Here is a 126747-nt window from a genome sequence, read left to right on the forward strand (position 1 = left end):
AATGTTTTTTTTTCAAATGGTGCCTACCTCGACTGATAAAGTATTAGCAGGTGTGGTGCTAGCGTCGGGCTCAGGGTCAGGCTCAGCTATCACACGAACCTCAGCATACAACGGGTTCTCAATGTTCTCCTATAGAACCAAGGACATCATAAAGAACAGTTCAGAACTACACGCAAGATACAGTCGACAGGGTGGTCTTCCTCATGTTCTATGTTCTGAATGAGATTGGCATACTGCCCAGTGCATGTCCCTAAAAACAATAATAATACACGTTTTAACTAGCTCTCAAATTGAAACTCCAAATCAAGGGTCTTCAATATGGCCCACAAGCTGATTGGATGTGACCCGCAAGTGTTGTCTTAGTAAAAATAAAATCATAGAACTGCTGAAATCCACATTGGGATGATTTAACAGAATACAGTACATTGTAGGGCTCCCAAGTTAAGGCACTGCATCCCTAGTTCGATTCCAGGCTGTATCACATCCGCCCCTGATTGGGAGTCCCATAGGGCGGCACACAATTGGCCCAGCATTGTCCAGGTTTGGCCGGTGTAGGCCGTCATTGTAAATAAGAATTTGCTCTTAACTGACATGCCTAGTTAAATAAAAGGTTACATAGTACATATATTAGCTAATAAAGTATATTTGGTGTATTGACCATTGCTGTCCCATTGGGCACAAGGATGGCAGTAGTGATGCCGTTAGGGGCAGGTCTCTCATCCCCCTCAGCTGCATAGGCGGGGTTCTCAAAACTCTTCCCCCCTGCCTCCTCCATAGGAACAGCAGTACAGGGCTCCTGATGAGACATTGATGAGACAAAGATGAGGCATAGACCGTAAAGACTATGTAAAGAGACCCCTTGCATGAACATAAGCTAACCACAGTATCGTAGGCGTCTGTGTGATGGAAAATACTGATTGAAATACTTTAATGTTTTTGTTTTATGGGTTATTAAGAAATCATGATCAGACAAACCGCTTTGATGCTTGGGCCCGGGTCACTCCCCTCCTCCTTTGATGGGTCAGAGCTTTGATATGGGGAACCCCTGAAAATATCCAATAAAAGTACACTTGGTATGAATGAAAGGATTAGGACACAGATATTAGCTCTGTATTATGAGGAAACTTATCTTTAGCATTAACATCCCTTTAGATTTAGAGTCTAATGGGGGGGCTAGCTTTAGCATTTACATCCCTTTAGATTTAGAATCTAATGAGATGGGGGCTAGCTTTAGCATTAGCATCCCTTTAGATTTAGAATCTAATGAGATGGGGGGGCTAATGAGATTAGTATTAGCATCCCTTTAGATTTAGAATCTAATGAGATGGGGGGGGGTAGCTTTAGCATTAGCATCCATTGAGATTCTAGTGGGCTAGTGGACAAGATATAGTGTGGCAGTACCTGTGGAACTGTGACTCACCTGAAGCTAGGCATACTTGGCATGATGCGGCTTATTGTCTCCGTGACACTGGCCTTCCTCTGGGCAGCATAGACCAGACCCCCAAGGAGAAGTACTATCAGTACAGTCACCCCGATGGCTATACCCACTGGGAGGGAGAGAATGAGAGAGAGAGAGAGTGAAAGAGAAGGGAGAGAAGGATATGAGGTGAAAGGGAGAAAGACAGAGACAAAGGGGAGACGGAAAGACATTGGCATCTTGTGGTATGGAAAAAAATGTATGAACAAAATAACGATGGATCATGGATGAACTGTAGCATGTACCTGAAGATGCGACCACCCCAAATATGTTTATCTCGCAAAAGTCTCCCTGCCATTCTGGAGTACATTTGAGGAAAAAAATGTAACCAATGTTATACAGAGAGGGGTAACACAGGCAGGGCTCGTACGCTATCCATAATAAGGACAGAGTCACACGTTATGTTCAGGTTATTTGTTGAATTTAAGACTTTAATGCCACTTGGAATGCAAATCAATACCAATTTTGAGGTTTGCAAGCACCACACACCTGCTAATATTCCACTCCATGTTGGCAAAAAGTAGTATTTTTATGTTTGAATTTCAAAGGCTATAACCTACAGTACATGGCTCATAATATTATCAGGCAGGTGTGCTATTTTAGTAATGCGCATTCTCCTGTAGCCTAACGGATGTAGTAGCATAGTGGCTAGGATATAGATGGCTGAAGCATGGGGTTGCCCATCTGCATTTGTTTAGGCTACCCCAAATGGCCAAATCATTAACTAAATCACAAACTCTAGGCCTAAGTGTTCAGAATTTTGGCTTCGATACCAATATCAAGTTTTGTATAATGATGCTCAATATCATAACGAAACCACTGTGAAAATGCCTTAAAGTCAAATATACAGCTATGTTACTGTATAAAACACGTGGTCAACTCTCCATCTGGAAATCCAAGCCACTGGGTGTGCAGGCTTTTGATCCTGCACTGCTCAAACACACCTGAGTCAGCTTAACAAGGTCCTGTTGAGCAGATAGTGTGTTAGAGTTGAGGGTGGAACAAAAGTCTACACAACCAGTAGCTCTCTTGGAGGTATTATGCTATACCGTTAGAACATTAGCCTACAACCAAAAAGCCTAATCAAATAATTCCCTTGTTCAGTGAATCAGGTATCAAATGGCTATACTTTGAAGCAAGGTAGCTCTAGACTGAGTTTTTCCAGTGCCAAGTAAGACATGAAAGAAGTTGAATCTAAAATGTTAATGGAATGCATGATGGGTATTTTGATTTGTAATGTTTTGTGCATATTGACCGGGGGCAATTGTATGATTTAAACAGTACAAATACAACCTACGCAGATTGCTCAAGATGATGAATATAGGGACAGAGTGGAGAAAGAGGTGGATACGAGGTGCATGTGAAGGGCTTCTAATGATCACGGATTACAACCAACGCCGCCCTACAGTACAAGCTATACAGCTTTTTCTCACGCTTTAAGCAAAACGACTCTGAGTTGCTGAGTAGAGCCCTTGATGACAACAAGGGCTATGTGGTTACGGTCTTCACGGAGGACGTATACAAGTCATTCAAGCGTGTTAACCCTCTCAAGGCTGCCGGCCCATACGGCATCCCTAGCCGTGCCCTCAGAACATGTGCAGACCAGTTAGCTGTTGATGGAGCCGACAGACACGACAGCTCTGCTTCTAGCTCCTAAGCAAATCTGCAGTGTTTTTTTTCTTTCTGTGTTATTTCTTACGTTAATAGCCCAGAATATTTTTTCTGGTATTACATACAGCCGGAAATCAGAGGGCGGTTTTGGATATCAGAGGGCGGTAACTCACCAGTATTACGACCAGGAATACAAATTTTCCGAATTGGATCCTTCGTTCGTACCCCCCCAGGGCAATTGAACTTATTCCAGAGGCTGCTTCAAGATGCCGCCAGCGGAGAAGAGGTATTCGGAGTAGACTTCTAGTCCAACTCAGGAGGCGTGCACACCATCCACCGCTTCCGAGTATATTACTCGCTAATGTTCAGTCTTGGACAACAATATAGACAAGCTCAGGGCAAGGATCTCCTTCCAGAGAGGCATCAGGGACTGTAACAGTCAGTTTCATGGAATCATGACTCTCTCGGGATATACTGTCCCCGTCCATACAGCCAGCTCGGTTCTCAGTTTACCCAAAACAAAAACCGTGGATAGATGGCAGCATTCGTGCAAAATTGAAAGCGCGAACCACCGCATTTAACCATGGCAAGGTGACTGGGAATATGATTGGATACAAACAGTGTAGTTATTCCCTCCGTTAGGCAATCAAACAAAGCAAAACGTCAGTACAGAGACAAAGTGGAGTTGCAATTCAACGGCTCAGACACGAGACGTATGTGGTAGGGTTTACAGACAATCACGGATTACAAAGGAAAAACCAGCCACGTCACGGACACCGATGTCTTGCTCCCAGACGAGCTAAACACCTTCTTCGCCCGTTTTGAGGATAACACAGAGCCACCGACGCTGCCCGCTGACTGTGGGCTCTCGTTCTCCGTGGCCGACGTGAGTACGACAATTAAGCGTGTTACCCTTTGCAAGGCTGCAGGCCCAGACGACATCCCTAGCCGCTTCCTCACGAGCAGGCGCAGACCAGCTGGCTGTAGTGTTTACAAACGTACTCAATCTCTCCCTATCCCCGTCTGCTGTCCCCACTTGCTTCAAGATGTCCAGCATTGTTCCTGCACCCAAGAAAGCAAAGGTAACTGATCTAAATGACTATCGCCCCGTAGCACTCACTTCTGTCATCATGAAGTGCTTTGAGAGGCTAGTTACCTGACACCCTAGACCCACTTCAATTTGCTTACCGCCCCAATAGATCCAGCAAAGCTGTCATCAAGGCGAAGAGTGGCTACTTTGAAAAATCTAAAATATGATTAACACTTTTTTGGTTGCTACATGATTCCATATGTGTTATTTAATAGTTTTGATGTCTTCACTGCAATGTAGAAAATAGTAAAAATAAAGAAAAACCCTTGAAATAGTAGATGTGTCCAAACTTTTGACTGGTACTGTATGTGAGAATACTTTTTATCGACTACAGCTCGGCCTTCAAAACCATTGTGCCCACTAAGCTCACCACAAAGCGCACAGCCCTGGGACTGAACTCTTCCCTATGCAACTGGGTCCTGGAATACCTGACGGGCTGCCCCCAGATGATGAAGGTAGGCAACATTACCTCCTCCACATGGGGGCCCCACAAGGGTATGTCCTCAGTCCCCTCCAGTACTCCCTGTATACCCACGACTGCATGGCCTCACACAGTTCCAACTCCCTCATCAAGAGTGCTGACGACACGACAGTAGTAGGCCTGATTACCAACAACGATGAGATGGCCTACAGGGAGGAGGTAGGCACTGACTGTGTGGTGCCAGGTAAAAATCCTAAAGTCAGCAAAACAAAGGAGCCGATTGTGGACTTCCGGAGGAACCCGGCTGGGCACGCCCCCCAACCTCATCAGTGGGGCCGCTGTGAAGACTGTCAAAAATTTCAAGTTCCTCAGTGTACACATCTCCAAAGAGCTGAAATGGTCAAACCACACTAACACTGTGGTGAAGAAGGAACGACAGCTAACCTCAGGAGGCTGAAGAAATTTGGCCTGTCCCATCAGGCCCTCACATCAAAAACATACAGTCGGACTACATCACAGTCTGGTACGACGACTCCACCCTCACTGACCGCAAGGCTCTTCTGCGTTCAGCTGCGTTCAGCTGGTATGCTCAGCTGAACGCACCATGGGTTGTTACACTCCCATAAAGCTGAGACTCTCCTCTTTTTTTAACAACAGTATCAGTAGTTATTTTTAAAAAAACTGTCTTTCACACAATTACATTTTGAAATGTTGCTCAACTGTCAGTATGCTTGCACGTACAGAATACATCTCTCCCTTCACTCCATGTTTAAATAGGTGAGCGGAAGTGAGAGCCAGGACAAAACAGGGACAGGGCAGATACATACATACTTTCATTGCAGGAAGCAGATTAATTAAAGCACATTATTGTTGACCAAATAATGGCTTTTAGAGCCAAAACATTTGCAGGAACTTGTGTAGCCTAATCACCGAAATGACAGATGTACGCACATTTGCTTCGATAAGAGGGCAATGTTCGTGTTGTCTATCAAATTGTATAGGCTTATTAAGCTACTATTGGCTACTATTGCTACTTATTAGGCTACTTATTATTGCTCTCATCTCTCTTCTCTGGCAACGGACCGACTCTCACTGGCACACGCACCTGATGTGCGCACACAGACATGTGGTTGGATAGCTCTTCAACATCTTCGAAAGTGTGCCTCAGGTATTATTTGATCAATTTTGTGTATTTTTTTTTTGCAGTGGTGGCAACAATTAAAACCTCTACAGGATCGGACGGTTGAGCTAACGTAGGCTAATGCGATTAGCATAAGGTTGTAAGTAACAAGAACATTTCCCAGGACATAGACATATTTGATATTGGCAGAAAGCTTAAATTCTTGTTAATCTAACTGCACTGTCCAATTTACAGTAGCTATTACAGTGATATAATATCATGCTATTGTTTGAGGACAGTGCACAGTTATGAACTTGAAAAGTTATTAATAAACCAATTAGGCACATTTGGGCAGTCTTGATACAACATTTTGATCAGAAATACAATGGTTCATTGTATCAGTCTAAAACTTTGCACATACACTGCTACCATCTAGTGGCCAAAACCTAAATTCTGCCTGGGCTGGAATAATACATTATGGCCTTTCCCTGGCATTTCAAAGATGGTACAAAACCAATACAAAAAACCACATGTTTTTTTCTTTGTATTATCTTTTACCAAATCGAATGCGTTATATTTTCCTACATTAATTTCACATTTCCACAAATTTCAAAGTGTTTCCTTTGAAATGGTATCAAGAATATGCATATCCTTGCTTCAGCTCCTGAGCTACAGCTAGTTAGATTTGGATATGTCATTTTAGGCAAAAATGGAAAAAGTGGCGGATCCTTAGCAGCGGCACAATATAAAGGACACACTCTAGTCCTCTCCGTCACATTTGTTAAGACGTTTGAATACTGAATTTAAGAAATTTTAGGATTTAATAAGGCTTTTAAATCAGAAATGTATTTAAGACTAATACTTTTTAAGGACCCTTGGACACTTAAAAATGGCACTAATAGGACAAGTTAATGTAACAGCCAACTTACATGCACATGGCCTTGTTGTCATCAAAGTAGCATGTTCCGCCATTTATACACTGGCATGGAGGGGGCATGGTGGGTGGAGGGTCAAATCCTGACAGAGGTCAGAGTTCAAAGGTTAATACATGGTCAACAATAGTCAGCACAGTTTCCTTCATAGTGTTACTTTCTGTTTAAGGTATTATTACTTCATATCCTGTCTCTGCCCAATACTAAAGTTTGGAACAGTGTCTCAAAAACATGTATTTTTGACCCACCTACAGCTATTCCAATTTTGTTGTGGCACACAAAATAGATTAAAAACCTAATGCAGCTAACCACAACAGTCAAACCAAGAGGAACAAGATACAGATAACTTGACATTTACAATACAAGACAGAGTCATCAGTCCAAGATGGAGGAGGCTATGGTACCTGCATCACAGTCTGTGTTGCTGCCAGAGACAAAGCTGGATCCCTCAGGGCAGGCGCAGGTGTAGCCTCCAGGTCTGAGCAGACACAAGTGACTACAGGTCCCTTTACAAGGGGTTTTCACTGACAGACACAAGTAAACAATGTCACTTAAACCTAGATGGCATTTTAATTTATTCTCAAACAGGAAACACAAGAGATGTTTGAAGTGTCACTCACTGCCTATTGAGTTGTATCTCTGCTGCTGGTACACACTGATCTGGGTGAGCCAGGACCCAGCGGTGAGCAGCTTGGTCTTGGTGCCACGGCCAAACTTGTCCTGTCGGAACACTTCCCCTTTCTCCTGCGTGCTCCAGTAAATGTGGTCCTCAAACACACTCACACTGAAAGGGTACCGCACATCTGGGCCCACAGAGACAAATTACAGGGGTTAGAAATGACAGGTTACCGATGAAAGAAAATAGGGTTAGAAACCATGTAATGTACCACCTTAAATTTCTATTCATTTTCAGACCTATAAGTAGTCAAATGTCAAAACGAACCATTTCTCCACAAACTTAGATTGCGTGTAATGCCCCTTTTAAAGAATTAAAAAAGCATAAAGTTTGAATAGTAAGTCAGCCGACTGTCACAGAGAGGCATGGCAATCGTATGATAGAGTTTTGTACAAGTAAAGCAAACAATAAAAAATAGACTATTTTCAGGCCTCGTGTTTCCCTCCACCCCATTGTGTATTACTCCGCCCTCCAGCCTCACCAATATACAGTGCAGTGCGGCGGTCTTCTCCGGAAGGTAGCACCGACTCAATGCGACTCCTTGGCATCGGACCAGTAGACCCGGTCACCGTTGGCGTAGTCGATTGACAGGCCTGTGGGAAAACCCAGGCCTTCGGGCACCAGGACATTCCGGTGCTGCCCGTCCAACCAAGAGTACTCGATCCTGGCCGCGGTTCCGCGGTCCGCCCAGTACAGCATCCTGGATGAAGATGGTAAAGTGGAAAAGGAAAATGAGGGATAAGTGTTTCACCTTCAGTAGATTTATTTTGCAAGGGGCTTTTCAGACGTCAGATTTTTTTGTCCAAAGAATTCCGAGGTCAACGACAAATATGACCATGTCTCATCCATGACTGCTTGCACGTCAATTGTGAAAACTGTCGTACTGCGATGATCCATCAATTTTGCAGTTGAAACCAGTTCACAGTTTCTATGTGTGAATTTTTTGGGACAAAACAATTGTGAGCTTCTCAAAGCATCATCCCCAGCACCCAATACAAGCCCCAGACTCATTGCAGCCTACAATGATTCTCACCCCAGTCGAGGATTGACAGCCACAGCAGAGGGATGGTCAATGTCCGTCTTGACCAGGTGCTTCCTGTAGCGCCCGTCCAGCATGGCCACCTCTACCCTCTTGACTCTCGAGTCCGCCCAGTAAAGGTTCCTATTCACAGGAAAATAAAGAACGTGTTATGTTATGTCCCAAACATGTTATAGCACTGCATATCAAAGTCATTCACAGCCATTAACATAAATATAACAAGTAATGTGTAGATACCACTGCCATGACAATTTCAGTGATCGATATATATTAGCTAACAGATTACATTACATTTCCATAATGTGAACATTTCAGAATATGAATGAAACACAAAACCACACAGTAGGGGAGTATGCCCAGTTCTTCATTACAAGGGAAACTGAACAACAAACAAACACAAACAAACAAATAAATAAGAGGCGCAGCCATGCCATCCTACCTTCCGACCCAGTCAACAGCGATGCCATCTGGTGTGGTAATGTATTTGATGCCCAGGTCGACAGCGGCGGCAATATTGTTGCTATTGTCATCCACTGTGGGTATATATGCCCTCTTGATGGCGCCTGCTGCACTGTCCTTCCCCTCCACTGTGAAATACACCATACCTGAGAAAGACATGGAGAGCTTACTCAGCTCTCTTTTAACGTGGATACCTTATTTTTGTCAGGATTATTATTTTGCATTACTTAGTCACGTTTGAATATAATTAGTAACTTTTTTATGATATTGATGATAATTAAGGTTTTCCATGTAAGTTTAACATGTTAAACATGTATTTGAATATGTAAGGTTTCTTTAGAAACAATGTTTCTTTGTAAATTAAAAATAATAATTAAATTTAAAAAATACAAATAAAATAGTATTTTTTTAGTATTATTGTAGCTATTTTGTCTGGGTCATAGGAGGCAGCTAATTTTGTTGGTGTGACATACTGAGTCCAGTGTTGTTGTGGTCCCAGTCATAGTCCAGAGCCATGATGTGCTCCTGCTCCTCGAGGAAGTCATGGTAGGCCTCCATCTGCAAGTTGAACTTCCGGATACGGATATTCTCTGGGAGCAACAGGAGAGGCCCGGCACCTGGTAAGTTTGTGTTGAAGTAGGAAAGAGTTCAATTTTTAAGTTTCCCCATAAAACATTTCTCCAGAAACATCGATAAATTAATAGCAACTGTAATAACAACAATATTGTTACTCTTTGTTCATAATAGTGTATAATATTATGGAGATTATTTTGAAATCCCAAACAGTCAATTTATAGGCCTAAACAGTACTAAAATGAGAGAAACAACAAACTGTTAATTTGCAAATTAGACAACTGGTCTATAATTAGCAAAATACTTAGCAATTAGCATATTTCTAAAGCAAAGCTTTCTCAGGTCTAAACAACAGTATGGTAGAAGTGTGAACTCACCCTCAGCTTCACACTGGTTGCCATTGCCCACTTTGCGGTACCCGGGGGCACACTCACAGTCGTACCCGCCCTTGGTGTTCTTGCAGACCTGCGGGCAAGTCCCATGTGCCTCACACTCGTTGATATCTGGGGAAAATTTTGGTAGAAAGTTAAGTAACTATGTGCTTGTTATTGTTTATAGGGTAGCAAGGTCTGGGTAGGGGTGGGTGCATGTCAGGAAGTGAGTTTGCCCCTCATATTGTAAACATGGACATAAATGTTATTTTCTAAGCAAAACATGTTTTGGACAAAGAATTGACCAATACTGTATATAACCACAAAAAGGAGTTGTACTAATGCTGCTTTTTTACAATAAACACTTTGATTCATGTTCTTTCAGAGGGTTATCTACGCTGCGTTGATTGTGTTTCATTGTTTTCAGTGAACAACAACTCTACAAGGAAGAGATGGAATGAAGTGAACGATCCAGTTAATAAACCATATTCATGTTGTTAATGTCTGTGTGGGTGTAGTCTAAGTTGAATTTTTAAGTGAATTCTGGAGTGTGTATGTATCGTGATAGGTCAAACATTTTTTAAACATGTATTTGTCCATATATAGACACATCCTATGAGTTTTAATCAAATCAACTATATGCACTGAGCTTGTCTGGTGCTTTAAGCGCTCTGTCTGATTAAATAATTAAGGTCGATGTCCGCGCCCTCGTGGAAATCAAACTCGCATGGTACAAAACCCCCCATTAAAGTCTGTCAGTTTAAGCTAGAGATATCAGTTTGACATTGGACGCATTTCAGTCGACCGCATCCGCCTAAGTAACACTTCCGTAGCTGCAGTGAAAGGTGATAGAACTAGAACGGTGTTTGTCCGAACACGATGACCCGAAGATCGGTATACTCACAAAATAGTCTGTAGAGTCGGAATGGTTTGGCCTAGGAACTATTATGACCCCTCTATGGAAAGATGAGAATCTTGCTCTATGATACCCCCACAAGCGTCTTGGGACTCATCTGCAGTCGGTACAACCGATTTGCCAACATCTGTCTGTAGCGCCCAAACGGTTTGGGCTACACACTAATATGACCCCTCTGTGTAAAGGTGAGAGTCTTGTTATGCTCTAGGCCTCAAAAGACTAGTCTGAAGGTCCCATTGTACTAGTTGAAACAAAACAGTATATGGACACTGTTTAGTGACAAAAATAAGAGGTTAAATACATGTACAACAAAATGTTTCCTGATCTTTCTTACATCTCTGAGATATAGTCCCAAACAAAATCAAAAGTGTCTGTCCTATCTGCTGTTCTGTGTAATGAATCTGTTATTCAATGCGTTTGAATGGGCTAATAGCAGTAAGGCCCAAAAATTAATTTTGTAATATTTTTTGTAATATATTTTTTTGATACTTCAATGCGTCTTAAAATTCAAAAAATCTAATAGCAAAATTATCCTTGGTATGACCTTAAAACAATTCCATATAGCTTATAAACTACTAACCCTGCTAATGATAATGACATTACTTATAACGATGATCATGAAAATAACAATAACAAGGAGATCAAGAAAAGGAGGCTTATTGTTATTAGAAATATTATTTTCCTGACAACAGTATAAAAACTAAAACAAGTAATACCAGAGAGTCTGTTCTAATGAGAAATTATAGCACAGCAAATATTAAAAACAGCCGAATTTGTCAAATTGTTTATCCGACATGTTGTCTTGCATGACGCTTGGTACTCACGGAATCAGTAGGCTATTAAACAAACACTCAAACAGGCAACACAAGCAGGATGTCTTATTTCTGTAGATAAACTATATATGGATGATTAAAAAAAACAGGCACATTTAACAGTTAGGCTATTGATTATAGACCTAATTAAGTTTGGGTTTCCTCTCTCCTCACTTTTCTTAGACAATTAAGGCAAGGGCTGTTTTCTCGTCTCCTAACTCTGCTGCTGCCTCCACCACATTGTTCTCAACACCAATATACTGGTTAACTTTGCTATTATGCACATAGCAACATGGTCTAGGAAAAGGCACCAATTCAAAGGCACACTCATGTTTCAGAACAGCAGACCACTATCAAACGAGGGAGAAAGCGCATTTGTTACAAAATATATATAAAAAAATATTAGTCTTGTACCATTGTCCTTAACCATATACAATTTCAGTAGCACATGCCTTAGTGATGGACTGCACCATCCCCACAGCCTCTACAATGGAGTAGTCCACTCAGACAGGTGTCTTGTACACCATGATTTATTTATTTTTTGCTCAACTAAAGAAATCTCGGTCAAACAGCCTATCGACCAGACGACTAAATTGGCTCAACCCTAGTGAGAATGTCTTTGTGTGTACCTATGCAGTTGAAGGTGCTGTCCGGGTCCACTCTGTATCCAGGTCTACAGGAGCAGATGAAGCCGGTCCTGTTCAGGTTGGTACACTCGTGCTGACAGTTTCTCCTCACAGGTCCGGTCATGGCCAAAATCTGAAACGGGGCACACAATGGGTCACTTTCTCCATTTTGTCTAAATCAAATGGAGAAAGTGACAAGATCACAGTAATAAACAATCGTTTAAAGTGAAGGATTCTGGTTCAGGCTATGAAAGTAGGATTAAAGTAAGGTAGATCAGCCTTTCTCAACCCAGAGGCCCACCAGCCATTCCATAATTTAGTTGTACTCCAACACCTGCACAACCTTTGCTGATTAGTTCACTAGTTTCAGTGGTGTTTGAATACATCAAACACATGGAATTGTGGTGGAGAAAGGTTGAGGTAAAGTACCTACTTTACATAATAGATCATGTGAAGATAGCATCTGCATAAGGACAATGCATCTTCACTTATACATTTTAAATGTGTTAGTTTGTCAAATATGTTTAATTCTGCCCAAAGTGTGTTTGATTTCATTCAAACATTGCTATACAAGTACCTTCAACTTCAACAGTTTCAAGTGTTTGTCTTGTCAATTTGAGTGTGTTGATTTTAATTACTGTGTTAATTATTGATCTTAGTAGTTGTGTGTTGCTTTAGAATGGTGTCTGTTTGAACAGTGTAGGAGACATACTTAATGAAAGGAGGTAGACATGCTTTTATGCTCTGCAGGAAAGTTTGTTGATTTTATAACCTTTAGCATTGTTTTTAATTTTTGTTTTTTATTTCACCTTTATTTAACCAGGTTGGCCAGTTGAGAACAAGTTCTCATTTACAACTGCGACCTGGCCAAGATAAAGCAAAGCAGTGCGACAAAAAACAACAGTTACAAATGGCATAAACAAAACATACAGTCAGTAACACAACAGTAAAAATGTACAGTGTGAGCAAATGTAGAAGATTAGGGAGGTAAAGCAATAAATAGGCCATAGAGGTGAAATAATTACAATTTAGCATTAACCCTGGAGTGATAGATGTGCAGATGATGATGTGCAAGTAGAGATACTGGGGTGCAGAAGAGCAAAAAGATTGACAACAATATGGGGATGAAGTAGTTGTGTGTGTGCTATTTACAGATTGGCTCTGTACAGGTACAGTGATTGGTAAGCTGCTCTGACAGTTGAATCTTAAAGTTAGAGAGAGAGAGGGAGCTATAAGTCTCCAGCTTTTTGCAATTCGTTCCAGTCGTTGGCAGCAGAGAATTGGAAGGAAGAGTGGCCAAAGTAGGTGTTGGCTTTGGGGATGACCAGTGAAATACACCTGCTGGAGCACGTGCTACGGGTGGGTGTTGCTATGGTGACCAGTGAGCTGAGATACGGTGGGGCTTTACCTAGCAAAGGCTTATAGATGACCTGGGGCCAGTGGGTTTGGCGACGAATATGTAGCGAGGGCCAGCCAACGAGAGCATACAGGACACAGGTGGGTAGTATATGGGGCTTTGGTGACAAAACAGATGGCACTGTTTGCTGAGTAGAGTGTTGGAGGCTATTTTGTAAATGACATCGCCGAAGTCAAGGATCGGTAGTATAGTCAGTTTTACGAGGGTATTAACAGTGATGAGGGGTGGTCGTTTGACCGCGGACCCATTACTGAGGCAGTGATCGCTGAGATCCTGGTTGAAGACAGCAGAGGTGTATTTAGAGGGCAAGTTGGTCAGGATGATATCTAAGAGGGTGCCCATGGTTACGGATTTAGGGTTGTACCGGGTAGGTTCCTTGATAATTTGTGTGAGATTGAGGGAATCTAGCTTAGATTGTAGGATGGCCAGGGTGTTATACATTTAGTTCACCTATCAGTACGAACTCTGAAGAAAGATGGGGGGCAATCAATTCACATATGGTGTCCAGGGCACAGCTAAGGGCTGATGGGGGTCTATAACAAGCAGCAACGGTGAGAGACTTGTTTCTGGAAAGGTGGATTTTTAAAAGTAGAAGCTCGAATTGTTTGGGCACAGACCTGGATAGTATGACAGAACTCTACAGGCTATCGCTGCAGTAGATTGCAACTCCGCCCCCTTTGGCAGTTCTATCTTGTTGGAAAATGCTGTATTTGGGGATGGAAATGTAAGAATTTTTGGTGGCCTTCCTAAGCCAGGATTTGGACATGGCTAAGACATCAGGGTTGGCGGAGTGTGCTAAAGCAGTGAATAAAACAAACTTAGGGAGTAGGCTTTTGATGTTAACATGCATGAAACCAAGGCTTTTATGGTTACAGAAGTCAAAAAATGAGAGCGCCTGGAGAACAGGTGTGGTGCTGGGGGCTGCAGGGCCTGGGTTAACCTCGACATCACCAGAGGAACAGAGGAGGAGTAGGATAAGGGTACGGCTAAAAGCTATAAGAACTGGTTGCCTAGTGCGTTTGGAACAGAGAGTAAAAGTGTCAGATTTCTGGGCATGGTAGAATAGATTCAGGGCATAATGTACAGACAAGGGTATGGTAGGATGTGGGAACAGTGGAGTAAACCTAGGCATTGAGTGACGATGAGAGGTTTTGTCTCTAGAGGCACCAGTTAAGCCATGTGAGGTCACCGCATGTGTGGGGGGAGGTGGGACAAAAGGGCTCTCTAAGGCATGTTGGGCAGGGCTGGGGGCTCTACAGTAAAATAAGACAATAACTAACCAAAACAACAATAGACAAGGCATATTGACATTAGGGAGAGGCATGTATACCCGAGTGATCATAGGGTCCAATGAGTCAGGGAGCCTTCGGTAGCCACTACTACGCTAGGCGAGCTGGAGACATGGCGATTCAGAGCTAGTGGGCCGAGGATAGCAGATGGGCTTCGGCAACGTCGCAACGGAAAAGCCTGCTGAAAACACGTCGGACGATTACGTCGGCAGACCAGTCGTGATAGATCGGTGGGGTTCCGTGTTGGCAATAAAGGGTCCATGCCAATTGGCAAAAGAGGTATAGTAGACCAAGAATTAGCTGGTAGACTTCTTCGGCTAGCCGGGAGAAGGCCTAGCTCGAAGCTAGCTCAAGGCTAACTGGTGCTTGCTTCGGGACAGGTGTGTTAACCAGCAATAGCCACTCGATTGCAGCTAGCTAGCTGTGACGATCCGGTGTAATGGTCCAGGGCTTGCTGCAAGAATCCGGTGATGAGGTAGAGAAAAAGCAGTCTGATATGCTCTGGGTTGATATCGCGCTGTGCAGACTGGCAGGTATTGACCGAGCTGAAGCTGGCTGGTGTCAGAGTTAACGGTGAAGACCGCTAGCAGGGGCTAACTGACTACTAGCTAGTTAGCTGGCTAGCTTCTGATGGGGGTTCCGATTCTAAAGTATAAAAATAGCAGAACCGTATGACATTGGGTGAGGCGGGTTGCAAGAAAGTATATTCAGTTCGTAGATGGAAAATTAGAAAAAAATGAGGAAAACGACGTCCGACTGCTACGCCATCTTGGATCAATCGCCTGTATTTTAACCTATCTGTTTTACAATAATTATTTACAGATTTAGAAAATGTTTCCAGTCCATTTACCATTTTAATAAGCCTCTTAGTGTGCATGGCCAGTGTGTACGGCCAGTTCCTTCACAGATACAGTTGAAGTCAGTTGAAGCATACATACACCTTAGCCAAATACATTTAAACTCAGTTTTTCACAATTCCTGACATTTAATCATAATAAAAATTCCCCGTTTTAGGCCAGTTTATTTTAAGAATGTGAAATGTCAGAATAATAGTAGAGAATTATTTATTTGATTTATTTTATCACATTCCCAGTTGGTCAGAAGTTTACATACAATCAATTAGTATTTGGCAGAATTGCCTTTTTAAATTGTTTAACTTGGGTCAAACGTTTTGGGTAGACTTCCACAAGCTTCCCACAATAATGACAGAGCTGGTGTAACTTAGTCAGGTTTGTAGGCCTCCTTGCTCGCACACGCTTTTTCAGTTCTGCCCACAAATTTTCTATAGCATTGAGATCATGGCTTTGTGATGGTCACTCCAATACCTTGACTTTGTTGTCCTTAAGCCATTTTGCCACAACTTTGGAAGTATGCTTGGGGTCATTGTCCATTTGGACCCATTGAGATGTTGCTTCAATATATCCACATAATTTTCCTCCCTTATGTTGCCATCTATTTTGTGAAGTGCACCAGTCCCTCCTGCAGCAAAGCACCCGCACAACATGATGCTGCCACCCCCATGCTTCACCGTGTTCTTTGGCTTGGCCTTTTTCCTCCAAACGATGGCCATTATGGCCAAACAGTTATATTTTTGTTTCATCAGACCAGAGGACATTTCTCCAAAAAGTATGATCTTTGTCCCCATGTGCAGTTGCAAACCGTAGTCTGGCTTTTTTATAGAGAGGTTTGGAGCAGTGGCTTCTTCCTTGCTGAGTGGCCTTTCAGGTTATGTTGACATAGGACTCGTTTTACTGTTGATATAGATACTTTCGGACCTGTTTCCTCCAGCATCTTCACAAGGTCCTTTGCTGTTGTACTGGGATTGATTTGCACGTTTCACACAAGTACGTTCAGCTCTAGGAGACAGAACGCGTCTTCTTCCTGAGCGATATGACGGCTGCGTGGTCCCATGGTGTTTATACTTGCGTACTATTGTTTGTACAGATGAACGTGGTACCTTCATGCGTTCTACAATTTTTTTACATCTGAGGTCTTGGCTGATTTCTAGCAAAGAGGCACGGAGTTTGAAGGTAGGCCTTGAAATACATCTGCAATTACACCTCCAATTAACTAAAATTATGTCAATTAGCCTATCAGAAGCTTCTAAAGCCATGGCATCATTTTCTGTAATTTTCCAAGCTGTTTAAAGACACAGTCAACTTAGTGTATGTAAACTTCTGACCCACTGGAATTGTGATACAGTGAATTATGTGAGATAATCTGTCTGTAAACAGTTGTTGTATAAATTACTGGTGTCATGCACAAAGTACAGGTCCTAACCGACTTACAGAACTATAGTTTGTTAACAAGAAATTTGTGGAGTGGTTGAAAAACTAGTTTTAATGACTCCAACCTAAGTGTATGGAAACTTCGACTTCAAATGTACATTGCAGATCATGTTTACTCATTTGTAATGTATCAACAATGTAATGCAAATAATTATGCGCAATGGGTTTTGCTCTCTCAGAAGATTCATGTTGTGAGAGAGTGATGTTGAACTCACTGCAGCCTATCTCGTCAGTGAGGTCCCCACAGTTGTCATTGTGGTCACACACAGGGCAGGGAAACACACTGTCCATTGGTACATTTGAACTCTTGGAGCGTGCAAGGAGCCAGGGTGGGCTCACAGCCTGTAAGGAAACACACACACACACACACATGCTAGGATGAGCACACACACACACACACGCACACGCTAGGATGAGCACACACACAGGCACACAAATATTTAAAACACAATCAAAAGGTGCATTCATGTATTTTTTGTCTCATCCTGTTGTACCCACAAAATATTACAAAACTACCTAAATTCATAACAGCAATCTCGTCTAAAAATAATTTGCAAACATAATCATAATACTATTTGCATAAGGGCAAATAAGTCATAAGGGCTGTTTTAACTAAACCTAGATAAACCCCAATATGTTGCACTAGGGCTACGTTCACTTCACTAAACATCACTACAGGTTGCATTATTTCTGCGTTTATTGAACCTAACCTCCACAACATATTGCATTAGGGAAGCATTCACAAATGTTGCGTTGGGGGTGCGTTGCTTACAGAGGTCCTCCTTCTCATCACTTCCGTCCCCACAGTCGTCCTTCTGGTTACACAGATTCCCAGAGTAGATACAGTAGCCGTTAGCGCAGCGGAACCTCGATGGCATCTCACAGGTGATGTTCACTGGCAAACAACACCAAAGGAGGAAATGGGTATTAATTAATTTGACAAACACACACACACACACGACTGTATTTCTACAGTATTATTGGTTGCCCTGAGCCCTATACTTCGAATTTAGCGAGGTAAATTTGGTCAACTCGGGATAACCGGTGACATGAAAGTGGCTCACCTTTAAGCCAGTTAAATTTGTATGGCAACGAATCCTTCAGAACTAACCTGCTCCGGAGCAGGCTATCTCCGGGATAGTTCCAATTATAATGAATGAAGGGTTTGAGCCGTGAGTTGGGGACCAATCAAATTAGATTCCTCCCGTTTGCAAAGAGTGCATCATCATCCCATCAGATGACTGATTAAATATTTCATTAATCAAATGTTTTTGTGTATTAAAAATATAAATATTCAAATACATACAGTGGGGTCTGAAATCATTGACAGCCTTGATAAAGATGAGCAAAAATGACTGAAAAAAACAACAATTAATATACTGAGGGCTTTATTTTCGGCTGGTGGTAGGAAGTGCAAGTGTCAAACACATTAGTTTCAAATCAAATGTTATTAGTCACATGCGCAAAGTACAGTGAAACGCTTACTTACAAGCCCCTAACCAACAATGCAGTTACAAAAAAATACGAATAAGAAATAAAAGGAACAAGTAATTAAAGAGCAGCAGTAAAATAACAAGAGTATATACAAGGGATACCGGTACAGAGTCAATGTGCGGTTAGTCAATCAAAAAAGTGGTCAGATGAAGCAAATGCTAAGCTACAGGACAGTTTTGCTAGCACAGACTGGAATACGTTCCAGGATTCTTGCGATGGCAATGAGGAGTACACCACATCAGTCACTGGCTTCATCAATAAGTGCATCGATGACGTCCCCACAGTGAACGTACATACATACCCCAACCAGAAGCCATGGATTACAGGCAACATCCGCACTGAGCTAAAGGATAGAGCTGCTGCTTTCAAGGAGCGGGACTCTAAACCGGAAGCTTATAAAAAATCCCGCTATGCCCTCCGACAAACCATCAAACAGGCAAAGCGTTAATACAGGACTAAGATCATATCGTACTACACTGGCTCGGATGCTCGTCGTACGTGGCAGGGCTTGCAAAACCATTACAGACTACAAAAGGGAAGCACAGCCGAGAGCTGCCCAGTGACACGAGCCTACCAGACAAGCTAAACTACTTCTATGCTCGTTTCAAGGCAAATAACACTGAAAGGCATGAGAGCACCAGCTGTTCAGAACGACTGTGTGATCACGCTCTCAGCAGCCGATGTGAGTAAGACCTTTTAAACAGGTCAACATTCACAAGGCCGCTGGGCCAGACAGATTACCAGGACGTATACTGCGAGCATGCGCTGACCAACTGGCAAGTGTCCTCACTGACATTTTCAACCTCTCCCTGTACGAGTTTGTAATATCAACATGTCTTAAGAAGACCACCATAGTTCCTGTGCCCAAGAACACTAAGGTAACCTGTCTAAATGACTACCGACCCATAACACTCACATCTCTAGCCATGAAGTGCTTCGAAAGGCTAGTCATGGCTCACATCAACACCATTATCCCAGAATCCCTAGACCCACTCCAATTTGCATATCGCCCCAACAGATCCACAGATGATGCAATCTCTATTGCACTCCACACTGCCCTTTCCCACCTGGACAAAAGGAAAACCTACGTGAGAATGCTATTCATTGACTACAGCTCAGCGTTCAACACCATAGTGCACTCACAGCTCATCAATAAGCTAAGGCCCCTGGGACTAAACACCTCCCTCTGCAACTGGATCCTGGATTTGGGCCACCCCCAACCCATCTGCCACGCTGATACTCAACACAGGGGCCCCTCAGGGGAACGTGCTCAGTCCCCTCCTGTACTTCCTGTTCACTCACTTCACACGGCCAGGCACGACTCCAATACCACACCATCATTAAATTTGCTGATGACACAACAGTGGTAAGCCTGATCACAGACAACGACAAGACAGCCTATAGGGAGGAGGTCAGAGACCTGGCTGTGTGGTGCAAGGACAACAACCCCTCAACGTGATCAAGACAAAGGAGATTGTGGACTACAGGAAAGGGAGGAACCGAGCACGCCCCCATTCTCATCGACGTGGCTGTAGTCGAGCAGGTTGAGAGCTTCAAGTTCCTTGGTGTCTACATCACCAACAAACTAACATGGTCCAAGCACACCAAGACAGTCAAAGAGGGCACGACAAATCCTATTCCCCCTCAGCAGACTGAAAAGATTTGGCCTCAGATCCTCAAAAGGTTCTACAGCTGCAACATCGACAGCATCCTGACTGGTTGCATCACTACCTGGTAATGGCAACTGTTCGACCTCCGACCGCAAGGTACTACAGAGGGTAGTGCGTACGGCCCAGTACATCACTGGGGCCAAGCTTCCTGCCATCCAGGACCTCTATACCAGGTGATGTCAGAGGAAGGCCCTAAAAATTGTCAAAGACTCCAGCCACCCTAGTCATAGACTGTTCTCTCTGCTACCGCACGGCAAGCAGTACCGGAGCGCCATGGCTAGGTCCAAGAGGCTTCTAAACAGCTTCTAAGCCAAGCCATAAGACTCCTGAACATCTAGCAAAATGGCTACCCAGACTATTTGCATTGCCCCCCCCTCTCCCCTTTTTACTCCACTGCTACTCTCTGTTGTCATCTATGCAATGTCACTTTAATAACTCTACCTACATGTACATACTACCTCAACTAACCGGTGCCCCCGCACATTGACTCTGTATCAGTGCCCCCCTGTATATAGTCTCACTATTATTATTTTACAGCTGTTCATTAAAAGTGCCATTTGATGACGTTATCAAAAGTAAAAACATTTTAAAACACTTTGAGATTCACAATGACAAGGGGAACAAAACTCATTGTAGGTTTTGAAAATCTTAGAAGAAAAAGAAAAAAACTTCTAATCCTACTCGATGATGTCAGAGTACGACCTAATGTCCTTTCTATATTTTTATCCAAAGAAAGTAGAAATGTGCCGTTTTCACATTACATGTACATATTATGTAGACACGGGTATGGTGCTGGAGATAATGAATAGGCGGTTGAAAAGTGGTGGAATTGCCCTTTAAGTAGTCTGCCATGAAAAGGAGACCAGAAGACATAACCAAATAAATCTTAGAGTTTTTTGAGTGTGTATGTTAGGGAGTACTTGCGTGTGTGTGTGTCTTACAACATAAGATGAGCTCCTCGTCGGAGTGGTCTCCACAGTCATCATTGCCGTCACACACCCAGTTCTCATACACACACAGCTTGTTCGCACACTGGAACTGGTGGTTGGGACACCAGCGGCCCCCTGGGTAACGGGTCGCTATGGTTTGGGGAAAAGGTAGGGAATGAGATGTATTTGCATACAATTTTTTTTTAAATAGCGAAATGCTAGCATTGGTGTGGCAAAATGGCTGGTAAAGGTGTAGAGAAATGGCTAGCATTGGTTAAGCAATATAGCGAAACGGCTAGCCTTGGGGTAGTGAAATGGCTCGCTAACTGAAACAGTTCCTTTTGTAGAGACTTACGACAGGAGCTCTCGTCAGAGATGTCCAAGCAGTCTGGTCGTCCGTCACATTGAAGAGCGGCGGGGATACAGTGACCCGACAGACACTGGAAATACCCTGGACGACATGTCTTCAACTCTGTGTGTGAGAGGAAGGTAGAGTGACCAGGTGAGTGTGTATGTGAGAGAGACATGTAGAATGAGAGAAAAGAGAGCAAGAAAGTGGGAGAGGAGAGAAGAGATATAGTGGTCCATCTCACCACAGTCGCGCTCGTCTGAGTTGTCCCCACAGTCGTTGTCATGGTCACACACCCAGTTTCCAGGTATGCACTGCTGGTTGTCACAGCGATACTCGCTCTCCGAGCACGGCCTTGGCACTGTGAATGAACACACACACAAACTCTTCACTGTTTTTCTCTTTACACTCTATTTTGAAGGATTATATGGTTACGGAGGGGAACTCTATTTGATGGTTACGGAGTTGAAACCTATTAGATGGTTATGGCGTTTATTTAATTAGGATCCCCATTAGCTTCTGCACATGCAGCAGCTACTATTCTTGGGGTCCACATAAAATGTAAAAATACATACAAAATACAGAACAGTAATAGACAAAAACAACAAGATATTAGAATAAAAAAAACATTAAAAAATAAGAGTTATATTGTCCTGCTCCGGTGCTCCGGTGCTCGATGTTGCCGGTTTGCTAACCACCTGTCCTGGCAACCCATCATTTGGCACACCTGGCAACCTTCATTACGCACACCTGCGCCTCATCATTAGGCAAACCTAGACTTCATGCTTTCTGACTCCCGGCGTATAGCTCACACACACACACACACACACGTGTGGGGTCACTTAGAAATATCATTTATTTTATTTAAGAAAAGCACATTATTTGTCCATTAAAATAACATCAAATTGGCTTCCCGGGTGGCGCAGTGGTCTAAAAGATTCTGGGTTCGAGCCCAGGCTCTGTCGCAGCCGGCCGCGACCGGGAGGTCCATGGGGCGACGCACAATTGGCCCAGCGTCGTCCGGGCTAGGGAGGGTTTGGCTGGCAGGGATATCCTTGTCTCGTCGCGCACTAGCGACAGCGACCGTGCGCAGTGCACGCTGACCAGGTCGCCAGGTGTTTCCTCTGACACATTGGTGTGGCTGGCTTCTGGGTTGGATGTGCGTTGTGTCAAGAAGCAGTGCGGCTAGGTTGGGTTGTGTTTCGGAGGACGCATGGCTGTCAACCTTCACCTCTCCTGAGTCCGTACGGGAGTTGCAGCGATGGGACAAGACTGTAACTACTACCAATTGGGGAGAAAAAGGGGGTAAAAAATAAATAACATCAAATTGATCAGAAACACATTGTTAATGTTGTAAATGACTTTTGTAGCTGGAAACGGCTGATTTTTAAAATATAAAATAAAAACAAGTTATGGAATATCTACAGAGGCCCATTTTCAGCAACAATCACTCCTGTATTCCAATGGCACGTTGTTAGCTAATCCAAATGTATCATTTTAAAAGGCTAATTGATCATTAGAAAACCCATTTGCAATTATGCTAGCACAGCTGAAAACTGTTGTCCTGATTAAAGAAGCAATAAAACAGGCCTTTAGACTAGTTGAGTATCTGGTGCATCAGCATTTGTGGGTTAGATTATAGGCTCAAATGGCAAGAAACAGAACTTTCTTCTGAAACTTGTCAGTTTATTCTTGTTCTGAGAAATTAAGGCTATTCAATGCGAGAAATTGACAAGAAACTGAAGATCTCGTACAATGCTGTGTACTAATCCCTTCACAGAACAGCGCAAACGGTCTCTAACTGAAAATAGAAAGAGTGGGAGGCCCCGGTTGAGCAAGAGGACAAGTTTGAGAAAGACTCATCACAACAGCTTCATTGAATAGTTCCCGCAAAACACCAGTCTTACACCAACAGTGAAGAGGCGACTCCATTGTGGCGTATTGTGTACAAGCCACCAGGGGGAGACTCGTTGAAGCCTGGTGACAGACAGAGTCTACATCCAACGGCAGTGGCTCCTTCTGCTGGACGTGCCAGGTCTCGACGGGTCCTCTGGCCAGGACTAATTGGGACTGATTGAGGCTTGTGAGTAATCAAGGGGCTGATTGCTCACCACCCGTATGGGGCCCATAAAGCTGCCAGGAGGCCAGCACATGGGAGGTTTGGATGTAGTGAGGTTGCTACCGGATAGACGTCCTCACGGTCTGCAAGAACCGAGGGGCTCGGTGTTCCACCGCAGAGGAGACAGCATTCCCCAGAGCCCAGAAGATGGTAACCCGGAAGAGGTGTCCTGGAGGAGACCCATCTCTTTTATTTTTCTTTATAGTTTTAAATAAACACACTTGAAACAGAGGTATCACACTTGTGTCCATGTCTGATCTGTGTAAACACCTAGATCCAAAACCCTGGTCTGCCACAAGTGATGGAGAATGCAGGCATTTGACAATGTGGTCAGACCAAGGTTGACGTTTACGTAGTATCAGCATGGACGAGTTGATAGCTCAGTTCGTTCGGGCCCAAGAGGACATTCAGAAACGAATGCTGGAAGAACAGCGTCTACAGAATATCTGCCTGCTCGAGGAAGTCAGGAAGCTGCAAGGAGAAACGCAGACCGAATCGCATCCCAATCAGTTTTTAATCAACCTAACGGAGGATGATGACATCGAGACCTACCTCTGTACGTTCGAACGGACAGCACTCCTTGATAGATGGCCCAACGTGAAGTGGGCGAGTCTGCTGTCCCCGTTCCTGTCCGGAGATGCCCAAAAGGCGTATCATGACCTCAACACGAAATAGACGGCTAACTACGATGGTCTCAAGAGGGAGGTACTCAGCTGCTACGGGTACAGCCTGGCATTGTCGGGCCCAACTGTTCCAAGTCTGGAGGTTCATGGGCGAAGCTTCCCCTGTGCCCAGATGAGCGACCTACTGCGCATCACCAGGGCATTGCTCCCAACTGACATAGCCACCCTCCCCGTTATCGACAGTGGTCATGGATCTCTTCTTACGGGCACTACCTCACGACATGAAGAGGACCGTGAGCCTACGCGTGCCCCAGACCTTGGAGAACCTCTTGGGAGCCGTGGAGACACACCAGAATACAGAGGCCCTGCTGAAGGGGACGCAGACCGAGTCCGTGAGCGGTCAGGGGGGGACGGAAGGACAACCCCACTACGTACTCCCAATCCGGAAGTCAGCCATGCTAAAGGACTGCAGACACGCGGAAGGAGCCAGGGGAGAGTCGACCCACCGCCGACAATCCCGGGTTGAGCAAGACCAAAGGAGGTATTTTGACTGGGGCCCGGGGACACCTCGCATGGAATTGGATCTTCGAGAGGCGCTGTTGCTGCCCCGCCGGTACGACGGAACCGTTCTTCAGCTGGTCTACACTCATTTGTTGGGGGCGCACCTGGAAATGGAGAAGACGCGGGAACGGATCGCTGCCCGGTTCCACTGGCCCGTGATGAGGTGGGCCATGGAAGACTATTGTCGCAGCTGCCTGGAGTGTCAAATCACCGCCCCAAATGCACCTTTCTGGGAACTGCTGGTTCCCCTACCGATCATCGGAGTGCCATTTGAATGCATCGCCATGGCCCGAGGGCACCGGTACATCTTGGTAACAGTAGATTATGCCACCCGATATTCCGAGGCCCATTCCCCTATGGGTAGCAGTCTCCAAGGGAATCGCCCGGAAACTATTCCCCCTCTTCAGCCGGCTGGGCATCCCGAACAAGATCCTGACCGACCAAGGTACCGAGTTCATGTCCTGACTAATGTAATATTTGTGTGCTCTCCTACAGCTAAGGCAGATTTGGACCTCAGTCTTTCATCCACAGATTGATGGACTCATAAATGCTGTGGAAGGTCATCGAGCAGGACGGGAACAACTGGGACGACCCTACCTAATGTTCTCGGTCTGAGAAGTGCCCCAGGCCTCCACTGGGTTTTCCCCTTTTGAACTCCTCTATGGGAGGAATCCACGCGGCATACTGGATCTTGCCAAGGAGGTGTGGGCCAATGGTAAGGGAACATATGGAGAAGGCCCAGTGCGCCCAAGCCTACAATCGGGGTACCCAGCACCGAGAGTTCCATGACGGTGACAAAGTTCTAGTTTTAATCCCCACCGCAGAAAGTAAGTTCCTGGCAATATGGCACAGGCCATACGAGGTGACAGAAGAGCTGGGACCTGTAAATTACCGTAGCCAGGGAGACAGAAACCCCAACAGATTTACGTGAACCTATTGAAGAGATGGCACGTGAGGACAGCCTTTGCCATGTTGTGGTCAAAACCCAGGATGTCACTGGTCCCGAGCAATGAGGACCCCTTTCCCAGGTGCACCCCGCCCCCAACAATATACATGACACAACTAAAATACTATTTACACACTTCATATATTCATATTCTTATATACAGTACAGTTAAATCAGATCTTTAGAAAGAGGAGAGACGATGTGATACAAGATGTTTTTTAAAGCTAATCTCGCTTTTTGCCTGAGTACTCTCTGGTGGCAGAGCATTCCATGCACAATGACATGGCTCTAAACTGAGCGACACTTTAAATCTGTTTTTGGATTAGGTACCGTGAAGAAACCCATAGTGGTGTCTGTTTTAAGTGTATGCAAATATATTACCCAAGTGGTTAGGCATTTTCAATACACACAAAAATCTTAAAAATACAAGAAGTAATGTAGTCAACTTCGCCTCAACCCGCAACCATGAAAGACTATCTTGCTTGTTGTTGATGTTAGTTATGTTTGTGCAGTTAAGAGCAAGGCGTGCTGGTTTGTTTTGAGCCAGCTGCAGCTTTGCTAGGTCTATCTTCGCTGCAAATGACCATATTGCCAGACTGTAATCAAGATGGGACAAGGTCAAAACCTGAACAACATGTACAGTTGATCTGTGTCAAAAACACATTTTTATAACAGACAATTTTGTCAATATGACTTGACCATGACAATTGACCATCCAATGTTACTCCTAGGAGCTCAAGCTTCTTCAACTTGTTCAATTATAACACCATGAGGATAGTACCATTTTCAATTTTCACCTAAAATGACATACCCAACTCGAACTGCCTGTAGCTCAGGACCTGAAGCAAGGATATGCATATTCTTATTCTTGATATATTTGGGCAGGTAAAAATCTGAGTGGCTGGTAGATTTTTTTTTTATCTACCTGCCACAGTTGCTGGTGTACCTGCGGGATACTGCACTGAACATATCTGATGTTAGAGAAGCTTCCATTGAAGAATACTCTCTGGGTTCTGTAAGTAACTCTCCAACCATGTGACGGCAAGTGATGTAAAGCCATAACAAGTGAGTTTTTAAAAAACAAATTATGATCAATAACATCAAAGGCTGCACTGAAATCTAACAATACATCTTCAACTATCATCTTATTATACATTAATTTGAGTCAGTGCAGAACAAGTTGAGTGCCCTTCCCTATATGCATGCTGGAAGTCAGTAGTTTGCTATTTTGTAAAAAAAAAGAAGTTTTGTATTGTTCAAACACGATTCTCTCCATTAGATGACTAAGAACAGGCATCAAACTGATTGGGCGGCTGTTAGAGCCAGCAAAGGGTGCTTTACTGTTTTTAGGTAGTGGAATTATTTTAGCTTCCTTCCATAACTGTGGACACACACTCCTTTAGGCTTTGGTCAAAGGCATGGCAAATGGTGGTAACAGTACAGTCTGCTAATGATTGGCTTTATCAAAAAGTTTTGTTATAAATTATCCATCAACTTCAATGAATGATGGAGTAATTATATTATGGGCAGAAAACCAAATGTAAGGTGCTGTCACACCCTGACCTTAGAGAGCATGTTTATTTCTCTATTTGGTGAGGTCAGGGTGTGATTTGGGTGGGCATTCTAGTTTTCTATTTCTTTGTTGGCTGGGTATGGTTCCCAATCAGAGGCAGCTGTCTATCGTTGTCTCTGATTGGGAATCATACTTAGGCAGCCTGTTTTCCACCGGCGCTTGTGGGATCTTGTTTTTGCATTGTTGCTGTATAGCCCTGCAGAACTTTACGGTCGTTGATCTTGTGTTGTTTTCGGTGTTCATCTAAAATAAAGAAAGATGTACACTTTCCACGCTGCGCTTTGGTCTCATTCCGACGACTGACGTAACAGGTGCTCAATTCTTTTCCCATTGTTGATGTTTATCTTGTTTTGGTAATATCATTTATTTTTAAAGTTTAGTCACAGCATTTCTCAAATGACAGTATGTAAACTAAATCAGTTGAGCAGTCTGACTTGTTTCCCACCTTTTTTTGCATAATTTCTTTGAACCCTGTTAGATGGCTATGAGTTGAATTCCATTAGGAGGGCTACAGAGTTGAACAGCATGAGAGGGCTACGAAGTTGATCCCTATTAGATGGTTATGTAGTTGACCTCTACTCACCGCAGTCCCTCTCATCAGAGCCGTCACCACAGTCGTTGCTGCCGTCACACTTCCAGCGGATGGGCACACAGCGGTGGTTGTCACAACGGAAGTCTCCCAGGGGGTCACAGGTCAACGCCTCTGTGAATAGGTCAGGGGTCAGGTTAATGAGGGGTCAAATAGTTTGAAATGATCTATTTGAAGTTATTTTGTGAAATGTAAGGAAAAAGCAGGACCCGGAGCTTACAGAAATGTGATTGGTAGCCTGCTATACATTTTCTGTATCCATATTCAGACAATGTAACTTTGCCCTTATATCACAAGCATACACACACACACACCGCAGTTCTGCTCGTCGGTGTTGTCGATGCAGTCATTGAAGCCATCGCACACGGCCCAGGTGGGGATACAGCGGTAGTTGGTCTTACAGGAGAACTCTGTGAGCTCGTCGCAGTTATATTCTGGCCCCACTACAGAGGGAGGAGACAAAGGGATGAAGGGATAGATAGAGAAAAAAGATGGACGCAGTGAGTGTTTCTGCAAGACAGTGTTTATTTATATTTATTTATTAAGCACTATGCAGATGACGGAGCCCAATTCTCTCCTGATCCTATAAGTGCCACTGTTTTGGTACATAAAACATAAATTCATAATTAGCACCGAATGAAAAAATCCAGACTTATACAAACATAGCAAACTCACTGCAGATCTCGTAAGGCTCATCGGATCCATCTCCGCAGTCGTTCTGAGTGTCACACACATAGTTGGGCGGGATACACACTCCGTTTGCGCACGTGAACTGGCCCGGTCGGCATGTCTTCTGGGCACAGCCATCAGGGTCCTCGTCACTCCCATCAGAACAGTCGATGATGCCGTCACAGTGCAGTGACACAGGGATGCACTGCTTGTTCTTACACTGGAACTGATTTTCTGCACACCTGTGGTCACCTAGGGGATTGAAGGATTGGGTTCTAAGGCCACATCTCTGAAAGTTTTAGTTTATCTTGAGGGATCAGACTGGGTTGCCCCCCCCCAAGGTTTGTTTGTAATCGCAATTAAAGATACTACAACAGAAAAAGAGAGCAACGAGAGCAGTTGAACAATCACACTGTGGGTTTCTGATGCTAGTAGAAAACAAGCGCTGCATTGTCTGATTGGATGGAAGTGGTGTGGTACAAATAGGTGGAATAGGGTTTTCGTACTGCAGAGGGCAGCGTCCTCATCTGAATTGTCACGGCAGTCAGCGTGTCCGTCACACAGGAAGCCAGGATGAGTGCAGTTCCCTTCCTGGCACTGGAACTGACCAATTGGACAGTAGCGGGGCGGGCAGGTGAGGGGTTCGTCGGACCCGTCACCACAGTCGGACTGACCATCACACTTCCACCAGATGGAGACACACCTAGGGGATGAGAAGGAGAGGTGGTGTGAGAGTAAAGAGTTAACTCACTCACTTAATGAATTTAGACAACTGTGCAACCACACAAGTTATCAAGCAAATAGTCACATGGCTCCAAATACCCTTTTCCACACTCACCGAACCAAACTGTGCTCGCTCAAATATTTCACATTGTCCTTTTCAAGCAAGCTTAGTACAGCTTAATTTGGCTCAGCTTGGTAGTGTGAAAAGCCCTAAATTGTACGGTTGTGTCCGTATCTGATCCAAAAAAACCCTGATTCAAATGATACTACATGGAAAACAAATATTCCTGATAAGTGACATAAGTGACAAATTCAGACTGACTTCTCGTTGTCTCCGCAGCGGAACTGGGTGCTGGAACAGTCGGCCACACACTGGATCTTGAAGCCCACGGAGAGGCCAATGAAGTGGTCTGGACACTCACACGTAGCACTGGTCCCGCCAGGACCAATCAGACACAGGTGGCTACAGGTTAGGTGGTGTGTTGCACAAGGGTTATCGCCTAGGAAACACCAATCAGCAGCCATAAGAATGGACACATCTATGATGGAAAGCTAATAATATTGTCCCGATGGACATTCAAGCCATTTAGCAAATGCTGTTATCCAGTAAGTGCATTCAACTAGGGTAGAGGAAAACAACCACATATCAAAGTCATTGCAAGTAAAAAATGTATTTTAAATAAGCTGCTATCTGCAAAATCAGGGCCAGTAAGAAAATACAAATATGAGTGCAGGAAAGACAAGTACAACAGTGGTGTATACAAATGAAAATTAAGCAAGCAATGTATGGGAATTCCAAAGGGTCAAAGGGCACAGTACTATACATACTGCGAGGCTGCCTGTAGGGATGGTATACATGGATGTCATTTGGCCGGTGTGTGTTGTTGCCCATGACGACGCGGCCGGTCCCAGTGTACTTGTGGGCCTTCTCAACGGTGTGGGTGTTCCAGTCAGTCCAGTAGACCCAGTCTTCAAACAGGGTGACGGCAAAGGGGTGAGGCAGGGAGCCTGCTATGGCCCGGTGGCGGTTCTCCCCGTCCATATCAGCAAAACTTTAGAGAGTTAGAGAGAGGGCATACACTTTAACTGTACTGTTCTGTTGTCTTTATTTTGTTATTGTCTTTTGTTTTTTAAATGTTTTTTTTTTTGTGCACACCAAGAAGAATAGCTGTTACGACTGTAACAGCTCAATGGGGATCCAAATAAACAAAGAAAATGTATATCAATGTAATGTTCTGTAGGGCGGCTCCTGTCTGACCTCTTTGATCATGATCTCTGGTCTTCAAACAGGCAAGCTTGAGAAGGATGGGCCCGGGCTCCTTGCTTTCTTCCTAACTAAAGAGTTTTTTCCTCCATTGCCTTTTCTCTACTAGGGGTTTTCTTACCTACTTATCCTCAGTGTTTTATTTCTTCAACTGAACATGATCTCATTCAACCCTGATATTCAAGGCATAGATGTGATGGGGTCATAATGCCTTATTTTTCTGCCCTATGACACTTTCATGATAAAACCCGATAGTACTACAGAGAAAAGTATTAAGAGTGAATTATTAAGTTCATTTCTGAAGACAGCGTTGTGTTGATGTCTCACTCTAGGAAATTGAGGTGGGAGTCGGCGAAGAAGATCTTGTTGGTGGTGTAGTCAATGGTCAGGGCACTGGGCCACTCCAGCTTGGTGGTGATGAGGGCAGTGGCGTTGGTACCATCCATACCAACCCTGCCAATGTAGGCGGTGTCCCCCCAGTCTGTCCAATACAGCCAGCTGCAGGCAGAGAGAATCAAATGGAGAGTACATTTTTAAAAAGAGAACAAAAAAATTGATGTAATTTGTTAACTGGTATTACTCAATAATATATAAAAAATGTCATGATTATTGAAAAATGCCTCAATATCTGCCATTAATTAAGAATGGCCACTCTTCCTCTATCTTGCAGGTGGGGATGTGTGGGACCTCGTATGTTTGTGTGTATGCGCGTGCATGTGCATGTCAGTACCACAGGAGGTTGGTGGCACCTTAATTGGGGAGAACAGGCTTGTGGTAATAGCTGGAGCAGAATAGGTGGAATGGTATCAACTGGGGCCAAGCTTCCTGCCATCCAGGACTTCTATACAGTACCAGGCGGTGTCAGAGGAAGGCCCTAAACACTGTTAAAGACTCCAGCCACCCTAGTCATAGACTGTTCTCTCTGCTACCGCATGGCAAGCGGTACCGGAGCGCCAAGACTAGGTCCAAGAGGCTTCTAAACAGCTTCTACCCCGAAGCCATAAGACTCCTGAACACCTAATCAAATGGCTACCCAGACTATTTGCATTGCCCCCCCCCTCTTTTACACCGCTGCTACTCTCTGTTGTTATCATCTATGCATAGTCACTTCAATGACTCTACCTACATGTACATATTACCTCAACTCACCCCACCTGTATATAGTCTCGCTATTGTTATTTTACTGCCACTCTTTAATTACTTGCTACTTTTATTTCTTATTCATATTTTTTTTTAAACTGCGTTGTTGGTTAGGGGCTCGTAAGTGAGCATTTCACTGTAAGGTTGTATTCGGCGCATGTGACTAATAAAACTAGATTCGATTTGAAATACATCAAACACGTGGTTCCCATGTGTTTGATGCCATGCCATTCGCTCTGTTCCAGCCATTATTATGAGCCGTCCTCCCCTCAGCAGCCTCCACTGGTTAGTACCCATATTTGGGGTTGACGGCTACGGCACGGGGCCGGACAAAGCAGTAGGTGGCGTTAGGTCCCACGCAGCCGCTCAGCAACTTCTTCTGGAAACGACCATCCAGCTCTGACACGTGGAGAGAGCCGTAGTATCCGTCTACCCAGTAGAGCTTCCTTGGGATACACACACATAAACATACAAGAATGACTATGGACATGTGCATAGATACAATATCATACAGTGGCAAGAAAAAGTATGTGAACCCCTTGGAATTACCTAGATTTCTGCATAAATTGGTTCTAAAATTTGATCTGATCTTCATCTAAGTCACAACCATAGATAAACACAGTGTGCTTAAACTAATAACGCACAAATTATTGCATTTTTCTTGTCTATATTGAATACATCATTTAAACTTTCACAGTGTAGGTATGTGAACCCCTAGGCTAATAACTTCTCCAAAAGCTAATTGGAGTCAGGAGTCTGCTAATCTGGAGTCCAATCAATGAGACAAGGTTGGAGATGTTGGTTAGAGCTGCCCTGCCCTATAAAAACACTCACAAAATGTGAGTTTGCTATTCACAAGAAGCATTGCCTGAAGTGAACCATGCATTGAACAAAAGAGATCTCAAAGACCTAAGATTAAGAATTGTTAACTTTCATAATGCTGAAAATGGTTACATAAGTATCTCTAAAAACTTTATTGTTCATCAGTCCATGCTAAAACAAATGATCTATAAATGGAGAAAGTTCAGCACTGTTCCTACTCTTCCTAGGAGTGGCCGTCCCGCAAAGATGACTGCAAGAGCACAGCGCAAAATGCTCAATGAGGTTAAGAAGAATCCTAGAGTGTCAGCTAAAGACTTACAGAAATCTCTGGAACATGCTAACTTCTCTGTTGACGAGTCTACTATATGTAAAAAAAACTAAACAATTATGGTTTTCCTGGGAGGACACCATGGAAGAAGCCACTGCTGTCCAAAAAAAACATTACTGCATGTCTGAAGTTTGCGAAAGAGCACCTGGATGTTCCACAGCGCTACTGGCAAAATATTCTGTGGACAGATGAAACTACAGTTGAGTTGTTTGGAAGGAACACACAACACTTTGTGTGGAGAAAAAAAGGCACAGCACAGCAACATCAAAACCTTGTCCCAACTGTAAAGTATGGTGGAGGGAGCATCATGGTTTGGAGCTGCTTTGCTGCCTCAGGGCCTGGACAGCTTGCTATCATCAACAGAAAAATGAATTCCCAAGTTCAACAAGATATTTTGCAGGAGAATGTAAGGCTATCTGTCCGCCAATTGAAGCTCAACGGAAGTTGGGTGATGCAACAGGACAACGACAAAAAACACAGATGTAAATTAACAACAGAATGGCTTCAACAGAAGAAAATACACCTTCTGGAGTGGCCCAGTAAGAGTCCTGACCTCAATCTGATTGAGATGCTGTGGCATGAGCTCAAGAGTGGTTCACACCAGACATCCCAAGAAAATCCAAAATTCCTACTGACCGTTGTGCAGTTCTGATTCGCAGCTACAGAAAATGTTTGGTTGAGGTTATTGCTGCAAAAAGGAGTTCACATACTTTTTCCACCCTGCACTGGGAATGTTTACACAGTGTGTTCAGTAAAGACATGAAAATGTATAATTGTTTGTGTGTCATTAGTTTAAGCAGACTATGTCTATTGTTGTGGCTTAGATGAAGAACAAATCAACTTTTATGACATTTATGCAGAAATCGAGGTAATTCCAAAGGGTTCACATACTTTTTCTTTCCACTGTATATGTAGACCTTTTGCTAAGAAACATATAATTGTAAGGAGATACAAATGTGTCATTATAAGCCAACTGTAGGCTATAATCAAAATGTGAATTGTGAGACAGATTTATTAAGCTTTTGAACACAACACAGTGCATCATGAAATTATTCACACTCAGTTTTCCCTCACCTGTCCTTTCCAATTGAGGTGCTGGAGATTAAGGAAACTGCGTCGCCATGAGGCCAATGATTTTAAAATTACAATCAAGCTCTGATGCCCCTCCCCCTTCACTCACCTGCCAACCCAATCGACCGCCATTCCCTCAGCCCCTACCACATTGTTATCCACTATCGTCTCCCTCTCACTGCCGTCGAATCGCATCCTCTCAATCCGCACCATTCCTGCATCCAACCAGTACAGCCTCTTTTCGTAATGGTCAAAATCCAGCGCCACCACATTTGACAGTCCTTGCAGAACCACGCTCAGCTGCGAACCGTCAGTCGTCAAATTACGAATGTAATAACGATTACTGTACAGATGATAAGGGGCGATGGCGCTGTTCTGGCGGCACGTGCGCCCGTCTGGCTCACGCACGTAGCCCGGGGCGCATTTGCAGTGGAAGGAGCCGGCGGAGTTCTCGCAGATCTGGCTACAGACGGCGGGCGTGTCACGGCACTCGTCCAGGTCTGCACACGCCTTACCATCAGGCATGAGGTGGTAGCCGGCATTACACGTGCAGTAGTAACCTGTCAAGGTGTCGGTGCAGACCTGGGCACACTTGTGGACCGACGGATCTTGGCATTCGTTAATTCCTGCACAGAGTAAAGAGGGAAGGAGATAGAGAGAGGTAGGATGAGTTCTGTAAGATTAAGATGTGCTGTAAGATTAATAGGAATCCAAGTCAAAGTTCCCTTTTCCTACTCTAAATTCTTATGTTCTTACTGCAAATACTAATTTCCTACTCCACATACTTACAGTATTTCCTACTCCAAAAACAGTGTACATCTTGAAATATCATAAATTTAGTGTGGTTACATTCATGTACCTATTGTACAACTGTCACAACCTCCATTCACTCAAAGAAAATAAATCTATCCCTTCCCCATTGTGTTACACCCTTCGCTGTACGAGAGATCTTACCGCATCCCTTCTCATCACTGTTATCCGAGCAGTCCTTCTGCGAGTTGCAGACCTTGTGGGTGTCAATACACTCGCCCGACTTGCACAAGTACTCTCCCGGGGCACAGGTAGGCTGGGGGGTGCTGCACAGGCCTTCTGCCTCGTCAGAACCGTCCAGACAGTCGGCCTCGCCATCGCAGGCAAAGGTGGCTGGGATGCAGGCGCCGTTTTGGCAGGTGAACTGGTAGCTGGTGCAGGTGTCGTAGGAACAGTCCAACTCGTCGCTGCCGTCCCCGCAGTCATTGACTCGGTCACAGCTAACGAGCGGAAGTAAACAATGGGGTATGAAGTCTTTGTGTAAGTACCCCTACTCTTCAATGTACGAGAGAGAGAGAGAGACACTCAACAAAAATACAGTGCATCCGGAAAGTATTCAGACCCCTTGACTTTTTCCATATTTTGTTACGTTACAGCCTTATTCTAAAACAGATGAAAAATATATATAATTCTACACAATACCTCATAACTATTCAGACACTTTGCAATGAATCTCGAAATTGAGCTCAGATGCATCCTGTTTCCATTGGTCATCCTTGAAATCTTTCTGCAACTTGATTGGAGTCCACCTGTGGTAAATTCAATTGATTGTCCATGATTTGGAAAGGCACGCACCTGTCTATAAGGTCCTACAGTTAACAGTGCATGTCAGAGCGAAAACCAAGCCATGAGGTCGAATGAATTGTCAGTAGAGCTCCGAGGCAGGATTGTGTTGAGGCACAGATCTGGGGAAGGGTACCAAAACATTTCTGCAGCAATGAAGGTCCCCAAGAACACAGTAGCCTCCATCATTCTTAAATGGAAGAAGATTGGAACCACCAAGACTCTTCCTAGATCTGGCTGCCCGGCCAAACTGAGCAATAGGGGGAGAAGGGCCTTGGTCAGGGAGGTGACCAAGAACCAAATGGTCACTCTGACAGAGCTCCAGAGTTCCTCTGTGGAGATGGGAGAACCTTCCAGAAGGACAACCATCTCTGTAACACTCCACTAAATCAGGCCTTTATGGTTGAGTGGCCCTCACCCGCTAGTCCACTTGAACTGATTCACTAAGATCTGCCCATTATTGTGCTGTCTAGACTTGGGCGGTCTACCGTATAACAAGCTATTTGGAAATAGCAACGGGATGGTTTTTTAATACCGTCAATAGCATTGAAACTATTTCTTTTAAGTTTTTCAATAAATTGTAATATTGTAGCTACTGTTTAAGTAAATATCTGCAGTCAAGTTGTGCAATTTGTTAGGAGATAAAGAATATTGGGTTCTTCGTTTCACCCATCACATGATTTTACATTATGAAGCTTACCATAGTTACCCTTAACAGTTGAGCCAGATTGTAACTAGCACAACAGGAGAAAGCGGGAGCTGGTGAGTCCAGCTTTTATATTGACACGGGTCGCGTTTTATATTAAAAGTCAAGTGTTTTTTTGCAACTATAGTTTTCATTTACAGAAAATACATTAGCGCATGACATTTGGCCGAAAATGTAAACTGATGAAAATTAAGCTAACAGAAGTGCAACGCTATTTAGCTGGCAGTCACAAGTAAATGAGCTTACAATGAAAAAGCATGGTATTTTTTGCTAAAACGATGCACGGCCATCATATATTGGGGCATCAGGTAGCCTAGTGGTTAGAGCGTTGGTCCAGTAACTGAAAGGTGGCTAGATCGAATCCCTGAGCTGACAAGGTCAAACATCGGTTCTGCCCCTGAACAAGGCAGTTAACCCACTGTTCCTGGGCCATCATTGTAAATAAGAATTTGTTCTTAACTGACTTGCCTAGTTAAATAAATAAAAATGTTTATCACAGAAAGAATGTAGCCAGCTACATTTCCTAATGTTTTGTAAGGTAATCTTTCATTTTACCAGAGAAAAGTAGGCTGGCTAAACCAAGAGAAAAGTATCTATCAGTCAGAGCGCTGTTTGCTGATAGAATGACACCGTTCATGAATTCTCATCCAAGTGGAGAATTGCAACTGAAGCACAAAATTGTGTCTGATGCCGAGCAAAAATTACAATAAGAATTTAACATTTGCGTTTCCAAAACGCAGCATGAACTCATTATATATATTTTTCCTGCGTGAAAAAACTAAGAATTCTGACATTCAGTAGCTTCTAACTATATATTGTATGTATAACTTCATGATTTGGATTGGCGGTCATTGCAATTTGTTTATATTTGTTTGTGCTCGTTAGCATCTTTAGCTAGCAGTCTCCATGGGAATTCGCTAATACTTTTTGCTAATTTTGTTAGAATTCTGGTAATAGATGCCCAATGGGATTTTTTGCTGTTTTTGGCACCCCCTTTGTGTACCAAGCCGGTAATACCGTAAATCCTGGGAAGAGGGGGCGACGGTACGATGATATGAAAATCTACATACTGCACAACCCTAGTGTTGTCCGGTCAGAACATGATGTTGAGGCCCATGCCACACACGCACAGACACAGTGGATTCCATTAGAAGTTATTTACAGTGGGGAGAACAAGTAAAGTATGGCCAAGTTAATAATTATGCTGTGGATTATACACTAGTATAGGTATTTCTAACATGTACTAACTCAGGGAGCTGAATATTTATGCAACGACTAATTTAGTTATTTAATTTCTATTAACATCAAATCAAATGTTATTTGTCATATGCGCCGAGTACAACAGGTATTGTAGACCTTACCGTGAAATGCTTACTTACAAGCCCACAGGTTCCAACACAACAAAATCAAGGCTATATACATGGGGTCCCGGTACCAAGCCAATGTGCAGGGGTACAGGTTAGTCGAGGTAATTTGTAAAGGGACTATGCATAGATAGACAGCAAGTAGCAGCAGTGTAAAAACAAAGGGGGGGTGGGGGTCAATGTAAATAGTCTGGGTGGCCATTTGATTAATTGTTCAGCATCTTATGGCTTTGGGGTAGAAGCTGTTAACCTTTTCGGGCTAGGGGGCAGTATTTTCACATCCGGATGAAAAGCGTGCCCAAAGTAAACTGCCTGCTACTCAGGCCCAGAAGCTATGATATGCATAGTATTAGTAGATTTGGATAGAAAACACTGAAGTTTTTAAAACTGTCTGAATGATGTCTGTGAGTATAACAGAACTTATTTGGCCGGCGAAACCCCGAGGACAAACCATCCAGGATTTTATTTTTTAGGTCTCTCTCTTTTCAATGGATTGGGAATCTGGAAGTTGCTTGCAGTTCCTTTCGCTTCCACTGGATATCAAACAGTCTTTAAAAATTGGTTGATGTTTTTCCTTTGAGAAATGAAGAAGTAGCCCTGTTCAGAATGAGGGTCGAGTGAAGTGTACTGTTTGATAGAGGCGTGTGATCTGAAAAGCATGCTCCACTTTGTTTTCCTCCGGTATTGAAGAGAGTTTGTCCCATCTTAAATTTGAGTGGTTATTTACGTAAAAAAATACCTAAAGTTGTATTAGGAAAGTTGTTTGAAATGTTTGGACAAAGATTACAGGTAACTTGAGATATTTTGTAGTCATGTTGCGCGAGTTGGAACCGGTGTTTTTCTGGATCAGACGCACCAAATAAATGGACATTTTGGATATATAACTACGGGATTAATCGAACAAAAGGACCATTTGTGATGTGTATGGGACATATTGGAGTGCCAACAGAAGAAGCTCGTCAAAGGTACGGCATGAATTATATCTTTATTTCTGAGTTTCGTGTCATGCCTGGTGGGTTGAATTATGATTGTCTGTCTTTGTTTGATGGGGTGCTGTCCTCAGGTAATAGCATGGTTTGCTTTAACCGTAAAGCCTTTTTGAAATCTGACACAGCGGCTGGATTAACAAGAAGTTTCTTAATCCTATGTATAACACTTGTATCATCAATGTTTATGATGAGTATCTCTGTAATTTGATTTGGCTCTCTGCAATTTTACCGGATGTTATTTGAGACAATGCATTACTGAACATAACGCGCCAATTTAAACTGAGGTTTTTGGGTATAACGAGGGATTTCATTGAACAAAACATACATTTATTGTGTAACACAGAGTCCTGGGAGTGCCACCAGATGAAGATCATCAAAGGCTAGTGATTAATTTAATTGCAATTTTTGCGAGCTCTCTCCTTGGCTGGAAAATGGCTGTATGGTTTTTGTGGCTAGGCGCTGTCCTAACATAATCGCATGGTGTGCTTTCGCGGTAAAGCCTTTTTTGAAATCTGACATGATGGCTAGATTAACAAGAAGTTAAGCTTTAATTTGGTGTATTGCACTTGTGAATGAATGAAAGTTAAATATTTCAAATTTATTTTGAATTTCACGCTCTGCCACTTCACCAGATGTTGTCGAAATGTTCTGCTAGCCCGAAAAGGTTTATTAAGGAGCCGTTTGGTCTTAGACTTGGTGCTCCGGTACAGCTTGCCGTAACGGTAGTAGAGAAAACAGTCTTAAATTTGAGTGACAGAAGTCTTTGACAATTTTTTGGGCCTTCCTCTGACACCACCTAGTATATACAGTTGAAGTCGAAAGTTTACATATATCTTAGCCAAATACATTAAAACTCTGTTTTCACAATTCCTGACATTGAATCCTAGTAAAAATTCCCTGTATTAGGTCAGTTAGGATCACTTTATTTTAAGATGAGATAATTATTTATTTTAGCTTTTATTTCTTTCATCACATTCCCAGTGAGTCAGAAGTTTACATACACTCAATTAGCATTTGGTAGCATTGTTTTAAAATGGTTTGACTTGGGTCAAACATTTCAGGTAGCCTTCCACAAGCTTCCCACAATAAGTTGGGTGAATTTTGGTCCTTTCCTCCTGACAGAGGTGGTGTAACTGAGTCGAGTTTGTAGGCCTCCTTGATCGCACACGCTTTTTCAGTTCTGCGCACACATTTTCTATGGGATTGAGGTCAGGGCTTTGTGATGGCCACTCCAATACCTTGACTTTGTTGTCCTTAAGCCATTTTGCCACAACTTTGGAAGTATGCTTGGGGTCATTGTCCATTTGGAAGACCCATTTGTGACCAAGCTTTAACTTCCTGACTGATGACTTGAGATGTTGCTTCAATATATCCACGTAATTTTCCTACCCCATGATGCCATCTATTTTGTGAAGTGCACCAGTCCCTCCTGCGATAAAGCACCCCCACAACATGATGCTGCCACCTTCGTGCTTCATGGTTCGTGCTTCATGTTTTTTTATGGTGGTTTTGAGCAGTGGCTTCTTCCTTGCTGAGAAGCTTTCAGGTTATGTCGATATAGAACTTGTTTTACTGTGGATATAGATACTTTTGTACCTGTTTCCTCCAGCATCTTCACTTTGCTGTCGTTCTGGGATTGATTTACACTTTTCGCACCAAAGTATGTTTGTCTCCTAGGAGACAGAACACATCTCCTTCCTGAGCGGTATGATGGCTGTGGCGGACTTGTGGCGGTCTACAATTTTTTAAATCTGAGGTCTTGGCTGATTTCTTTTGATTTTCCCATGATATCAAGCAAAGAGGCACTGAAATTGAAGGTAGGCCTTGAAATACATCCACAGGTACACCTCCAATTGACTCAAATGAAGTCAATTAGCCTATCAGAAGCTCCTAAAGCCATGACATCATTTTCTGGAATTTTCCAAGCTGTTTAAAGGCCAGTCAATTTAGTGTATGTAAACGTCTGACCCACTGGAATTGTGATACAGTGAATTATAAGTGAAATAATCTGTCTGTAAACAATTGTTGGATTACAGTTACAATTGTTGGATTACAATTAACAATTACTTGTGTCATGCAAAGTAGATGGCCTAACCAACTTTTCAAAACTATAGTTTGTTAACAAGAAATTTGTGGAGTGGTTGAAAAACGAGTTTTAATGACTTCAACCTAAGTGTATGTAAACTTCCGACTTCAACTGTAGTTCCTGGATGTCAGGAAGCTTGGCCCCAGTGATGTACTGGGCCGTACGCACTACCCTGTAGTGCCTTACGGTCAGATCCCGAGCAGTTGCCATACCAAGAGGTGATGCAACCGGTCAGGATGCTCTCGATGGTGCAGCTGTAGAACTATAAGGATCTAGGGACCCATGCCAAATCGTTTCAGTCTCCTGACGGGGAAAAGGTGTTGTTGTGCCCTCTTCACAATTGTCTTGGTGTGTTTGGACCATGTTAGTTTCTGGTGATGTGGACACCAAGGAACTTGAAACTCGACCCGCTCCACTTCAGCCCCGCCGATGTTAATGGGGGCCTGTTCGGCCCTCCTTTTCCTGTAGTCCACGATCAGTTCCTTTGTCTTGCTCACATTGAGGGAGAGGTTGTTGTCCTGGGACCTCCTTCCTAGAGGCTGTTTCATTGTTGTCAGTGATCAGGCCTTACCACCATTGTGTCGTCAGCAAATTTAATGATGGTGTTGGAGTTGTGCTTGGCCATGCAGTCATGGGTGAACAGGGAGTACAGGAGGGGACTAAGCACGCACCCCTGAGGGGCCCCAGTGTTGAGGATCAGCATGGCAGATATGTTGTTGCCTACCCTTACCACCTGGGGGCGGCCTGTCAGCAAGTCCAGGATCCAGTTGCAGAGGGAGGTGTTTAGCTTAATGATGTGCTTTGTGGGCACTATGGTGTTGAATGCTGAGCTATAGTCAATGAACAGCATTCTCACATAGGTGTTCCTTTTGTCCAGGTGGGAAAGGGCAGTGTGAAGTGCGATTGAGATTGCGTCATCTGTGGATCTGTTGGGGCGGTATGCGAATTAGAGTGGGTCTAGGGTTTCCGTCATGATGGTGTTGATGTGAGCCATGACCAGTCTTTCATAGCACTTCATGGCTACCGACTGGTAATCATTCCAGTATTTTGTGTAGAATGTTGACAGAAAATGACAAATAATGACAAAAAAGGCACTGTACATGTCCAGAGAAAGAGAGAAATAGAAGGCTAAGGCCATGGAGCTTTATGGCTCTCTCTCTGGCCTGGCTGAGATCTCAACTTAGGGCTAGTGCACATGTGCTTGCGCACAGAAAGAGCTAGAACATTCTGGGAACTTCTAGAATCTGTAGAATGACACCAGCTACTATACAAGTAACACAAGAGGCATACATATTGCAGATATAAATATACTGCAGCGGTAGCATGCATATAATATAAACATATTGCAGCGGGGCATGCAAGTAATACAAAACATTGCTCATACTTACTAATGAGTAGGCTAGTCGGACTCAATAAACACACTTGTAACAATAAATAAAGATACTAGACGAAGTAGCATGCACAGGGCAGGGTACATACAACGTAACTGGAGCTAGCATTAACACGAGACCTAGCAAAACAACACAACAAACTTCTTACTTGCAAACTTATCTACACTGTTACAGTAGACTGCACAATAAGGTACCGTAACTTACTACTATTGCACCCCCTATTAGCACAATAACATTCCCAACACACACTTGTCAATGGACGCTTCAGTTGTCCAAAGGTCCGTCTGCAACACAAAACTGGCTTGTTCTCGGGATGGTATATTCCGGGCACTAACGTGAAGTGATAGGAGGCGGAGCCCTAAAGTGCGTCCACGCGCCCTGATTGGTTGGGATGAATGTGATTTATAGATCTGTAGGCCAATCAGATTGAGAGGGCCGGCCTTTTTTTTTACACAGATACAGAGGCAAATTTGCACAAAACACACACGTTTGTTTTACTACGCTTGTGGGGACCAAACAATTGATTCCCATTCAAAATCCTATTTTCCCTATCCCTAATTCTTACCCTAACCCTAATTGTAACACTAACCCCTAAGCCTAACATAGCCCTTTTCCTTGTGGGGACTGGCGAAATGTCCCCACTTTTCTGAATTTCCCTTGTTTTATTATCCTTGGGAGGACTTCTGGTCCCCACAAGGATAGGAAAACAAAAAAAACCCCACACAAACACACCTTATTTTTACAGTATGTGACTGACACACACACAAACTCACTGGAAGGGGACGAGGATACACAGGCCATTGGCGCAGGCGAACTCATTCATGTGGCAGGTGCGGTTGGGGCAGTTTTGAAGCTCATCAGCTGCGTCGGCACAGTCCTTCTCCCCATCACACACATAGCTCAGAGGGACACAGCGCGGGTGGCCAGGACGCCATGGAGGGGGGCAGGTGAACTGATGAGAAGCGCATGTCCGCTCTCCTGAAATGGCAGAGGTAAGTAAAGATGCACCCACAATATTTTGAAGAACATTTGTCTTGCGCCAAAGTAGTCAGAGTTGAAACAAACCCCAAATTAGACATCTGAAGCATTGTGAAGCAAAACACATGGCTCTCTTTGCTGAACCGTCTTTTTATGCTCTGAAGCATACACAATTGTTACAAAAATGATTGCTTTCATTTCCTGCTTCTGGTGTAGCACCCCCATTATAAGTTGATAGACCAATAGTGTCACGCTTATGTGTTGTTTGTTTGTGTGTAAATTCTGAGTTACAGTGCCTTCGGGAAGTGTCCAGACCCCTAGACCTTTTCCACATTTTGTTACGTTACAGCCTTATTCTAAAATTGATTAAATAAATAATCCTCCGCAATCTACACACAATACCCCATAATGACAAAGTGAAAACAGGTTTATAGAAATGTTTTCAATTTTATTTTTATTTTTTTGCTATGAGACTCAAAATTGAGCGCAGGTGCATCCTGTTTCTATTGATCATCCTTGAGATGTTTCTACTACTTGATTGGACTCCACCTGTGGTAAATTCAATTGATTGGACATGATTTGAAAAGGGCACACACCTGTTTATATAAGGTCCCACAGTTCACAGTGCCATAGCAAAAACCAAGCCATGAAGTCGAAGGAATTGTTCGTAGAGCCCCGAGACAGGATTGTATCGAGGCACAGATCTGAGGAAGGGTGCCAAAAAATGTCTGCAGTATTGAAGGTCCAAGAACACAGTGGTCTCTATCATTATTAAATGGAAGAAGTATGGAACCACCAAGACTCTTTCTAGAACTGGCCACCTGGCCAAAGTAAGCAATCGAGGGAGAAGGGCCTTGGTCAGGGAGGTGACCAAGAACCCGATGGTCACTGAAAGAGCTCTAGAGTTCCTCTGTAGAGATGGGAGAACCTTCCAGAAGGACAACCATCTCTGATGCACTCCACCAATCAGGCCTTTATGGTAGAGTGGCCAGACTGAAACCTCTCCTCAGTAAAAGGCACGACAGCCCGCTTGGAGTTTGCCAAAGGCACCTACTCTCAGACTATGAGAAACAAGATTCTCTGGTCTGATTAAACCAAGATCGAACTATTTTGACTGAATGCCAAGCGTCACATCTGGAGGAAACCTGGCACCATCCCTACGGTGAAGCATGGTGGTTGCAGCATCATGTTGTGGGGATGTTTTTCAGCAGCAGGGACTGGGAGTCTAGTCAGGAAAGATGAATGGAGCAAAGTACAGAGAGATCCTTGATGAAAACCTGCTCCAGAGCGCTCAGGACCTAATACTGGGGCAAAGGTTTACCTTCCAAAAGGACAACAACCCTAAGCACACAGCCAAGACAAAGCAGGAGTGGCTTAGGGACAAATCAAATCAAATTTTATTTGTCACATACACATGGTTAGCAGATGTTAATGCGAGTGTAGCGAAATGCTTGTGCTTCTAGTTCCGACAATGCAGTAATAACCAACAAGTAATCTAGCTAACAATTCCAAAACTACTACCTTATAGACACAAGTGTAAGGGGATAAAGAATATGTACATAAAGATATATGAGTGAGTGATGGTACAGAGCGGCATAGGCAAGATACAGTAGATGGTATTGAGTGCAGTATATACATATGAGATGAGTATAACACGTAAAAAACCAAAAAACTGCATAGTTTCCTAGGAACGCGAAGCGAGGCGGCCATCTCTGTCGGCGCCGGAAGTCTCTGAATGTCCTTGAGTGGTCCAGCCAGAGCCTGGACTTAAACCTGATCAAACATTTCTGGAAAGACCTGAAAATAGCTGTGCAGCGACGCTCCCCATCCAACCTGATCTGCAGTGGGAGAAATTCCCCAAATACAGGTGTGCCAAGCTTGTAGCGTCAAACCCAAGAAGACTCAAGAAGACTCCCGGCGGTAATCGCTGCCAAAAGGTGCTTCAACAAAGTACAGAGTAAAGGGTCTGAACACTTTTTAAAATGTTTAATAAATTAGCAAAAATTCTAAAAAACAGTTTTTGCTTTGTCATTATGGGGTATTTTGTGTAGATTGATGAGGGGGAAAAAAATCAATACGTTTTAGAATAAGGCTGTAACCTAACAAAATGTGGGAAAGGTCTAGGGTTCTGAATACTTTCCGAGTGCACTGTATACTGTAATGTCTCACCACATTGGAGTTCCAGTGCCTCGTCACTATTGTCCCAGCAGTCGTTGTTGCCGTCACACGTCAGTGACATGGGGATACAGTTCCCGTTGGTGCATGTGAACTGGTCAGGTGTTTATTTGGTCCTCTGGAGGAAAGAGAGAGAGGGGGACAATTTAACAGCTATTGTTTTCACTACATTGTTGAATATTCAGATAGAAATATGTTACATCAAACAAGTGTGCCTCTCTGTCTTGTAGAATAAGGAATCAATACAGTTTTACAACATTACATTATTTGCAAGCAAAGTTTGCCTTCTGAATGTGGCCATGATCTAGGGTGCACTGTTGCAAAACATTTTGAAGTGGGAAACAAACATTTTAATTTCTTATTGGAAATGTCCATGTAAATCTCTACCTGTTTCAGTCTGTTTTCTTGCCTTTGGTGCCTGAACATGGCCCAGGTTAGGTAGTACTCACGGCAGGAGGGGGGCTCGTCGGTCCCGTCGACACAGTCTCTGATCCAGTCACACACCCAGTGGCTGGGGATACACTTCCCCTCGTCACAACGGAACTGGTCGGGTGAGCACGTCCGGCCTGCTGTAACACACACACACACACACACACACAAACGCGCATGCACACACACACACGCATGTATGCCCAAACACACACAAGGGCACAGTATATAGTGAACAGACTGTGGAGAGTGACGTAAAACTGAAAAAACATACATGTGCAAACAAGTCAGGGATAAAAAGATAACTACCTTCTCCAAAACCACAGCAGGTACAGGCATGATATACAGTGTACAAAACATTAGGAACACCTTAAAATTAAGTTGCACCCTCTTTTGCTCTCGGAACAGCCTCAATTCAGGACATGGACCCTACAAGGTGTCGAAAGCGTTCCACAGGGATGCTGACCCATGTTGACTCTCAATGCATTCCACAGTTATGTCAAGTTGGCTGGATATCCTTTGGGGGGTGGACTATTCTTGACACACACAGGAAACTGTTGAGCGTGGAAAACCCAGCAGCGTTGCAGTTCGTGACACACTCAAACCGGTGCGCCTGGCACCTACTACCATATCCTGCTTAAAGGCACTTAAATATTTTGTCTTGCCCATTCACCCTCTGAAAGGCACACATACACAATCCATGTCTCAATTGTCTCAAGGCTTAAAAATCCTTATTTAACCTGTCTCCTCCTCCTCCTCTTCATTTACACTGATTGAAGTGACATCAATAAGGGATCATAGCTTTCACCTGGATTCAACTGGTCGGTCTAAGTCATGGAAAGAGGATGCACACTCAGTGTATAAAACAAAACACACATCATAGCTAGACTTACCACAGAACAAAGGGTTTTCGTCACTGTTGTCCCCACAATTGTTGTAACCGTCGCACAGTTGGCTCGCGTAGATACAGATGTTGGTGCTGTCACACTTGGTTTGTCCGGAGGGACACGTTCTGGGCGCTACGGGAACGGAGTAAAGTAGAAAAGGTTAAAGGTAGATTCAACGATATGAGGTTACAATAAGGTGCGGGGTAACTTTTGACATAAGCAAAGAGAGTTTGAATAAAGAGGTCAAACTATACTTGTGTCACACAGCTAATATGTTGCTGGACAGAGTGAACTCCTAAGCACATGTGCAGATGCTTAACAGTATCTGTGGACTAGTGCAGTTTCTTTTTTGGCACTCTTGCTAATATCTTTGTTTCGACTCTCCTTAAATCAACTCTATTCACAGCAGTTATCACTCACGACAGTTGATCTCGTCTGAGGTGTCGTTGTCACGGCAGTCACTGTAGCCGTCACAAACGAAGGCGGCGGAGATGCAGCGTCCATTGGTGCAAGTGAACTCGGTGGCGGAGGCACAGGTGGGGAACGCGCAGCCCAGCTCGTCACTGTTGTCGCCGCAGTCATTCGCGTAGTCACAAACGTAGGACAGGGCCACACAGCGGCCGTTGTCACAAGTGAAGTCCTGGGCCGAGCACTCGTGGAAGGCTGAGAGGGGAAGTAAGAGAGGGTGAGCACAACTGGTTTCTCTTGAAGATTCTTCCTTGCCATTGTGCTTTTCAAATCAAATCAAATTGTATGTCACATGCGCTGAATACAACAACCTTACAGCGAAATGCTTACTTACAAGCCCTTAACCAGCAATGCAGTTAAAAAATAAATAAATAATAAAATACCTAAAAAAAAAACAAGAATAAGAAATAAAAGTCACAAATAATTCAAGAGCAGTAAAATAACAATAGCAAGGCTATATACAGCGGGTACCGGTACAGAATCAATGTGCGGTTAGTCTTTGGGGTCTACGCCAGGTTACTGTAAAGCACTTTGTGACAATTGATCTAAACATGGCTTTATAAATACATTTGATTGATTGATTGATTATTTGATTGATCAAGTGTGGAAATCTATGGGAAATACCATTAATGGAGTCTTTTTAACAAGGTTGCTAGGTGCAGGGAAATGACAGTACAGGGAGCACACTTGAGCTATAAAACATTTGACATGATCGCTGAGTTTGAAAGATTCAAAACTTAAGAGCTCTTGGCTTTGCTGTTGCTGGGTCTTGACTAAAATGGTGGCAAAAAACAGACTGAGGTAAATACACTCACCGCATACTCTCTCCAGCTCGTCTGAGTTGTCCTGGCAGTCACTGTAGCCGTCACACTTCAAACGCACTGAGATACAGCCACCATTCAGACAGGTGAACTGCTCGGGCTGGCAACTGTTACCATTGTCATGGATACAGTCCCTGCCATTGTTGGCCAAATACCAGTTACACGATACCGGACACTGACACTCTGGACCAGAGGGACCTATAGGCAGAGGGAACCATCATCAGGGTCAGGGGTGATAGACATTGGCAGGATGGACAAAAGTAGATGTTGCTTTAGTTGCTCAATCTTATTGTGAGTTAAGTGTGTGACTACCCACTGGGAACAAACTGGTTGAATCAACTTTGTTTAAATTTAGTTTGTCAACATATTGTGACGTGGAAAATATATTGGATTTGAAAAAAAGTTATCAATGTACACTTGTTTTGAGGGTAACATATAAAACACAGGATTATGTCATCATGGTAACAAAATTTCAACATCGACAAACCTTGAATTTGTTGAGCTCTAAAACAACGTCAGATCTTCAATGCTGTATCCACTTACAAGTGGTGTAAATACTTAAGTAAAAAAAATGTTAAAGTACTACTTAAGTTGTTTTTTGGGGGTATCTGTACTTTACTATTTATTTCTATGACAACTTTTACTTTTACTCCACTACATTCCTAAAGACAATGTACTTTTTACTCCATACATTTTCCCTGACATCCAAAGTACTCATGACATTTTGAATGCTTAACAGCGTGTTCGTAACCAACTTGTCTAAGTTAAATAAAAGGTTACATTAAAAATACATTTTAAAAAACAGAACAGGAAAATGGTTTCTGTTTGTCTGTTGCCAGTTTGTCATGTCCCACCAGCGGGATCCCTGTGCGCTAATTTTCCCCTAGTCTTTCCAGTGCTGACCTTTCTGCCTGTCCTGTACCTGCCTGACTCTGACTTGGATTATGACTCTTTGCCTGCCTTGTCTTACCTTTTTCCTGCCCCTTGAACTGTAAGAAACACAGAGACTCGTACTATCTGCCTCCTGTGTCTGGATCTAGGGTCTTAGCCTGAGCCGTAATAACTAAACACAAATGCTTCATTCGTAAATGTGCCCCTGACAATCTGCATATTATAAAAACAAGAACATTGTGCCATCTAGTTTGCCTAATATAATGAATTTTAAATGATTCTTAAATATATTTTAAAATCAAATACTTTAAGACTTTTACTCAAGTAGTATTTTACTGGGTGACTTTCACTTTTGAGTAATTTTCTATTTAGGTATCTTTACTTTTACTCAAGTATGGCAATTTGTTACTTTTCCACCTCTGCCACTATCAAAAAATATATAAATAGGCTGGGCTGTACTGGAGAATTGATCTATCTACAGCTACCCTTTGGTCTCCCATTCAGGGTTTTAACCCAGACCTCCTTAGCTATGATATTTGCCACTGACTATTACTAATGTGCTATAGTGAGAGAGATTGAGAAATCTCCACTTAAAAACTAAACAGATGTACTGCTATCGAAGGGTAGGTTTAACAGAGCATATGAAATGTAACCATACTTTATACCTCAAATATCATCAATGACGCTATTTAGGACTATATACCAAGTCATGAACAGCTATTGTTTCAATTCAACCCAGGATTCAACAATAAATAGGCAATGCATAGGAATAGGGTTTCAAGCTTCAAGCACTGGCTAACTTCAACTGTAATGATATTTAGTGATATTGAATTGCGTTTGGTTGTCAACGCAATAATTTTTTTTTTAAATCAACATTTGAAGGAGATATACAGGTAACAGACAAAATAAAGGAAAGACCAACATAAAGTTTCTTAATAAGGAGTTGGGCCACCACGATCCGCCAGAACAGCTTCAATGCACCGTGGCATACAGTGCATTCCGAAAATATTCAGACCCCCTTGACTATTTCCTCATTTTGTTATGTTACAGCGATATTCTAAAATCAATTTAAAATAACGAATCCTCATCAATCTACACACAATACCCCATAATGACAAATCAAAACACAGGTTTTTAGAAATGTTAGCAAATGTTTGTTATATATATATTATATACAAAGAAAACAGAAATACTTTATTTACATAAGAATTCAGACCCTTTGCTATGAGACTCGAAATTGAGCTCAGGTGCATCCCGTTTCTATTGATCATCCTTGAGAATTTTCTACAACTTGATTGGAGTCCACCTGTGGTAAATTCAATTGATTGGACATGATTTGGAAAGGCACACACCTGTCAAAATAAGGTCCCACAGTTGACAGTGCATGTCAGAGCAAAAACCAAGCCATGAGGTCGAAGGAATTGTCCGTAGAGCACCAAGACAGGATTGTGTCGAGGCACAGATCTGGGGAAGGGTGCAAAAATAATTCTGCAGCATTAAAGGTCCCCAAGAACACAGTGGCCTCGATCATTAAATGGAAGAAGTTTGGAACCACCAAGACTCTTCTTAGAGCTGGCTGCCCAGCCAAATTGTGCAATCGGGGGAGAAGGGCCTTGGTCAGGGAGGTGACCAAGAACCCGATGGTCACTCTGACAGAGCTTCAGAGTTCCTCTGTGGAGATGGGAGAACCTTCCAGAAGGACAACCATCTCTGCAGCATTCCACCAATCAGGCCTTTATGGTAGAGCGACCAGACGGAAGCCACTCTTCAGGAAAAGGCACATGACAGCCTGCTTGGAGTTTGCCAAAAGGCACCTAAAGGTCTCTCAGAACATGACAAAAGAGATTCTCTGGTCTGATGAAACCAAGATTGAGGGGACTGGGAGACTAGTCAGGATCAAGGGAAAGATGAACGGAGCAAAGTACAGAGAAATCTTTGATAAAAACCTGCTGCAGAGCGCTCAGGACCTCAGACTGGGGGCGAAGGTTCACCTTCCAACAGGACAACAACTCTAAGCACACGGCCAAGACAACACAGGAGTGGCTTTGAGACAAGTCTCTGAATGTCCTTGAGTTGCCCAGCCAGAGCCCAGACTTGAACCCGATCGAACATCTCTGGAGAGACACTCCCCGTCCAACCTGACAGAGCTTGAGAGGATCTGCAGAGAAAAATGGGAGAAACTCTCCAAATATAGGTGTGCCAAGCTTTAGCATCATACCCAAGAAGACTAGAGGCTGTAATCACTGCCAAAAGGTGCTTCAACAAAGTACTGAGTAAAGGGTCTGAATATTTATGTAAATGTAATATCAGTTTATTTTATTTTATACATTTTCCAAAATGTCTAAAAGTGTGTTTTTGCTTTGTCATTATGGGGTATTGTGTGTATATTGATGGGGAAAAAACGTTTTAATTCATTTTAGAATAAGGCTGTAACGTAACAAAATGTGGAAAAAGTCAAGCAGTCTGAATACTTTCAGAATGGACTGTAGATTCTACAAGTGTCTGTAACCCTATTGGGGGGATTCCTCCACCATTCCTCCACCAGAAATTCCATAATTTAGTGTTTTGTTGATGGTGGTGGAAAAACGCTGTCTCAGGCGCCGCTCCCTCTAAGGGGATGAGTGGATCTAAACCATGCCAGGAAAATGCACCCCACACCATGACAGCTCAAACAACTAAAATGTTTCCTTTATTTTGGCAGTTACCTCAATCTTTTGCTTGGATAGTTCCGTACGTGCCGTTGTCTGGCCTTAATTCCAGTTCAATTGATATGTTGGATTCACGTCTCCATCGCAACCAAAAACCTAGTTAAAGAACAGGTCTAAATCAAATCAAACTTTATTTAAAGTGCATTTAAAGTTTGATTTGATTCAGTCCAATTCTTAAACTTAGATTTTTGGTTGAGATGGAGACGTGAATCCAACACATCAATTATTAATTTGTATACAAACTGGAATTAAAGCAAGACAGTGGCACAGATGGAACTATCTAAGTAGAAGATGCACCTTCAAATATTGATATGTGGTTGCGTTGACAACCAAACAATTCAATATCCATTTTGAGATATAATAAATAGCCTATTAACTTGTCAACAATTCAACCAATTAGATGTTGGATTCTCATCTCCAATTTAACCAAAAATCAAAGTTAAAGAATGGGATTAAGCCAGTGACTCAGATACATCTCCTTTAAATGTTGATATTCGGTGGCGTTGTCAACCAAACACAATTCAATATTACTTTTGTAATACTGTAAATAGCCTAAAGTTGTGTGTGTGTTTGTGTGTAAGCATGTGGTAGTGTGTGAGTGTGTGAGTCCAGTGTGTGTTCATAGTCAGTGCAAGAGAAGGGTAAATGCTGGTAGTCTGGGTAGCCATTTGATTTGCTATTTATACATCTTGTTTAGAAGTCTTATGGCTTGGGGGAAGAGCTGTTCAGGGTCCTGTTGGTTACAGACTTGGTGCATTGGTACCGCTTGCCATGCGGTAGCAGAGAGAACAGTCTTTGGTTTGGGTGGCTGGAGTCTTTTACAATTGTTTGTGCCTTCCACTGACACTGCCTGGTATATAGGTCATAGATGATGTACTGGGCTGTACGCATTATCCTCTGTAGCTCCTTGTGGTCGGATGCCAAGTAGTTGCCATACCAAGTGGTTACGCAGCCAGTCAAGATGCTCTCGATGGTGCAGCTGTAGAACTTTTAGGATATGAGGGCCCATGCCAAATCTTTTTCAGCCTGCTGAGGGGGAAGAGGCATTCTCGTGACCTCTATCACAACTTTGTTGGTGTGTTTGTGCCTTCCACTGACACCGATAGATCCTTGATGTGGACACAGAGGAACTTGAAGCTCTCGACCAGCTCCACTACAGCCCTGTCAATGTGAATGCGGGCGTGCTTGGCCCTCAGTTTCCTGATTTCCATGATCAGTTTAGGGAGAGTTTGTAGTCCTGCTCCCTAGGGGTTGTCTCATCGTCGTCGGTGATCAGGCCTACCACCATCGTGTCGTCGGTAAACTTAATGATGGTGTTGGAGTTGTGCAGGGCCACACAGTTGTGGGTGAACAGGGAGTACAGAAAGGGACTAAGCACGCACCCCTATGTTGAGGGTCAGCATAACAGATGTGTTGTTGCCTACCCTCACCACCTGGGGGTGACCTGTCGGGAAGTCCAGGATCCAGTTGCAGAGGGAGGTGTTCAGTCCCAGGGACCTTAGCTTAGTGATGAACTTCGAAGGCACTATGGTGCGGAATGCTGAGTTGTAGTCAATGCAGGTTGGATGCGCGCATTCTCACGTAGGTGTTCTTTTTGTCCAAGTGGGAAAGGTGTAGACTGCAATAGAGATTGCGTCATCTGTGGATCAGTTGGGATGGTACGTGAATTGGAGTGGGTCCAGGTTGTTGCAGGTCTATGAAGATCTTCACAATTGTTGGAATAATCTGTGCAGAATCTCGAACAGCATTGATCCATGTACTTAAAAAAAAATATATATATATATATATTTTTTTTACCCCTTTTTCGTGGTATCCAATTGTTTAGTAGTATCTTGTCTCATCGCTACAATTCCCGTACGGGCTCGGGAGAGACGAAGGTTGAAATGCATGCGTCCTCCAATACACAACCCAACCAAGCTTCTAAACACAGCGCGCATCCAACCCGGAAGCCAGCCGCACCAATGTGTCGGAGGAAACACCGTGCACCTGGCAACCTTGGTTAGTGCGCACTGTGCCCGGCCCTCCACAGGAGTCTCTGGTGCGCGATGTGACAAGGATATCCCTCCCGGCCAAGCCCTCCCTAACCCGGACGACGCTAGGCCAATTGTGCGTCGCCCCACGGACCTCCCGGACGTTGCCGGTTACGACAGAGCCTGGGCGCGAACCCAGAGTCTCTGGTGGCACAGCTGGCGCTGCAGTACAGCGCCCTTAACCACTGTGCCACCAGGGAGGCGCATCATGTACCTTTAATGCAATCTCAACTGCAATCCAGGTAATTTGATTCTGCTATTAGATGAGGCGCATTAAACAAAATATCTGACATTGTATTCCCATTTAAACTTTGCTGTACTTTTAAATGGTTGAAAGCGCAGTGATAGACATTTGGGTGACAATTAAACCAAAAATCAGACATTGTTTATCCGTAAAAATGTGGTTGTGCTTTTAGATGGTTGAAATCATAGTGAATTTAAATTGAAATTTTTTGCCTGTCTTTGACTTTTGCCTGTCTTTTTGAGTGGGTGAATATAGGTTGTAATCTGAATGATCAACGTCTCAACTAAATACTGTATTACGAAATTATACATGTTGAGATAATGTGGTGTGCCCAGTGGGTATTGATGTTCTCAGAATTTCACCTGAATCATTAATTAATGTCAATGAGAGATGAGACATTTGCGTTTAGCATGTGGATCTCTCCTGGAGGAACTCCAAGACACTAAAAGCAAATCTTTTGTTATTCAAACTCCTGACCTGGCACGCAGACGTGACTACACCCTCCGTTAAACTGCTGACAGGGGCTTGAGCAAGCCTGCTGCTTGGAGCCGGCGTACACGTGGATGTCGTTGGGCCTGTACTGTAGTTCCTGGACCAGGACCGTGAAACCTGACCCGTCGTCCTTCCCGGCACGGTAGACCGCTCGCGTGGTCCAGTCAGTCCAGTATATGTCCTGCTGGAACACGGTCATAGCGTAGGGGTACTGGACGCCCCTCATGATCACCTGGCGGTTCTCCCCGGTCAGGGTGGAACGCTCAATCTTATCTCTAATGGTGAGAGGGAAGGGAGTGGAGAACAATAATGGATGGGTGGGTGGGTGAGTCGGTGGATATATGGATGAATGGATGGAGAGTTAGAATGATAAGAGATCATGAGAAATGGGTGCATAGAAAAACAGTGTAGCCTACAGAATGTTACTAATGGTTATGTTCTTACAGGGAAGCGTCGGCCCAGTAGAGCATCCTTTCCTCGTAGTCTATGGAAAGTCCGTTGGGCTGGGACAGACTGGTGCTGATGATGGGCACCTGGAAGTTTCCACCCAGAGTAGCTCTCTCTATCTTAGCAGGGCTCCCCCAGTCAGTCCAGTATAGGTAGCTACAGAGAGAGAGTATTAAAGAGAAATGTTATCCTGGCATCATAACTTAGCCAAGGCCCCTATGAAGGGGTGTCTGTACATGACTATTTTTACTTTTACTCCACTACATTTCTAAAGAAAATAAATGTGCTTTTTACTCCATACATTTCCCATGACACCCAAAAGTACTCGTTACATTTTGAATGCTTAGCAGGACAGGAAAATGGTCTAATTCACACACTTATCAAGAGAACATCCCTGGTCATATCTATTGCCTCTGATCTGGTAGACTCACTAAAAACAAATGCTTAGTTTTTAAATTATGTGTTGACCCTGGCTATCCGTAAATTAAAAAAACAAGAACGTCGTGACGTCTGGTTTGCTTAATATAAGACATTATTATTTATACTTTTACTTTTGATACTTAAGTACATTTAAAACCTAATACTTTAGACTTTTACAGTAATATTATACTGGCTGACTTTTACTTGAGTCATTTTATTTTAAGGTGTCTTTACTTTTACTCAGGTAGGAAAATTGGGTACTTTTCCCACCACTGCCGACCGCAAGGCGCTACAGAGGGTGGTGAGTAATGCCCAGTACATCATAGCGGAAGGCCCCCCAAAAACTCCAGCCACCCAAGCCATCGACTGTTCTCACTGCTACCACACGGCAAGCGGTACCGGTATACCAAGTCTGCAACCAACAGGACCCTGAACAGCTTCTACCCCCAAGCCATAAGACTGCTAGACAAGACTGCTAAATAGCTAATCAAATCAAATTTTATTGGTCACATACACATAGTTAGTAGATGTTAATGCGAGTGTGCAAAATGCTTGTGCTTCTAGTTCTGACCGTGCAGTAATATCTAACAATTCCTAACAATTACCTTATACACACAAGTGTAAAGGAATGAATAAGAATATGTACATATAAATATATGGATGAGCGATGGCCGAACGGCATACGCAAGATGCAGTAGATGGTATAGAGTACAGTATATACATATGAGATGAGTAATGTAGGGTATGTAAACATTATATAAAGTGACATTGTTTAAAGTTACTGGTAATACATTTATTACAGCCAATTTTGTATTATTACATTGGCTAGAGATTTGAGTCAGTATGTTGGCAGCAGCCACTCAATGTTAGTGATGGCTGTTTAACAGTCTGATGGCCTTGAGAAGCTGTTTTTCAGTCTCTCGGTCCCAGCTTTGATGCACCTGTACTGACCCTGACTTCTGGATGATAGCAGTGTGAACAGGCAGTGGCTCGGGTGGCTGTTGTCCTTGATGATCTTTTTGGCCTTCCTGTGACATCGGGTGGTGTAGGTGTCCTGGAGGGCAGGTAGTTTGCCCCCGGGGATGCGTTGTGCAGACCTCACTACCCTCTGGAGAGCCTTACGGTTGTGGGCGGAGCAGTTGCCGTACCAGGCAGTGATACAGCCTGACAGGATGCTCTCCTTTGTGCATCTGTAATAGTTTTGAGTGTTTTCGGTGACAAGCCAAATGTCTTCAGCCTCCTGAGGTTGAAGAGGAGCTGCTGCGCCTTTTTCACCACGCTATCTGTGTGGATGGACCATTTCAGTTTGTCCGTGATGTGTACGCCGAGGAACTTAAAACATTCCACCTTTTCCACTACTGTCCCGTCGATGTGGATAGGTGGCTGCTCCCTCTGCTGTTTCCTAAAGTCCACGATCATCTCCTTTGTTTTGTTGACGTTACTTTCCAGACACCACACTCCGAGGGCCCTCACCTCCTCCCTGTAGGCCATTTTGTTGTTGTTGGTAATCAAGCCTACCACTGCAGTGTCATCTACAAACTTGATTGAGTTGGATGCGTGCATGGCCATGCAGTCATGGGTGAAGAGGGAGTACAGGAGAGGGCTGGGAATGCACCCTTGTGGGGCCCCAGTGTTGAGGATCAGCAGGGTGGAGATGTTGTTTCCTACCCTCACCACTTGGGGGCGGTCCGTCAGAAAGTCTTGGACCCAGTTGCACACGGCGGGGTCGAGACCCAGGGTCCCAATGTTGTTTTTCTCAGACAATTTTGAAATTATATATATTTTTAAATGGTATATGATCACACTGGTAATAAACAATTTGTAGTATTACTTGTGAGGCACACCTGAGTGGGCATAATAATTCACTTTTTTTTTCAATAGACTGATGGCCTGGATAGATAGTCTGAGGGGAGGGAGCAATGGTGAGGCTGCCTCTCACCTCACTCACCGTCCCTTTGCCCTCCCTCCCTCCCTCCCTCCACAGCTGATGGCAAAAGTCAAGGCACACTGCATTACTTCTGCCTAATGCACCAATTCATGTTGTCACTCCTATGAGAAAGTGAAATATTCCTCGATATTAAAAAATACATATGTCGCTAAAAATAACAATGCAAGCTTATCGAAACACTTCGAAAATACTAATTCATTGCAGCTGCGGTGCTGGTTGTAGCGTAAATGGAAGAAAGATTTTACGGCTAATAAAATATTGAGCAAAGTGTTGACAGTGCTGAACAACAACATAAACAAGAAGTTACTCATAAAAACAGCAGCTCTTTGCTGTATTCGTTGTCTCTCTCTAGTCATGGTTTTAAATGTTTAGAAATCTCACAGTATCAACTTTGCTGTGCGTTCAAGGTTTCTTTTTACAGTCTATGGCTCGAGGAAACTGTGCAGACACGGTGATCTGAGCTTTCTGATTGGCCAACAGTAAACCTATAGGTGCACTTGATCTGTTCTGTTGGCCTGCAGGGTAGGCGGAGTTCTACCTTCAGACACATGAAATGGTTCAAAGTGGGAATATTTTGCCTTCCCGGTGCTATAGCTGCTGAATCAAGTGCGCCTATCGTCAAGAGCGCAAAAAAATAAAAAATAATAACGTAAATAGGAAGACAAGGCTTTATCGTTTGGTTTTAACATAAATATTTGGGTGATTGACACGGAATGCTTGTAGATCGACCACTGGTCTAGACTCTACAGCCTAGCGCTTAACCTTAAAAGTAGGAGGATACATATGCAAATAAAGGATGACTGGTCATTGATCAGAATAATCAGATCCGATTGTGATGTCACAATCTGAGCAGGCTGAAATTCTAGGCATTTTTTTCACTCTTCCACAAAAAGGGCATTCTCATAATTTTCACAATTTCATAAGTTTCACAATCATTTCAAAAACTGGAAAACCACACTATACATTGTCTTCCCCAACCCTCGGATTCACAACACTTACTGTCGGCTATGATGACAGGTGCACCGGTAACCGTGGTGATGACATAGCCTATCCTGCTTCGTCCTATCCCCATGTACTGAGTAAAAAATATCCTCTTGTCTGCAAAGTCAAAATCCAGCGCCACCACATTATAGCCCAGGTTGATAGTAGGGTAGGGGCTAGTGTGATCAGAGGGGTCTAAACGTAAACTATTCATGGTGTAGTCTGGTGAATACCAGGAATTCGTCCAGACCGTAGCCACACGACACTCCATTGTTGAGGAGCGAACCGTGGGCGCAGGCGCAAGTGGGTTTCTCCTGCTCGGGCAGGGCGAAGCAGAGCTGCTGGCAGCGCCCATTGTCCTCCTGGCACGGGTTGAAGCCCACCAGGTTGGCAGCGGCGGGCTGCACGTGGGAGTTGAAGACCACCACGTCCGTGAGCCCGTCAATGCCGTCGCGGATCACCTGGTGATGACAGTGGCGTTGTTATTTCCGTCTTTGAATGTGAAAAGACACTATTTTTGTGCTTTGTGATTTTGTGGTACTTTTGTGCAGCTTGTCTAGGAATTGTATGCTGTGGGTTTACCCGTTGCATACATTGTTGTGTACATTAATTATAAGTATTCTGTTATGTTACTTTGATAATACATTTTTAAGACACTAGGCTAAATAAAGCTACTTCATAATCACCTCTGGCTGGGTGGTATTCGCTGGATCCTTGCTGGCCTGGAAAAGCTTCCCGAGCTTTCTATCCACCCACAACATAGAATTCCCAAATATCGACAATCCGTAGGGAGCCGGGTATCGACTCCCATAACGGACAATCTCCCTCTGTGTCCCATCGGCTGCCATGCGCGAAATCATATCCAGCACGTCGTCTGTCCAGTACAGGAAATCGTTGGTGTAGTCGACAGTGAGACCGCGTGGCGATGCCAGGCTCTCGGAGGCTAACACGGTGCGGTTGGCACCATCTAGCTGGGCACGTTCTAGAATAGAAAATAATACATTTGTTACACACACATTGAAAGGCACAGGGTTTAGGTACAGGTTTAGGATGCAGCACCACTGGATGGAAAGCTATTTTGGGGGTTAAGGGCCTTGCTCAAGGGCACAACGGTAGTGGTAGTAATGACACCAGCAGCCCTCCAGTAGCCAGTTCAATTCCCACTTTTCCTTTTGTATATTGTAAGGTGTTTTCTGACTTTATTGAACAGAGAGAGAGGGTGAGTGGGGAAAGATAGAGAAGATAGGGCAATAGGCCGGATTCAAACCTATGCCAACCCTTTAAACGTGTGCAGGAGACAGCGGCTTAGACCGCTAGACCACCCTAGGTCACTGTTCTCATCGCCCAGCCAGGGACCTGAAACGGCAACCTTTCCGTTATTGGTCAACCTCTATAACCTCTGGACCACCTACCAATTTTGGGGTTCTGGCCTCCGTCGGCCCAGAAGAGAAAACGGAGCTTGGGGCTGACGGCAAGGTCACTGGGCCGGTCCTCAGTGGACTTGAGGAGGACCGTGCGGTAGGGGGTTTCGAGGCGGGTCACCTCCAAGTAGGTCTGGGCCTCAATAGTGTTGGTGAAGTAGAGATTGCCTAAGGGGGAGAGTATGGGAGAAAGAACCTTTTAGGGAGTGAACAACATTTATATTGAGGGATACCTGGACCTTTTTTAAATGAAAATGGATGGCCTTTCCCCTGAGGAAAAATATTTTTACCTGGCCCTCCCCGAGCATAAAAAAAAACTAAACATGTAACCCCCCCCCTCCAAATATAATTATTTAAACAAAATATCAGGGAATATTACATCCCTTTTTAGTAGGCTATCAATGTTGCAGACGTGATTTCTATCAAAATAAACCCGTGGTTGAGAACCACTGCTGTATTCATACCACATTCATGTTATCCGCTAGAAGGGGGCATTTACCAATTTAAGCATCCACACTAGAAGAAAGTTTACATTCTACAGTAGCCTACACCTGTCAATCAACTGTCAACGCATCCTACTGCACGCCGTAGGCCTATTAATAAGGTGATAGCACAGACCATTCAGTGCTTCAAAGTGTTCATTGTTATTGTGACAACTGCAAATAATATTTCAAATACATGTAGCTTAATGAAAATGTTAATCAAATGCTGAAATTCAACAACAAACGCTGTTTAGCCTGCACATCTTTTACATCGTGTCATTGATTGCCTCGTTGCTCATGTGGTTTGAAAGTGATTTCCATTTTTCTAATGGATGTAAATTCATTTGGATCCTCTTTCCTCGCCGTCTTTCTGTCCTGTGCAACCATTTAATAGGCTACTTCTGTGCAACAATGTTATCATCACTGCACTCTCTCTCCACAACTTTCCCCGACAGCTAATTTGGCCAATGCCTATTTTACATTCAGCAGTAGCAAGAAAGCCTTCAACTCTCCACGAAAAGCCTATAATGCCGAGTATAAAGAAAATGCAACAGCAAAAAAAAAAATCCTATCGTTTTTGTAGCCTATAGCTTTTCTATGGGATTTCACAAGAAGAGGAATAGCAGAGGCTTGCGTCTGTAGCCTATAGCCTATTGCGCACGGGAATTGCTGGAAGAGAGAGGATAGAATTCTAAAAACAAAAAGTGATGCAATCAGTCTCTCCTTTACTTTTAGCCAAGAGAAACTGGCATGCAATAGTGTCACGCCCTGGTCTTAGTATTTTGTGTTTTCTTTATTTATTTGGTCAGGCCAGGGTGTGACATGGGTTTATTTTGTGGTGTGTTTGTGTATTGGGGTTTTTCGTAGGTTTTGGGATTGTGGCTTAGTGGGGTGTTCTAGCAAAGTCTATGGTTGCCTGAGGCGGTTCTCAATCAGAGGCAGGTGATTCTCGTTGTCTCTGATTGGGAACCATATTTAGGCAGCCATATTCTTTGAGTGTTTCGTGGGTGATTGTTCCTGTCTCTGTGTTTGTTGTTCACCAGATAGGCTGTATAGGTTCTCATTCCGTTCGTTGTTTTTGTATTGTTCGTGTTTCATCTTTATTAAAGATGTATATTATTAACCACGCTGCATTTTGGTCCACCTCTCCTTCAACGGAAGAAAACCGTAACAAATAGTATTGATACTAGCCCTCTGATTAGAGTGAACCAAATAAAATAAAAATCACAATGCGCCGAATAGAACTGGTGTAGACCTTAGCGTGAAATTCTTGCTTTGCGAGCCCTTCCCAACGATGCAGAGTAAAATAGTAACACGAGGAATAAAATACACAAGAATGGAGGCATACACAGGGAGTGCCATACAGCCTAGGCCTGATTATGCAATCATTTGGATCATTTATGGGTCTACAGTTTACAATGTCCTGAAAGGTACATTAGCAGGCTACTCATTTGGTGTATTTTGATCACATCACTAAGCAGTCTCTCTCTCCTTTCAAATTCCCAGCCAGGGGCGTATTCAGTACGGAAACCGTTTACTGTTGATAACCAAACAAAAACAAACAGAGCAAAATGAGAGTTTATATTTATAGGTCCCTACCCGTTTCATCCTGTTTGCTTCCGTTTAAGAAAGGTTTTGCAACAGAACCATCGTGATGAATATGCCCCAGTTCTTTTGGGTTGTACGTCAAAATTACACAGAGTCTAATTCAATGCGTAAATTCCGAAATGCTGACAAATACTAACATTCAATCGATTAGAAATTACATGACCCTCCCCTGGACTAAATAAAAAATACTAAACCACCCCCCCATTTTCCTCCAGGTAACAATTGCATAAAGTCATTTCAACCAGTTTTGCCTGCTGGATGTGGTATATAGATGAGGATCTGTACCAGAACTATTTACAACTTGGAGTATGTCTCTCAACTCTTTACATCATGGATCCTAACCTGAGATCCAGTCCACAGCTATCCCTTGTATGCCACCTCGGCCGATGCCTTGGTTGACGACGGGAGTGAAGCTTCCACCGTCTGTCCGAGCCCTGAAGATCCCTCTGTACGAGCTGGAAGTGCTGTTGTCGATCCAGTAGATGTACCTAGAGGCGATGTGGAGATCCAGCTTGTCCATCACAGAGTAAGAGTCTGCAATGGGTAAAGACATGTTACCTTATCGAGAGACTCAGTTACAGTGTAAGTTAGTAACAAAGTTGGGTATAGATTTGTGAAAGAGAATTCATGACAAGATGTGTTTCAGACATAGACTTAGGGTATATTTAGGTCCAGTTACTTTATAGTTAAGAGTTAGGGTTACTTACATCCAGCAACAGGCACCATGGCCTCCGAGTGGTCGGAGTTGTTGATGTGGAAGCCTCGGATAAGTCTGGGGGTGGAGACCACTGCGTAGGAGTCGTACTGCACGCAGGTGGTGCCATCCTGGGAAGGCACTAAGCCCGTGGTGCAGACACATGTCTTCTGGCCCCCAGGCTTGGGCAAACACAGGTGGGGACAGGCCCCATTGTTGGTGCTGCAGCCGTTGGTGGTGCCTGCCGAGTCTGGGGAAGAAGAGAAAGGATGAGAAATTAACTTGAGATATAATGCCTGTGTGGAACACATTATGTTCACAAAAATCTCCCACTGACACCAACTTGCATGATTACATGAAATTTCAAGGACCTGTTAATCTACTTGGTGGCAAATGTACCCAATATCGGATCAGTAAAATGTTCCGTATCACACTCTACATACTGTCGCTCTCTGTTGAAAAAAGACTAGCGGATGAAGACTAGAAGATTAGCTGTAGGTAGCCACACTCACTGTCTCGGGCGTGGACTTTGAGGGCTCGGACTCCTGTCATCCCACTCCTCAGCACGACCATGTTGGCCCCGGTGCCCTTGTCCACCCTCTCGATGACCTCGTAGTCCAGGTCGGTGTAGTAGAGGTAATCCTGGTGCACTGTGAGGCCCCAGGGGTGGGACAGCTGGCTCACTATGGTCACCCTGCTGACCCCGTCCATCGTACCACACTCAATCTGTTCACAGGGAAAGGGAGAGTAGAGGGAGTCAGGGACATTTAGAGTTACTGTATGTTTCAGTTGCAGCAGTATTCAATACAATTCAGTACAACCTTATTTGTCCCCTTAGGGTAATTATTACTAGGGCTAGTGGTGTTTCAGACACATACAACAACACGTATATGATATGCAATAAAGTTGTGTGCACTAAATGAGAAATGAATACGACAGTGGTTTTGCGCGTTCGCGCATGCATGTCCGTCTGTCCGTCCGTGTGGTCCTTTGTACCTCAGTTGGTAGAACATGGTGTTTGTAACGACAGGGTAGTGAGTTCGATTCCCAGGACCACCCATACATAACATGTATGCACACATAAGTCGCTTTAGTGTCTTCTAAATGGCATATATTCTCCTGTCTGCAGACGACACAACAGTAGTAGGCCTGATTACAGACAATGACGAGACAGCCTACAGGGAGGATGTGAGGGGAGTGATGCCAGGAAAATAACCTCTCCCTCAAAGTCATCAAAACGAAGGAGCTGATCGTGGACTTCAGGAAACAGCAGAGGGAGCACGCCCCTATCCACATAGACAGGACCGCAGTGGAGAAGGTGGAAAGCTTCAAGTTCCACGGCGTATACATCACTGACAATCTGAAATGGTCCACCCACACAGACAGTGTGGTGAAGAAGGCGCAACAGTGCCTCTTCAAGCTCAGGAGGCTGTAGAAATTCGGGATGGCCCCTACGACCTTAACAAACTTTTATAGATGCCCAATAAAGCACATCCTGTCGGGCTGTATCACCGCCTGGTAAGGTAACTGCATCGCCCGCAACCGCAGGGCTCTCAAGAGGGTGGTGCGGTCTAGCCAACGCATCACTGGGGGCACACTGCCTGCCCTCAAGTACACCTTCAGCACCCGATGTCACAGGAAGGCCAAAAAGATCATCAAGAACATCAACCACCCAACCCACGGCCTGTTCTCCCTGCTATCATCCAGACGGCGAGGTCAGTACAGGTGCATCAAAGCTGGGGCCGATTAGATTACTTGTTGGTTATTACTGCATTGTCGGAACTAGAAGCACAAGCATTTCGCTACACTCGCATTAACATCTGTTAACCATGTGTATGTGACAAATAAAATTTGATTTGATTTGAAAAACAGCTTCTTTCCCAAGGCCATCAGACTGTTAAATAGCCATCATTTGCCGGCGACCACCCGGTTACTCAACCCTGCACCTTAGAGGCTGCTGCCCTATATAAATTGACATGGAATCGCTGGCCACTTTAATAATGGAACACTAGTCACTTTAATAATGTTCACATACTGCTTTACTCATCTCATATGTATATACTGCATTCTATTATACTGTATTTTAGTCAATGCCACTCCGACATTGCTCGTCCTAATATTGATATATTTCTTAAAAACCTTTGTGACTAGGGGGCAGTATTTTCATTTTTGGAAAAATAACGTTCCCGTAGTAAACAGGATATTTTGTCAGGACAAGATGCTAGAATATGCATATAATTGACAGCTTAGGATAGAAAACACTCTAAAGTTTCCAAAACTGTAAAAATATTGTCTGTGAGTATAACAGAACTGATATTGCAGGCGAAAGCCTGAGAAAAATCCAATCCGGAAGTGCCTCATGTTTTGAAAGCGCTGCGTTCCAATGCGTCCCTATTGAGCAGTGAATGGGCTATCAACCAGATTACTTTTTCTCCATCTTCCCCAAGGTGTCTACAGCATTGTGATGTAGTTTTACGCATTTATGTTGAAGAATACCCGTAAGCGGCTACATTGCACAACTGGTCACCTGATGGCTCCCAGAATGATTCTCGCGTAAAATACAGAGGTAGCCATTATTCCAATCGGTCCTACTGATAAACCAATTGTCCCGGTGGATATATTATCAAATAGATATTTGAAAAACACCTTGAGGATTGATTATAAACAACGTTTGCCATGTTTCTGTCGATATTATGGAGCTAATTTGGAATATTTCTCAGGGCGATTTCTCAGCCAAACGTGAAGAACAAACGGAGCTATTTCGCCTACAAAAATAATATTTTGGGAAAAAAGGAACATTGGCTATCTAACTGGGAGTCTCGTGAGTGAAAACATCCGAAGCTCATCAAAGGTAAACAATTTAATTTGATTGCTTTTCTGATTTCCGTGACCAAGTTACCTGCTGCTAGCTGGACAAAATGCTATGCTAGGCTATCAATAAACTTACACAAATGCTTGTCTAGCTTTGGCTGTAAAGCATATTTTGAAAATCTGAGATGACAGGGTGATTAACAAAAGGCTAAGCTGTGTCTCAATATATTTCACTTGTGATTTTCATGAAAGGAATATTTACAAGGAATATTTATGTCCGTTGCGCTATGCTAATTAGTGTCAGTCGATGATTACGCTCCCGCATGAGGGATGGGGAGTCACTAGAGGTTTTAATTAAATTATTTTACTTTTAGACTTGTGTGTATTGTTGTGAATTGTTAGATAGTACTGCACTGTTGGAGCTAGGAACACAAGCATTTAGCTACACCGGTAATAACATCTGCAAATATGTGTATGTGACCAATAAAATTTGATTTGATATATTTGTTTCTGTGTAACTCGGTACCCACCACTCCGGTGCCGGCTACGCCCCAGTACAGCTTGCTCATAGCGATGTCTGCGGTGATGAACCCAATGATCCCCTGGTTGACGGTGTAGAGGTTCCTCAGGTTGCCTCCATCCATGTCAGCACTGGCAACCTTAGGAGGTACGCCACTGTCTGTCCCCCGGTCTGTCCAGAACAATTGACTATCAAGCAGGAAGTCAGAAAGTTCAGTATTAATTAGTACTAGCGTTAGTATTAATCCACTGATGATGACATGGAATGAAGACTAACTAGCAATTCACAATATGTCTGGTGTTGTCGTTGACTTTCCCTATAACGTTATGAAATGCTTGGTACAATGTTGGTATAAAGTCACATTGATTATTTTACTTACTAAATAGATCAGTAGCCAACAAACTGTACACTATCATTACTTGACAATTAAACATGCAGGACGACACACACACATACAGTACTACTACTTTGTCAGTATTACATTTATTTAGTTGTATCCTTTGTAACTAGTAATAATGATACACAGATGAGTGTTTACCCTCTGGCTGGGTCCAGGGCTATTCCAATAGGCTCCCCTGCTCCCTCTGGCTTCCCTGTGTTTGTGATGAGGGTCTTCCTGTAGAGTTGAACTCCATCCACACGAATGACCTACGGTAGATGAGAAACTTGCTATATCATGTTAAATTAATACATTATAACCACGTTACTACCAACGCAGTTAAAAGACTACATTATGCAAAGTAAAGAGAGAGAGTCACAATTAGCATGAAACTACTCAGTTATCATCTCTATATTGGATCCAGTAACACCTTGAGCCAAGTAATGATATTGTATCTCTACAAAAGCAAGTCAGATAATAGTCTATACATCATTTACAATGAGGACATGACACGCTACCTCTATTGCTTTATTAGTTGGATTAGTGTAGTACATCGTGCGAGTTATCCAATCAAAAGCCAGACCAGAGGGCGAGCCAATGATTGCAGATGGAGCAAACAGAGTCCTATTGGTTCCATCAGTTTTCACCCTGTAAATGGAGCTCTGCGAGTGGGAGACAGCAAACAATTAACTTATATTAGACTCGAATCCAGACTTGAAATAAGTGAGTGTTTGGGGTGTTGGGTTCTAACTTGAAATATCCTTATTCATGTTACCATATTAGAACTGGGTGTATGGAAGTCTAAGTGAGAGAGGGGAGCCCAGAAAATGTACATTCTGTCAGAACATGTTATTGTCAAATCTCATGTATCCTATGGGGAGAGAGAAAGAGTAACAGTCTGGTTTCAGTCACTGATAAGGTTGTATAGCCGTGGATTAGGGAGAAGTGAGGAACGTGGGCCGAGGTCAGGTCAGATGTAGTGAGCAGGAACAGTCCTATGACATACACACACAGGAGGCAAGGCCGTGACTACATCCATGAGAGGAATCACTTAAGTTCCTGCCCAGCAACAGAGATGTGTTGGCTGTCTAGATGTGCAAGAAGTGGAATCTGCCCAGTAGAGGGTATAAATACAGTATATGCACTTGTGTAAACATCTTTTCAGCTGTTTGGACTTGGTGGGTGAATAAACTTGGTTTGAGCTTTTTCCAAGTTGTCCGTTTGAGTTTGTCAGAACCTAACAGGGGCAAATCCTCCTCTGACATCAATGTGTAAGTTAAGCAAGAGTCTAGTTAAGTGTGTGCATATTAAACTGGGATTCCGCCCTTACAGCTTAAGTTGCAAGATTCCAGTAACCGTCCCATTTTTTCCCTCAAGAAATCCTGGTTGGAGGATTCCAGATTCTCTGCTTATTCCTGCCCTATTACGGGAATCTCACAACCGGGATTTCTGGAAAACCTGGAAATTTTGCAAAACCAGATTTTTGCAACCCTTAAAATGGTAGTGGCTTATTTACTGTGAGCAACTTGTCACTCACCGAGTCCTGCACCCAATAGACAAACTGCTCCTGGTCGTCAAAGTCAATGTCCCGCCCCTGAGTAATGCCAGACACGGGTGCCATGGCGTTGTTGGAGGGGTCGGCCGGGTCCACAGGGATGCCGAAGATCACAGTCTCCCTCACCACCATCAGGAACGGAGTGTCATCTGAGGTAGAGACAGAGTAGGATAGAAAGGGTTGAGGTGGAGTGGAGTGGAGTGGAGTGGAATAGAATATGAAAGAGACAAGCAAGACAGGAAAGCACAATCTACCACTGTTTTTTTCTGATTGGCCTTTGCGAAATCGTCATGACAACTACATAACACATTTGCCTTCATACAGAATAGTATAAATCAGAGTGGTACAGAAAACAATACAATTGATTAGGAATAGAAAAAAATCCCTTGTGCCAGCAATCCCTATGACAGCAATAATTAAATCAGGTCAAATAGATGAGTTAAGAGAGATGCTACAAGCTTATCATTAGAGCTGCTGTTAGGGTACCTTTGATGCAGGTGCGCCCATCACTGTTGAGGTTCCAGCCAGACTGGCAGTGGCAGGTGTAGTACCTGGGCCTAAAGCCAGACAGTAGGCACAGCTGACTGCACAGGTGCTCCGCGCATGGGTTGATTGCTGCATAGTGGAAAACAATGGAACAATAATGTCAATGGAACTATAAAGTCATGCTTTATCCACTACTAGTGCTGAGCGATTAGTGCTTTTTAAGTAAGGTCAGTTCGGTTTCGGTTCAATTATTTAAAAATAATCACAGTTTTCGATTATTTATATATATATATATATATATATATATATATAAAAGAAAAAAAACTTTAAATGCCTTATGCAATACATTTATGTCGGTTGAATGCTGTAACAACACAGAATAAAACAATGAATAAAAGTCCAATGATGGTAGTGGCTGCCCATTACTGCTTATTAACCATCATTTATTCACATTACTTTAATAGAATATTTCAGTTGTGTATATTACATTTTGTTTTAGGCTTATTTGATGACTTTATTATTTCATTTCCAAGTCATCATCTCATCTCTATAGAGCTGCTGCCTATGCGGTCTGACAAAATCACTGTTTTAGTAGTTCTTCAAAGTAAATAAGGCTAAATACCAACTATCAACCACATATTGTGTATTTTCAGGTAGAGATGCCTCACGAAGCTCTCTATCCCTCTCGCTTGCGCCTTCTTCTGTCACTTCTCTCCATCTCAGACCGGACAATGAGGTGAGCAATGGGTTATGGTTATAGTTAATTATCACATTTTCTGCACTAAACTACGTTGTCACGTTCGTCGTAGAGAGGAGACCAAGGCGCAGCCTGATATGAATACAATCTTCTTTTAATAAAGAAAGAACACTAAACAAACTAACAAAACGACCGTGAAGCTATATAGAAGTGCAGAACAGGGAACTACACATAGACAATAACCCACAAAACCAAAATGGAAAATGGCAACCTAAATAGGATCCCCAATCAGAGACAACGATAAACAGCTGTCTCTGATTGGGAACCAATTCAGGCCACCATAGACTTACATTACCTAGACATACAAAACCCCCATAGATATACAAAAACCTTAGACAGGACAGAAGCACACATACCCACCCTCGTCACACCCTGACCTGACCAAAATAATACATAAAACATAGATAACTAATGTCAGGGCGTGACTGTACCCCCCCTCCCCCCAAAGGCGCGGACTCCCGACCGCAAACCTGAACTTATAGGGGAGGGTCCTGGTGGGCATTTACCCTCGGTGGCGGCTCTGGTTCTGGATGCCGCCCCCCATCTTTACACTGGTCCCTCCGCCTTTGTTGAGCTGAACCGTGGCCCATCACCAGAGGCTCTGGATCGTGGATCCTCGCCGTGTGGATCCATGTTCGTCATAACGAGGAGACCAAGGCGCAGCGTGATAAGAATACATTCTTCTTTAATTAAGAAAGAACACTTAACAAAATAACAAAACGACCGTGAAGCTACAATAACAAGTGCTGACAGGCAACAACACATAGACAAAACCCACAAAACCAAAATGGAAATTGGTGGCCTGAATTGGTTCCCAATCAGAGACAGCTGTTTATCGTTGTCTCTGATTGGGGATCCTATTTAGGTTGCCATTTTGGTTTTGTGGGTTATTGTCTATGTGTAGTTGCCTGTCAGCACAGTTTTGTTATAGTTTGTTAAGTGTTCTTTCTTAATTAAAGAAGAATGTATTCTTATCACGCTGTGCCTTGGTCTCCTCGTTATGACGACCGTGACATACGTAGAACTCCCTACTACAACGCACAGTTCAGGCTTGATCTGATTTCTCTAGAGAAACTGTGCATTGCCCTCACCAAAAAAAAAAAAACTAAATGGAATTCAAATAATTTAACAATAACCAGAATTGATTTAAAATGTTCAGCACTATCCACTATAAACAAATGGTAAGTTTGAATGTTTTATGGACGTATTTTGAAAGTTACCCGCTGGTTGTTCAAATGTCATCCAGAATTTGTTGGAACAGTACCTACTGTTTGTTTGAATGTTACCTGCTGGTTGTTTGATGGGGTGGTCCATGACAATGCCCATGGGCTGGTAGACGTTGGTGATCACGGTGGTCGTGTTTCCCCGTGGAACTTGTTGGTCCTCAGGACCTGGTAAGTATAGCGCTCCGACCAGTAGATGTGGTCCTCGAAGATGGTCATACCGTGGGGGTGTTGAAGAACCTACAGAGTGGTAGGGGAAGGACAGAGTGGGTGAGAAACCGGGATTTATAAAGGATAAAAGGGTGACACTTTACTGAAAGCCAACGTGTTCAATCCTTTATTACATGTTATAGTTTGAGCCTTTATAATGTCTTATTATACAACTTATTACATGTTATTGTTTGAGCCTTTATAGTGTCTTATTATACAACTTATTACAACTTATTACATGTTACAGTTTGAGCCTTTATAATGTCTTATTATACAACTTATCACAACTTATTACATGTTATAGTTTGAGCCTTTATAATGTCTTACTATACAACTTATCATGTATTTATATAGCAGTTATTTAGCCACAAACATGAGATGATACTAAGACATTATAAAGGGACATAAATGCCTATGCTCAAGTCTTACGATGCATTATAACAGCATTACAATGCATTACCATCTGCATTAAGTGTTAACAATGAATGCGATACTGTAGGAAGTAGTGCCATGAGAACAAATGATTCATGGGCCCTTACAATAAGAATAAGATACTAGTGTACAGTGTCCATTTTAGGACAACCTCAGCCTACTGGTTTTACCCATGCTCACCATATCACTGGTCATGACCTGGAAGCGGTTGTTGCCGTTGTAATCGCAGTAGTCGATGTACTTGAGGTAGGCGTCAGCAAAGTAGACCCGGCGCGTGGTGTAGTCCAGGGCCAGACCGTTGGGCCAGTAGAGCTTGGTGGTGACAATGGCCTGTCTCCCGGTGCCGTCCATGTAGGCCATCTCTATCCTCGGGTTCTGACCCCAGTCTGACCAGAACATTACATTGGTGCTGGGAAAGGTCAAATGCCAAATCAATTATGATAATTTTTTTAACCTTTGCTGTGCTGTGATTGTGCAGTGAATAAGGTAGATGTCGAGAACTCAACAGAGAGAAAAAGAATGCACAATAATGATTCAAAGAACAACATGTAAAGTAAAATGCAGTGGTGCTGGATAATTTAGCAATTCTTTATTTGAAGGGTTCCTAAAAGGGACAGCATAACACATTCATAAGCAGTAATTAAGTAACTTAAGTAATTCATAATTTGAGCATTTGTTGACAGGAATTCAATGAATTATTGTCTACTGCTCATGAATGTGCTATATGGTTAATGAATGTGCTATGTATGGTTAATGAATGTGCTATGTATGGTTAATGGGGTATCATTCTCCTGGCATCTGCCAAACCCAGATTCTTACGTCAGACTGCCAGATGGTGAAGACTGATTCATCACTCCAGAGAACGCGTTTCCACCACTCCAGCCGACGCTGGCTTTGCGCATGGTGATCTTAGGCTTGTGTGCAGCTGCTCAGCAATGGAAACCCATTTCATGAAGCTCCCGATGAACAGTTATTGTGCTTACGTTGCTTCCAGATGCAGTTTGGAACTCGGTAGGGAGTGTTGCAACCGAGGACAGACCATTTTTACGCGCTTCAGCAATCGGCGGTCCCATTCTGTGAGCTTGTGTGGCCTACCACTTTGCTGCTGAGCCGTTGATGCTCCTAGAAGTTTCTGCTTCACAATAACAGCCCTTACAGCTGACCATGGCAGCTCTAGCAGGGCAGAAATTTGACAAACTGACTTGTTGGAAAGGTGGCATTGTATGACGGTGAAACGTCACTGAAAAAGTCACCGAGCTCTTCAGTAAGGCCATTCTACTGCCAATGTTTTCCTATGGAGATTGCACGGTGGTGTGCTCGGTTTTATACACCTGTCAGCAATGGGTGTGGCTGAAATAGCCAAATCCACTAATTTGAAGGGGTGTCCACATACTTCTGCATATAGAGTGTATGTTGTCACATGTTAAAGTCACGCTAGTACCACTACTACTTATTGCATGGCGCTCTCACCTAACATGGACAGACTAAAACAAGTCTTCACTCAACATCCATGACCATTTAAAAATGTATATCACATGTATATCCATTTCAAGGACATCTTTTTTCCATCTACGTAACATTGCAAAAATCAGAAACTTTCTGTCCAAAAATGATGCAGAAAAATTAATCCATGCTTTTGTCACTTTTAGGTTAGACTACTGCAATGCTCTATTTTCCGGCTACCCGGATAAAGCACTAAATAAACTTCAGTTAGTGCTAAATACGGCTGCTAGAATCCTGACTAGAACCAAAAAATTTGATCATATTACTCCAGTGCTAGCCTCTCTACACTGGCTTCCTGTCAAAGCAAGGGCTGATTTCAAGGTTTTACTGCTAACCTACAAAGCATTACATGGGCTTGCTCCTACCTATCTCTCTGATTTGGTCCTGCCGTACATACCTACACGTACGCTACGGTCACAAGACGCAGGCCTCCTAATTGTCCCTAGAATTTCTAAGCAAACAGCTGGAGGCAGGGCTTTCTCCTATAGAGCTCCATTTTTATGGAACGGTCTGCCTACCCATGTCAGAGACGCAAACTCGGTCTCAACCTTTAAGTCTTTACTGAAGACTCATCTCTTCAGTGGGTCATATGATTGAGTGTAGTCTGGCCCAGGAGTGGGAAGGTGAACGGAAAGGCTCTGGAGCAACGAACCGCCCTTGCTGTCTCTGCCTGGCCGGTTCCCCTCTTTCCACTGGGATTCTCTGCCTCTAACCCTATTACAGGGGCTGGGTCACTGGCTTACTGGGGCTCTCTCATGCCGTCCCTGGAGGGGGTGCGTCACCTGAGTGGGTTGATTCACTGTTGTGGTCATCCTGTCTGGGTTGGCGCCCCCCTTGGGTTGTGCCGTGGCGGAGATCTTTGTGGGCTATACTCAGCCTTGTCTCAGGATGGTAAGTTGGTGGTTGAAGATATCCCTCTAGTGGTGTGGGGGCTGTGCTTTGGCAAAGTGGGTGGGGTTATATGCTTCCTGTTTGGCCCTGTCCGGGGTGACCTCGGATGGGGCCACAGTGTCTCCTGACCCCTCCTGTCTCAGCCTCCAGTATTTATGCTGCAGTAGTTTATGTGTCGGGGGCTGGGGTCAGTTTGTTATATCTGGAGTACTTCTCCTGTCCTATTCGGTGTCCTGTGTGAATCTAAGTGTGCGTTCTCTAATTCTCTCCTTCTCTCTTTCTTTCTCTCTCTCGGAGGACCTGAGCCCTAGGACCTGAGCTCCAGGACTACCTGACATGATGACTCCTTGCTGTCCCCAGTCCACCTGGCCATGCTGCTGTTCCAGTTTCAACTGACCTGAGCCCTAGGACCATGCCCCAGGACTACCTGACATGATGACTCCTTGCTGTCCCCAGTCCACCTGGCCATGCTGCTGCTCCAGTTTCAACTTCCACCTGACTGTGCTGCTGCTCCAGTTTCAACTGTTCTGCCTTATTATTATTCGACCATGCTGGTCATTTATGAACATTTGAACATCTTGGCCATGTTCTGTTATAATCTCCACCCGGCACAGCCAGAAGAGGACTGGCCACCCCACATAGCCTGGTTCCTCTCTAGGTTTCTTCCTAGGTTTTGGCCTTTCTAGGGAGTTTTTCCTAGCCACCGTGCTTCTACACCTGCATTGCTTGCTGTTTGGGGTTTTAGGCTGGGTTTCTGTACAGCACTTTGAGATATCAGCTGATGTACGAAGGGCTATATAAATAAATTTGATTTGATTTGACATGTCAATCTTAACATCAACATTTGAGGCGCTAGTCAATATACCCTAGGAAAGGGGAGCAAACACATAAGGTGACCTTTCAAGAGACAGGTCAGTAATGTCTATTCACACCCCATCACTTGTCTTGTTGAGCAATTTCTTTCATTTTGTATTTTTCCTGTTCAAATGAATACAACTTCAATCACCGAAACAGACAGGCAAAGTCAGAGACAACTGCATGTAACGTCATTGTCAGCCTGACTAAGACCTTCAGGTAGTGCTGAGCATTTTTAAACAATTACTTGCCCTATGTCAGTTCAATTTGTCTTTTTTTGTGTGAAATCACATCAAGCCCGAACTGTGCGATGGACACTGAACAAAAATATAAACGCAACATGCAACAATTTCAAATTTTACTGAGTTTAAGTTCATATAAGTAAATCAGTCAATTGAAATACATTCATTAAGCCCTAATCTATGGATTTCACATGACTGGGAATACAGATATGCATCTGTTGGTCGCAGATATCTTTTTTTTAAAAGTAGGGGCGTGGATCAGAAAACCAGTCAGTATCTGGTGTGACCACCATTTGACTCATGCAGCTTGACACATCTCATTGGCATAGAGTTGATCAGGCAGTTAATTGTGGCCTGTGGAATGTTGTCCCACTCATCTTCAATGCCTTTGCGAAGTTGCTGAATATTGGCTGGAACTGGAACACGCCGTCATACACGTTGATCCAGAGAACCCCAAACATGTTCAATGGGTGGCATGTCTGGTGAGTATGCAGGCCTTAGAAGAACTGGGATATTTTCAGCTTCCAGAATTGTGTACAGACATGGGGCCATGCATTATCATACTGAAACAAGTTGACGGATGAATGGCATGACAATTGGCCTCATGATCTCATCACGGTTTGTATGTGCATTCAAATTGCCATCGATAAAATGCAATGTTAGCTTTTGCCTGCCCTACCATAACCCCACTGCCACCATTGGGCACTCTGTTCACAACGTTGACATCAGAAAACCGCTCGCTCGCTCACACAACACCATACTCGCTTTCTGCCATCTGCCCGGTACAGTTGAAACCGGGATTCATCCCTGAAGAGCACACTTCTCCAGCGTGCCATTGGCCATCGAAGGTGAGCATTTACCCACTGAAGTTGGTTACTACGCCGAACTGCAGTCAGGTCGAGTTCCTGGGAGGACAACGAGCACGCAGATGAGCTTCTCTGAGACAACTTTGTGCAGAAATTATTTGGCTGTCCAAACCCACAGTTTCATCAACTGTCGGGGTGGCTGGTCTCAGACAATCCTGCAGGTGAAGAAGCCGGATGTGTAGAGGTCCTGGGCTGGCGTGGTTACAAATGGTCTGCAGTTGTGATTCTCTAAAATGACGTTGGAGACGCTTTATGGTAGAGAAATTAACATTAAAATCTCTGGCAACAGCTCTGGTGGATATTCTTGCAGCATGCCAATTGCATGCTCCCTCAAAACTTTGTGGCATTGTGTTGTGTGACCGAAATGCACATTTTAGAGTGGCCTTTTGTTGTGCACAAGGTGCACCTGTGTAATGATCATGCTGATTAATCAGATTCTTATGATATGACACAGCTTTTAGGTGGATGGATCGTTTTGGCAAAGGAGAAATGCTCAATAAAAGGGATGTAATGAATTTGTGCGCAACATTTTAGAGAAAAAAGTTTATGGAACATTTCTGGGATCTTTTATTTCAGGTCACGAAACATGGGACCAACACGTTAATATTATTGTTCAGTGTAGTAGTGAGTTGTAGTTTCTAACAGGCATTTGTTCTACATAGTTCAGCACAGAAAACGTAGTAATTTTGATTTGATTTCAATTGAATTAACTACAATGACCACGCTCCATTGCGAGTCTACTTGTGCAGTCTGTGTGGGGCAGACACTTAGAGGGAGAGAAAAGACAGAAGAATGCACAAATAAAACAAATTTAATGCACACAACTGAAATATTTTATAAAAGTAATGTGAATAAATGATGGTTAATATTACTTATAAAAGTCATATCACTTAGTGATAAGCAGTAATGGGCTGTCACTACCCTCATGGGACTTGAATTTATACGTATATTCTGTGTTGTTACAGCATTCAACCCACATAATGCATAGTGCATTTAATGTAAAAAAATATATTATATTTTAATAATCTAACCGAAACCGAACTCAAAAAGCATTAATCTCTCATTACTACCTTCAGGTCAAAACCTTGCACAATAACACTGCGGGAGCACTCGACGGTGTGCAAGCATCTTTCTTGATGACTTCACTTGTGTACCTGAAAGTTATTACATGTCATACATTACTTCTAAACTAGAAACATCCTTGTTACTCACTGCAGAGGGGTGACTCATCAGCTCCATTAGGACAGTCCCGCTGTCCGTCGCACACCTTCCCTAGGACGATGCACACCTGGTCGGTGGGGCACAGCCACTGGCCCGAGGGGCACATGAAAGGAGGCGTGGGGCAGTTCTGCTCATCGCTCATGTCCCTGCAGTCGTTGTCGCCGTCGCACACCTGATAATAACAATGACCACGATGGAAACAAGTCAATACACTCCCGTGCGTTTCAAATTTGTCCAATCAAACGAATTCATTCATTCACACACCCATCCACTCACTCACTCACCCAGATCGGAGAGATGCAGTTGCCGTTGGCGCACTGGAAATAGTTGATGTGGCATGTTACAGGCGGGCATGATTTGTGTTCGTCCGAGCCGTCCTCGCAGTCGTGATGCCCATCACACTCCCACTCGTCGGGCACGCACAGGCCGTCCGTCTGGCACTGGAACTCATCATTGTGGCAGAGGCCAGGTCCTCGCGTGGCTGCAGACGTAAGAAATTAACACATTGACTGAGGAGTCCATAAAGGACATTGGAGGGCTGAATGTGATACAATTCATATACGATTCAATCTCAGAATCAGAATTTGTCATATGACTCGAAATCTGAGTCAACTCAGGATGATGGTACGGGAAGCGGGTAGAGTTGACTTACGGCAGCCGCTCTCATCCGATTGGTCCCTACAGTCAAAGACCCCGTCGCAGCGGTAGATGCTACTGACACAATGGTCACCACTGGCACAGGCAAACTCATAGGATGAACAGGAGAACTCTGAGAGGAGAGGAAGAGAAGAGGAGGTGTGGTAAAGGAGAAGAGGGAAAGGGGGATTTTTGAGGGGAGGAGAAGGGAGAGTATGAAAATGAGAGGGAAGAAAGAGCATAGTTGAGAAATAGGAAGGGTGGGGGAAAAACATTGCACAATATTGCAAAATACAAAACTTAGATTAACAAGAGTACTTAAAGAAATAGACGCTTATTAAAAAGAAATAGAAGCTTATTGAATAGAACTAATTCTCTCTTCTGCATCCCAGTGGCAGAGCACACGAAGGAGGATAGTCTTAGATTACTCATCGTACCGCAGTCCTTCTCATCGGAGCCATCCATACAGTCCTGGTCTCCGTCACACACGTATGAGCTGTAGATGCAGCGGTGGTCGGGACAGAAGAAGTACCCAGGCTCACACGTAGCGATGGTCCCATCTGTCAGAAGAGACAGAGCAGGGTTTTTTCTGAATCAAAACTGGGCTTAGGTGGTTGACGTGACACGGGTGTGGCAGGGGGCACAGTTGGCCCATCGACACGGCTGAATTTTAGAGACATTTCAGAGGCCTCCCATCTTGGCGGTAAAGATTGTTAGTTAAAATATATAGGTCGATTATATTTTCTACATACTTCATAGCTGGTATAGTCGTTTAAAGGTGCATTATGCGGAAATCGCTCTACCATTTCCTGGTTGCGAAAATTCAAATAGTTCGCCTAATTTCAGTTTCTAGGACAAAACAAGCAAGTATAGTGTAGAGAATCATTGTACCATCTAAACCCCTGTGAAATATATTTTCCAGAACCAAAAATATAGCATTTTCAGCTGTTTGAAGCTGGTGTACAAAATCGAAAGTAAAAGCACACATAGAACAGATCTACCGCTTCTTAGACTTGCTTTCAATGAGAATGACAGACCTATAATTCACATGTCTATGTTAATTTGGTGGGTCGCCTCCAAAAGTTATATATTGCAGCTTTAAGTTTACATTAAAAGTGTTTTTCCATCCCGGGAAAAATCTCAGCCCCCCAAAAATTTAAACAGTTTGGACTTAAAGGCAACCTGAAAAAAGGCCCGTCCACGGATTTCAATGGCAGAACAAACTCTGATAGATTTATTAAGAGAGAGGTCAATCCTTATAGTTCATGTTTTAGTTTATTTAAAAAAATGTAACTATCCCTTTAACATCATGTCTGTTTGCTAAAGGTATGAGAGGATAAAGGCTTGAGAAATGAGAAGTTAGGACTTGATGAGTCTGCACCTTCAAATAAAATAACACACAAATCAACAATGTAGTTCAGTACAATTCCGCAAGGCAATCATATACTGTGAAATATTTTCCTGACTACCAAAATTCCTTGCTCCGTCTAAATGCTACGCCAACGGATGTTAATTTCTTGTCCGCAATGAGTCTGGATCTGAGTACCTCCCTGACCATTTCTACAACGCAAACACATTCTAACCCTTCTGATTGGTCCCAGAAACAGATGGGTTCGGCCAGAGTCAGAAGTTGAACACACCTAGGTAAAGCTTAATTTAGAAAATTCATCATTGGCTTTGGTACACTGATTGGTTAGCGATGATCCAATCGCTGATTCATTGGTTTTGTACAACACCCCTCATTTTGACATCAACACAAACAACTTCAATGATGGCAGTCTCAGATTTAAGTATGTAGTGAACATATAGCAGCGGAAGAATTCCGTTTGAGTCGTCAGGCAAGTAAATATATCCCTAGTCAAATAATCCTATAGGATTTGAATGAAAAAAATCCTATTAGAATCCAATACAAAATCCTATCATATTTTGGAACCTATCCTATATGATTTTTATCTCATTCATATTTTTCTATTGGATTCTTGTATTGTGTTACTGTAGGTAAATGTATTTTATTTCTACATATAAGAAATGTAAAGTTGCTGTGCATTCTATAGGGAAACCCCCTACATTCTTGTGTTATTGTAACATTGTACATAGTATTGTATGTCACATTGTAATGGCTCATTCATAGACAAGTTGCATTAATAAGAATCAAATCAAATAACTGAGAGTTTTGTCGAAAAAGGTGCGCTGTTCTGGTGGTCATAACTCAAATGAACTGTTGTTTCCGATCAACTAAAAATGTTGTCAATTACATTATTGTACTGTACTGGAACACATGAAAACAAACTATAACTTAATGTGTTAAATTAAGAAAACACTTCTGATTGGGGTGACAAAATCCTACGAAACCTATAGGATCCACTATGATTACTTTGGATTGCCAATAGGAAAAAGGTAGCCCAATAAGGATTCCAATAGGATTATGACAGTTGACACAAAATCCAATAGGATTGTGTTAATCCCATAGGATCCAATAGGATTACGTTTGATTTTCAATAGGAAAAAAGTAGTGCAATAGGATTCCAACAGGAATCTGATAGAGGTGACAAAATCCTATAGGATTCGAATAGAAAAATCACTAATCCTATAGGATTTTTTGACTAGGGATACACTTAAGTAACAGTAGGTGTATAAAACTCTATCCGCCACTAACAATCCTGGCCCCTCCCACTTTTACTCACTGCAGTTTCTCTCATCCGAGCCATCGCTGCAGTCCTTGTCAGCATCACACGTCCAGGCTTTGGGGATGCATCTGCTGCCGTCAGTGCAGGCGAACTGTTCTGAACTGCAGGTGAAGGGCAGACTTGTGGGGCAGTCGACCTCGTCTGAGCCATCGCCACAGTCTTCGTGGCCGTCACAGCGCCAGCCGGACAGTATGCAGTGCTTGTTGTCGCAGGTGAACGCCCACGGGGAGCAGGTCATGCCTGGTAAACAGGTAAAGGAGGGAGACGAGGAAAGAAGCATGAAGAGGAGGACATTAGGTCAAACTTGTTGGGTTGTCTGTGTTTGTTTGCTTTGGGAGCACGATAGGATTCAGTTACATGATGCTGATTATCTCACACACAAACATGTTTTCTATGTTAACACAACACTTTTGGCACCCGCTCGTACAGTTTTCATTATTTCACATAAACACACACACTAATGAAAACCACAAACAATCTTGCACATGTGTACGTTCGCACACTCCCACTCAAACACAAAATGCCTCCACTGTCCCCCACTCATAGAGATATAAAACAAAATAATCCCTGACCGAGATGGCCTCCGTTTTAGTCACATTGCCAGGATGCTAAACGTGTATTCTAGTGCCACCACCTGTGTCAGTGCAGTTGGCCTCATCCGTCTGGTCCATGCAGTCTTTAACCCCGTCGCAGCGGTACGAGTCGGGCATGCAGTGGCCCCCGTCGCAGGGGAAGGAGTAGCCTCCGCAGCTGGTGTCTATGGGGGGTTCTGAGTCGTCCTTCACACAGTCCCTCTGGTTCTCCTGGAGCTTCATGCCGTAGGGGCAGCCACACACGCGGCTAGAGGAGGGCGCGGGGAAGCAGAAGTGGCTGCAGCGGCCATTTGGCACCATGTTGCACCGGCTGTTGAACACTTTGAGGCAGAGAGGATGAAATGAATACAACGCAGAAAGACGAGAAACAGATGGGGAGAAAATATGTGCAAAAAAAAGACATGCAGAAACATATTTGGGTCTTTTAATAAAACCCATGTATTATTTTATTATTAGAAAGAGAGAGAAATAGTGTCTGGTTCATAACACCCAGATGAAATGCTGCAGAACAATGTCAAAAGCTTTTATGAGCACAAATCAATACAGCAATGTCTGTGTTTAACTTGTGTGACTTGAGGCTCGGTTGATTTTTAAAAGAACAATGGTAAAAGACACAGCACAGCTGTAGTTTAGCAGTGCATCAAGATAAGCGCTTCTTTCACCAGCCCCCTAACCAGGGATATAGTGGTAGAAAAAAAACAAGGTAGTTTAACCGAACGGCAGTATTAAATTAGCATCAGCATTTAGGTTACTCGCGAAATGTCATCTCTACTAGCCTGGGTACCAGTCTTTTTCAGCTAACATTACACTCCTCACCACTCGTGTCATTTGTTGCTAATTTTGTGTACTAGGTGCATAAACTCATAAACTCACAAAACACTGTAAAATTGCTTATTTTTCACTCACTGCCATGAAGGTCAGCTGTGTAAGCCTTGACACTCAGGATTCCGGAGATTCCCTTTCGGATAGGGGTAATTTCACCCCCGTCCCTCTTCCGCATCCGGAACACCGACCTGGTCCTCGAGTCTGACACAAACAGGTAATCTGGAGAGAGAGATTACGGGATAAAGGAAAGACAACAAACTTAGTGGCATGTGGGAAAATACATTCATTTCACAGGTAGATGTGTCAGAGCTGTTGCGAAATCGTGCTATGTAGTTTAAAAAAAATTTAAAATCTGAATGTCAATTATCCAGAAATATAGCTGCAAGTAGCAATTCCAGGGGCCAAGCACACAATAGCCACATTTAAGATACCATTGTGGTCAATCGGAGGGACCTTGGAGTGACCTTCTATCATTGTGCAAAGTTTCGTGACAAAAGACCAGGTGGTTATGTAGTGCCATCAAATCGTATAGGGAGGAAGAGTAGCAGCATTGTATTTAGAAAAATCTATTCCCCCACACGATCGCGTTGGACAAAAAGCCTAATTTGCAGAAATCTAATAGGCAGAGTTTATAGGTCCTTATGGGAAACGTTTTTGTTTATCATGAGGAGATGTATTACATGACTGTTGGTCAAACAGGGCAGGAGACATGTTTGTTCAAAGTTTGGTAGGGGACAAAAACATTCTGAAAATCTAATGGGCAGAGCTTATTTTTAGTTAACTAGGGAAATCAGTTAAGAACAAAATCTTATTTTACAATGACGGCCTACCCCGGCCAAACCCGAACGATGCTGGCCAAATGTGCGCCACCCTATGGGACTCCCGATCACGGCCGGTGTGATACAGCCCGGGATCAGCCCGGGATCGAACCAGGGTCTGGTTCGTAGTGACACCTCTAGCACTGAGATGCGGTGCCTTAGATCGCTGCGCTACTCGGGAGCCTTAAAACCTATACTGTAGGACCTTAAGGGAACATGTTACTCATGAGGGTTCTGCATATATGTATAACATTTCATGGCTGTAGCTCAAACGGGACAGGAGATATGCTCGTTCAAAGATTTCAAATGATTACTATGGCACCCCACTTGGGCCAATCAGTGTAATCTTGTAAATGTCAGATCTTCATGGCAAGACTCACTTGTAACCCACATGTAAACATTTTAACATGTAAATGTACGTGTAGTTCATTTCACAGTTACACAAATAAAGATAAGAGTCATTGGCTCATCTGACTGTGCCCACCTGCATGGATAGTGATGGAGAAGGGTTGGGTGATCTGCCCGATGTTGGAGAACTTCAGTCGGTCGTACCCGTCAATGCCCACGTGGCCTATCTGGTCTAGAAGGGCATCCGCCCAATACAGCCTGTCATTCCTGCCAACCGGAACCAAGTCAGAAGAGATCAGGTTGTTATTTAGGCGCCGAATCATCACAGGAATCAGCTATGAGTCTTTACATGGATGAGACAAGTATTCCCGTGACATGCTAGCAGAGATCTTATCAATTCTATATACAATTCCAGTTGTTTAAAAAAAATGTCAACGGACTAAAATTGTGAAGGAAGCACCCATTACTATAAGAGCTGGAGTGAAATCTTAGGGGACGACCGGCAATTCTCTGAAAAGTGTGCATTTGTGTACTCTTCCCCTTACATTTAAAAGCATTGGATTGGTAAAGGCATGCGCTAGGGGCAGTTTACACTTTACTTCGTATACCAGTCCTTTCCTTTTAAATCCACGAAGGGATGTCTTCATCGGCAATCACTTCGAGTCGAGTATGATTGGGCAGAAGGGTGGAAAATTTGGACGCATAGAAACAACTAAACAAACAGATGTGTATATTATTCCTCCTTACATGTAGTCAATAGTGAGTCCGTTGGGCCAGCCCAATGTGGTGTTGATGAGGGGAACAGCATTGCTGCCGTCAGTCCAGGACCTTATGATCACTGCTGGCCGGTACCAGTCAGTCCAGAACAGATATCTGTGGGCCAATATCTTTGTTATAGGACTGTCTAGAGAGAAAGCCCCCCGTCCATGTATTCTTATTCACTGTGGCCTACGAGGCAAAACTGATCCTAAATTGTTTATGATGTGTTGTTATGTCTGAGATTTATTTGAAACATTATTCCCCGCTGCTGTTGTCTTGGTTGGACCAGGTCTCTCTTCAAAAATAGATTTTTATCTCAATGAAACTAACCTGAATAAATAAAGAATACATTTAAGTAAAAATTCTGGTTCTCACCCGGCACTGGGGTGCACAGCGAGACCCCTGGGGCTCTTCAGGCCTGTCACGATGTCCCGCCTGGACTTGTCGGTCACTCTGAAGGCCACCACCACCCTGTAGGAGCTGGATGTCCAGAAGAGGACCTTGGAGGTCCAGTCGTACGCCATGGACTTCGCATGGCCCACCCTGTAGCCTGTCAGGATCTCTGTGTCTGGAGAACAAAACATTCCCAGCATGAAAAATGTCATGTCCACAACTCTTATGTTTTCTTTGTCCGGCGCCTGACAATGGGATGTGGTATTTTTCCTTTTTAATGCCAGAGAACAAAACAGATATGTTGAAATGTTACGTATCAGTAACTTCAATGAAGCTTGTTGTAGTAAATGAATGAGTAGAATTAGTGAGTTGGAGAAATAAATCACTTTAAGGTAGCAACGCAGACTTAAACTAGCAATGTAGAAGGTGTAAAGGTGAAGTCTAATGTGTAAAGTCCTCTTCAGCCTTCTACCTCTTCAGTGCAATCTTTTTCCCAACTACAAGATCACTTATGTGCATAAAGACAGGAAGCTATTTTTCTATGTCTATACTAACATCTCACTTAGAATGCATGTTCAATAAATCACTTCATTCTAAGCAGTATGCTAATGTGAATATTGGAACGGAGCTGATATTGCGGTACAACACATTGCAATCTTTAACGGCAGGACATGACAGAACACATTCAGCCAGACCTGGGTAGCTCCGAATAGGAGCACTGATCTAGGATACATTTTCCCCTTTAGATCATAATGAATAAGATTATACGGACAGGGAAGACCTGACCCTAGATCAGGAAACCGATTCTGAAACGATTTGTGAACACGGGCCCTGAAAGACTACAAACTCACTGGAGCCGTTGGTGTTGGACTTGTAGATGATCTGCCTGCTGCGGTCATTGTAGAACACGGCCTCCTCGTTGCCGTCGAACTCCACGGCTGATGAAGAGAAGGTGACCCCCAGACCGGTCAGCGGCAGGGTCACATCCTCCTGGAGGGACACGTTCAGGGGGATCCCACGCACTTTGTATTGGGTGGCCAGTAGCAGGTAGTCACTCACCTCTGGAGGGGGGACAGAACAATCAGAAACTCTTTATTATTAAACTCTTAACCAAGTGGCAAAACTGTCATCTTGTTGTTTTACGAATGAATTCAGGATTGGGCTTTGAGACCCTGTCCGTCCCAGTCACTCACTGAAGCAGCTGTGGCGGTCTTCATGGAGGTCGTAACCCAGACGACACTTGCAGCGGAAGCCCAGGCCATCATTGTCGGAGAGGTGACTCAGGACGCAGATGTGCTGACAGCCCCCGTTGTTTCGACCGCAGGGACTCATCACTGTGGGAGCGAGAGAGAGAGAGAGCAGAGTAGAACCACACACGGTCAATTACAACAATGCTAAAAGCCCACAATTTTTTTTATTAAACATGGACTCAGTAGTGAGTTTTGACTACCATCAAATATCTCTTAAAAAGTTAGATTCATAAATGCAAATAAGGATGTTCATGTTCAAAGTCAAACCATCTTAAATATCCCCAAGGTTTTATATGTTGTGACATCATTGTGTGATGATCAAATCTAACAATACCTCACCATGCCAGGCAGAATCAGGCACATTTCAAACTAGCAAAAGTACATTAATTGGTAAGATATACTGTATGAAGTACTAGCCTCATTTTAGGTCTGTTTGTGCTGTTTTTTCCAACTCCTGAACATGAAAATTACCATAGCGGTTGGCTGTACAACACAAACAAATCTGGAATCCGGCTTATAAAGTACTGCAACACTGGAGAAAACCATGTGCTTTATTGATAGGCAGTCTGCTGTTCTTCTACTCACCAATGGGTTGCAGGACAGGGTGCACGACCACAATGTGACCGGGTCTGTCTGCGGTGCGATAGATGAGGTTCGGGTCGCTACCGTTGAAGCGGTTGGTCCGTATTACCCCCATCTTGGTCCAGTCGGTGAAGAACAAATGGTTTTCAAAAACAGAGATGCCAAATGGGTATGGAACCTGGGTGCCACCATTGAGCACCGTTTTCCTGTGGAGAATTAGCAAACATGGCTAACACTGTAGACGGCAATGATTTTTTATATAGAAAAGAATGCTAGTGTAAAGGTGGTGGTTTTGTAAAAAAGAAGAATACTTTATTATTCATTGTCAATTTGGGCTCATTCAAATGTGTGAGCTGTTTTTGGGGTTAAGGACATACAGGCAGGATATGCCATCTAGGATACCTATCATTTTTCCTGTCTGACTTGGGATTTGGACCAGCAACTCTCCAGTTGCAGATCCACCTCTCTAACTAGTAGGACCTTGCCTGAGACCTGAGGACTTGCATGCATACCTCTCCAGACCACTGTAGGTGACCGTTTCCACCATGTTAAAGTGGCTATCGGACCAATAGACCCTTTGGGTGACAATATCCAGGGTGACGCCAGTCGGCATCCCCAGCCTGGTCTTCACCAGCTCCACACGGTTACTACCATCCATGTAAGCCCTCTCCAGCTTCATGTCCTCACTGACGTAGCCGCTGTCCGTGAAGAACATGTACCTTCAAAAAGCAGGAGCCAAATTAGGTTTTGAGGGTTAGCATTGAGTTGATTAGCTTGCGTTAGCCAGTGCTAGTTAGCGGTTATTAATAATACTATGGGCAGTACAGTGTGGGAGAGTAACTGAATTCATGATGTAAGCTGGGTTAGTACCAAGATAGCATAACTGTGCTCAAAAGCAGTGTTGGTTTTTACATACATGTAAGGGGAGTTGAAAAGGTTGACAATCAAATTTCTCTTTCAATCTCCTTGTCCTTGTTTTTCCAATGGGTATGTTTGTCAATGGGTTATATTAATGTAAAGGGGATGGGTTCCATGTTTCATTTCTTTGGTGGTGAGACGTTCAAAGTTCTAAGTTCTTACCCCACGGTGGGGTCCAGAGCCAGCCCGTGGGGAGACAAAAGGTTCTCGGCCACAAGGGTGACCCGGTTGCCTCCGTCAAAGTCACACATGTCGATGCGCTCCACCCTGGCCTCTAGGACGTAGAGCTTGAAGTTGATCCAGTCCACAGCGATGTTCTGGGCACTGTGAACGGCCTCGTTCAGCACTTCTTGGATGTCACCTCCATCAAAGTTGGCAGAGTACACCTATAGGGAGAGAGTGACACTAATTGAAGATACAATCTGGGATCCTTGAAGAATAAATCGGTATATCATTCATTGCAATTGTTCAAAAACAGCTGCATTACATCCCAGATTGCACCATTAACCTGAGTGCAGTTTCAAGGGACACGCCATACTGGAAATGATTGCATGACAGATGTGTTAAAAAATGTATTTGTTGTATTAATATTGTGTTGCAACGGTAATTAAAAGACAAGTCTGATTCAGCAAACACAAACAAAGCTGGTTTGACGTGCGTTTTTAGTTCGTGAGTTTATTACATATAGCAAATATGTCAATCTTATTCTTAACATTTAGACTTAGGGAGGAAAATGGGGGATGCTTTTTAAATTTCATTCAAGGAGAGGGTTTAGTTGAGCTTTTTCAATCTGCAGTGTTTTAGAATTAGTGGCTTATTAGACTATATATCGCCCCTCATTTCTGATTCTCTGCTGAGTGCACAATATCAAGTGTGCCTATAGGCTATTTAGTGTGATCTCAAATTATCCATAGCCTTTAGGCTATAGGCTAGGAAGTGCATGCTCAGAGAAGTACAGAGCAAAGTTATATTTCTAAGAGTCTTTTGCGCTGCTGGGATGGTGTAAATAAAACTAGGCTGCATTACACACTGCAATGGATATTCCAAACCTGAGCCCATGGCCTGCTCTGCTATTGCTGATCAAAACTTTTGTTTGTGCTGCCTAACCAATGCTGTGCTGTGTAAGCCTACAGTGGCAGTTCAGGAGGAGAGTCGAAGAATTCTTCTGAAAAAATGTTGGGATCTATAGCTTGCGGGCGGTCTAGCCTATAGCCTACCTGCTTTTCAATTTGAGAATGAGGACCCGAAGATGAGAAGGAGGACCGGAGGTAAACTTTGATAGCTTGCTACTACTATAATTCATTTGAATAAAAACAAGATGTTTCTTGCCCATGATGTATTTATGAGAGTTATTTGCCAGATTCGAGTAACTTACGTTGTGGGTGCTGAAACTAGAAGCAGCAACTGCTGCACAATCAATCGGAAATGGACAGCTCATGGTGCTGAAAGTAGCCAAAATCAAGTAGGCATAATTCATTTCAACCATTTTAATTAGACTTGACCAACAAGAGGGCTTAGTGTTGAAGCCTATTGTGTTGGAGCCTACCTGTTTGATAGACGAAATTAGGCTATATGCTGCAATATCCATAGATGTGTCTGGCAATTCCTCCACCCACCATGCACTCTTTAAATAGCTTACCTCCTTGTCACAGTGAAGGACTGTTATGTTAAAACCAGGACTCTAATTGAGGTGGTATGAGAGGGTATGACAGCAGCAGTTAAAGTTAAAGCTTAAATGTTTATGTGTCACTCGGCCTGCGGTCTGGGGTGGAAAGGTAGGCCTAACTTTTGAAAGTACCGTGCTCAGATTCCAAATGATGTCTCAGATTTAATTATTTGCAAACAGGGACAATTTCATTGCAAACAAGACACACTGATTTGGCATTGGAGAAATATGACAAGATGAACAAATAGGCCTATATCTCTGTCTATTCTTAGCCTTTAATTGTAATTTGTTTGGTATTTAAAAAAGTATTCTGCTAATATGTAAAATGATGTAGAATTGCATGAAATGTTTATAAAATACCTACAAATATGATGATAGATTCATGCCATGCTTTTTACTATAAAGGAGATCTTTCACCCATACTCTTGTCCAGAGTTTAACCAGAAATGTAGTAAACAGTGCACTACATGCGCCAAACCAATGAAATCGCTCTGAGGCATCGGAGCTCCCCTTACTTAGATCATTGCATTAGTTCACAGCGCAGTGCTGTTTTAGAGTGAGGAAAATGTCACCCACAAGCAGTAAATACGACCCACCTTCTGAGTGTTAGTGTCTGTCCAGAAGACCCTCTGACTGTGCCAGTGGTACCCCACACCCACCGAACTACCTCTGCCCTGTGAAGGGACCAGGGTTCTGATAAAGCGCCCATGAATGTCTGCCATCATCACGTCACCACCATTGGTGAAGATGAGCTGCGGCAAGCCAACTACAGGGTAGATGTAAAGCATAGGTTGTTATCCTGTAAAGCATGGGTGGGCAACTCCAGTCCTCGAGGGCCTGATTGGTGTCACACTTTCTCTCCATCCCTTGCAAACACAGCTGATTTAATCAAATTGCATTCTAACCGGAAGATCATGATTAGGTGATTATTGGAGTCAGGTGTGTTAGCTGGGGCTGGGGAAAAACTGTGACACCAATCAGGCCCTCGAGGACTGGAATTTCCCACCCACTGCTGTAAAGGGTTCATTCTGATCCTACTTCTGACACCATGTTAGGTTATTATCTATGGATTAGGCAGAGACCTGAGTTCAAGTTAACAACATGTTTTCTGAGAAGATAATTGAAAAGAGTACAGGGCTTACATCCAGGTCCTTGAACTTGATCACAACGGAGATAACCCGATATAGGACAGTAGTTTTATATTTTGGAATGATAACTGGTACACTTACAGTAAGTTTACTTAAGCACAGTTATGCACACAAGGAAGGTCTTTTCACAATGACCTTTTTGTAATAATGGCCTTCAATGGAACTCCCACAATTAAGCACATCACTTTCACACAATGCTCACTCGTGCTAGCACATTAGCCACACCACACCACAACTTATCACAAAAGACGACAGTTCCCTAAATGTAAGTTTCGTGAATGTTTGTTTGTTTTACGTTTATTTGATTCATCACACAATTAAGATATACATTAAATTAACTTGAACCTGAACAAAAATACAGTAGTGCTCCCACGTGTTCACGAGTGACGCTAGTGGTGTCACATCCTGTACCTGAGATGTTGGCCCTGCAGCGGTTGCCCTGTTCCAGGAAGTATCCATCTGCACAGCTGCAGCGGTGGGTCCCGGGGCGGTCTTCACACAGCTGGTCACAGATCCTCCAGATGTCACAGTCGTCATAGTCTGGGTAACACAACCACAGTGTTGTCATGTAAGCCTAAACCTGCAGGTAACTGCCAAAATAAAATAAACACTTGAGCAAATGAGGGATACGAAGTTTATAGAAAGCAGGTGCTTCCACACGACGTAGGGCCATGCATAAAAAATGCTTAGTTGCCCATTATTTTGGCTACCGTGGCTAGAAGAAGAGATCTCAGGGACTTTGAAAGGAGGTTTTCAAAGGAGCATAGGGAGTCTGAAGGGTGTGTGAATGTGTGTGTGCCACCAGATCTCCACCCAATTGAACACTTATGGGAGATTCTGGAGCGGCGCCTGGGACAGCGTTTTCCACCACCATCAATGAATTAAAACGGCAAATTATGGAATTTCTTGTGGAAGAACGGTGCCGCATCCCTCCTAGCTAAGATGGGGAGAAGTCTGTCCATCATAAAGTGTTGCTCTACCTTCTTAACTGCACCATCAACAAAGCAGGTCCTACAGAACATAGTTTTGTCGCACCTGGACTACTGTTCAGTCGCGTGTTCAGGTGCCACAAATAGGGACTCGGGAAAATTGCAATTGGCTTAGAACAGGGGCGCACGGCTGGCCCTTGGATGTACACAGAGAGCTAATATTAATATTATGCATGCCAATCTCTCCTGGCTCAAAGTGGAGGAGAGAATGACTTCATCACACCTTGTATTTGTGAGAGGAGCAGCAGCTAATGGGGATCGTTAATGAATACAAAATTACAAAATAGGGTTCAGGACATTTGTGGAATCTATGACAAGGTGCATTGACGCTGTTCTGGCGGCTTGTGGTTGCCCAACGCCCTATTAAGACACTTTATGTCGGTGTTTGTTTTATTTTGGAAGTTACCTGTACCTACACTAACATAATAGAATTGAGTAGAATAGAATAGAACAGACCTCTGTGTGTCTATGTTAAAGAATGGTCATTTTTGATCATTTCTCTGGTCTACATCTGTTTCTATTTAGTAATCTGTATGGGGATTCATTCATAGCGTTTGTCACCTCACTGCTAGTGGCCCTGTTTCCTTCCTCACTTCCTTCAGCTGTTTCTGTCCTTACTACTTCCACCAATCAAACCGTTCACACTCAGACTCACCCGCACAGGAGCGGCTGTCATTGGCCACGGTGAAGCCATCTGGGCAGTAGCAGGCTCCGCCCTGTGGGGTGAGGTGACACCGGTACTCACAGCTCAGCGCTGAGCACCGGTCCAGGCCTGGGAGAGGGGAAAGAGACGGGAAATTACAACTAGTGGTGGAAATGGGCCGGACCGCAACAGGAAATATGATCTACTACACCCCCAATGCTGTACTAGCACTTTTAGTTTTCAAACACTTTAACACATTTTTAGATTGTGCGTCCCTAATGGCAGCCGATTCCCTATAGTCACTACTTTGTGACCAGTAGCACAGTAAATAGGGAGTAGGGTACCATTTGGGTAGCAGCCGTTGAGGGGCCGTTTCCTGGACACAGATCAAGCCTAGTCCTGGATGATGAAACAATGTTGAATGGAGATTCTAAAAAACGATTAAGCTTAATCTCTGTTGTGGGAAACTGTCTCTGATTGTCCACAATCCAACTTCTACTGGCTGCCTATGACTTACACTATAACACCAGTACAATTACTAAAGAGGACATTTTTATGTAGTTGTGCACAGTAGTAAGTAAAAGTGCAAATGTAAATATTTAATAAAGAGTGTGCACGCACATGCTGATGAAGGGATAAGGGAAGGTGAGAGTTAAAGCCATAAATGTGACGACAGCGGTTGTAACAGGTGAGCTTGGAGGAACATTAAAACATTCAAGAGTACAGTCTTGTTGCATGACCACAGGACCTTGGCTTTTACTGCCCAATTTAAAATCACACAGCATTGAGCTGACTGTGTACGCTACTGTCCTTTTAAGTGTGTGTTTGTGTGCGTGTGTGTCCATGTGCGTTGCGTGTGCTTGTGTCAGACCTGGGTTTAAATACATGTGTATTTTATGTATCTGGGGGTGAAAATACTTTTTCTGTGTATTTGAGTATTTTCAAATACCTGAAGGTGTGTTGGGTCATTGGGTCTGTTGAAAAACAAATTATATCCCCACTAAGCGCAAACCAGATGAGATGGCGTAATCGCTGCTGTGTTAGCCATGCTGATTAAGCGTGCCTTGAATTCTAAATAAATCACAGACAGTGTCACCAGCAAAGCACCGCCACATAGCAGACCTCCTCCTCTATGCTTCATGGTGAGAACCACACATGCGGAGATCATCCATTCACCTACTCTGCATCTCACAAAGACACAGCGGTTGAAACCAAAAATCTCAAATTTGGACTCATCAGACCAAAGGACAGATTTCCACTGGTCTCATGTCCATTGCTCATGTTTCTTGGCCCAAGCAGAAGTCTCTTCATCTTATTGGTGTCTTTTAGTAGTGGTTTCCAATGCAGCAATTTGACCATGAAGGCCTGATTCACACAGTCTCCTCTGAACAGTTGATGTTGAGATTACTTGAACTCTGTGAAGCATTTATTTGGGCGGCAATTTCTGAGGCTGGTAACTCTAACGAACTCATCCTCTGCAGCAGAGGTAACTCTTGGTTTTCCTTTCCTGTGGTGGTACTCATAAGAGCCAGTTTCATCATAGCACTTGATGGTTTTTGCTACTGCACTTGAAGAAACTTTCAAAGTTCTTGAAATGTTCCATATTGACTGACCTTCATGTCTTAAAAATAACAAGGCAGCAGAGTTTCTGCATCTCAACAGCTCAAATATTCTCAAATGTAGTAATGTCTTATTCCTGGGGATTAAGACAAAGCTGTTGCCTATCTCTCTCAATATTTATAATCCAGAGGTAAAATGTGTTTGTACTGGATATTCGGTTTTCGGTTTTCTCTTATCAATAGCTATTGAACCAACCATGCCATGACTTTGAAAATGATAAATTCTGAATCAGGGGTGGATGGAGAAAAATACACTGTAAAATATTTTTTAAAATGTTGCTTTCAACCTTCAATAGCTCTTGAACAAAGCATGCCATGACTATGCAAATATATATATGTACAGTACCAGTCAAAAGTTTGGACACAGCTACTCATTCCAAGGTGTTTCTTTATTTTTTACTATTTTCTACATTGTAGAAGAGCCCTATTTGGTAAAAGACCAAGTCCATATTATGGCAAGAACAGCTCAAATAAGCAAAGAGAAATGAAAGTCCATCATGACTTTAAGTAAAGTCAAATTGTAAGATACATTTACTCCTGACACTTGATATGAAATTGTGATGCAAGTGTAACACCCCATACATTTTGCAAATTCGTAACATATTGTACGGTTTTCAAATTCATAACATATAACATGTTTTGCTAATTCGTAACTTATCATACAAAATGGCTGATGGACATCCACAAATTAATGCATACCATACGAAACGTAACATATCATACTTAATGGAGTGTCTCAGATTTATGTACAGAATAATACAAAATTCTCTGAGACCAGGTTGAGATAAGACCAAACTGTGTGAGGTCAGGGCCTGTATGTTTAAAGCGTCTCAGAGTAAAATGTTGCTCTTAAGTGAGTGATATCCAGAGGAAACTGGCACCCTATGTAGTAACCCAAAGTGAAGCCTTGTGAACTTGTACGTACTGCAGGTTCTCTGTTCGTCTGAGCCGTCAGTGCAGTCCTCCTCCCCATCGCAGACAAACTGGAGGGAGATACACTCGCCTCCCGTCACACACTTGAACTGCTGGGAGCTACAGGATGGAGGTGCTGCCACACAGAAATACACAAGGGCCCATATTCACAAAGTGTCTCAGAATATGATGTAGGATCAGTTTTTCCTTTTAGATTACAATGGCAAAGTGTCACACCCTGATCTGTTTCACCTGTCCTTGTGATTGTCTCCACCCCCTCCAGGTGTCGCTTATTTTCCCTGGTGTATTTATCCCTGTGTTTCCTGTCTCTCTGTGCCAGTTCGTCTTGTATGTTCAATTCAACCAGCGTCGTTTTTCCTGTGCTCCTGCTTCTCTATTCTCTTCTACTAGTCCTCCCGGTTTTGACCTTTGCCTGTTTTCTGGATCCATTCCTGCCTGACTGGTTCCATCGCACCTCCAGTCTAAGTCTGACCGTTGGCACACTGAAACTTACCATTGTCACATTGGCCTTCAAAAAAGAGAGTGCAGCGGTCAGTAAGCACAGTTTATTGTGGTAACTAATTGTGGTTTAATTGTGGTTGACTTGTTAAAAAATAAATAGCTTAGGGCCCCCAAAAGGCTAGGGCCATCTCTGACTGCACATGTGGTTATGGAAGTGGGTACGCAGACCCGGGAGCCACTGCGGCCCCTCATGATGAGTTCAGATATTTTGTGACCCCCCCCACCCCATCACTTATCTAAACCATTAGAATATCAAATTGTACACTCCCGGATCGTCTACAGAACTAGAGAACCTTTATCATTTCATGTCTAAATACGAATGAAATGTTGTACTTTTCGATAGACAAAATAACATGATGTGAAGGGAAGGGAAAAAAATTACAGTCTTCGGTGCATTTGAAAAAACTGACATTGAGATGGACTAACTATTAATAACACATATTTGAATCTCTTCATCTGGTAGAATTTGCTATAAAACAAAGAAAAAATGTTTTACTGTTTCCCTGAACAATAAGTAACAGTGTTTATGACAACTACAGCTACTGTTTCGTCTACTTTGTACGGCATTTGAACCCTATCGCATGTGGCGGACCTTTAAAAATAGAGTTAATTATTGCCCATAAATGTAGTCAGGACACATCCTATGAACCTTGAAACTCATGAAAGATGAGTCCTTGATCATATAGCTGGTTTTAGATGGCCAAATCGTGTCACCATGAAATACATATTCATACATATTGATAATCGATCAGCTACTCCGTTTCAAAAAACAATAATTTGATGACTTTAACCTGTCGAGCTCTGAAGCAGACATATTTTACATTCATATAAATCAAAATGTGTGCCGTTTTTAGTCAATCTAACGATTCATAGTGTTTGTCTATGAAAATAACAACCAAGACATGTTTCAAAACATATTTGGATCCCACCTAAAATTCTAACCTTCTCATGTCTACACGATTGCACATTATATCTTATGACATTCTTTACTGAAGGAACCTGTGGTATAATAGAATAAGGTCAGCACACCTACTGATCTTGGTTAGGCCTGTGGTAAAAACACATCTTTTTTTTATGTTTGGGGGTTTGGGCATTTGGCTGCACGTAGCATTCTGGAAAGCATATTGAACACCTAACTCTTCAACTAAGAGGACACTTTTCAAATCATGTAGAAAGACAATGATTCAATCTATTCAAAAAAACAAAAATAATGCATTATCTCTGTGCCATAAAGGCAATACGTGTACTATAACAATTTATTAAAGTAAATTAAAACAAACAGTAATAGACACATCCTTTTTTCAAATCATACATACCTTGAGTAAGCTGAATTCCTTGAGAGAGCAGTAAGAGAGACAGAACATTTAGACCTAAGAGGTCCATCTTCAAGCACCCTCTCCCTTTGGTCAATACTCTCTCTTTTTTTGATTGGGTATAAATTAGTACGATGAACAAAATTGATTCATACACAATCTTAACTATCACCCCTCTTCCCTCTAAGCCCAGTGTAAACCAGAGTGTCTTTTGGATGAAGTTTTCTAAACCCAAATGACATAGGGTCCAATTTGAAGTACACAGCTTTTTATGACTCTCTTTTACATTAAATTCATCTAAGATTAACTTGTACTGGTGGAGATGTTGTCCACATCAGCAATAAAACATCCCCAGTCATTGTTGTGCAACAGGAAGACAGGAATTGTTATTTTCATCCTGGTTTTGTAAGATCAGATCCCACCAATCAAGACCCATTTTTAACTGTACAGTCGTGGCCAAAGTTTCTGAGAATGACACAAATATACATTTTCACAAAGTCTGCTGCCTCAGTGTCTTTAGATATTTTTTGTCAGATGTTACTATGGAATACTGAAGTATAATTACAAGCATTTCATAAGTGTCAAAGACTTTTATTGACAATTACATGAAGTTGATGCAAAGAGTCAATATTTGCAGTGTTGACCCTCCTTTTTCAAGACCTCTGCAATCCGCCCAGGCATGCTGTCAATTAACTTCTGGGCCACATCCTGACTGATGGCAGCCCATTCTTGCATAATCAATGCTTGCGGTTTGTCCGAATTTGTGGGTTTTTGTTTGTCCACCTTCCTCTTGAGGATTGACCACACATTCTCAATGGGATTAAGGTCTGGGGAGTTTCGTTCCCCGAGCCACTTAGTTAACACTTTTGCCTTATGGTAAGGTGCTTCATCATGCTGCAAAAGGCATTGTTCGTTAACAAACTGTTCCTGGATGGTTGGGAGAAGCTGCTCTCGGGAGGATGTGTTGGTACCATTCTTCATTCATGGCCGTGTTCTTAGGCAAAATTGTGAGTGAGCCCACTCCCTTGGCTGAGAAGCAACCCCGCACATGAATGGTCTCAGGATGCTTTACTGTTGGCATGACACAGGACTGATGGTGGCGCTCACCTTGTCTTCTCCAGACAAGCTTTTTTCTGGATGCCCCAAACAATCGGAAAGGGGATTCATCAGAGAAAATTACTTTATCCCAATCCTCAGCAGTCCAATCCCTGTACCTTTTGCAGAATATCAGTCTGTCCCTGATGTTTTTCCTGGACAGAAGTGTCGTCTTTGCTGCCCTTCTTGACACCAGGCCATCATCCAAAAGTCTTCGCCTCACTGTGCATGCAAATGCACTCACACCTGCCTTCTGCCATTCCTGGGCAAGCTCTGTACTGGTGGTGCTAGGAGACGGTCCTGGCGCTTGCTGGACTTTCTTGGGCACCCTGAAGCCTTCTTCACAACAATTGAACCGCTCTCCTTGAAGTTTTTGATGATCCGATAAATGGTTGATTAACGTGCAATCTTACTGGCAGCAATATCCTTGCCTGTGAAACCCTTTTTGTGCAAAGCAAAGATGACGGTACTTGTTTCCTTGCAGGTAACCATGGCTGAGAGGAAAAACAATGACTCCAAGCACCACCCTCCTTTTGAAGCTTCCAGTCTTTTATTCAAACTCAATCAGCATGACAGAGTGATCTCCAGCCTTGCCCTCATCAACACTCACACCTGTGTTAACGAGAGAATCACTGACATGATGTCAGCTGGTCCTTTTGTGGGAGGGCTGAAATGCAGTGGAAATGTTTTTTGGGGATTCAGTTCATTTGCATGGCAAAGAGGGACTTTGCAATTAATTGCAATTCATCTGATCTTCACAACATTCTGGAGTATATGCAAACTGCCATCATACAAACTGAGGCAGCAGACTTTGTGAAAATTCATATTTGGGTCATTCTCAAAACTTTTGGCCACGACTGTACATACCATCAAAGAGTGGGTCACCAACAAAATGTTTAACAATGGAGCAATACTCACAAATAACATTGGGTTGATATCTGTAGTGCTCAAGGAACTACATTCTATGAGAGCAATGTTACTTTTATCTAAACACAATCTGAAATCATGCTGAAATCTGTTGAAGCATTACTTTTTCCCGAAGACCTACCATAAATATAGTTACAAAGACACATTGGAAAAACAAGAATTTAGGGATACGAACAGATATACAATCTGAGACATCAAAAGGTAGAGGGAGAAATCTGGAAACCTTCACAAACTCCCCTGCTCAAACCTAGCCTGTGTTATGTATCCACAGGCTATTTTTGACAGAAATACTAATAATTCCACCTAAGCAAAATTTTAAACACATTTCTAAGATGGAAGCATGTGCCTTTACACTTTACAGACATTATTCAGAACTGCATCCTGACAGCACACGTTACATATTTGCAATATGATACAGTCTCACTATTAAAATTCCATTATGTACAGAAACACACAAACTCTGAATTAATAACCAAACGCAGTTGTAAATTCAAAATTGATTTATTTTCCTTTTCTTTATTCCAACGAGAAGCCAGTCTCATTTACAAAATGTATTGTGTAAAAGTCATCATACTGAACTGTGTGTATCATTGAACAATTTTACACACATTCTGTTTATTTATATTTGACTATATTTATATTACATATACAATATGTATTAAGATGGCACATTAAGGATAAAAGGCATTATTTGCTATTTCTAAACCCCGATGTAGATGTACAAGAGATCAAATAGACAATGGCGAACCACACCAATAAATTCCCCTAACATCAATTTAACTGGGTTCGTCCATATTCAAATAAATTAACAAGAAACATTTAAAATGACAGACCCATGCAATCATAATATAATGATGATTTAGCACACGAAACTTGGGCCTTTCATGTTATAACATCTTGCATTGGCGTTAACGTAAGATTTGCATGAGTCACAGACTAAGCCCTCATGTATCACACATGAATACAGTATTGGATTGATATTAGAAAAAACACATTCATTACAGTTATACAATACAATCAGGACATGAGAATGGATTAACTAATACTTAAAAACATAAGGAAAACTGAGTGACAATACATTAGTAGCCTTTTGGCTACATAAATTTCAGGAGCTTGGATACACCGCCCACTCATGGACAGAATGGACACTGCAACTCAACTATCATTTATTGTACAACAAAAAAAGATTGATACACAGTGCATAAAAGTTGAGTAGAACATAGGGCAGAATCACAAGTAGGACTATTTAAAAACCAGTGTTATTGGTTTCTGATTTCTAAGCATTTGCGTTCTGAAGAAAATGGTATCCTTAATTGACTGTTCCAGTGGGTCTTCAGTTTCTTCTTCCATTGTCGTGTGTAAAGTAAGGGTTGTCCTAGCCTCTGCTCTGGTAGGGGTTGTTGCCCTGACCTCCGCTCTGGTAGGGGTTGTTGCCCTGACCTCCGCTCTGGTAGGGGTTGTTGCCCTGACCTCCGCTCTGGTAGGCGTTGTTGCTCTGACCTCCGCTCTGGTAGGGGTTGTTGCCCTGACCTCCGCTCTGGTAGGGGTTGTTGCCCTGACCTCCGCTCTGGTAGGGGTTGTTGCCCTGACCTCCGCTCTGGTAGGGGTTGTTGCCCTGACCTCCGCTCTGGTAGGGGTTGTTGCCCTGACCTCCGCTCTGGTAGGGGTTCTTGTTGTTGAAGCTCCTTGTGTCATCAGGGTTCTGGTAGCTGCCAATCTAAAACACAAAACAACATTTGTATCTGACAATCTCAGTCCTGGGGGTCTTGGTCTTCACCCAGCGGGAAAAATTTGGCACCAGACATTTTAATGACGTCATTTTCTGGTTGTAACTAGTGTTCTGGTTGAGAAGACATCATATTACAACCAATAAAACATTTCCTAAAAATACACCTTTTTGTGTATACTTTAATGTATAATTAATGTTGAATGCAAGTGCTTGAAATGTTCTTCAATAAATTGTTTTTCGTGGGGTTAAATTGGCCCAGTTCTTTGTACTATTTGGTACTTTATATGTATAGTAACTGACATTTAAATATTTGACAATTTAGCAATAACCCTGCATGAGCATTTCCCTCCCAGAATTCCACACTGACTTTGTGCCACTGATCATATGGATAAATTAGGGGACATGGACCATAGACTTGCCTAAAACCGGCTGAGTATTTTGGTTTAGAGGTGGAGACTTCGCTAGTCTCATTAGTAGATTTTCTAACACCCCCAGAACTTAATCGAGCATCTAGTGAAATTACGCAATATATTAGTTCTGGATGTCTGAGATTAGACATAAAGTAATATTTTGGTAGTTATCTGGCCAGATGAACTCTTGTATCTTCCCCACCCTCCTTTCTCACTCATTCTTCCTCTCTCCCTTCCCGAGGTTCTTACCCCTCCTTTGTCTCCCCTGGTCACCAGTGCCTGTCTGCTACCGCTCTCCGTCATCTCCAGGTTGCTGCCACGGTCCCAGCTGTTGTTGTTGGGCATGGCCCGGGGGATCTTGGGTACACCCGCAAAACCTGAACTGACATTGGTCACCCCCCCATTGGTTAAGGCCGATGCCCTGAAGTCCTTGGCAGTATAGGGGCTGGTGTAGGTAGGAACCTCAGCGTTCTTCGAGGACTTCTTGGAGGAGCTCTTCTTGGACGTCCTATAGAAGACGACAATACACATAAGATTTAACAACTTCCTTTTATACTCCATTAGGGTCAATCGTGGAATCGTAACAAGATTAAAGATGAAGGTATATATTGAATTGTATTTGATGTGATTCAAATATTATGGTGTAAATGTTGTCCTCTGTGTGTGTGTGACTCACTTGCGTGCGACTACTGGCAGCATGATTAGTGTGATGAGTAGCAGCGCACCAAGAACAGTCCCGACAATCACCAGAATCAACTTCCATGCTGCAGAGAGACAGAGAGCGAGAGAGCAAGAGAGAGGGGGGAGAGATATGTACAACAAAAAAAACTGCCAACACCAGTATACTCAATACCACTATTACAGGAAACACCACATGAAAGGAGAGAACAACACCTATTGCGAAGGCCAGAGGCAGCCTAGTATCAAATCCTTGGAAGGAAGAATCATACCATAATATGGTATGTTATACTTACATTCATTGCAGTTTAAACCCGAGTAACCAAATGAACAACTGAAAGAAAAAAACATTTTTTAAAATCTTTGCACAGACCAATAATGCAAGTTAACCATTGCACTGTATCCAAACTCCCAGTTGAAAGACATTGTTTACGTGAAAATAGATATGACTGAATAAATGAATTGATGGGAAATTACTAAATTGATTAAATGTTTTAAGTACTTACTCATTACACACACCGTCCTCTGCTTTCTTCCCACTTTCACAAGCTGCAGACAGAGACGGTAAAGTAAGTCTATCACATACACACACACACACCACCAAGACCCAATCTCTTTTTACCCTCTCTCATACAAACCCCCAGAGTCTATTGTAAGAGGAACAATCGGTGCCACTCACCTTTGCATGTTCTGATAGAGTATTCCGATTTCACGTAATTGTCCCGACAAGTACATTCAGGTCTACCACTGTCAGAAGTACAAGTAGTTGACGTGTCGTGACAAGGTTTCCGATACGAATCACACAGATTGGTGTCTGTATAGAGAGTGCCACAGGGAGAGGATTACATACAGTAAGAAAGTACCTCCATTCAGCATTGTGGTTGGGGCAAATAGTGTTCAATTCCATCAATTCAATCCATTTCCTGATATGACGCAATTCCCCCCCCATCATTCCCCCCCACATCATGTCTTCATTACCCCCGGAGGCCTGAATGCATCGCATCCAAAAGACATGACTAAGCATTACACACATTAGTGACATAGTAATGTGGATAGTGTTCAGAATTCATTGGCTAGTTAACATTATAGTTGCCTAGTCTACTGAATGCTCCAGATGTCTATCAATAGGAGTTACAGTGACAAACCGTTTTCTACTGTTCAATTCCTCTTTTACATATTTTCCTAGAACAGTAATCCTCAATCCTGCTCCTGGAGAGCTGCAGTACTGCAAGTTTGTATTGTAGCTCAGCAGTGAAACACAGGATACAGCAAGTGAAGGGGTTGAAGATCAGATTAAAAGTTGAATCACGGAACAAAATTCAGGTACAGCTCTCCAGCAACAGGATTTAAGAGGATCAGTACTCTAGTGTGAAATTACATCATACTACCAATGTCATATGACAGCATCATGATTGTGATTGATTGCATACTTAGTTCTCTGCAGTGGTGTTGGAAAGGACTTAAGGAAAAGGACTTAAGGAAAAGTCCTTTATTAAAGTACTACTTAAGTAGTTTTGGGGGCTATCTGTACTTTACTTTACTATTTATATTTTTGGAAACTTTTACTTCAGTACATTCCTAAAGAAAATAATGCACTTTCTACTCCATACATTTTCCCTGACACCCAAAAGTACTCATTACATTTTGACAGGAAAATGGTCAAATTCACACACTTATCAAGAGAACATCTCTCGTCATCCCTACAGCCTCTGATCTGGTGGACTCACAAATGCTTCATTTGTAAATTATGTCTGAGTGTTGGAGTGTGCCCCCTGACTATCCGTAAATAAAATAAAAACAAGAAAATGATGCTGTCTGGTTTGCTTAATATAAAGAAGATGAAATGATTTATACTTTAACTTTTGATACTTCAGTACATTTGAGCAATTCCATTTACTGTTGATACTTAAGTTTTATTTAAAACCAAATACTTTTAGACTTTTAATCAAGTTTACTCAGTGACTCACTTTTACATCAGTCATTTTCTATTAAGTTATCTTTACTTTTACTCAAGTATGACAATTGAGTACTTTTTCCACCACTGATTTTCTGTCTTCCCCTTGACATTCATTGTAGCTATGCTCACAAGATTGCCTCCTAGCTTATGTTAAACCACAGTCATTATACATCAAGGGAATAGTGCGTTTCTATTATTATAGGGGACGTACCTTTGTATGCTGCATTTTCAAGTACAGGATTTAAACAAGCGGGACCCCTTTTGTCACAGTCTACAATAGCACCCTGTATCGTTTCATTGACGGCTTCTGTGATGATGGAGTCGAGTTTAAAATTGTTCTCCATGGCCACGTTGACACCACCTGACTTGAGTGACCAGATGGTACGGGCCGGACCCTTAGCCATTTTGCTAGGAGGCAAATTAGTGTCAGTGTTTTTAGAATTATGATCATCATGGAACTATCACATACTCATGAAAGTAGTGATAGCAACAGCATCAATCTTCTGTCAATAGTTGTCTTGGGCGTGTGATATCTTCCAAATCAAAATTATACATTATCATGATGGCTATAATAATCTGGACTGACACAATAAATTAGGTTAAAACAATTAAAGAAGACATTAACTTCAAGGATGAAGGTAGTTTGTTTAGAATCAAACCAACAACAAACAAATTGTAGAGTAGCCTATAGAGTGAGTGGTAATGCAAAATGATAGTTTATTGGTAAAAACAGGGACCACAGTAACTACATTAACACTGACCTGAAATTCAGCACTGTGGAATCAATGTAGCCAAGGTGACTCTGGAAAAGATCCCTCATCTGTATTTTGGACAGACAAATGCTAATAAGTTCACAATATAAATTTACTGGACAGTTCATCATTTTTTGCCTAGTACAGCTAAATAAAGGAGACTGTTGTTTGCTACAAACACTGTCGTAGACGGGGTACGGTTCAATCATGGGGAATCAAATAATTTGACTTCAAATAATCATCTGTGAAATTGCAAACAGCAAAAGGAAAAAGTTAAGATGTAAAACCCACTGAAAAGTTAACAGCAAAAAATGTTCTCAGGCTTCCAGTAAATATCAAGCTTTCTTTTGGATTATATAGCGGTAAAACATGTCTTGTATAAGTTGATTTGAGCATTACATTGATGGGACATTCCAACACTCAATAGATGCTAGTCAGCCTGCAAGTAAACATGGGTTTATGGTGGATGACGTCACTACTGACATAATACTTCTAAGGTAAGATCGACTGAAATGGTACATTTCCTGAATAAATGTGTGTGCTTGCTTCAGCTGTCTAAAACAATTTTTGGTTTGTTTTTATCGTTGTGAGAGAAGTTTTACATGTAGAAATCAAGCTGAATAGCGGCTAAGGCATTTCAATATAGTGAGAATAGCTCTGATTACCTTGTAATGCATGCACACTAACAACCAAAAATAGCTATGCCTCAGAAAACTATACTGTGGCCCAGACTTGCTAGGGACATGCTTCCAATGGTACTAACCACTTCCTACACCAATGTAGTTAATTAGGTGGGTAACCCGACCAGGACCCTAGTCCCTATGACTGCCATTCCAAAACCTGATCCATTACACCAAGAGGGTCAAATCCCTAGGTGCTGTACTAAAGTCGTCGTTATCATATTTTTACATGGGGGTCCATCTTTATTAGCATATTTCGAGGCCATTACAGTAGCTGATACTGACTGAAGGATACCCCCACACACATTAAATTGTATCCCATCATGTTAATTAGAAAATGTTTAAAATAGAAGGCAATTCCCTATCAACTTCATCTCATATGTGAGATTAAGGAAGTAAATGAGAATGTTCATACTACTACAGTAGATGTATGTTCACTGATTGAACGGGTCAACATGGATGCTCCTTGGAAGATCAAGTTAACCCATATTTTCTCCTCAGAATTACTGCACTAACTGTTCTGAAAATACCTGCTTGGGAAAATTCTACAGCTTCTACAACCTGGGTTGACTGGGACAGTTTCCAAGGACATATAAATAAGTGTAATGCAGCTGTTACCCAGCTCACACGTTGTCAAAAATGTCACAAACAGCTTGGTAATGACCTATGTAACATTGCAGAAAAGTTGTGATTTTGAACTACAGCCAGACATACATAGTGTAAAAAGTATCATATCTATTTTACCATAGTAATTAACCTGTCAGCTGATGTATTGAAACTTTCTGATTGTGGGTTGGTCATGTCATCGTTGAAGGTCATACTAGGCAGGGTCAGAGATCCTGGGAAGACCTTGGCTGAAAATCAGAATCAACACATGACAAATACGAATTATAAGCACTTATTGAAAACAGTGGGGATGCAGCATTGTGTTAAAAAGCCTACAGAGTAGATGGTAAATGAGATCCAATATACATGTATAGATGCTATAGCTAATATCTTATATCTTTAACTGAGTTTGACTCCTCTAGCCACTGTCATCTAGGTTGCTCTCATTTATGTATTCATACATTTATAAATATATCAATTTATTGGCCAAAACCTAAGCCTATCCGATTGTTTCACGTGGAAGCTAAATATAAATCTCGAACCAGTTTATCCACACTTAACCATACTCAGGACAAAACATTCTCAACTGGTCTTAAATCAGAATAGTTTCTAAAGTTCCGAACTTTTCATTGCAGATGATGAAGGTCTCCTCCCTACCAATCAGAGCTATTTAGGCCTATGTCGCGCTGTCTTCCATGGTATTGTAGCACCCACTAGTGGTGGCAGACAGGAGATTACCCACCTTCCTCACATCGCTTTCTAGTCTCAGAGTATTTTTGGCCGGCCAGACAGAGACAGGTGAAGTGGGAGTCATAGCCTGGCTGACAGCTGCTGCCATCTTCGCATGGGTTTGGGGCACAGGGATCTTAAAATCAAAGAGGAACACAGTTCTTCAGAATACACATAGCACTTTGTGATGCATTTATTAATACAAAATAATCTGTGTAGAATAGATGGTACAGAGCAAGTCTTGGGGAGACTTTCTGTCCACTAAACAGTATAATTCCCCTACACCTGGGGGGTACAACTGGTTTGGCTTTGATGCATTTCAACGAGGTACAGATTTCTAGCAGGGAAACCAAGGGTGAGTTCGGTTCTATACATTTTTCATTTTCCTATTTTAGTTGTAGTTAAAATATGATAACAAAAAGTGTAGTTGATATAGTTAATTTTACAAGTGGTTTATATACAGTCGTGGCCAAAAGTTTTGATAATGACACAAATATTAATTTTCACAAAGTCTGCTGCCTCAGTGTCTTCGGATATTTTTGTCAGATGTTAATATGGAATACTGAAGTATAATTACAAGCATTTCATAAGTGTTAAAGGCTTTTATTGACAATTACATGAAGTTGATGCAAAGAGTCAATATTTGCAGTGTTGACCCTTCTTTCTCAAGACCTCTGCAATCCGCCCTGGCATGCTGTCAATTAACTTCTGGGTCACATCCTGACTGATGGCAGCCCATTCTTGCATAATCAATACTTGCAGTTTGTCAGAATTTGTGGATTTTGTTTGTCCACCCGCCTCTTGAGGATTGACCACAAATTCTCAATGGGTCTGGGGAGTTTCCTGGCCATGGACCCAAAATATTGATGTTTTCTTCCCGAGCCACTTAGTTAGCACTTTTGCCTTATGGCAAGGTGCTCCATCATGCTGGAAAAGGCCTTGTTCATCACCAAACGGTTCCTGGATGGTTGGGAGAAGATGATCTCAGAGGATATGTTCATACCATTCTTTATTCGTGGCTATGTTCTTAGGCAAAATTGTGAATGAGCCCACTCCCTTGGCTGAGAAGCAACCCCGCACATGAATGGTCTCAGGATGCTTTACTGTTGGCATGACACAGGACTGATGGTAGCGCTCACCTTGTCTTCTCCAGACACGCTTTTTTCCGGATGCCCCAAACAATCGGAAAGGGGATTCATCAGAGAAAATGACTTTACCCAGTCCTCAGCAGTCCAATCCCTGTTCCTTTTGCGGAATATCTGTCTGTCCCTGATGTTTTTCCTGGAGAGAAGGGGCTTCTTTGCTGCCCTTCTTGACACCAGGCCATCCTCCAAAAGTCTTTGCCTCACTGTGCGTGCAGATGCACTCACACCTGCCTGCTGCCATTCCTGAGCAAGCTCTGTACTGGTGGTGCCCCGATCCAGCAGCTGAATAAACTTTAGGAGACGGTCCTGGCGCTTGCTTGTGGCCCACATAGCAATAGTCATGCAGTAGCACACCGTACACAATTGCCATGTTAGCCACAATAATAACTTTCCTCCGCTGGTTGATCAAAACAGCACCATTACCAAATGCTTAAAATGTTTACTGCATTTCCTTCATCCTAAACACAGCCTTTGTGTGTGCACTTCCCAGCCAATCAGTGGCATCAATTAAAAATGGAAAACCAACACGACTGCCGAACTCGAGGGCTGAGTTATGAGTTACTGATTTAAGTATGGAACAGCAAGAGGATCTGCCCCTCCCAACCTTCAAGCTATTCTCAAACCCTAATCCCCAACCCGAGCACGCCGTTCTGACAATTTCAGTGAGTTTACATACACTAAGTTGAGTATGCCTTTAAACATCTTGGAAAATTCCAGAAAATGATGTCATGGCTTTAGAAGTTTCTTTAGAAGTCTCTAATTGACATCATTTGAGTCTATTGGAGGTGTACCTGTGGATGTATTTACCTTCAAAGGCTTAGCTTCAAACTCAGTGCCTCTTTGCTTGACATCATGGGAAAATCAAAAGAAATCAGCCAAGTCCTCAGAAAAAAAATTGTAGACCTCCACAAGTCTGGTTCATCCTTGGGAGCAATTTCCAAACGCCTGTAGGTACCACATTCATCTGTGCAAACAATAGTACGCAAGTATAAACACCGTGGGACCACACCGCCGTCATACCGCTCAGAAAGGAGACGCGTTCTGTCTCCTACAGATGAACATGGTGCGAAAAGTGCAAATAAATCCCAGAACAATAGCAAAGGACCTTGTAAAGATGCTGGAGGAAACAGGTACAAAAATATCTATATCCACAATAAAACGAGTCCTATATCGACATAACTTGAAAGGCCGCTCAGCAAGGAAGAACCAAGTTTGCAAATGCACAAGGAAACAAAGATCGTACTTTTTGGAGAAATATCCTCTGGTCTGATGAAACAAAAATAGAACAATTTGGTCATAATGACAACCGGTATGTTTGGAGGAAAAAGGGGGAGACCTGCAAGCCGAAGAACACCATCCCAACCGTGAAGCACAGGAGTGGCAGCATCATGTTGTGGGGGTGCTTTTCTGCAGGAGGGACTGGTGCACTTCACAAAATAGATGGCATCATGAGGTAGGAAAATTATGTCGGTATATTGAAGGAACATCTGAAGACGTAGTCAGGAAGTTAATGCTTGGTCGCAAATGGGTCTTCCAAATAGACAATGACCCCAAGCATACTTCCAAAGTTGTGGCAAAATGGCTTAAGGACAACAAAGTCAAAGTATTGGAGTGGCCATCACAAAGCCCTGACCTCAATCCTATAGAAAATGTGTGGGCAGAACTGAAAAAGCATGTGCAAGCAAGGAGGCCTACAAACCTGACTCAGTAACACCAGCTCTGACAGGAGGAATGGGCCATAATTCACCCAACTTATTGTGGGAAGCTTGTTACCAAATACTAGTTGAGTGTATGTAAACTTCTGACCCACTGGGAAAGTGATGAAATAAATAAAAGCTGAAATAAATCATTCTCTCAACCATTATTCTGACATTTCACATTCTTAAAATAAAGTGGTGATTCTAACTGACCTAAGATAGGGAATTTTTACTTGGATTAAATGTCAGGAATTGTGAAAAACTTGAGTTTAAATGTATTTGGCTAAGGTGTATGTAAACTTCCCGACTTCAACTGTATCTTAAGATGAATGCACTAACTGTAAGTCGCTCTGGACAAGAGCGTCTGCTAAATGACTCAAATTAAAAAGATATATACACACAAGTGGCACTTACTCAAATTAGTTTGAATTACTGCAGCTTTCAATTAGCCTATATTGCACGCGACACACAATTGTGCTGGTTATATATTTAAGCAATAAGGCAAGAGGGGGTGTGGTATATTGGCCAATATACCAAGGCTAAGGACTGTTTTAATGCTCAACGTGAAGGGGAGTGTCTGGATACAGCCCTTAGCCATGGTATATTGGCCATCTACCACAAACCCCGGAGGTGCCTTATTGCTATTCTGAACTGGTTACCAACATAAATAGAACAGTAAACAAATGGAATATTGTCTGATATACTCATGGCTGAAATGCTGTTTAAACCAATCAGCATCCAGGACCCAAACTGCCGGGTTTATCATTTTAAATTCCACTGCAAGTACTGTGATATGGCATTTTTTGCAAGCAAATTTTTAGCACAGATTCTGTTACTTGAAACCTTACTATTTGCTCTAAAATAGGAGTTGCAATGATATGTTTTCTAACTATTTACTTGCATTAATTTATTACAATTTATAAAAACGTTAATAAATAAGCCATTATAAATGCTTAAAAATGGTTTGTAAATTATTATGTATTCATCCTTGCAATGCAGTACTTACAAATGCTTAATAAATATGTATAAATGTTTACAAATAACAAAATAATGTATTTTGTAGTTGAATACTGGAGTTGAATACTTGTTATACAGAGTGTATTAATGCTGTAAAAAGTAAATCATTTTAGTCATTTAGCAGATGCTCTTATGCAGAGTGATTTAGAGGAGCAATTAGTGTTAAGTGCCTTGATCAAGGGCACAGAACAATTTTTCATCTAGTCGGCTTGAAGGTTCGAACCAGCAACCTTTCGGTTACTGGCCCAATGCTCTTCACCTTTAGGCTACCTGCCACCACACCAGGTGTCAATTATTCATCTGTGTATCCTGAAAATTATGAACAAAATGTAATTATCTTTTTAAATTCTTACTCTGAAAATGATGTACATAAATGTAAAAAATATCCAAAGTGGGATATCATTTCACCATTTAAGATTGGCAATGGGGCACTCATTTTGGATTTTAATATTGAATTGGCTATGCCCATAATGGGTAATCACTGTAGAAGTAACTACAGTGTTTTAGGTTATTGTCCTGCTGAAAGGTGAATTCATCTCCCAGTGTCTGGTGGAAAACAGACTGAACCAGGCTTTCCTCAAGGATTTTGTCTGTGTTCAGCTCCATTCCGTTTCTTTTTTATCTTAAAAAACTCCCCAGTCATTAACGATTACAAGCTACATGATGCAGCCACCACTATGTTTGAAAATATGGGAGAGTGGTACTCAGTAATGTGTTGTATTGGATTTGCCCCGAACATATCACTTTGTATTCAGGGCAAAAAGTTAAACAAAAAGTTACAGACACATTTTTTGCAGTGTTACTTTAGTGCCCTGTCGCAAACAAGATGCATGTTTTGGAATATTTTTTATTCTGTATTCTTCCTTCTTTAATTAGGTTAGTATTGTGGAGTAACTACAATGTTATTGATCCATCCTCAGTTTTCTTCTATCACAGCGGTTGAACTCTGTTTTAAAAAGTCACCATTGGCCTCATGGTGAAATCCCTTAGCGGTTTCCTTCCTCTCCGGCAACTGAGTTATTGTTATTAGCAGGTAGACTAGTGGTTAGAGCATTGGACCAGTAACCAAAAGGTTGCTAGATTGAATCCCCGAGCTGACAAGTAAAAAATCTGTCATTCTGCCCCTGAACAAGGCAGTTAAACCACTGTTCCTAGGCCATCATTGTAAATAAGAATTTGTTCTTACCTGAATTGCCTAGTTAAATAAAGGTTAAATAAGATAAAATACCAACATGTGCCCATCTTTGCGAGGCATTGGAAAACCTCCCTTGCTTTGTGGTTGAATCTGTGTTTGAAATTCACTGTTCAACTGAGGGATCTTACAGGAAATTGTATGTGTGGGGTACAGAGATGAAGTAGTCCTTCAAAAATCATGTTCAACACTATTATTACACACAGAGTGAGTCCATGCAACTTATTATATGACTTGTTAACCACAGTTTTATTCATGAATTTATTTAGGCTTGCCATAAGAAAGGGGATGAATATGACTCAAGACATTTCAGCTTTTCATTTTTAAAATGTCACTGTTGCATTATGGGTTATTGTGTGTGGGCAAGTGACAAAACATCTACATTTAATCCATTTTAAATTCAGGCTGTAACACAACAAAATGTGGAAAAAGTGGCGTGAAGTGGCGTGAAAACATTCTGAAGGCGCTGTATATGTGCATTGAAATAATTGCCTGAAATCTAATCATGTCACCAGATAACTTTGCTAGGTCTGATAATGGTGTTAACCCAATCCATATCCTATTTCAGTCAATTTAGGGAGCTGCCATTCTGTCATCTAAACAACTGATCACTGATGTCTAGAGGGCAGCAATGAAAATGGGTTGTAGTAGCCTTGCCGTCACAGTTTGAAAAATATACTCCTCTATCCATAGTCTTTGGAATTTCTGATGCTCAATGACTCTAGCTTTTGTTTTATCGTCAAAATCTGCAAAACAATTACTCCTCTTTCAATAAATGTTCCCTGACTGTCTAGCTTTCGTTTCAGTGATTGCTAAGTTAAACATTTTCCATCAGCCTGTCAAGGTATGCGTGAAGGGCTGTAGGAAGTCAGGCGCAGTAGAGCAGATATTTGGTAGTAAAACTGAGCCTTTTATTTGGCAAACCAAAAGCACACGGCACAAACGAACACGAAATACAAATACGGGTTGAACATAACCCAGTGCAACCAGCCTAACGTGCGCATACTGTATGAAAACAGATAAACAATACCACACAAAGACATGGAGGAAATAGAGGGTTAAATACACAACACATAATGAGGGAAATGAGATACAGGTGTGTGGGAAAACGAGACAAAACAAATGGAAAATGAAAAATGGATCGGCATTGGCTAGAAGACTGGCGACGTCGACCGCCGAACAAGGAGAGGCATCAACTTTGGCAGAAGTTGTGACACAGCCATTGTCATTTCTACAAGCTATATGGCTTTAGTCATTCAATTCATTTTTTTAAAAGAAAAAAATCTTACCAAGCCAACATGACGGGCCATATGAAATTGGCCCTGCTGTTTGACACCCTTGGTCATGGAAAAACAAGAAGGTTAGCTGGACGACTAATGAGCTTACCTGATTTTGATGGTGTTGTAGTGGCCTCCGGTGTTGGTGTTGGTGCCGTAGTAGAAGGGGGAGCCGCAGTAGACGGAGGAGCCGCAGTAGACGGAGGAGCCGCAGTAGACGTGGGAGCCGCAGTAGACGGGGGAGCCGCAGTAGACGTGGGAGCCGCAGTAGACGGGGAGCCGCAGTAGACGTGGGAGCCGCAGTAGACGTGGGAACCGCAGTAGACGTGGGAGCCTCAGTAGACGTGGGAGCCTCAGTAGACGTGGGAACCGCAGTAGACGTGGGATCCTCAGTAGACGTGGGAGCCGCAGTAGACGTGGAAGTCGCAGTAGACGTGGAAGTCGCAGTAGACGTGGAAGTCGCAGTAGACGTGGAAGTCGCAGTAGACGTGGAAGTCGCAGTAGACGTGGGAGCCTCAGTAGCTGGGGGTTCAGAATTGGGATTAGTGTCTGAAGGGTATAGATTAAAAAAAGATTAAAGTGCAATTGCACCACTTTTCAAAACCTGCAATGATGTTTTGCCATTTCAGTGTGACAGCAAATCTCATATTGTTTGAAAATCAATGTTTTTACTTTTGATGTCATTGAGTAAAACATTTTAACTTCATATTTTTAACTACAAAACTTAGAAATGCGGCGTTTTCACATATGTAGAAACTGGTATTGGTATTGTACTGGAGATAATGAATATGAGGTTGAAAAGTGATGGAATTGCCCTTTAAGATAATTACTGTAGCAAAAACAACATTCAGTGGCTGACTGGAAAGGTCTGTGTCCCTTAAAAAAGTTGACACTAGTTTTTACTGCAGCTAATGTATAATAATCTGTTACAAAAACGTTTTAATTCTAAGAAATGTTATATAATGAAATTGAACAGGAAATATTGTCAATGGTCAGGTACTGTGATGGGTAGAGAAGACCAGTTCATTCTAGATTTACTCTCACAAATGGAAACAAGGCTGTACTGCCACAGCCAGACTCTCTTCCCCCCCTCTCTAATCAGCCCAGCTGGGAAGACTCCCACAACGTACTGGCATGGGCCCTGAAAAAACATTGAGTCTTCCTATCCTCTATGTTCCACCCTAGCCCAATATGGTTTCTCCCCCTTCTCCCTGAGGTGACGGTATCTATTAAGTCACTCCCCCTCAAGGATTTCAAAGAATTGGACTGGTGTAAGAAATACGGTAGACACTTGAACAAGTGCACACTTCAGGTAGAAGGGGTGTGGGAAGAACCCTTATCCAATGTCCCTTTCTGTAGAGCTAAAGGCTTGGACAGGTGTAACTCAGTCAAAAAGGTGAAAGTACAATATTGCTTATATCTATCTAATCCTTTCAGATCTACATGAAGTGCCTAAGGGTAGGGCCTATGGGTCAATTCGGAATTCAGAAAAGTTATCCACCCTCCCCACCATATTTCCCTCCACCAAACCTGAAAGTCATAATATAGCACGTCCCAAGAGAACTACAGGGGCCCCTGAAAGAGAACAAAGCTATCCAACCACCAACACTTGAGGCACCTGGCTAAAGTTTCACTCTACATTGTATATGCCTACTCTGTCAGAGGAAACATATTTATGGGTATCACTCAGAGAAAAAGCAGGTAATGTAATAAAATACACAAGAGTCCACTGTCCAAGGCCATAACTACTAGGCGTAGACAATGCCATTATTTGTACTGTAGGTAGGTAACCTGCTCTGTACTTTGTGTTGTGTGACTAAATAGATTTATCGCTTGGTTACCAGTGTTCACTGGGGGGGTGAGAAGCCAGGAAAGGGACTGATTTTGACTGTCTCTTCCTCTTTCGTGTCACAGTAAAATTATATAATGATTCACGTCCACCCATAAAACACACAAGACAATTAGGGACATGAATTTTCCCTACAATGAAACTACTTTGTAATGGTTAGGGAAGTAAACGGCAAAATATTCCTGGCACTTGCACTTAAATTCTTCTGATAAGTTCCTATACTGCTTTTACCAACTCCTTTTAATGACCAGTGGCGACCCGTCATTCAGTGCAGGTTTGTCTGTTTTGCATGTTATTTTGGCATTAATACGTATCACATATCAGTTTGCAAACAATGGAAAAAAACGAAACATATGTGTTAATAAAGCCGCATACAAACAGTCTCTTTTTTTTGTTGCTTTCTTGAGTAATGCAGGTGTTCCAGCCTAGCTCAGTGCTTTCTGTGGTGGTGGGTCAGCCAGAGGTAAATACGGAGAAATTATAGTTAAAACATATCGGTGCTCATCGGCCATAAACACTACACAACAGGTTGGAAATCGCAAATTCAACAATGAGTGGTTTGGAAGGTATCAGTGGCTAACTGCAAACACTGCAAAGCAATCACTAGCCTGCTATTCATTGGAGTGGATGTGTGGTCCAAGTCTGTGTTTAAAGGTCTCTTTTCCAAGCTTAAAAGGATAAACATTCAACATTGGCCATGCTGTCATGATTTCTGCCACGTTCAAAACAACTGGAAAATCGGAACTGGGATATCTCAGACAACTGGGAACTCTAGAAAAAAAAGCCTAGACTGGGAAAATACATTTTGAACTGTCATCCAACTCGGAATTCCAAGTCGGGAACCTGGGCCTCTTTCTAAAGCTCCGACCTGAAGATCACTAACGTCATGATTCAACCGTTTATTTCCCCGGAGTTCCCAGTTGTCTTGAAAGCTCCATAAATCCTGAGAATGACAGACTTTGATGATAAAGCCTGATGACAAGATTTGCCCACGAAAGCCCGCCGCACCACCTTCCTGTTCAAGTGAGCAGAGAAACAACAACAGGGTGAGTCCAACAATGTCTTGTATGCTGCTGCATAAATGATGTAATATGCCAGGGAGATATGTATACTGTAGCTAAGAAAGTAATACTACGTTTACAATGCATTCGGAAAGTATTCAGACCTTTTTTCCTCAATCTACACACAATACCCCATAATGACAAAGAAAAGTTTTTTTTTTTTCTGCAAATGTAAATAAACGTCATCTCACTGTCAACTGTGTTTATTTTCAGCAAAATTAACATGTGTAAATATTTCTATGAACATAACAAGATTCAACAACTGAGACAATAACTGAACAAGTTCGACAGACATGGAATAATGTGTCCCTGAACAAAGGGGGGGTCAAAATCAAAAGTAACAGTCAGTATCTGGTGTGGCCACCAGCTGCATTAAGTACTGCAGTATATCTCCTCCTCATGGACTATACCAGATTTGGCAGTTCTTGCTGTGAGATGTTACCCCACTCTTCCACCAAGGCACCTGCAAGTTCCCGGACATTTCTGGGGGGAATGGCCCTAGCCCTCACCCTCCGATCCCACAGGTCCCAGACGTGCTCGATAGGATTGAGATCCGGGCTCTTCGCTGGCCATGGCAGAACACTGACATTCATGTCTTGCAGGAAATCACGCACAGAATGAGCAGTATGGCTGGTGGCATTGTCATGCTGGAGGGTCATGTCAGGATGAGCCTGCAGGAAGGGTACCACATGAGGGAGGAGGATGTCTTCCCTGTAACACACAGCATTGAGATTGCCTGCAATGACAACAAGTTCATTCCGATGATACTGTGACACACCGCCCTAGACCATGACGGACGCTCCACCTCCAAATCGATCCCGCTCCAGAGTACAGGCCTTGGCATAATGCTCATTCCTTCGAATCCGACCATCACCCCTAGTGAGACAAAACCACGACTCGTCAGTGAAGAGCACTTTTTGCCAGTCCTGTCTGGTCTAGCGATGGTGGATTTGTGCCCATAAGCGATGTTGTTGCCGGTGATGTCTGGTGAGGACCTGCCTTACAACAGGCCTACAAGCCCTCAGTCCAGTCTATCTTAGCCTATTGCGGAGAGTCTGAGCACTGATGGAGGGATTGTGCGTTCCTGGGCACGCATGGCAAAGGCACGTTCACGCAGATGAGCAGGGACCCTGGGCATCTTTCTTTTGGAGTTTTTCAGAGAGAGTAGAAAGGCCTCTTTAGTGTCCTAAGTTTTCATAACTTTGACCTTAATTGCCTACCGTCTGTAAGCTGTTAGTGTCTTAATGACCGTTCCACAGGTGCATGTTCATTAATTGTTTATGGATCATTGAACAAGCATGGGAAACAGTGTTAAACTCTTTACAATGAAGATCTGTGAAGTTATTTGGATTTTTACTAATTATCTTTGAAAGACAGGGTCCTGAAAAAGGGGACGTTTCTTTTTTTGCTGAGTTTATATAAAAAACTGAAATATCACATTTACCCCTTGACCCCTTTACTTTTTCCACAATTTGTTACGTTACAGCCTTATTCTAAAATTGATTAAATAAAAAATATCCATCATCAATCTACACAGAAGACCCCATAATGACAAAGCAAAAACAGTTTTTTATGAATAAAACAAAAAGTATTCAAACCCTTTACTCAGTACTTTGTGAAGCACCTTAGGCAGCAATTACAGCCTCGGGTATTCTTGGGTACTACGCTACAAGCTTGGCGCACATGTATTTGGGGAGTTTCTCCCATTCATCTCTGCAGATCCTCTCAAGTTCTGTTAGGTTGGATGGGGAGTGTCGCTGCACAGATATTTTCAGGTCTCTCCAGAGAAGTTCGATCGGGTTCAAGTCCGGGCTCTGGCTGGGCCACTCAAGGACATTCAGAGACTTGTCCCGAAGCCACTCCTGCGTTGTCTTGGCTGTGTGCTTAGGGTCGTTGTCCTGTTGGAAGGTGAACCTCCGCCCCGGTCTGAGGTCCTGAGCACTCTGGAGCAGGTTTTCATCAAGGATATCTGTACTTTGCTCCGTTCAACTTTCCCTTGATCCTGACTAGTTTCCCAGTCCCTGCCGCTGAAAAAGATCCCCACAGTATGATGCTGCCACCATTCAGGCCAAAGACCTCAATATTGGTTTCATCAGACCAGAGAATCTTGTTTCTCATGGTCTGAGAGTCCTTTAGGTGCCTTCTGGCAAACTCCAAGTGGGCTGTTAAGTGTCTTTTACTGAAGAGTGGCTTCCGTCTGGCCACTCTACCAAAAAGGCCTGATTGGTGGAGTGCTGCAGAGATGGTTGTCCTTCTGGAAGGTTCTCCCATCTCAACAGAGGGACTCTGGAGCTCTGTCAGAGTGACTATCGGGTTCTTGGTCACCTCCCTGACCAAGGCCCTTCTCCCCCGATTGCTCAGTTTGGTTAGGAAAAAGTGTAGGAAGGTCTTGGTGGTTCCAAACTGCCAGGAAAATGCACACCACACCATAAGAGACGCCAAAACTCTCATCTACTTGTGTGTTCTATATTTTGTCAGTTACCTGTATATGAGACAGTTCATAGCTTGTTTCTGGGAAACCATCTTGGGAAGATTGTGCAAAGTTAGACAATACTTAGCGTGTCCAATCAAAAATGCATCTCTTGACCAATCCTCATTCCTCTAACATAATCCGTTCAAAGGTTATTGGAGTTTTTACCCTTTTAGGATGTCCAGAATTATGGTGACAAAATCAATGGAGGCCAGAGAAAAAAACTGGTCAAAAATCTGGAAAACTGCATCACAACAGCTAGGCTGGATTCTGTGCAAGAATTTTGGCTACTGGTTACTTGACAGGCTCACTTTCCCGTTGAACTTGTCATCTTTCTTCTCGAATCCGCAGGACATAAAAAATTGAGCTAAGATGGATATTGATTTTGAAACATGACAACTAGTATTTTCATATTTTAGTATACACTTTTCATATTCATTCGAAATACCTCTTATTTTTCTACGATTTCTCACAAAAACAAGCCGGTCTCTGAAGTCAACGGAGCACTGAGCATATACCAAGATTTTGTTTTCAAAGCCTTTTACATTTAATTCAGCTTGTGTCATGCTAATTTTGAAACCTGCGGAAACAACTTTAAATAGAACCACAAAATGTAACATCGTCAAAGTTGTTATGAGAAACCTTCACAGCTATGTCAGAGCTCAGTTCTTATTTTCAGATGTATTAGGTTATAAAATCTGACTTTTGGGAAATCGTGTTAATGATATACTACATGGCCAGAAGGACGTGGACACTTGCTTGTCGAACATCTAATTTTAAAATCATGGGCATTAATATGGAGTTGGTCCCCCCTTTGCTGCTATAACTCTACTGGGAAGGCTTTCAACTAGATGTTGAAACATTGCTGCGGGGTACCTGTTTCCCTTCAGCCACAAGAGCATTAGTGGGGTCGGGCACTGATGATGGGGGTTGGGGGATTAGGCCTGGCTCGCAGTCAGCGTTCCAATTCATCCCAAAGGTGTTCGATGGGGTTGAGGTCAGGGCTCTGTGCAGGCCAGTAGAATCCTACTAAATTACTTCCAGGATACTGTGCCACTTTTGCTTCTGATCATAGCTAATACAATTGGTAATTGTTCTTCCACACAGATCGACATATGGACCTCGCTTTGTGCACGGGGGAAACAGGAAAAGGCCTTGTCATGCTGAAACAGGAAAAGGCCTTCTCCAAACTGTTGCCACAAAGTTGGAAGCACAGAATCGTCTAGAATGTCATTTTATGCTGTAGCGTTAAGATTTCCCTTCACTAGAACTAAGGGGCCTAGACAGAAACATGAAAAACAGCCCCAGATCATTATTCCTCCTCCATCGTAGACTCACTAACAGAGATGTTAGCATGTTCCAGATATTTCTGTAAGTCTTTAGCTGACACTCTAGGATTCTTCTTAACCTCATTGAGCATTCTGCGCTGTGCTCTTGCAGTCATCTTTGCAGGACGGCCACTCCTAGGGAGAGTAGCAACAGTGCTTAACTTTCTCCATTTAGACAACTTGTCTTACTGTGGACTGATGAACATCAAGGCTTTTAGAGCTACATTTGTAACCCATTCCAGCTTTATGCAAGTCAACAATTCTTAATCGTAGGTCTTCTGAGATCTATTTTGTTTGAGGTATGGTTCACATCAGGCAATGCTTCTTGTGAATAGCAAACTCAAATTTTGTGAGTGTTTTTTATAGGGCAAAACAGCTGCTCTAACCAACATCTCCAATCTTGTGTCATTGATTGGACTCCAGGTTAGCTGGCTCCTGACTTTTGGAGAAGTCATTAGGGTTCACATACGTTTTCCAACCGACACTGTGGATGTTTAAATGATGTATTACATATAGACAAGAAAAATACAATAATTTGTGTGTTATTAGTGTAAGCACACTGTTTGCCTATTGTTGTGACTTAGATGAAGATCAGATCAAATTTGATTGTTGTGACTTAGATGAAGTTCGGATCAAATTTGATGACCAATTTATGCAGAAATCCAGGTAATTCCAACGGGTTCACATATTTTTTCTTGCTACTGTGCATACTTTTGGCCATGTAGTGTAGAGAAAGACCCCACTGAACAATTCAGAAGATCAATGATCATATCTTGGTAAGGAAGTAAGGAATTTCATCAACTAAGCACGTTTTCATCCACTCTGGGTAGAGTGGGTGGACATGCTACAATACTATTCCATAGAGTCTGATCCAGATAGGAGGGACAGCCCACCAACACAATGGTTGGGGAAACACACAAACGTTGAGAACTCCGAGCTGAACCACAAAAATCACGATAAAAAAGTTGAAGTTAGTGATTGTAAGACCCATGAGAAAGTAACCGACTGACCTTTATCACCACCTCTCAGATGGATAGAATATAAACTAAAAGGGAATATTTTGCCAAGTTTGAATCCCTCTATGTGACGTGTTGTTTTTTGTCATATTATGTAAATTATTCTAGTTTTGTGATTGAATTCAATGCAAGGAACTTATTGTACTCAAAATTACATCTAGGTCAGAGGCCTACATTATCCAGACATTCTATCACTACAGGCGTAAAATTGACCATCTTGTTGAGACATTTCTTAACAGCCTTTTTATCAAGTCATGACTTGCAACCGAGAGCACTTAAAATGTTATTAATTGACAGGGACGATAAGACAGTGTGTGTGTGTGTGTGGACATACCTGAAAACACAATCACACTGATTTCTGAAAGACATCCATTGAAGCCTCACATCTGACCTCCAAGCAACCCACCCCACACTCTTCTCTCCTACCCACACACACCTTCGTACTTGCACATTCCCACTGAAAGTGTATGAAGAAGACCAACACAGTTGGGTCCCATTTCAACTTTTTGAGTCCCTGTCTCATAATCCAAATGTTTGTCCATGTCAATAATTTTCTATCAGGGCACTAATGGCAACACACATCAGTGTCATTGTGTAGTTGTTATACAACACACATCAGTGTCAATGAGTAGTTGTTATACAACACACATCAGTGTCAATGAGTAGTTGTTATACAACACACATCAGTGTCAATGAGTAGTTGTTATACAACACACATCAGTGTCAATGAGTAGTTGTTATACAACACATATCAGTGTCAATGAGTTGTTGTTATACAACACACATCAGTGTCATTGAGTAGTTGTTATACAACACACATCAGTGTCAATGAGTAGTTGTTATACAACACACATCAGTGTCAATGAGTAGTTGTTATGCAACACACATCAGTGTCATTGAGTAGTTGTTATACAACACACATCAGTGTCAATGAGTAGTTGTTATACAACACACACCGGTGTCAATGAGTTGTTGTTATACAACACACATCGGTGTCAATGAGTTGTTCTTATGCAACACACATCAGTCATTGAGTAGTTGTTACACAACACACATCAGTGTCAATGAGTAGTTGTTATACAACACACATCCGTGTGAATGAGTTGTTGTTATACAACAGACATCAGTGTCAATGAGTTGCTGTTATACAACACACATCAGTGTCATTGAGTAGTTGTTATACAACACATATCAGTGTCAATGAGTAGTTGTTATACAACACACATCAGTGTCAATGAGTTGTTGTTATGCAACACACATCAGTGTCATTGAGTAGTTGTTATACAACACACATCAGTGTCATTGAGTAGTTGTTAAACAACACACATCAGTGTCAATGAGTAGTTGTTAAACAACACACATCAGTGTCATTGAGTAGTTGTTATACAACACACATCAGTGTCAATGAGTAGTTGTTAAACAACTCACATCAGTGTCAATGAGTAGTTGTTATACAACACACATCCGTGTGAATGAGTTGTTGTTATACAACAGACATCAGTGTCAATGAGTTGCTGTTATACAACACACATCAGTGTCATTGAGTAGTTGTTATACAACACATATCAGTGTCAATGAGTAGTTGTTATACAACACACATCAGTGTCAATGAGTTGTTGTTATTCAGTGTCATTGAGTAGTTGTTATACAACACACATCAGTGTCATTGAGTAGTTGTTAAACAACACACATCAGTGTCAATGAGTAGTTGTTAAACAACACACATCAGTGTCATTGAGTAGTTGTTATACAACACACATCAGTGTCAATGAGTAGTTGTTAAACAACTCACATCAGTGTCAATGAGTAGTTATAAAAGCAATGCATATGAATCAACTCCACTATCTAAGGTCAACTGATCATCAAAACGACGAGGAAAATATACAAATCAAATCAAATCCAATTTATTTATATAGCCCTTCGTACATCAGCTGATATCTCAAAGTGCTGTACAGAAACCCAGCCTAAAACCCCAAACAGCAAGCAATGCAGGTGTAGAAGCACGCCTATCAACATGACAAGAACATAATGTTCGAGAAGCCTAGGTATTTATGAGGTCATGGACTTTGCCTTTTCGTTTCTCTGGAAAGAAACCATCACAAAAAAGGACAAGGTACAATACATTGTTGACTACAGTGATCATGGCGAACAAGTGGGGGTTCCCTGAGTAGGCCTAAATGTCTCAAGTCATAATTGTCTCACCACAACAAGAGCCTTAATTGAGGATAGTCCTCCATAGTTGTCTTAAATTGACCCATTTCCAGACTGAATTAGATAATTAGAGTCTGAATCAAGCAATGTGATTCCTCACTGTGCTAAGTCAATGGAGTCGGAATTATGCCAGGACATTGGATTCCCTGAAACACTGGACTCTTCACTTGTGCCGAGTCATTTGAGTCCTCACTGAGCAAAAAAACGAGGGTATTTTCTGTGCTGAGTCATTTGAGTCTCAATCAAGCCAAGCCATTTGATAATCCCAATGAGCGAGAAACTCAGGGGTCTTCACTATGCAGTGTCATTCAAGTTTTAGCCGAACAAGAAGATGGAGGGCCTAGCCATCGCTCTCCTGGTTTACTGTGGTAACATCTCCCGCTTACTCGGGGGGATTAGGAGCGCATTCCTGAAATAGTCATTATCCCATCAAGCAGTGCAGGTTGCAGTCCTAGACTACAAAAAAACAGACATGGGCAATCAGTGGGCCACAGCTGTATCATCCCCTCTCAGGACAGAACATCCCGGTTTGCCATTTACGGGTTGGATGAAGATTTCAATGACCAACTCAATGCAATTTCTTGAAATGATCAACTGGGGGTTCAAAACTGGCTTTTCTTATAGATGCGAAGAAGAACCAACATAAATGTGCATTCCTTATGTTATCCTTCCTCACAATTAAAAACTTTCCAGAGCCACAGTAATTCAAGCAATGACATTAAAAACATTGTTTCAGGTGGCATGCCACCATAGAAAATGAGTAACCACTTCATATACTGTAGTAAATACTGTAGACCGGGATCAAAGTGTGAAGGCAAACAATTTGAAAGGTTCAAATATGACACAACGTTGTTGACGTGGTGACGTGGTTGAGCTAGCACCATCTCTTAAGCCTGGCATGCTATCAGATCCCAGATCAGCCAAACTCTGTAAGGACCAGACTCAAATATAGGAACTAAACAGCCTGACTGACATGGAATCTGTGTGGCATCTGCAACAGTTGCAAACACTGAGAATTAGCCAAAATATCTATTCAAAAGCTTAGGGCCACCCAAATGACTCTTCAGGAGCAAAGGCAGACTGGTCCTTTACAAAATGAATACTGCATACGCATAGATTTGATGAAAACGATTGGTTTCCTTCCTTGGTAAGGATTAAACCTACAGCAGTAGCAAAACAATTATGAATGTCTTTATAATAAAAATGTTGCAATTCCTGGGGGGAAATCCTTCAAGTAGCACTCCTTAATCTCCCATACTGGTCCACAAGACAACGCTTGGGTGGGGGGGTGGGAATGCTTTTAGACATGTATCAATACAAGCCAATTATGGATGAAAGGTGACTATAGAGATGCTCTTTGTGAAAAATAGCTAGTTAATGTTTGCTGTAGCCTACTGCTTGTCTTCAATTGCAGAGATACAGAATGACATATTAACTTTGAACAATATAAACATGCACAGAAGGGTATTAAAAAAAGACTAAAATGTTGACAAATAAGCAAATGCAGATGTTTCAACAATGACAATTATAGGCCTACTAATTTCTTTGAATTTGTGTGAGTAAATTAGTATTGGAAGTTAGAAGTGACCATTGAACAGCAGATTGAGCGCTCACTCTTCAGAGGCAACTTGAAAGCATTACAGCCTTTTACCAACGATAGATAGCCTGCTTTCATTAACTTTAGTCTTACTCCTGATTTATGAGAACGGAAGGATAACTCAGTGCATTAGTCTTATGATTTAATTCCAACTTTTACTGATTTATTTTTATGTGTTTAAACTCAAGCTCATAACCCATAGCCCCTTTCCGTTTCTTTTAAATCTAGAATCCTTAGTTCCGACATCCATTTTTCGACTTATACATTTATGTTTGTGAACTTTGTAAACGTAAACAAACACTGTATAGCCTCAAAACATGGTTAAACTCAAATGTTGATACCATGGATGGTCAGTCCTTTCATCCATAGCTCAGTCTATACATTTGAGAGTTCTCCAGGCCCACCCCTTTGTTTTGTTTTTTAGCAAAACAGAGGCAGGGAATCGCTTTGTTATTGTTTCGATTAAGGATTCTAGCGTTAAAACTAACTAAACTGGTTTGAAATGCGTTGTTCGACAAGACATTCAATAGACTATATAATAACAACCTGTTGTCCAAAATGGGAGAGAGACCGTTAAACTTACGTGTTATCTGTCCGAAAACGGCCACTGCAAGGCATAAGACGAGAATAAGTCTAACGACGAACATCTTGCTCAGCTCATGAAATCAAATTAATATAAAAGGAAAAACTTTCTTCAGGTCAAAAAACGGAGACAGGCGATCAATACGACGTGTTCTAGGTGCGTCGCCAGGTAGTCTTCCTCCTTGTGTGAATACTAATGGCTCAGGTGTCTTTGACCACTCATCGCGAGGGCGGCACTTATTTTATTTTACGAGTATGTTAATGCACCATGATCACTTAATAACCTCGTCATTCTTAGTACATATTATTTATTTATGTTTTAATAGAAGGACACAATCAATCCGCTCGCCTACTTTCGTGTTTAGGGTAATTGTCATCCTAGGAATAAATTCCGCGCCGCCAAAAACAGCCGATCTCTTACTTAATAAAAATATAAATGTATTTATAAGTCTCTGGGGTTTGCCATGAAAAGTAGTGGGAAAGACTAAATGGCGTATTTTGGACATATAATCAAAGTGAGTCAATCTATTTCGCAATATGACTAGAGTCGAAAATAGGCTACATACAGTAGGCCAGATATAAGTAATTTATGTTTGACCCCATTCTAATGTAATATCATCAATATAATATATATCATAATGATTATGGCTAAAGACCAGACATTTTGAGTAAGTTCAACATTTCTAACATAAGCTTAATAAGAGGCTCATGCATAACAAGTTATAAAGCATTTAAAGCTGGCTATACCTGTAGGCTTTAGACAAAGTTTGACCAACATTTAAAACTAAAATGTACAACCGGTCACTATTACCCTCCACTCATTCTTTCTTCTCTGATAGTATTGACTCAAACATACATCTTGACATAAAAAAGTAACATTCCAGAAGATAAATGATACATTAACAGATTCTGAGATCAATAATATTATGCTCTTTTCCAAATGGTGTCCACAAACTGATCAAGCACCTATGGAGTGATAATGTAATTTAGGCTTCTTGATCAGAAATGAAAAGTGCTTTGTACAATTGATGTTGCACTTGTTCAAATATTTTTACAAACAGCATTGCAACTGAACTTGCCCAAAGACCATATAACAAATAGCATATCCATTGTCGGGATATGTGTGCGGGCTGTGTCGTTGCATGTTTTTGTCTGGTGCAATAAGAATAGAGCCGAAAGAAATGTAAACGTACATTATCAATGGACAAGGGGTTGTGTTGAACTCCTCTATAGCCTAGTTAAGCGTACTCCTGAATATTGAGTACATACTTATCAACACTGGAACAAATAAATAAAAACAAACATGCAACAATTTCAAAGATTTGACTGAGTTACATTTCATATAAGGAAAACAGTCGATTGAAATAAATTAATTAGGCCCTAATCTATGTATTTCACATGAATCAAATCAAATTTATTTATATAGCCCTTCGTACATCAGCTGATATCTCAAAGTGCTGTACAGAAACCCAGCCTAAAACCCCAAACCGCAAGCAATGCAGGTGTAGAAGCATGGTGGCTAGGAAAAACTCCCTAGAAAGGCCAAAACCTAGGAAGAAACCTAGAGAGGAACCAGGCTATGTGGGGTGGCCAGTCCTCTTCTGGCTGTGCCGGGTGGAGATTATAACAGAACATGGCCAAGATGTTCAAATGTTCATAAATGACCAGCATGGTCCAATAATAATAAGGCAGAACAGTTGAAACTGGAGCAGCAGCATGGCCAGGTGGACTGGGGACAGCAAGGAGTCATCATGTCAGGTAGTCCTGAGGCATGGTCCTAGGGCTCAGGTCCTCCGAGAGAGAGAAAGAAAGAGAGAATTAGAGAGAGCACACTTAAATTCACACAGGACACCGAATAGGACAGGAGAAGTACTCCAGATATAACAAACTGACCCTAGCCCCCCGACACATAAACTACTGCAGCATAAATACTGGAGGCTGAGACATGACTGGGAATACAAAACGTAGGTAGTGGCATGGATCAGAAAACCACTCAATATCTGGTGCGACCACAATTTGACAAATGCAGCAGGACATCTCCTTCGCATAGAGTTGATCAGGCTGTTGATTGTGGCCTGTGGAATGTTAACCCACACTTCAATGGCTGTGCGAAGTTACTGGATATTGGCTGGAACTGGAACACTGTCATACACGTGGATCCAGAGCATCCCAAACATGCTCAATGGGTGACATGTCTGGTGAGTATGCAGGCCAGAAGAAGAACTGGGACATTTTCAGATTCCAGGAATTGTGTACAGATCCTTGCAACGTGGGGCTCTGCATTATCATGCTGAAAGATGAGGTGATGGCGGCGGATGAATGGCACGACAATGGGCATCAGGATCTCGTCACAATATCTCTGTCCATTCAAATTTACCATTGATGAAATGCAATTGTGTTCGTTGAGCGCAGCTTATACCTGCCCATACCATAACCCCACCGACACCATGGGGCACTCTGTTCACCACATTGACATCAGCAAACCGCTCGCCCACACGACGCAATACACGTTGTCTGCCATCTGCCCGGTACAGTTGAAACCAGGATTCATTGGTGAAGAGCGCACTTCTCCAGCATGTCAGTGGCCATCGAAGGTGAGAATTTGCCCACTGAAGTCAGTTATGACGCCGAACTGCAGTCAGATCAAGACCCTGGTGAGGACGAGGAACACCCATATGAGCTTCCCTGAGACGGTTTCTGACCGTTTGTGCAGAAATTCTTTGGTTGTGCAAACCCACAGTTTCATCATCTGTCTGGGTGGCTGGTCTCAGACGATCCCGCAGGTGAAGAAGCCGGATGTGGAGGTCCTGGGCTGGCGTGATTACACGTGGTCTGCAGTTGTGAGGCCGGTTGAATTTACTGCCAAATTCTCAAAAATTCTTATTTACAATGACGGCCTACCCCGGCCAAACCTGGACGATGCTGGGCCAATTATGCACCGCCCTATGGGACTCCCAATCACAGCCGGATGTGATACAGCCTGGATACGAACCAGGGACTGTAGTGACGCCTCTTGCACTGAGATGCAGTGCCTTAGACCGCTGCACCACTTGGGAGCTGTTCTGAGGCAAAGTGGGGTCAGACATGGTTTATTAGAAGGTTGTAGTAAATAAACTGTCCAGTGATATTTCCATACTATGAGGTTGGAATAATACTGTGAAGGTTGGAATAATACTGTGAAGGTTGGAGTAATACTGTGAAAATGATGCCAATGCCCTTTTAGTGTAAGACAAACTATTGCTTGAGAAACTGCTCTTTGCTAAGAAGCTATTTTTGTTTATTTGTGACCATTTTAATTGAAAACAAATCACAATAAGGTAACTTAATTGTTCCCCAGAAATGATTTGATATTGAGATAAAAATGGCTGCATTGGACCTTCTCTTAGAAAATGTGGTCTCATCAAAAACCGAGGGAGATTTTACCGTCATTCTGTTACCAAACTTTGCATATGCACGGTTCCTCAAGTAAGTGTGTCTTTGTAAAATAGTCCGTGGCAATTGTTAAAAGTAGACATCCTGCATATTGGTGTATGGTTTGTTGAACTTTGCAGGCAAGGATTTTTGCTTGGCATACATTTTAAAGTGAAAAGGTAAAGTCTCAACGGCACTCGTTTATCGTGGAATTGCCCTTCACTCGATGTTGACATTTTCTACATAATATTCAGTAGTGTGCAGCTATCGTAGGAGGGAATTTCCATATCAAATCTGAGTGTTCTGATCATTCCAAATTACAAAAAAGTAAACAAACATATCAACTTTATATGGGATGATTTATGATAGGGAACAGCCGGGAATAGAAATGTGGCAATCCGGGTTCCTGCTTCACCAGCCTTGCACAATTATTAGTTTGTCAATTTAGTCAATCGAATTGCACCAATTCATTTAGTTTGACCCCAATTCAGTGGATCTGACCCTAATTATCATATGCAT

At 42.7% G+C, this 126747-nt stretch overlaps 2 protein-coding genes across 4 annotated transcripts; both read right to left on the bottom strand.

The window, feature by feature from the left end:
- Positions 1 to 1459: 1459 nt before the first annotated feature.
- Positions 1460 to 93447, bottom strand: lrp2b (low density lipoprotein receptor-related protein 2b). Its single transcript, XM_042305202.1, is given in 71 exon segments — positions 1460 to 1776; positions 6649 to 6736; positions 7056 to 7175; positions 7272 to 7454; positions 7809 to 7864; positions 7866 to 8027; positions 8361 to 8489; positions 8806 to 8971; positions 9299 to 9442; positions 9776 to 9901; positions 12127 to 12224; positions 12226 to 12256; positions 17333 to 17385; positions 17387 to 17459; positions 17890 to 18012; positions 21223 to 21360; positions 21566 to 21682; positions 21804 to 21920; positions 27965 to 28084; positions 28285 to 28413; positions 28646 to 28891; positions 29146 to 29342; positions 29685 to 29862; positions 30191 to 30414; positions 30954 to 31124; positions 32060 to 32212; positions 34097 to 34613; positions 34942 to 35237; positions 42890 to 43094; positions 45264 to 45385; positions 45694 to 45838; positions 46592 to 46717; positions 47006 to 47248; positions 47869 to 48072; positions 54225 to 54514; positions 54684 to 54842; positions 56938 to 56950; positions 58054 to 58259; positions 58261 to 58496; positions 58722 to 59017; positions 59448 to 59624; positions 61889 to 62080; positions 62254 to 62490; positions 62753 to 62966; positions 65582 to 65759; positions 66110 to 66219; positions 66469 to 66612; positions 67488 to 67654; positions 67992 to 68120; positions 70035 to 70211; positions 70784 to 70999; positions 76183 to 76363; positions 76476 to 76672; positions 76844 to 76960; positions 77265 to 77387; positions 79512 to 79754; positions 80149 to 80427; positions 81014 to 81151; positions 82235 to 82365; positions 82846 to 82971; positions 83233 to 83425; positions 84102 to 84311; positions 84444 to 84584; positions 85086 to 85288; positions 85595 to 85801; positions 86163 to 86386; positions 88263 to 88432; positions 89226 to 89354; positions 90459 to 90575; positions 92991 to 93113; positions 93405 to 93447. Coding segments are annotated over 71 exon segments (11874 nt in total). The 3' UTR covers positions 1460 to 1538.
- A 3872-nt stretch (positions 93448 to 97319) lies between these two features.
- On the bottom strand, positions 97320 to 123020 carry muc13b (mucin 13b, cell surface associated). Of its 3 annotated transcripts, none has more exons than XM_042305225.1 (13): positions 122819 to 123020; positions 110813 to 111225; positions 104389 to 104511; positions 103785 to 103894; positions 102370 to 102428; positions 101820 to 102016; positions 100331 to 100465; positions 100158 to 100200; positions 99948 to 99985; positions 99650 to 99737; positions 99223 to 99481; positions 98480 to 98551; positions 97320 to 98389 (listed from the first exon to the last, which is right to left on the bottom strand). In XM_042305225.1, the coding sequence occupies exons 4-13, from the start codon at positions 103857 to 103859 to the stop codon at positions 98210 to 98212; spliced, it is 1146 nt and encodes a 381-aa protein (XP_042161159.1). In that variant the 5' UTR covers positions 103860 to 103894; positions 104389 to 104511; positions 110813 to 111225; positions 122819 to 123020; the 3' UTR covers positions 97320 to 98209. The 3 variants fall into 3 exon arrangements, with proteins under 3 accessions (XP_042161159.1, XP_024242837.2, XP_024242835.2); XM_024387069.2 differs by having other exon boundaries at positions 97320 to 98449; XM_024387067.2 differs by having other exon boundaries at positions 97320 to 98551; positions 122819 to 123018.
- Between the last annotated feature and the right edge of the window lie 3727 nt (positions 123021 to 126747).

Source organism: Oncorhynchus tshawytscha, linkage group LG24 (assembly GCF_018296145.1).
Source record: "Oncorhynchus tshawytscha isolate Ot180627B linkage group LG24, Otsh_v2.0, whole genome shotgun sequence".
In the NCBI taxonomy this organism is placed as follows: Eukaryota; Metazoa; Chordata; class Actinopteri; order Salmoniformes; family Salmonidae; genus Oncorhynchus; species Oncorhynchus tshawytscha.

Coding starts and splice junctions, on each gene's coding strand:
- muc13b (XM_024387067.2), bottom strand. CDS start 103,859: ATGACCTTCAACGATGACATGACCAACCCACAATCAGAAAGTTTCAAT. Junction 99,482..99,649: donor CTGCCAGTAGTCGCACGCAA/GTGAGTCACACA, acceptor CGTCTTCTATAG/GACGTCCAAGAAGAGCTCCT. Junction 98,552..99,222: donor CCAGGGGAGACAAAGGAGGG/GTAAGAACCTCG, acceptor TTTGTGTTTTAG/ATTGGCAGCTACCAGAACCC.